The 139911-nt window shown below is 40.3% G+C and overlaps 14 protein-coding genes and 3 non-coding genes across 19 annotated transcripts; 11 read left to right on the plus strand and 6 right to left on the minus strand.

Moving 5' to 3' along the window:
• The first annotated feature begins 9287 nt into the window (after positions 1–9287).
• On the plus strand, positions 9288–13457 carry LOC104436734 (protein AUXIN RESPONSE 4). The gene is made up of 2 exons (XM_010049596.3): positions 9288–10671; positions 12898–13457. Exons 1-2 carry the CDS (start codon positions 9469–9471, stop codon positions 13126–13128), a joined length of 1434 nt encoding a protein of 477 aa, XP_010047898.1. The 5' UTR covers positions 9288–9468; the 3' UTR covers positions 13129–13457.
• A 17656-nt stretch (positions 13458–31113) lies between these two features.
• Positions 31114–35551, plus strand: LOC104436590. Of its 2 annotated transcripts, XM_039308095.1 has the most exons (6): positions 31114–31324; positions 31443–31508; positions 31711–32657; positions 32748–33721; positions 33918–34061; positions 34487–35551. In XM_039308095.1, the coding sequence occupies exons 3-5, from the start codon at positions 31985–31987 to the stop codon at positions 33984–33986; spliced, it is 1716 nt and encodes a 571-aa protein (XP_039164029.1). In that variant the 5' UTR covers positions 31114–31324; positions 31443–31508; positions 31711–31984; the 3' UTR covers positions 33987–34061; positions 34487–35551. The 2 variants fall into 2 exon arrangements, with proteins under 2 accessions (XP_039164029.1, XP_010047723.2); XM_010049421.3 differs by having other exon boundaries at positions 31711–33721.
• Positions 35552–36405: 854 nt separating this feature from the next.
• Positions 36406–37293, minus strand: LOC104436589 (dynein light chain LC6, flagellar outer arm). The gene is made up of 2 exons (XM_039308516.1): positions 36958–37293; positions 36406–36790 (listed from the first exon to the last, which is right to left on the minus strand). The coding sequence occupies exons 1-2, from the start codon at positions 37093–37095 to the stop codon at positions 36647–36649; spliced, it is 282 nt and encodes a 93-aa protein (XP_039164450.1). The 5' UTR covers positions 37096–37293; the 3' UTR covers positions 36406–36646.
• A 2305-nt stretch (positions 37294–39598) lies between these two features.
• LOC104436591 (protein LIKE COV 1-like) lies at positions 39599–45203 on the plus strand. Its single transcript, XM_039310202.1, has 7 exons — positions 39599–40004; positions 41169–41221; positions 42118–42227; positions 42878–43045; positions 43138–43235; positions 44145–44271; positions 44647–45203. The coding sequence occupies exons 1-7, from the start codon at positions 39843–39845 to the stop codon at positions 44748–44750; spliced, it is 822 nt and encodes a 273-aa protein (XP_039166136.1). The 5' UTR covers positions 39599–39842; the 3' UTR covers positions 44751–45203.
• Positions 45204–48142: 2939 nt separating this feature from the next.
• Positions 48143–48246, plus strand: LOC120292362. Its single transcript, XR_005550158.1, has one exon. It is a non-coding gene; the product is annotated as a small nucleolar RNA Z43 (small nucleolar RNA).
• A 337-nt stretch (positions 48247–48583) lies between these two features.
• On the plus strand, positions 48584–48669 carry LOC120292363. The gene has a single exon (XR_005550159.1). It is a non-coding gene; the product is annotated as a small nucleolar RNA U83 (small nucleolar RNA).
• A 120-nt stretch (positions 48670–48789) lies between these two features.
• On the plus strand, positions 48790–48881 carry LOC120292361. The gene has a single exon (XR_005550157.1). It is a non-coding gene; the product is annotated as a small nucleolar RNA snR60/Z15/Z230/Z193/J17 (small nucleolar RNA).
• A 665-nt stretch (positions 48882–49546) lies between these two features.
• Positions 49547–54566, minus strand: LOC104436592. Its single transcript, XM_039309331.1, has 12 exons — positions 54300–54566; positions 53785–53979; positions 53581–53665; positions 53349–53424; positions 52973–53149; positions 52780–52882; positions 52441–52550; positions 52261–52350; positions 52067–52147; positions 51717–51842; positions 50992–51678; positions 49547–50317 (listed from the first exon to the last, which is right to left on the minus strand). Exons 1-12 carry the CDS (start codon positions 54544–54546, stop codon positions 50225–50227), a joined length of 2070 nt encoding a protein of 689 aa, XP_039165265.1. The 5' UTR covers positions 54547–54566; the 3' UTR covers positions 49547–50224.
• Positions 54567–55144: 578 nt separating this feature from the next.
• On the minus strand, positions 55145–59486 carry LOC104439073 (proline-rich receptor-like protein kinase PERK1). Its single transcript, XM_039309332.1, has 9 exons — positions 59328–59486; positions 58836–59193; positions 57845–58360; positions 57461–57547; positions 57295–57365; positions 57112–57188; positions 56629–56773; positions 56047–56208; positions 55145–55859 (listed from the first exon to the last, which is right to left on the minus strand). The coding sequence occupies exons 1-9, from the start codon at positions 59484–59486 to the stop codon at positions 55587–55589; spliced, it is 1848 nt and encodes a 615-aa protein (XP_039165266.1). The 3' UTR covers positions 55145–55586.
• Positions 59487–63592: 4106 nt separating this feature from the next.
• On the minus strand, positions 63593–68148 carry LOC104436593 (probable chlorophyll(ide) b reductase NYC1, chloroplastic). The gene is made up of 10 exons (XM_039309007.1): positions 67593–68148; positions 67039–67116; positions 66763–66898; positions 66442–66516; positions 66134–66329; positions 65604–65672; positions 65201–65340; positions 64945–65067; positions 64525–64717; positions 63593–64148 (listed from the first exon to the last, which is right to left on the minus strand). The coding sequence occupies exons 1-10, from the start codon at positions 67954–67956 to the stop codon at positions 63957–63959; spliced, it is 1566 nt and encodes a 521-aa protein (XP_039164941.1). The 5' UTR covers positions 67957–68148; the 3' UTR covers positions 63593–63956.
• A 6914-nt stretch (positions 68149–75062) lies between these two features.
• Positions 75063–79225, plus strand: LOC104436594 (protein CfxQ homolog). Of its 2 annotated transcripts, XM_010049425.3 has the most exons (7): positions 75063–75432; positions 76861–76971; positions 77124–77222; positions 77342–77452; positions 77581–77884; positions 78192–78331; positions 78446–79225. In XM_010049425.3, exons 1-7 carry the CDS (start codon positions 75289–75291, stop codon positions 78980–78982), a joined length of 1446 nt encoding a protein of 481 aa, XP_010047727.1. In that variant the 5' UTR covers positions 75063–75288; the 3' UTR covers positions 78983–79225. The 2 variants fall into 2 exon arrangements, with proteins under 2 accessions (XP_010047727.1, XP_039164942.1); XM_039309008.1 differs by lacking the exon at positions 75063–75432 and having other exon boundaries at positions 76900–76971; positions 77124–77196.
• A 303-nt stretch (positions 79226–79528) lies between these two features.
• LOC104436595 lies at positions 79529–82554 on the plus strand. The gene is made up of 5 exons (XM_010049426.3): positions 79529–80149; positions 80266–80303; positions 80621–80891; positions 81403–81689; positions 81937–82554. Exons 1-5 carry the CDS (start codon positions 79799–79801, stop codon positions 82376–82378), a joined length of 1389 nt encoding a protein of 462 aa, XP_010047728.2. The 5' UTR covers positions 79529–79798; the 3' UTR covers positions 82379–82554.
• A 63-nt stretch (positions 82555–82617) lies between these two features.
• Positions 82618–83634, minus strand: LOC104436597 (60S ribosomal protein L37-2-like). The gene is made up of 4 exons (XM_010049428.3): positions 83509–83634; positions 83275–83410; positions 83102–83203; positions 82618–83017 (listed from the first exon to the last, which is right to left on the minus strand). Exons 1-4 carry the CDS (start codon positions 83509–83511, stop codon positions 82956–82958), a joined length of 303 nt encoding a protein of 100 aa, XP_010047730.2. The 5' UTR covers positions 83512–83634; the 3' UTR covers positions 82618–82955.
• A 4639-nt stretch (positions 83635–88273) lies between these two features.
• LOC104436598 (probable polyol transporter 6) lies at positions 88274–90603 on the plus strand. The gene is made up of 2 exons (XM_010049429.3): positions 88274–88860; positions 89078–90603. Exons 1-2 carry the CDS (start codon positions 88629–88631, stop codon positions 90400–90402), a joined length of 1557 nt encoding a protein of 518 aa, XP_010047731.2. The 5' UTR covers positions 88274–88628; the 3' UTR covers positions 90403–90603.
• Positions 90604–103855: 13252 nt separating this feature from the next.
• Positions 103856–104974, plus strand: LOC120291095 (transcription repressor OFP8-like). The gene has a single exon (XM_039308025.1). It carries the CDS (start codon positions 104019–104021, stop codon positions 104961–104963), a length of 945 nt encoding a protein of 314 aa, XP_039163959.1. The 5' UTR covers positions 103856–104018; the 3' UTR covers positions 104964–104974.
• A 10094-nt stretch (positions 104975–115068) lies between these two features.
• Positions 115069–116603, plus strand: LOC104436600. Its single transcript, XM_010049430.3, has 2 exons — positions 115069–115296; positions 115424–116603. Exon 2 carries the CDS (start codon positions 115505–115507, stop codon positions 116192–116194), a length of 690 nt encoding a protein of 229 aa, XP_010047732.1. The 5' UTR covers positions 115069–115296; positions 115424–115504; the 3' UTR covers positions 116195–116603.
• Positions 116604–130456: 13853 nt separating this feature from the next.
• LOC104436601 (indole-3-pyruvate monooxygenase YUCCA2) lies at positions 130457–133108 on the minus strand. Its single transcript, XM_010049432.3, has 4 exons — positions 132476–133108; positions 131543–131791; positions 131244–131366; positions 130457–131089 (listed from the first exon to the last, which is right to left on the minus strand). The coding sequence occupies exons 1-4, from the start codon at positions 133106–133108 to the stop codon at positions 130865–130867; spliced, it is 1230 nt and encodes a 409-aa protein (XP_010047734.2). The 3' UTR covers positions 130457–130864.
• Between the last annotated feature and the right edge of the window lie 6803 nt (positions 133109–139911).

The following is a 139911-nucleotide window of genomic DNA, read 5'->3' on the forward strand; positions in this document are numbered from 1 at the left end:
CTGATTGAGAGCTGTCCTCTGCAGGCTAACTCATGGCGCATTCTACAGGCTAACTCATGGCGCGTTCCCAAGATCGTGATTTCTTGTTTTGTGACTTCTATGGGACGATGCTTACGCTAAGTTCGGTCAAGTTTGTGAAGTGCCTTTTGTGCAATTTTAAGCGGAGCACTAAAAGTTGGGATTTCTATTTTCAATCGCTCAGTATACTTGATTAATAATTTTAGAGATGATTCTACTTTTGGAGTCTCTTTTTTTTTTAGTCTTGAAGTTATGATGAGATTCAACTTTATATATAGTCTCAAGATTGTCAAGTGTTGCTTCTCAGGGTAGGCTGTTGTGTCGAATAATACATTTATTGGATAGGGAGATGTACTTCGAATGTATAATACAAATGTACCATAATAAGCACATTAAATAAGAAGAATATAATGAATATTCATTCATGTATTTCATAACACGATAATTATATAATGCATCTATTTATTTATTGGATAGAGAAATGAACATTCATTGTATAGGGAGATGTACTTAGTGTTGGAGAAATCTTTCTAGAATATTTTGAAGGCGATAAAACGTTTTATCGCCCAGTCTCTGGATAAATACAGACCTTCTATTTAAAGTCTGAAGACTTTCAGATCACCAGACTCAAGACTCAAGACTCAAGACTATTCTCATTGACAGTTTTTCTAATCCAGTGACGAAGGCAATCCAGAGCCGAAGTATTTGGTTGAGGATTTAGTCCTACCCTCTGGAGAAGATCTCTTGGCTGGATAAATATAACGGATTCTTTTATTCGTAATCAAGATCGTTTGAAGATCCGATGATCGACGAAATATTCTTGGAAGGTTCTATTCTTGGAAACCAAGATCCGATTGTATGGGCGAACGGGATTGATGGGCTATCGTCGGGGTTCCTTTAATAGCTCGAATGATCTTCTTGATTGATTCCGTCCAACGGGTAGATTTGAGGAATTCCTTTGGTAAGTGCCAACGGGTATGATGGCATAAAGGAGTATAAAAGGAAGACGTTCTAGTTGCTTTAGTATATGATCGATAGAGAAATTCCAGAGTCTGAAGCACCTTGATTATTAATCGATACATTTTGAGCGAAATTGTATACACAAAGAGTGTCTATACTTAGTGATACCTTGAGCGAGTGTGGTAGATCATCTACACCGAGAAATCAAGGGAGAACAACGCTGTAACATCTCTTTGTTCATAGTGGAATCCAGCCAATAGGCTGTTAGTGCAGAAGAGTGGACGTAGGCTTGAAATAAGCCGAACCACTATAAACCGTGTGTTCAATTTTCTCTTCTCTCAGTCTTACTTTGATTATTGTTTGTCTTAAATCTATCAACTGTCTAGTATTGTACAATTATCGAGAAAAATCCTTTATATACCTATTCACCCCCCTCTAGGTACTTATACTAGCTATATCACTTAGAATATATGATACAAATGTATCATAATAAGTATATTAGATAATATGAATATAATGAATATTCATTCATGTATTTCATAACACGATAGTTATAGAACACCTATGTTTATTTATTGGATAGGGAGATGAACATTTATTGTATAGAGAGATGTACTTAAAATGTATGATACAAATGTACCATAATAAGTATATTAGATAAGATGAATATAATTAATATCTATTCATGTATTTCATAACACGATAATTATATAACGCATTCATTTATTTTTAGGTTGCGACATGAACAGTTTTTCACTCTAAACCTCAGCCTCCTTGCCTCTCGTTCTGGCGACGTAGTCGTGCTCTCTCACCGTTGCCATCGTCGTCACGGTCGCTGTCGGTGGACCACTTTTCGTCTCTCTCTCTCTCTCTCTCTCTCTCTCTCTCTTCGCAGCATCCCAACTCTACCTCTCGTTCTTCTACAGCTCGACCGCTCCGACTCGCCGCTCGACGTCGATGCTAAGGTGAGTCTCGTTCTCCCTTTGAAGCTATCGAATGGGTTGGGTTCTAAAAAATAGAGTAGTTTGGAGACATGTCGATTTTTTCTAGAATGCCTCTTTGCAGGCGACACCCTCGTATGAATTTGTGTGCTCTCGGCTGTTTGTAAGGGAATTAGAGGAAGAAAAAAAAATCTAATTGAGAGCTTTCCTTTGCAAGCTAACTCATGGCGCGTTCTCGAGATCGTGATTTCTTGTTCTGCGACTTATGTGGGACGATGCTTACGCTAAGCTCGATCAAGTTTGTGAAGTGTCCTTTGTGCAATTTTAAGCAGAGCACTAAAAGTTGGGATTTCTGTTTTCAATCGCTCAGTATACTTGATTAATACTTATAGATATGGTTCTGCTTTTGGAGTCTCTTTTTTTTGGGTCTTGAAGTTGGCATGAGATTGAATTTTATATAAAGTCTTGAGATCGTCAAGTGTTGCTTTTCAGGGTAGGTTGTTGTGTCATGCCTTTTCTGTGTTCTCCTCTTTTATAATGGTATTTTCTTTGTTCTACCCATAGTGGCATTGTTCACCATTTTTCTTTTATATTGCAAAGATTTGATTTTTTTTTTCGTGATGCATTGGAAAGAAATAGTTTCTTTGCCTAGGATATTAGAAAGTTTTCATCTTTCCATCTGTAAATGTTCCATTTTGAGCCTTCGGCATACCATGGGTCAATTCCCCTTGTAAGTTTGTATTGGTTAGAAGTATTTTAGTTCTTGATTTTGGATAATGAGGATGATGATCCATTGAGAGACACCCTAGGAATTTGATAATTGAGGAGGAAAAGGAAAAAGCTGAAGAAAAATTATTTTTATGCCAACCTGTAATACTAGCTATTATGAACTTGGAGAAACTATTGTGCTGGCCAAAATCATTACTCAGTAGGCTTTTCACAGAATTTGTTACTGGTTACACCTGAGACCACTAGTTTGGGGAAAAAATAGCCATTTCAGGTCAAACCATTAACGTGAAATGCATATCTTAGCACGGTCGTCTCATTCTCTGACAGTTTGCTGTCTTTTTGTTTGGAGTGGTGTGGCTATTTAGTCATTGTGTGTTTTTATTGTTATTTTCGAACATTAGTTGCCGGTTAGCTATTTATTAGACCTTACCAATTTGCTTTTCGAGTCAATTTCTACTTTTCTCAATAATGTGCCTTATTGATGACTTTGTTCTCAGATATTACTGGAAGAGAAATTAAGTATAGAGTAACCACTCAGTATGCCTTGAAGTAGCTGACTGATTGATGCATGCACTTTGTTGGATCTTAAAATCATGAGTTAAGTGCGTACATGTTTTACTAGTTCAACAATTTAAGAGAATATAGTTGTACTTCATCTTGTTCTCCTCCCCAGGTAGTCATTTTTAGAGTGAACATAAAATATAGAAAATGCTAGAAATTTGAATGGCTATGGTGACTCTTCAGTACTGAAGAACATTTGAGGCTTAGAAAGGGCATTAACTTGGCAAAAATGTGAACTCCTACTCACGATGGAAAAAATATGTCAAGTTTTCTCGCTTCTGGAAGGCTTTCAATTCGTTGGCCACAACCTAAATTTGAGGCTGTTTGTTGTTAGTGAAGCTTAATTTTTCACAACTACCTATTGTTGCTTCTAATTACTGACCATCAGGTGGAGATTGACTGGCTTGAGTGTCACTGTAGGTCTGTATTGGAGCCTATGTTTATGATGGAGTTTCTCAGAGACTCCCCTACATTTACACTTGCATCCTATGTGTTAAGGTCTCCACCTTCTAGATTAACAAGTTGATCACCTTCTCTGTATTCCCAACGCCTTTTTCTTGGTCATTCTTTCAGTTTTTGCTCCATTGTCACCTTTTGCTTTATCACCTTCTTCATCATCTTCTACTTCTTTGTCATTCCCTTCATTGTCATCCTTTTCTTTGTCACTGTCTTCTTTGTTATCTTCTTTTCCGTCATCTCATTCTTTGTCTTCTCCATCTTCTTCTCTTTTACTTACTTCATCTTTCTCGCTTTCTTCTTCGTCATCAAATTCAGTAACTCTGTAACAGGGTCTGTCATTCCTATATTTGCAATTATGTCAGAACGAGTGTCTTCCTCATCTTCATCTTCATCTCTTCAATAGGACGGTAGGTTTCTTTCTTTTTGGAGTCCAAGAAACAATACTCTTTCATTTTCTCTTTTTCTTCACAACTGTACCATTTTTGACAGAACCGGTTGATCTTTTCTTTATGTTTTTCCAAACGTCTGAGATGTCCTTTAACCTCATTTTGGAGATTATCTTGAATCCGATCTGCATTAATGGAAGAGTCCTAGAGCAGAGGCTGGAAGGAAGTTGAATATGAAAGTGCTTGAACATGTTGAGACTAACAATACAGCTTAGAGGACGGGTGAGTATATTATTTTCAAACTTTGATGATCTTTTGCGAAAATTAGCCGATTGCTAAGTAAATATCACCTTAACCTGATGTTTATGTAAATATTCACTAATTGTATGCCAATGTATTTAAGCAGATGAAAAATAGTAAGGGACAAAGAGTTATAGTGGTTCGGCTTTATTCTAAAGCCTACATCAACTCTTTAAACTAATAGTCTCAAGATAGGCTGGATTCCACTAGCAATCTACTCGGAAAGTTACAAACGACTAACATTGATCCTTTACACAATAGATCAAACTACATGGATTCAGTTGTTGTTCTTACACTTGTACACTTAATCCTAACACAATTGCTAAATAGCATGACAATCAAAATAGTAAGATAGAGAGCTTTCGGCTAAGAAAAATAGTATGCAAGTTACTTGATCTTTTTATGTGTTGCACACTCCTTTGGATCTTCATGGTCTTCTTTTTTATACTCTTTCTCAATCTATCCGTTGAGGACGATTGGAAAAGGTAGATGATTGTTAGGGAGTTTCCGTTGAGCCATTGTCTAGGAAGGTATTGCCTATACAGCTTCTTTCCTTGGGCTTTTGTAGGCTAACCAAAATTAGCAATAACTGCTGTCTTTTTTTTGCACTTTCTGATTGACTTGTCAGGCACCCTAACCATTCTGCTACATACTTCATTTTGATTATGTTGTTATATGAATCCAGATCTTTCAATGGCTCTTTAGCTGACCCAACAAACATCATCTGATGTACTTGATTGTTATATTACTAACAACCTGATCTTTATTGCTTTGATATAAATGTCATCAGTATCTGATCTTTTTAATTGACTGGTACTATTTGTTATAACACGATATTTTTATAGTTCTTTTCAATGGATCACACCATGAATGATGCATTGTCCTTTGGTCCAAATATTTGCAAATAATATAGTAAGTAATATACTAAGAGTAGTTTGGGCATTATTAAAATTACTTGAAGATGTTTTCTCCAACAATCTTCCCATTTTTTATGATGACAAAACTATCTCACAAATGTGAAAGAATAATGAAGATTGTTTGAAATAATTTGCATAATTTAAACAAATAGGATCTTCTTAGAATGTTTTGTTGTATCGCTTTGGAGATATAAATTCAGTTGATCTTTAGTAAGATAAGACATGTTTGCACAAATGATCTTCTGCCTAGAGTGTGTCATTATCTATTTTGGGATTCATAAGATAACAATTGGTTGCTCCTCTTGACTTGATGATGCACTTATATGTTCCCCTATCTTGGTTTGTTGTTTAATTTCAAACATCCGTAGTTCATAAGCAAAACATCATAAGAAAATACTTAGCAAATTATCAGTACTAGATGTTATGAACATATTCACAAATATTCAAGAATTGTCAAAGATTATCAGTAGCAAATTATGAGCAAATGTTAAGCATAGCTCTTCACATCAAGTAACTCTCCCCCTTTTTACCATCGATCAAAAAAAAAAAAAATGAGAAACAATTGCATGAATCAAAAGATCTATTTCATTAATGGCAAGAGATAGGACTGTTGGGAATAACGGATCCCCGAAAACCAGATTCGACACTAAATCGAACCCCTAAAGCAATGCGGAAGACGGCCCGGAAAACACGTATCACCGATCGTAAAGCACACCACGAATTCGAGCGTACCTTGTTAGCCACGGATTAGACACCGACGCCGATAGAGGAAGAGAAACTGGCCCTGTTCGATCCGATGACGCCTTGAAGGGGAGAAAACAGTGGCCTTATGCTTACTGTTCTTTTTGGAGGGAGAGAGAGCGCGGGAGAAGACGTATGTTCGTTTTCTTTTTCCAACTGGTGTCATCTCTCTCTCTCTCTCCTCCCTTTTATACCTTCCCCCATCCACGGGCCCTATTCCCGTGGGCCGGGCCTTTTGGGCCCAGCATGGGCGGACGAACCTTAAGCCCATCACCAATTAAAACCATCAAGGACGATACAAGAAAGTGGACCTAAGCAATGAACTAGAATAGATAAAACAATAGGAGCAAAACATGAGCACGTAAAGATTTGAGAAAGTTTAGGAGTGAGGGCGTTTGCACTGCCGATAGGAAGTTGGCTATTCGAGTTCACTAGTCTCCGGTTTAGGGTGTACGGGGTTGTAAAAATCTAGGTTTGGGAAGGTATGCTCGATTTTCACCATGTATCAAGTCAAAGACAAGATGGTGGTCTTGATTTCCTTGACATCTACTTGTAGTTGGTTAAGGCTGGCAAGAGAGGGAAGTACATCCACAGCAGGTGAAGGTGATTTTTTTGGTCAAGGTGGACAACGGGCCTTGGATGGTGCTAATGCCTTAGCATGATTGCACTTTTTTGGTTCAAAGAGCTCAACAAGTCTTTCCTTGAGCTTTGCCATTGTTCTATCATGGTCACCGTGACCAATGAGGAAGATCTCCCCTCGGTGATTGAGGGTGTCAAGGGTTGAGCGGCGTCGAGAGGGGCGAGCGGCATCGAGGGGTGTTAAAGGCGTCGAGTAGCGCCAAGGGTCGCAGAGTCGAGGGGTGTTAAAGGCGTTGAGTAGCGCCAAGGGTGACGCGGAGGGGGTCCAACGACACAAAGAGTCTAAGCTTCAAAGGGCATCAAGGGGTGTCGCCGAGAGGAATGAATCGAGTCGTCGGAGAGAGATTTCAAAGTGACATGGGAGAATTGGGACACACAAGTACACGAATGCACGTTCCCTTATCCATGATCTTAGATAGGGAAACTCTCAAGACAAAAGCTTTGAAAATTATGTTACCTATGAGATAGATACAAATGAGGGGAGAAAGCCCCTATATATACAAATGTAGGTTTAACTATAGTTATAAATTTCTCTTTAATCTGACGGTAGAGATTGCATCTCCCCATCTACATAACTACTCACATTTATTTCAAGAGTATACAATTATAGTATCACCCACTTTAGGAGTATCCTATAATATTTGAGAAAACACTAGGACTTAGGAGATCATGCATCAATCACATAAATCCATTGAATTGTGTCACTTCTTTAGATTGTGATGCACACATCATTGAAGTTGATGTCATACAGGGTTGCCCCCTGAATTGGGAGGATTTCTTAAGCATAATTTCCTTGCTTATCTTCCATTCCATTGTGTGCGTTGTTAGGGGAAAATTATCAAAAAAGTCTTAAATCTATTGTAATTGTGCCGATTCAGTCATAAACTTATTTTTTGACCAATTAAGTCCTAAACCTTTTACAATTATTTTCGATTAGTCCATCCAACCAAAATTGGCTGGCTGGCGCTAACATGGCAGCCAACCAACACTGGTGAGCTTTTTTTAATAATATTTTAATTTTGAAATATTTTATTAATTTTTTTATCTTTTTTTTTTTCTTCTCCCTCTCCCTCCTCCCTCCTTCTTCCTTTGGCTCTTCGGCGACCGGAGGTGGTCGGGCTAGCTTGCCTCATCGTCATTGCGCAAGGGCGAGCTTGCCAGATTTAGCGAGGGGAGCCTCACCATTGCCAAGTCTGGCGAGGGGAGCCCCGCCGATTGATGAGCTCGCACCCGGCGACGACTGGGTGAAACCCTGTTGAATTTGGCGAGGTGATTGGTGGGCTCGCCTTAGTTCGGTGACCCGCCAACCTGGCCGGTCGTCGGAGCCAAAGGAAGGAGGAGGGAGGAAAAAGGAAGAGGGAGAAGAGGAAAAAGAGAGAAAAAAAGGATAAAAATATTAATAAAACATTTCAAAAATAAAATATTATTAAAAAAGGTTTCCAGCGTCAAACCGGTCAATTTTGGCTAGATTGACTGATCGGGAATAATTATAAAAGTTTAGACTCAATTGGTCAAAAAAATAAGTTTATGACTCAATTGGCATAATTGCAATAGGTTTATAATTTTTTTGATAATTTTCCGGCTATTAGTAATAATAAGGCAATAGATGCCCGCAGTAGCACGAATTGCAGCCTTATGACCCAAAAACCAAGGTCACTTGCCTATAAGTTTGCTTCTATCAATGTTTAGTGAGATACTGAAATTGAATGTTTATGCTTACTTAAGCATAATTTCACATTCGTACGATGATTGCTTCTTTTGTGATATTATTGGAGTGTCTGATGTGTCAACTGTTATTTAACCCTCATCAGAGATGGCAACCCTTCCATCTTGATCCTGTTGAATAATTTGAGAATCGTATGAATTTGAGACTTTTCGAAAGCGACCTTAAGAAAATGGCAATGATGAGGGTTAAACTTGGGCCGGAGCGCTTAACTTCTTTTTTTTTAATCGTTGGTCAATTTTTGCTGACCAAATTATAGAATTAGATACCGGAGTACATGTTGTATTATAATTCGAAAAATTCATGGAGCTTGTTACTGTCCTCATTTAAACTTGGCCACAGCTATTGAAGTTTCTTGAAAACTTTCTTGAACTTAGGATCATGATTGCTCCAGTTTCATTTAAACTGAGTTATGGCAGTTAGATTCTCTTCGAATTTGTAACAATGATTGCTCAAGCTCGATCTTAATCATCTGAGTTCCGTCGAATTGAATCATGGCCACTTAGACTTTATCAAATCCGTGGCCTTCGCAGCCATAACTACTCATCCATGTCATGACCGCTCGAGCTTTGTCAAGCTCGGTCATGGCGATTGGGGCTCCTTCGAGCTCGATGCATCACTCTTTCAAAGAGAGAGAGAGAGAAGGGTAATAATCAACATGGAAAAGAGCCAAGGAAAATTTCAAGCATTAACCATCAGCAAATTCCCATGGGGTCAACTTAGTAAATTCCGGGTCATAATTTTTTAAAGGTAAAAAGAAGATTTTTGATTCTCGTACGAAAGTACATGAGTCAACCACGTTAGTAAAACTCAAAATTCAAAACCATTCGTATGTTTTTTTTTTTTTTTTTTTTTTTGTCAGGAAAAGTATTTCGCTTTTCGCACGCCCATTTTTCAGCTCCCCACTTTCTCTCTCTACCTTCCCGAACGGAGGGATTACAGGGAAAAAGTTCACTTTTTTAAGGTCTCTCTCGTCGTCTCCCTCCTTTCCCTGGCTGCAGAAAAGTGGATTTTTTGCAGATCTCAGTCCGCCCCATTCTCGCACACCAGGTTCGCAAACCGGTGATCCCAGAAGCTTGAAACCCTCCGCAGCAATGGCGATCATAACGGAAGAAGCAGAAGACCATCATCAAGATCAAGAACCGAGGCCAAAACCGAAACCAGAACGAGAACGAGAGGCGAGCCCACCCCAAAACCCCGCTGCTGCTTCCCAATCTTCGCGCACGAACCCCTTCGTTTTCTGGTTCTACTTCACTCTGGGCGTCTCTCTCGTCACCTTCCTCTTCGTCTCTCTCTCTTCCCTCTCCCCGCAAGACCCCAAGTCCTGGTTCCTCAGCCTACCCGCTAGCCTTCGCCAACATTACTCCAAGGGCCGCACCATCAAGGTCCAGATATACCCGAATTCTGGTCCGGTCGAAGTGTTCGCGATCGAGGATGGGCCTAGCTCGGCTGAGAATGTGTTGATTATTCATGGGTTGGGTGCGAGTTCTTATTCTTTTAGCAGGGTCGTGCAGTCTCTGGGCTCTAAAGATATACGTGCCATTGCGATTGACTTGCCTGGAAATGGGTTCTCTGATAAGTCCGTCGCTGTTGAGGAAGAAAGAGAAAGTGGCACTTTGGAGAGGTTTTGGGACGTGTACAGTGAGATTAGGGAAAAGGGTGTGTTCTCTGCCTTTGATCAGATTATTGAAACTGGGCAAATGCCTTATCAAGAAACCCAAGTTCCGCGGGTGGTGAGTAGAATGAGTTTTAAGGCACTCGAATTGGGTGCCGAAGAGGTGGGTAAGGTGCTGGGGCAAGTGATCGAGACCATGGGGCTAGCTCCGGTTCATCTGGTTTTGCATGATTCAGCTCTGGCAATGAGTGCCAATTGGGTCTTGAATAATGAGGGACTGGTGAGGAGTGTAACCCTGATCGATACGTCAGCGAAACCAGCATTGCCTTGGTGGTCCTTCAAGGTTCCAGTGCTTCGCGATGCTGTCTTGGGTGTTCCTTTCTTGCATAAGAGGTTGATCAGGTCATATTGTGTGAAGGGAATCAGTAGTCCTGATGCCAATGCGCATGGGATTCTGATGAAGGGAAGAGGTGGAAGTAGAGCTATGGCTGAAATTGGGAAGAGGTTGAATCATAGCTTCAATGTTGCAGAATGGGGTAGTTCAGAAAGGTTGATCTCTATGCCGATGCAAGTGCTTTGGTCCAGTGGTTGGTCCACGGAGTGGAGGGAAGAGGGGCATCGGATTGCCAAAGCACTTCCACGAGCTAAATTCGTTGAACATTCTGGTGGTCGATGGCCTCAGGTCAGGATTCTAATATACTATATCATGAAGAAAACTGCTTGCATTTTTCCAATGTTATTCCATGTGTTATTGGATTAACGTCCAGTTTTCTTAAGGTGTGAAAATTTAAACCACGGCTAGAATAGATAACAAGATAATGAGGCTGTGACTTTGAAAATATTGCTGAAATGAGCTCTGCTTTCTGTAGCTAAATGTGGCTAGAAGGTGTTGTGGCTAGATATGGAAAAGGGAGGTTATTGAATAGGTTAATTAGCAAAACTTGAAAGATTTTGCGGAACTATTCAAATCAAGTTTGATGTAAGAATGAACAGTCAGTATATGGAAGATTAAGCAGATGATAACAAATGCAATGTGCTTCTATCAGATAAGTATGAAAGTAAATGGAGAGAGAGATAGAAGATGATTGCTCACAGATCTTTATATAGGTTCAGCTTAGATCAAGCCTATCTCCATTCTCCTAGACAAATGGCCAATAGACTGGAATCAACTAGTGATTCTTTGAGAGTCTACAACGTAGCTTGTGCCACTTTTGCCAAGTTGGTAGATCTCACTACCAATCCAAGCACTACTAGCACACTCCCATACTTCTCAAAAGAGAACACAATTAATGAAACACTCTCGGTAAACGAACTTCTTGCTCAGTTGTAGGAGTATAAACGTGTCAGAGAATATAGCTTTCTCAGTTGTAGTTCTCACAATTCATGTCTTCTTCAGCATCTGTAGATCTTATATATTCTTCAATATACAAGCTGGTCGTTGGATAATTTAGCTGTTGAAGATAAACAGCACAATCATTGGGAGATCTGGTCACCCATACAATAAAATGTTCCTTGCAATAATGTGGTTTCCACAAATATAGTCACATATATTAGGAAATAATATTTTCCTCCATTTTGGTTGACAACTTATTTGGATTTTCCTTCTGCATTATCCCTTCTGAGATTCCACGTCTGTGCTTGCTGTCAATGTTTCTTGAGACTTATTGATAGGCAACACAATATCTAGGTCTTCAAATCATGATGTGTAATCACATGATAAGCTCGTTCTTCTCCAGCTGATATAAGGAGCTGCTTCTATTGACTTATGTACTGCTTTCCACTCTATCTTCTTGAGTGTGACCACAACTGGATAAGCTGTTCACCTTGTCATGCATGGTATCTCCAAGTCTTCATGAACTTCCCTGTTTTCTGACTCGTTCACTTGCATTAAGGTCCTTTCTGCCATAATCAGTTTTCACTTCATACTCCAGGTTTTATGAGTGGTGATAGAGCTTTCCTTGTGTTTGTTCAACTTGAGATAAATCATAAGATAACATTTACATTTATCTTATGTCTGATGTGAATATTTTTTCAACTTCAAAATATCATAATAGGTGTTCCCCATAGAAGTTATAAGCTACTCTCTACTTATTAAAAATATTAACTTGTTTGACTTGGGTCTGGGGACTGTTTGACTGTTTAGTGAAACGAACTTTTGAAAGGTGCCAATGTAAAATTGAATACACTGAAAGATACTCTTCAAACAGTAAACGGTTAGACATAGAGATAAGAAAGTGTTTTCTTATAATGTACTTTCAGCAGTTGTTTGTGCCTTAGTCATATGATTTTGGGGACTTATTTCACCTAAAGGATGGTGTCTCCATGGTTAGTTTGTGTCAGAACGCCACTGTATATTCCTTGCTTGACTCACATGCAGGAGGGACAGAGTAAATTGTATTTTGGCTACAGAAATACTGAACTATATGGTAGTAAGACCAATTTCGTGCCAAGTTCAATTGTGCCTTGCTACGTAACTGGCAATAGAAGTGAGTTAGGACATTTTGTCCGCCTTAGCATCTGTGAGTATCATTATGTGTATGCTAGGTGCAACTTGGGAGGAGAGATTACTAGTTATAGTCAATCAGAAGTTGAATTCAAAATGCAGATTCATTGAATTGATTTATTGCAGCATATCAAACACCAACTTTACAAGTACTGAGCACTTAAGTCGAATTAACTAAATGTCGATTGTGCCCTACATGAGTAAGTGTAAAGAAGTTTGCTGGTCACATTAAGTCTTCACATTGATTTTCTCACACTTTACTGGAACATGGTTTGTCTTCTTGCCCCACTGTCTCCTGATTGTGTTCTTTCAACCCTTCTGTGGATCGTTTGAAGAATCTATGCCAAACAATAGCCAACCATGAAAGACATTAAGTGAGCTTTGTTTCTCACATGATTGGTGTAGGAAGATGCTGCGGAAGAATTGGCCGAAATCATTTCAAAGCATGTGTCCTCCTTGCCAAAATCTGTGAGGAAAGTCGAGGATGAGCCTTTGCCTGAGCATGTCCAGAAGATTTTCAATGAAGCACAAGGCGAGGATCACCACCATCACCATCACCATGATCATGATCGTGATCATGATCATATGGGTGGATATATGGGTGCTTATGGAATGGGTCATGGATGGGGAGGTTGATTAGACCTCATTGAGGAACATTGAAAGTGGTTGTATTGAACATGCTAGTTAACATAGATGACTCTGATCCCAAATCATGGTATGGTTTCTATGCATCATTTCACCTAGCATTGTGAAGCATATTATGACAGCTTGCTACCTTGCATCGTTCACCATGACATCATGCACGTGGTTGAAACCATGATGCTAATTTACCTCTTCTTCTTTTTTCCATCTTTTTCTTTTTTTTGTGATTCTTTCAACCCGAAGAAAAGATTAAATTAGATCTTTGTGATCGTTTATACTGTTTATTCAGCCTTGAATTGATGATGTGAGAATGGTTAATTTAATGTCATTTCCAAATTGTTCATGTTGTTCCTGTATGCTACAAATAGGGTTGTCTGAGGATCACGTGTCGTGTTCATTAGTCTTTACAACCATGGTGTGGAAACTAGGGCAAGGCTATTTCCACGAACCTGGGGCATATTTAATTGCCTGGATAAAAGTTAGGATATGATATATTTTATCTTGTGTTTGGTGACCAATTAATAGCGAGCCGCGTGCCCTTCTTTATTTCACATGTTGACTGCTTGTCAACTTAAAAAGGGATCTTAAATCTCGTATGCCCCATTCGACCACCCGGCAGAAGACGCCAACGCCATTCCTGATGAGGCGACGAACAAATGAATTTTGCCGTTGTTTTCCAAAGAAAAGTTATTCTAGTTCCTCCATCTCCATGAACAAGAAATAAATCTACCACTATCATCATACACAGATGACATAACATCATCGTACGTACTTCTTTGCTCATCATTCAAATATTCGAGTAGATTGAGCATGCGAAATTGAAAGTTCAGCAACATCACAATTGTGGGTATCATGCAACAACAGCTCACTTGGCAAAGGAAGACCAGAATAATCTGAGAGGGAGCTTCCATTTTGCCCCCAGTAAATGGTTCTTGAGCTGTTGCTCTGGATTGTATTCAATGGAGGCAAACATGGGTTTAGATCCAGACTGAAGAAAACCTGTAGTTGGGCTTTATTTAGTTAGACGGTAGACAATCTTGTTGAACAAGTAGAGAAATAAAATACAGTCTGTTGCTAGCATGAAAGCTACCACGTAAGCAATAAGGTCCAGCTGCGAGCAAGACAGTTCTAGTTTCCATAAGAGGATATATAGAGAAGTCATCTTTGCCTTCTTAGCGCTCTCAAGAGGCCCTTCAACATTTTTACCAAAAGCAAAATGTCATTTTATCGATATACAACAATGCAATGCACTTTCAAGTAGGGATGGATCCAAAAGAAACTTCTTGGGGATGGCCGGGTTGGCCAACAATATACGATTATTTTTTTTTAAATCAATATGATTATAAATTTCAATATAAATCTCAAGAAAAATTTATGAAAAAAAAAACTCAATAACATAATTGTGGCATCCGGAAATTCAAAGCCAAGCCTTAAGGTGTGTTAAATGTCTTTAATTAGGTGATAGAATTTTATGGCTTATGCTTTTGCCAATTTGTCCTTTAATTTGATGAATTTTGCTTCCGCTATGAGTCGCGCATGGGACCGCTTTAAAAAAAAAAAAAATGCCTGTAATCTGGCAAGGCTTAATTTAGCCAAGAGATAGAGATGGTAAAAGATGTAAAACCGGCGCCGGTGACGACTGCGAAGGGTTCGGGGTGTCACAGCCGCCCTTTTTGGTATCAGAGCAAATGGTTATAGGTGGAGTGATAAGGAGCCTCATTTGGAAATTGAGGAACATGATGACAATACACACCATAGGGTCTGAAACGTAATAATTGAATAACGGGTGATGAGTATTCACTCGTAGATCCCTAGTAGTTTATTTTGAGTTATTTTAGGTGCCAGTAACATGTATATGTTATTTATGTAGTGATAGTAATTGCTTTGAGTGGAGGCAGTGAGTCTCAGATTATTCCTAAGGCAATGCTTGGAAATTGCAGGAAAGTCATGGTGCGAGCTGGAAGTGCTCATCCATCGAGGGCTGAAGCCTCTGCTGCAAGGGCTGAACCCCGAATGGAAGACATCTTGCAAGCATTGGCCAATATTGGAAATCTGATGGAAAGGCAAGTGCAGCAACAACCCGGAGTGGAACGTCACCCTCAGGGGCTAGTGGAACAATTTCTGAAATTGAAACCACTTAAGTTTAGTGGAATGGGAAGTCCTGAGGAGGCGGAACATTGGATTGATGGAATGGAACGAATTTTCCGGTTGTTGGACTGCACTGATGCTGAGAAAATAGTCTTAGCAGAGTACCAATTGGAGGGAAATGCGAAGTTTTGGTGGAGAGCTTCGAAGGATATAATCTTTCCACCAGTGCGATGTGAGCTGGGAGGAATTTGTTAGAGCCTTCAATAGGAAGCATTTCTCTGACTGTGCTAAGGATAGGAAGATTACTGAATTTGTTCAGCTAGAACAAAAGGGGTTGACTGTAGATCAGTATGAGGCTAGATTTTCTGAATTGTCTAGATATGCTCCTAGATTGATTGAGGATCGGGAGGAGAAGGCTAAGAGATTCTGAAAGGGCCGAGGACCGACATTAGAAAGCAGATTGGTGCCTTTGAACATAAGAGATTATAATGAGATTTATGAAAGGGCGCAGTTAGTGGAGCAGGAGCTGTTGAGGGAGCGGTCGGAATTTAAGAAACCATTGAATTTTAGTGATGTGAAGAAGAGGAAGAGGCCTTATTCTGGTCAAGGTCAGACCTGGAATGTGAAGAAGAAGGGTAATTTTGGAAATTTTGGAGGGGCAAGGAGTGGTCTGAACATAGGGAAAGCACCCTATCAGCCTGGACAACAGAAATGTTTTGGCTGTGGACAAGTGGGACATCTTAGGAGGAATTGCCCACAAGAGAGGTCGCAAGTGAGTGTTGGCTCAGTGCGACAGGGATATCAGAGTGCTGTTAGGTCAAACCCGCAAGGAAATCCTCAGAGACCACCTGCACAAGGAAGGGTGTATGCGATCACCCAGGAGGAAGCGGAAGCTTCCAAGAATGTTATCTTAGGTACGATTCTTATTAATGGTGAAAAGGCATATGCATTGTTTGACACGGGTGCAACGCATTCGTTTGTGTCTGAAAGATATAGATGTTTGAATAAGATAGAAGTTATGCCTCTTGAGACGCCTCTTTGTGTTTCCACGCCTTTAAAGGATATGGTATTGTCTACATTGGTGTGTGAAAATTGTAAGATTTCAAATGGAGGAAAGGATATGGAAATAGACTTGGTTGTAATGGCTATGTATGATTTTGATGTTATTATAGGAATGGACTGGCTTCGTAAGTATCGGGCTAGAATGGATTGCTATAGAAGAGTGGTACAATTTGTTTTACCTGATCAATCTAGTTGTGAATTTTTAGGAGGTCAGACCTATTTGCCTGTAGCGCTTATTTCAGCGGTAGAAGCTTGTAAGTTACTTGACGAAGGATGTCAAGGGTACCTAGCCATAGTTAGAGATTATGCCAGGGAGGAGCCTAATCTTGAGGAAGTTCGTGTAGTTAACGAATTTCAAGATGTATTTCCTGAGGAATTGCTTGGATTGCCGCCAGAGCGGGAGATTGAATTTGAAATTGAATTAATGCTTGGAACAGGACCTATATCGAAAGCCCCGTATAGAATGGCCTTAGTTGAATTAAAGGAGTTGAAAGTGCAACTGCAAGAATTGCTTGACAAAGGATTTATTAGACCAAGTGCTTCACCTTGGGGTGCACCGGTCTTGTTTGTGAAAAAGAAGGATGGGTCAATGCACTTGTGTATTGACTATAGGCAGTTGAATCAGGTGACTATTAAGAATAAGTACCCTTTGCCTAGAATTGATGATTTATTTGATCAACTTCAGGGAAGTTCGGTCTTTTCTAAGATTGATTTGAGGTCGGGGTATCATCAGTTGAGAATCAAGAAGGAGGACATTCCTAAGACTGCGTTTAGAACTCGTTATGGACACTATGAGTTCCTTGTTATGCCATTTGGATTGACTAACGCCCCTGCTGCATTTATGGATTTGATGAATAGGATATTTCAGCCTTACTTGGACCAATTTGTGATTGTGTTTATTGATGATATTTTGGTATATTCAAAAGGGCCTAAAGAGCATGAGCAGCATTTGAGGATAGTTTTGCAGACTCTGAGAGAGCATAAGTTATATGCTAAGTTTAGTAAGTGTGAATTCTGGTTGGATCGGATAGTATTTTTGGGACATGTGGTGTCAGGAAAAGGAATTGCAGTAGACCCGGCAAAAGTTGAAATGGTAGTAAATTAGCCGAGACTAACAACACCTACTGAGATACGGAGTTTCTTAGGATTGGCTGGTTATTATAGAAGGTTCATCGAAGGATTTTCAAGGCTAGCAGGACCTTTAACTAAGTTGACCCGAAAGAATGTGAAATTTGAGTGGAATGGAGAATGTGAAAGGAGTTTTCGGGAGCTTAAAAGGAAATTGACTTCAGCTCAATTCGACTATACCTTTGGACACGATGGTTTCACGGTGTATAGTGATGCATCTCACAAGGGACTAGGATGTATGTTGATGCAGCATGGCAAGGTTGTAGCCTATGCATCCAGACAATTGAAACCTCATGAGCTAAATTACCCGACGCATGATTTAGAGCTAGCAGCTATAGTGTTTGCCTTGAAGATATGGAGACACTATTTGTATGGGGAAAAGTTTGAGATCTATATGGATCATAAGAGTTTGAAGTATCTGTTCTCACAAAAGGAGTTGAACATGAGACAAAGGAGGTGGATGGAGTTGTTGAAGGATTATGACTGTGAGATAAGATATCATCCAGGAAAAGCGAATAGAGTAGCAGATGCTCTTAGTTGAAAGTCGGCCGCAGAAATAGCTAGTTTAAGAATGGCAGAATGGGAATTGTTGGAATCTGTGGCAAATTCCGAATTTAAGTTAGAAGTGGATTGTCTTACTGGTATGCTTAGTGCATTAAGGATTGAGCCAGAGATTATCCATAAAATTAAAATTCTGCAAGAATCTAACCTAGAGATTTTGAAAGTGAAAGATGCTGTATCTTTAGGGAAAAGATCCGAATTTCAGATCTCTGATGATGGAATAGTAAGATGTCAAGGACGACTTTGTATTCCCGACAATGAGGAATTAAGGAAGGAAATTCTGTCGGAGGCACATAAGAGTAATTATAGTATCCACCCAGGTAGTACAAAGATGTACAGAAATTTGCGTCAGCAATTTTGGTGGAATGGTATGAAGGCAGATACGGCTAAGTACGTGTCTCAATGTTTGACATGTCAGCAAGTAAAAGCGGAGCATCGTAAACCCGCAGGACTTTTGAGACCATTAGACATTCCTGAATGGAAATGGGAACATATAACGATGGACTTTGTGCAAGGATTGCCAAGGACATCAAGTAGTCACGATTCAATTTGGGTTATAGTGGATCGTTTGACTAAGTCGGCTCATTTCTTAGCGATTCGCATGGACTACCCAATGGATAAGTATGCAGACATGTATGTAAGTCAAGTGGTACGCTTACATGGTGTTCCAGTGACCATTACTTCATATCGAGATTCGAGGTTTACTTCAAATTTTTGGAAAAGTCTTCAAGTTGCGTTAGGATCTAAGCTTCAGTTTAGTACAGCTTTTCATCCTCAGACAGATGGTCAGTCAGAAAGAGTGATCCAGATACTGGAGGATATGTTGAGAGCCTGTGTGATTGATTTCAAAGGAAATTGGGATGAAAGATTGCATTTGGTGGAGTTTGCCTATAATAATAGTTTTCAGAAGAGTATAGGCATGTCACCTTATGAAGCATTATATGGAAGGAGATGTAGGACTCCTGTCTGTTGGAGTGAAGTAGGTGAAAGGAAATTGACAGGACCTGAATTGGTACAAGTTACCGCTGAAGCTGTCGATGTTATCAGAGAAAGGCTTAGAACGGCTCAGAGTAGACAGAAAGGTTACGCAGATAGACGTAGGAGGCCTTTGGAATTTAGTGTAGGAGATCATGTATTCCTTAAGGTATCTCCAATGAAAGGAATATCTCGATTCGGGATGAAGGGTAAGCTAAAACCTAGGTTTGTCGGACCTTTTGAGATACTTGAGAAAATAGGTGACGTGGCTTATCGTTTAGCGTTACCTCCTAAGTTAGGAAATCTGCACGATGTGTTTCATGTATCGATGTTGAGGAAGTACCAGCCGGATCCTGGTCACATACTCGATCATGAAGCCATCAAAATGGATGAGAAAGTGAGGTATATTGAAAAGCCTGTGCAGATATTAGATCGAAAGGAGCAAATTCTTAGGACTAAAAAGATCCCATTGGTTAAGGTGTTATGGCGACATCATGACGTGGAGGAAGTCACATGGGAAAGTGAGGGTCAGATAAAGGAAAAGTATCCCTATTTATTTCAAGAAGGCGCGAGTAGTGCTTGAATTTCGAGGACGAAATTCTCTAAGGAGGGAGAATTGTGGCATCCCGGAAATTCAAAGCCAAGCCTTAAGGTGTGTTCAATGTCTTTAATTAGGTGATAGAATTTTATGGCTTATGCTTTAGCCAATTTGTCCTTTAATTTGATGAATTTTGCTTGTATTGTGGAAATTTAAATTTAAATGCTTGGCCATATGATTTAAATTTCAATGATTAAAATATTCCAAGACTTTGGCCAAGATGGAAATTGGAATTCAAAAATATTATAGAAGAATTTTTTTTTTTTTTTTTTTTTAAAAAAAGGGATAAAATTCGAAATGGGCCTTGGGCCCATTAGCCTAAAGCTTGGTGGGCCAAGCTAGTCGGCCCATTGGGCCCAAGAGGTGGCTGTCGACCAGCCCAAGGAAGAGTGGCCGGTTGGGCCAAAGCCCAAGCCCAATTGAAATTCAAAATTTAAAAGCCCAAATGACAAGTGGCAAAGATGATGGGCATGCATTGGTTAATTGGAGAGGCAAGGTAATCATGAGCTTTTGGGGAAATAAAGGGGGTTAGGGAGAGAGTGGCCGGCTCTTCTTTGCTTCATTTTGGCCGAGAAAGGTGAGAGAGAGAGAGTGTGTTCGAGAAAGGGAGAGACCGAGAGGGAAAGGAGGAGCGGCCGAGAGAGAGGAGGAGGTGTGTCCGCCGTTCGTCCGCCGTCCGACCACCGTACGCCGCCGTGTGTTGCTGTGTGTTCATCTTGGAGGCAAGTGGGGTCCTTAACTTCTCTTGCATGTCTGTTTTGTTGGTTGCATGTTCGGTTTTAGGCGTGGTTTGGGCGAAGAACCGAGGTAAGGGTTGAATGTGTTCAAGGTAAGGGATTGTTTTCGTTCGGTTTGTGGTAGTCAGTACCTTATTCGAGCTTTCATGTGGGTTTGGAGTTAGATTTTGGCTTCGGTGTCTTCATGAAAGTTGAATCTAATGTCTTGTACTATGACATACTAAAAATTCGTAGAAAACGATGGAGATTTGAGGGGTCAAAAGTTCTATTATACGGAGACTTAGATCTACGAAATTTTCACTGACCTCTTGTCAATTTCTTGTTTGCATGTTGATTTTTGTTGGAGATCTCACTTTGTTGTCTTCTTGAAAGTTGTAGGAAACACCTAAGCTACAACATACTCAAATTTGAAACAAAAATAACAAGTATAACTTGGTGAATCGGTTAGATTTTGGAGATGGTTGATTCTGGTGAGGTGTACCGAGACACCGAGACTTCATGGGTTAAAATGGTGACCATAACCTGGTTATTTGACCTAGATCCCTTCATGAAAATTGTAAAGGACATATTTTTACATAACATACTTAAATTTCAGAAGGAACTAAAGAGATTTGATGGGTGAAATCTAAGAAATACGGAGGAGTGTGTTCTGGACGTCGCGGTAGAGATTCCAGAAGCTTCGTAGGGCTATAGAAATTAATCTAAAAATAATTTGGCTTAATGTTCTTAATGAAAAAGGTACGAAAATGTGTTGGCTATCACCCTGTAAAGTTTCGTAATTTTTGAAGACCGAATGGGTATTTTAATTTAATTTATTCGGAAACTGTGCAGTGGGTTTAAATCCGAGAATTTTAGGATGTTTTGGAGGAAATTGTGAAATTGTGAAAAATACGACTTGGCCACGAATTTTATATAAAATTGTAATCCTATAAATGATTATTGAATATTATGATTTTGGGAAAATCATAAATATTAAATATTTATTTATGAAAATAAATAAAATAATAAAATAATAAAATAATAAAATAATGAAATAATAAAATAAAATAGATTTTTATTTGGCCATGGATTCAATTCCATTTGTGTGGCACTTGTGTGATGAGGTCTTTGTACATGCATTAAGTTGAAATACTTATGTGATTAAGCTATGACATGTGCATGATATGTGAATTGAAATGCAAGTGTGATATGTTTGATGTCATGCCAGATTTCCATGTTAAATTGAGATAAAAGATAAATGTGGATGAGAATGAGGTTGTGGTGGAGGATGTTGTCTGGTGGCCTGGTGGCGTAATTCCGAGATTCCCTGGGAGTTTCAGGATGCCCGGAATGTGGGGGCCGGAAGCCATCGGAGGTTTCGCAGAAGGGAGTGACTCGCGATGCCGGGATTGGGGTGCGAGATCCCGGCTAGAAGGGTAAAGGCCACAAGCCCTGTCGGAGGTTTCTGTCCGAAGGGAATGCCTCGTGATGCTAGTTGAGATGCGAGATGCTCGGAATGTGGGGGCCGGAAGCCCGGTGGCCATGAGATGGCTGGAATCTTTGGGATCCCCTGTCGGAGGTTTCTGCCCGAAGGGATGGTGATGATGGTGAATTTGATGATTTGAGAAAAGATAATGTGGGGATCAATTATAAGTAAAAGTGGAAATTGAGATATGATGTGATATGCATGGTGATGCATGGCTAATGATGATATGATGTGGTATGCATGGTGATGCATGGCTAATGATGATATGATGTGATATGCATGGTGATGCATGGCTAATGATGATATGATGTGGTATGCATGGTGATGCATGGGTGATGCATGGCTAATGATGATGTGATATGCACGGTGATGCATGGCTAAATGATGTGATGTGATGCATGGCTAATGATGATGATATGCACGGTGATGCATGGCCATGATGATGATATGCACGGTGATGCATGCTATGATGATGATATGCATGATGATACATGGCCATGATGATGATATGCTATAATGATGCATGAATAGCTTGACATCAAAAAAGGTAAGCAATGCATTGTATGATGGTATGCATGGTGCTTTGAGTTGTTATTGGATTTCCTGTCTCTGCCGAGTGGTTGTACTCACTCCTTTTGGGGATAACATTTCAGATTAGCACTATGCCGCTACCCTTTGTTTCGCGTGGGGTATTTTACGGTCTACCGTCGATGTTGAGTGGAGTGTACGGAATAGGTGTCCCTCTGTGCCGGATTGACGTTTATCGAGTGCGATGCTTAGTAATGTATGATATCGGCTGGCTGGGGCCTGTCATACAAGTTCTGTCGTGCACGTTCGATGGGATGGGCTATGCGAGGGATCTGCGCCGCCACCACGATGCACGGGTTGGGTGTGAGACCTGCGCGCGATGAGTAGGAGCTGGATCTCTTTTTGATGTAGTTAGTCGACACTTTCGATGGGGGGTTTTTGTGCTCGCATGATGTTAGGGGTCGATGTTTCTTTTTGAGGTTTTAGGCTGGACATGGCTGAGTCCTAGCTTTTCCTTGTTATGTACCGACCCGAGAGTAATCCCATCTTGAAAATATATGTAAATAATGTGTCGACGTTTGTTTATAAAAATCCCGATATTTAGCTGGTGTGTATTGGTATCATGGATTGGTAGGGGGATAGATGGTGATGTTTAATTTGCTTCCGCTATGAGTCGCGCATGGGACCGCTTTAAAAAAAAAAAAAATGCCTGTAATCTGGCAAGGCTTAATTTAGCCAAGAGATAGAGATGGTAAAAGATGTAACACCGGCGGTGGTGACGACCTAAGAAGGGTTCGGGGTGTCACGGCCGCCCTTTTTGGTATCAAGGGCGGCCGTGACACCCCGAACCCTTCCTTTTAGGTCGTCACCGGCGCCGGTGTTACATCTTTTACCATCTCTATCTCTTGGCTAAATTAAGACTTGCCGACATGTGCATTTTTTTTTTTTTTTTAAAGCGGTCCCATGCGCGACTCATAGCGGAAGCAAATTAAACATCACCATCTATCCCCCTACCAATCCATGATACCAATACACACCAGCTAAACATCGGGATTTTTATAAACAAACGTCGACACATTATTTACATATATTTTCAAGATGGGACTACTCGGGTCGGTACATAACAAGGAAAAGCTAGGACTCAGCCATGTCCAGCCTAAAACCTCAAAAAGAAACCTCGACCCCTAACATCATGCGAGCAAAAACCCCCATCGAAAGTGTCGACTAACTACATCAAAAGAGATCCAGCTCCTACTCATCGCGCGCAGTCTCACACCCAACCCGGTGCATCGTGGTGGCGGCGGCAAAGCATCCTCGCATAGCTCCATCCCATCGAACGCACGTACAGAACTCTTATATGACAGGCCCCTCACAAAGCCGATATCATACATTACTAAGCATCGCACTGGATAAACGTCAATCCGGGCACAGAGGGACATCTATCTCCGTACACTCTACTCAACATCGACGGTAGACCGTAAAATACCCCACGCGAAATAAAGTGTAGCGGCATAGTGCTAATCTGAAATGTTATCCCCAAAAGGGGTGAGTACAACCACTCAAACAGATAGGGAAATCCAATAACAACTCAAAAAGGCACCATGCATACCATCATACAATGCAGGCATTGCTTACCTTTTTGATGTCAAGCGTATTCATGCATCATTATAGCATATATATCATCATCATGGCCATGTATCATCATGCATATCACATCATCATTAGCCATGCATCACCGTGCATATCACATCATCATTAGCCATGCATCACCGTGCATATCACATCATCATTAGCCATGCATCACCGTGCATATCATATCATCATTAGCCATGCATCACCATGCATACCACATCATATCATCATTAGCCATGCATCACCATGCATATCACATCATATCATCATTAGCCATGCATCACCATGCATATCATATCATCATTAGCCATGCATCACCATGCATATCACATCATATCTCAATTTCCACTTTTACTTATAATTGATCCCCACATTATCTTTTCTCAAATCATCAAATTCACCATCATCACCATCCCTTCGGGCGAAACCTCCGACAGGATCCCAAAGATTCCACCCATCTCATGGTCACCGTGGGCTTCCGCCCCCACATTCCGGGCATCTCGCATCTCAACTAGCATCACGAGGCATTCCCTTCGGCAGAAACCTCCGACGTGGCTTCCGGCCTTTACCCTTCTAGCCGGGGATCTCGCACCCCAATCCCGGCATCGCGAGTCACTCCCTTCGGGCGAAACCTCCGACGGGGCTTCCGGCCCCCCACATTCCGGGCATCTTGAAACTCCCAGGGAATCTCTGGAATTACGCCACCAGGCCACCAGACAACATCCTCCACCACAACCTCATTCTCATCCACATTTATCTTTTATCTCAATTTAACATGGAAATCTGGCATGGCATCAAACATATCACACTTGCATTTCAATTCACATATCATGCACATGTCATAGCTTAATCACATAAGTATTTCAACTTAATGCATGTACAAAGACCTCATCACACAAGTGCCACACAAATGGAATTGAATCCATGGCCAAATAAAAATCTATTTTATTTTATTATTTCATTATTTTATTATTTTATTATATTTATTTATTTTCATAAATAAATATTTAATATTTATGATTTTCCCAAAATCATAATATTCAATAATCATTTATAGGATTACAATTTTATATAAAATTCGTGGCCAAGTCGTATTTTTCACAATTTCACAATTTCCTCCAAAAACATCCTAAAATTCTCGGATTTAAACCCACTGCACAGTTTCCGAATAAATTAAATTAAAATACCCATTCGGTCTTCAAAAATTACGAAACTTTACAGGGTGATATCCAACACATTTTCGTACCTTTTTCATTAAGAACATTAAGCCAAATTATTTTTAGATTAATTTCTATAGCCCTACGAAGCTTCTGGAATCTCTACCGCGACGTCCAGAACACACTCCTCCGTATTTCTTAGATTTCACCCATCAAATCTCTTTAGTTCCTTCTGAAATTTAAGTATGTTATGTAAAAATATGTCCTTTACAATTTTCATGAAGGGATCTAGGTCAAATAACCAGGTTATGGTCACCATTTTAACCCATGAAGTCTCGGGTGTCTCGGTACACCTCACCAGAATCAACCATCTCCAAAATCTAACCGATTCACCAAGTTATACTTGTTATTTTTGCTTCAAATTTGAGTATGTTGTAGCTTAGGGTGTTTCCTACAACTTTCAAGAAGACAACAAAGTGAGATCTCCAACAAAAATCAACATGCAAACAAGAAATTGACAAGAGGTCAGTGAAAATTTCGTAGATCTAAGTCTCCGTATAATAGAACTTTTGACCCCTCAAATCTCCATCGTTTTCTACGAATTTTTAGTATGTCATAGTACAAGACATTAGATTCAACTTTCATGAAGACACCGAAGCCAAAATCTAACTCCAAACCCACATGAAAGCTCGAATAAGGTACTGACTACCACAAACCGAACGAAAACAATCCCTTACCTTGAACACATTCAACCCTTACCTCGGTTCTTCGCCCAAACCACGCCTAAAACCGAACATGCAACCAACAAAACAGACATGCAAGAGAAGTTAAGGACCCCACTTGCCTCCAAGATGAACACACAGCAACACACGGCGGCGTACGGTGGTCGGACGGCGGACGAACGGCGGACACACCTCCTCCTCTCTCTCGGCCGCTCCTCCTTTCCCTCTCGGTCTCTCCCTTTCTCGAACACACTCTCTCTCTCTCACCTTTCTCGGCCAAAATGAAGCAAAGAAGAGCCGGCCACTCTCTCTCCTAACCCCCTTTTATTTCCCCAAAAGCTCATGATTACCTTGCCTCTCCAATTAACCAATGCATGCCCATCATCTTTGCCACTTGTCATTTGGGCTTTTAAATTTTGAATTTCAATTGGGCTTGGGCTTTGGCCCAACCGGCCACTCTTCCTTGGGCTGGTCGACAGCCACCTCTTGGGCCCAATGGGCCGACTAGCTTGGCCCACCAAGCTTTAGGCTAATGGGCCCAAGGCCCATTTCGAATTTTATCCCTTTTTTTTAAAAAAAAAAAAAATTCTTCTATAATATTTTTGAATTCCAATTTCCATCTTGGCCAAAGTCTTGGAATATTTTAATCATTGAAATTTAAATCATATGGCCAAGCATTTAAATTTAAATTTCCACAATACAAGCAAAATTCATCAAATTAAAGGACAAATTGGCTAAAGCATAAGCCATAAAATTCTATCACCTAATTAAAGACATTGAACACACCTTAAGGCTTGGCTTTGAATTTTCGGGATGCCACAATTCTCCCCTCCTTAGAGAATTTCGTCCTCGAAATTCAAGCACTACTCGCGCCTTCTTGAAATAAATAGGGATACTTTTCCTTTATCTGACCCTCACTTTCCCATGTGGCTTCCTCCACGTCATGATGTCGCCATAACACCTTAACCAATGGGATCTTTTAGTCCTAAGAATTTGCTCCTTTCGATCTAATATCTCGCACATGTGCTTTTCAATATACCTCACTTTCTCATCCATTTTGATGGCTTCATGATCGAGTATGTGACCAGGATCCGGCTGGTACTTCCTCAACATCGATACATGAAACACATCGTGCAGATTTCCTAACTTAGGAGGTAACGCTAAACGATAAGCCACGTCACCTATTTTCTCAAGTATCTCAAAAGGTCCGACAAACCTAGGTTTTAGCTTACCCTTCATCCCGAATCGAGATATTCCTTTCATTGGAGATACCTTAAGGAATACATGATCTCCTACACTAAATTCCAAAGGCCTCCTACGTCTATCGCGTAACCTTTCGTCTACTCGAGCCGTTCTAAGCCTTTCTCTCGATAACATCGATGTCAGCGGTTCAGAATGTAACTTGTACCACCAGTCCTGTCAATTTCCTTTCACCTACTTCACTCCAACAGACAGGAGTCCCACATCTCCTTCCATATAATGCCCCACTCACATAGTGCAATATCATATGAAATTGATTAAACTTTGGTTTTGATACATGACCTTTACTATCGTTATCGTCGTCGTCATTATTATTATTGGAAGTATAACTAATTTCATATTCACTTGCATTTTTGCAATAGAGTCAATGGATATTATAACAGAGAAAAAGAAACAGAGGGGGAGACAGAGAAAGCGAGGGAGTGGCTTTCGAAGCCACCTGAGAAAAGTTCATTTGAGCTACAAAATAAACAACTTAAGGTCAAGCCTCAGCCCTTCCTTAAAACTGCCTTCGAGAAACCTTCTATAAATTTGTCCTCAAAGTTCATTTGAGCTCACGTAAATTTATTACAAGTGTATCATTTTAGAGTTTTTCATAATATTAATTTAAAGAGAAAAAGGAAAATAGAATAAAATATACCACCTGTGCATGTAAAAGCCCCTCTCATTTCTAAAAAGATACTTGCTTTAATTCGAGTTTAGTGGATCAACATGGTGATATGAAAGAAGGGTTGGATCTGGATTTAGATAAAATAAAATATACTGGTTTGGGGTTTTTAGAAGTCAAAAAATTAATTTGGAATAAATTTGTCACAAATATATCAATTTGGCATTTTTTATGGCAAAAAATTAGTTAGGGATAAATTTGTCGTAGGTGTATTAACTTGGATTTTTCATGATATCAATAAATTATCCAAGTAAGATATTCATCTCAAATTAGGATATAATAGTAAAAGTCATCTAATAATGATGGATGTGCCAACTCCCTCATTTTTTTCCCTTTGTAAAGTAGATGAATAAAAAAGAAATAGACATGTTGACTCATTATTTTAAAATTCCAATTCATCATATAATTATCCACATTATCAAATGATGCATGGTCTGTTGTTTGAGCAAATGGAAAGACTATATTGCACATTCACCAGTAGCTCAATGATCATAATAAACAAATTAAAATTTAGGAACGACATTATACGTTAAGTTAAAGTTATGAACTATTTTTATCATTGCTCCAAAAGTTAATTTTGTTAACGACAAAAGAAGGACAACATATCAAGCCAGAATCTTCATCCCATTACTAACCAAAAAAAAAGAAAAAGAGAGGAAAGAATCCATCGGTAAAACCATTGAATTTCACCTTTCATGGTACGAATTAGGATTTTTTGGTGGACACTTTGATGTCGCTTATAAAAGTTATTAATTAATAGCTTATCTTTATTGTTCATGATTTTCATTATTAACAAAAATCATATAGAAAAAGAGGAGTGCTAAGAAAGATTTGGTTTGCAATTTGGCATTTGCACTTGCATGTATCACACCCACCGTTTCCCCATTTAGTAAGTTGGTTGGAATCAACACCTAACTTTGCCAATTACCATATCCAGCAAAACCTCTTCATGCTTTCACATTTCCAGCTCCACCGTCCTTCTCTCCAAGGACTCTGAGCAAATCCAGTGACAGTTATTGCTTACCAAATATTACAGTGAGAAGAGAGAGGGAGTGGGGAGGATTGCATTTATGCCACTGCCCAGAGTTTGGATTGAAGACCCACCTGACATAAATCCTGCAGGGAATTTTGAAATTTGAAGGAGGAAAGAACTTCTATGGCCAGACATCATCATATGCCCATGTCGTGCCTTTATTACATTACCACAAAAGTAATTCCCGTTTAAATTTAAAAAAAAAAATGAAGTACATCTGGTAAAATTGAGTTCCTAGTGGGTAGAGTCTTCAACATGTCAACTTCATCTCTTCATAGCACTTTGAATGAAGGGCTCGCCCCCAAATTCCACCTCTTTAATTGTGGGTAGTTGGGCAATTTTGAAGACTGTGAGGGGGCACTACAGTGATGTGGATTTGAATGTGAATTGTTTAATTTGGTTGTACTATAAGGTCGGAATTTTGGAAAATAGTATTGGTCAAAATGTTCACAAGGCCTTGTGGAAACCCAAGGGCTGATTGTCAGTGAGAGTCTTCAAAATGAATACCAACTTGTCTAGCCAAAAGCAAACAATGACTTACATGACCAACTTGCAAGACATTGCTTGAAGAAACTGCAAAAGGTTTAACCAGGAATACATTGGCATCATATAAAAGGAGCAGTTGCTTTTCCTATAAAAGGAGCAGTTGCTTTTCCTAACTAACATTCCCAATTCATATCATCTCTCGCTTTTCTTCCATTTTGCCACCAATGCGATACATCTCACAATCGCTTGATGGTCAATTTTGAAAAGAAAAGGATCACGTAGGGACATAACTTTCACATGATGCTTATAAGTATTGTAACTTTTCGATTTATCACTTCACTGTCGTGATTTTACTTGAATGTATCGTTTTTCTAAAAAGTTATGGGTACTTAAATGAATGTTTTTAAAAAGTCACGTCACTCTAATAAGCATCACACGAAAAGTTATCACATTTATAATATCCCGATCTCAATCAACGTTCAATGATTTTATGAGAATTAATATTTTTTTCTTCAGCCAAAAAAGATTTTTTAATTATTTGCTATCTCTTTAATTTCTCTTGTGCTAATAACACAAAAATAATCAATTTATCCGCGGCTGAATTTATCATGTGATAACCTTTTTTTTATATGAATAGTTGCAAATAATTCCTTTTCTCTCCTCTCTCTCGTACATAACCTATTGGTCCGCACACACTTGTGTGTTGGCTTTTCTAATTGTCATTACTAGACACTAGTGACAAATCCGTGACTCTGCCTAGGTCCCATGTGTTACATATATTTGTGAACAGTGGAGCCTAGATTACGCAATATCCTGCCTCTTGATTATTATTATTATTATTATTATTATTATTTATAGGCAGACCATAGGGAACTTATTATATAATAAGCCTGCCTGAATATAATTATTGAGCTATACCAAGCTGAACATTAAGTTTGTCCTTTTCTACGAATAATAATTGTTAAATTATTGTGTCAGGGTTATCGTGGGGCTCAGGCTCTGAACGAACGGGTAAGCTGCAGCAATTTTGTCCCAAGACTCAGATTTTTAGACCTCGCAATTAACCAGCACTAACAACCGGATATTAGATAAGACAAGAGGTAAATTAAAAAAGATTAGAAAAAAATCACTTTTTGGGTATTGAGTACCATTAATTGGAAGCACCACAAAGGTACAATTACAAGGTCAGCTTGGATCAAATGCAAGAATCCTGTGACAGCATTTAAGGGTGAGGCCACCATTGGCGAACAATTTATTACTCTCTAAGTAAATCAAAACAATTTTATTTGCTTTCTAATTAAATATTATAATTGCCATTGCACAAAACGGGTTCATTTCCAATCCATTTCGGCTATCGAATTACCAATTATTGGCAAAATCTTGAAACAATTTCCGGAAGACTAAAAGGACTATAGTTTCTCTGAAAAAATAATATTTTAAGCCTTGAGTAGTTCACAATTAAGGACTTTGAAGGAATTTATGATATAAATAGTGCAAATATTCTTTTCACTGGATCAGAGAAGAATAACATTGAAAAATTAAAACAATTAATTTATGAGGGAGGCATTGCAAAAATGAATATTAAAATAGAAAAAAAAAAGAAGAATAGAGAGAGAGAGAGAGAAATAATGTCCATGACTTGCGCAAGCAGCTAGGCTGCCATGAGCGCACGGTGCACAATGATTATTTTATTTTCTATCTTTTTGTGTGGTTGATATTATATGATAAACTGTGGTGTGGTCATGCAAAGTGGAGACGATCCCATGGCAAAATTTCTTTTCTTTTGACAATATATGGAGCTGGTTTGCTTGGTTGGTTGCTCTGAAACAAGCGTACGACAAGAATCAAATGCGCCCAATTGACCTCAAAACAGTAGTGATCTGAGGCAAATCTCGTTTCAGATTTGCTAATTAAATAATGCACCATTAAACAAAGATCACCAAATCTGTACTCTTTCTCTCCTTCCCACCTTGAAAAAACTCGCGTGGGTTCTCACCTCTTGGAGTCAATGCACCGACTCTGTGCTCTCCTCCTTCTCCATCGTCTTCTGCCCTCTGGATTGGATCTGAGACTCTCTCTACTCTTGTGCTGGTACGAAGTTCTTTGACACCCACCAACATTGGCTTTACAAGCAGTTTTTCTGTTCACTTGGGTTCTTCATGTTTCTGGTTTGTCATGCTTGTGAATTGGTCGAGTGTGATTCGTACAGATGCTAAAGGAGAGAGAAAAGTTGGTTTGATCAGCTTCTGAGGAAGGGCATTCAAAGAAGGTTAAGGTACTATGCAGGTTCTTCTTAAAAAAATGATCTTCTTGCTTCCATTTTGTTATTTGAGTGCTAAATGTTCAGTTCTTCACACTGTCACTAGATTTTCTTCTGGGCATTCCACTTCAGTCTTTTCGACTCTCTCTCTCTCTCTCTTCTCTGCTTCAAGGGGTCAATCTTGATGAAAACTGAATTTCTTGAATTTGATTATCAGATACTGAAGGCAGACATCGGTTGTGTAGCTCATCGCTGAGAGTTCCTGAAGGACATGTTAATGCTCGAGAAACTGTGTAAAATATTGTGATGACAGCTTAAGACTCAAGAGATAGGTTTCTGAACGTTTGTGATACCAGACAAGAGGAAGCAACTCTCAGCTTTGTCTGTTGTGGCCAATTTTTGACACATTATGGGCAGGGATCTTAAGATCTTCCGGTTTTATTATTAGTTTTGAGCCTTAAATCTGTTTTTGTCACTTTGTTCCTTAGAATATGCCTCAAGACAGTCGGAGATCAATTGGGTATAGGTCCTTTGTCACATGCGATGATCCTACGGGAGTTGTAGAATGTGGGACGATCAGAAGATCCAAGACCAGTTCTCACAAGATGGAGCAGAGTATCGAAAGGCGAAGCATAATAAAACAGTCGAATAAGTCCTCGGCACACAAGACAGAGAGGGAAGAACTGGTCATGGGACAGACTGCAGAAGAATTTGGAGGACCAACCTCCTTTCAGCTGGTGGAGGTGTCCAAGGGAGCTCAGAAGCTGAATAAGGTGATAGAAACATGGTCAAAGGGGCTAAACTTTGATGGGCAGTACAAAGATAACATTGCAAAAGACTTGTTGAAAGGAGCTCTTGATCTGCAGGAGTCTCTGGTGATGTTGGGAAAATTGCAAGTGGCTACAAAATATGCTGCTCGGTTGAAGCAAAAGCAAGAGAAGTCCGAGGGTGTACGAGGAGATGAAATGGGATTTGGGAAAATGAAGTCCAACCTATCTGAAGATCGTAAGCGACAGCCCTTGGGTGATGGATCTTCAGAAAAGAATATTGAAGAGCTCAGGAAAGTGATAAGAGAGAGCTTTGCTAGGCAAAATCTGCTGCTGCCGAGCCCTGTGTATGGAGGGGAAGATTATTTTCATCGACAAAACACTGATTCGGTTTCTAGTATGCCCTCTACTAGCTCGAGCCATTCTTCGACAGTTCACAATGATAATCTTGATTTCGCTAATTCCTCATTTCCATCTGTGACGTCAGGGGAAAAGGGGAAATCCCCGAGTGTCGTTGCCAAGCTCATGGGTCTGGAAGAGTTTTCTTTCAAATTAGCCCACAGCCCTCCGAGGAAAAGGTTGGAGCCCCAGAAGTCCCCTCTTCGGGAGAAGCCTATTTTAGATGTAGTTATTCCGAAGACGAAGAAGCCTGAGAATAAAGTTGAAAACGTTGATATGGCACATAGGACGCTCAGAGAAATAGTTGATACCATGCAACTTCAAGGGCTCTTGAGAAGCAATTCTTCTAAAAAGATGAAACCTCTTTCACAGCTTTTCAATGAATGTGATTCTGAGGAGCGGCCTGTAATTGATGTTCCTCCTATCGTGCTCATAAAGCCTATCAGCTTACCGAACTCAGAAGCAAAGGAGCACCTTTCACAGAGAGACGGAATCTTGAACCGACGATCGATATTGAAGACAATGACATCGAAAGAAGAATATGCTTCAAAACCAATGGATCCTAAAGGAGGGGCTCGAAATTGTGAAAAGACAAAAACTGCAAAAGAAGAGGAGGACACTTCAGTCGCTAGGCCTACTCAGCAAGGTGGAGAAAAGAAATTCAAGGAGGACGATAAAAAACCAACCAAGGAAAAAATTTTAGGAAAAAGTTCAAAGAAAACAAAACTACCTGCCCCTGCAAGCACGAAACCACTTAAAAAAGAGGCCGTTGGCAGGAGATCCAGTGAAGATGAAAAGGCCAGGAAGAAGGAGGTTTTAAAGTCTAGAAGTAGTCCAGAGTCTCAGGATACTACCAAGGTCACCAGTGGAAAGCTTGTGAATCCTGCAACTGAAGTAAACAGAAAGAAGAATAAATCTCCTCAACACGGTGCTAACTTGAAGACCAAATCAAAACCTGTTACCTGTGTCATGCCTTGTAACCGGGATGATCTTAAAAGGGTTCAGACTCGTAGGATGAAGGAAAAGCCAGCGAGGGAGAAGAAAGAACTCAGAACATCCAAGGTAGCTTGCATTTTATTATTGTTCAAACAGCTTCATAGCTCACTAGGCTTTTCAGAATAAGTAATCTTGGTTGTATGATTGTATGACTGTTTGGTCCTCATATCGAGGGAGATTACCAGGCTGAACTCATATGATAGGCATAATAGACGCTCAAGCTTAGTTGATTATGTAATTTCACATGCTCTTATTTATGCAGATGAATGACAGAGAATGTAAATACCATGGGGGAAGACTGATCTTAGTAGTGAAATGCACTCTGTTCTGATTGAGGCTCTCTCTACTCATGTGGATCAACAAACTATCGTGGAGAATGAAAATGCCTTAGATTTGGAGACTGGAGGTAGAAACATCTTTATGCTGTCTTCTGTTTTGTTGAAGAGCGCGTTGAGTTTTCTGAATGCGGTGATTTCCCAGTACTGTATGGTTGAAGAAACAAATATCGTTCAAGACCTCTGTCTAATACTTTGTGTGGGCCGAATTATTGTTTATTATGTTTTCCTTCCAAATCTTGACAATTTTGATAAAGAGATCTTTGGGGTTGATAATAATGTAAGGTAATCTGGTTCACTTGTTTTTTCCTTTTTTAAATCAAAGATTGGACGTGGAAATATATGCATCATGGTTTTTGTATTTCAGCTCAGCTAGTATTATCTCTGTGAAGTTGGGTTTGTACCTTCTTAGATTCAGATTGCTCAATGATAACCTATAAATGAACCCTCGTTTACATAATGACGTCGCTTATGCTTGCTCTCACTCTCAATGCAGAGGTTTTCAGCCATGGCCAGACTATTAGTACGCTTCCAATCCTCCAATATGAAAGAGACGGTAGTTCAGCTGCAAAAGCCTGTGATCACATCCTGCGGAGTGAACATGAGGAGAGCTATAAAAGAAGATGCTATGCGAAAGCTATCCTATTGAATGACCCGTCATTTGTTGCCCGTGCGCAGGAGCTCTTTGAATTTGCGCCATGCCCAATAGTCCTTGAGGGCTTTGAAATGTCCTATTCTGGATTGGCTAATGAGAGACTCTATTTGGATTTTGCAAAAGAACTCATAGACCGCAAAAGCCCTTCAGGCTTGCCAAAAGTCTTGTTTTCTCTTAATAACTCTTCAAGGGTCGTCCAGGATTTGCATCTCTATGGACAAGCTGTTGGAAGAGATTTGTGATGGAATTGATGATCTGAACGACTATTGCGAGTTTGCCTGTGCTGAACTTTCCGTGGATGGCCTCTATGCAGTGTTGAGGAAAGATATATGGAGCAAAGGCATGGCAAACGGAACATGGGAATCAGGATGGAGGAACGGATACTCGTTGCATGATGCTGAACAGGTTGTTGACGACATCGAAAAGGTTCTTTTCAGTTGGTTAATTGAGGAAGCGATTGCAGAACTCAGCAATTTCCGTTGTGAGTGAAAATTTGATAGGTCGGTTTCATTCCTTTCCTCTAGACTATTTTCTCTCGTGAAGCTTCCTGAGAGCTTGATCTTCAATTCTACAATGATGCTGAACTCGAGTAAGTTTGGTCTTTCGAAACCAAAAAAACAAAGGAAGGACGAGGATATCTAGACGTGTGCTGAGAGGATTCGGAGTCCTCCGCCCTCAGTCATATATCCTTGTATGCAAATGTAATTGTAAAAACGGAGGGAAAAAGAAACAAGACAGTCTAAAGAAGAGTCATGTATACGCGAAGCTAACCGTTTAGGATTTAGCCCACCATGGGATAGCAAAAACATGCGAGGATTGTTCTTTTTGGGTTTCTCGTCCAGGTGACTTTTATATGGATGCTATCTGATACCTCAAAGAAATTCTATCAAGTCAAAGTTTGCTCAAGCACTCTCTCCCTCCCTCCCCCTCCCTCCCTCCCTCCCTCTCTCTCTCATCTGTTGCATGACTGATCTGGGACTAAAAGACTAGCTAGGATGGATTTTTGGGCACAAAGTTGTAAATGAAAGCCTTGAACTTTAGTTCCATTGAGTTCCACAGGGTCTTCTGTTATGGTTTTGCTGGTCTCGATGAATTAGGTAAGGATAGCTTCTCCACGTTTCACTTGCAAATTGCCCTATCCCTAGGAAAGTTTTGCTCTAGAAAGGGACTATCTTGATGGTATAAGAAAAGGGATTAATCAAGTGGGATTAATCAAGTATGAGAATGATGATGCTTTTCATCCTTGAGATTATCATGATCAACAATTAACCAATTATAAAGGATGATGTGGCGGATTTGTATTAGCACTATATATATTCATTACGTAAGCCCAATCTAATAGAACCAATTAATAATGTTCGATATTGACTTCACTACTGAGGAAGAAGAAAATTCTTCCATGAATATGATACTAAACTTTCTTGTAAGGGTGGCCAATAGTGAAATGTGTTTTCCCTGCATATTCATTGTTGTTTAATCCACAGGAGTATTACTTGGATCTGATGATTAACTAACAAGGCATGGTCGAAATGGTTGGTCTATTTCGTCCAAATTTCTTATGACATGAAGAACCTAATTAGAGAAAGTTTTGCGCAACAAATTATGTGCATTCCGACGCCGGCCTAGGTGGATCACACTGCGTTCACTGGACCAAAGGAGTTATCTCTCTTGCTCACCATCCATTCAGCCGTCCGACCCGTGATTAAGGTCCGATTAGGTCCGGAATATGTTGTTTTCATTCGAGCTTGTGCACAACCCTCTGATCCTCAATACCGCAGTAGAACTATGATATAAACATCTGTAGCTACAGCCCTACAATACCTTCTGAAGCAGAGCATCTGTGAGCAAAAGTAGGTCAAGAATAAATTACAACTGCAAGTCTATTACCATTACCATCTGATATATATACTCAAAAAGCCTCATCATCATGAATCTCTAAACTAGGAAATCTGCATAACTCTCCAGATCCATAGGCCATGGCATCTCTCTCTCTCTCTCTCTCTAAGAAGCGACTCCTTTGAAGATGAGAAAATTGAGCTTCTCCAAGGAAAAGTAAATGAAAGACCCCTGCTTGTGAGAGAAGTAACACCCAAAGTTTGAGCCCACCACACATTGCCATCCACTTCCGTATTCCCTGTCAAACTCCTGCTATCAAATTCGAACCCAGGAAAAGAAAAAAAAGTGAACATGAGACCCAAAATCATCTTTCATAAAATGAACAAAAAAAAAAAAAAAAAAAAAAAAAAAAACAGATGGAAGAAGAAGAAGAAGAAGAAGAAGCTGATTTTTCTGGTGGGTTTTCTGCAAGTGACCTTCTTGATATGTGAAGCTAGAGAGACGCAGTCCGAGACATCGAAGAGATCAAGTGCTTGAGAAGCAGCAGCCAGGGCTTTGCTCTGCATCTTCTCCGGCATGTCTGTCTCCTTCACCATTCCTTTACCTTCCAACATCTCTCTCTCCCTCTCTCTCTCTCTCTCTCTCTGTATAGAATCTCAAAGGTTTTGGTGATTTTTCTGTAGTGACCAGAAGTTTCGTTTTTGTCATGGGTTGGGATAAGAACTCGAGAAGACTGATTTATAATAGCGTGGATGACGGGGATCTGTTCAGAGCTTCAGACTTTTGGGAGGTGCACTTCGCTTTTGTCCGATTATGCATCTTCCAATCTCTTTCCCACCCGTAGACATTTCTCTCGCTTTCTGCCATTACTAGTGTTCACACGCCTGTTTTGATAGTTTAATCCCCCCTTCAACGGAACGTCCCTCTGAAGTTTATGAATCTCAAACGTCAAATAAATTTTGGGATTTGGTCATTTGTTTTCGCAGTCAATCTTGTTCTCGCTGCTGAATTTCAATTTGGGTCGACTCATCGCTTGTACATATAGTATCTTGACATAATATTTGCTTATCTTTATGCTAAGCATAAATTATCATCGGATAACAACAAGACATATGGCGCTTGGTCACTAGAATAATTTCTCTATCTTAAAGATACTCTTAGATAATCATTTAGTTTTTGCTTTTTCTTATTCCTTATTTTAATTGCCACATCATTAGCTGTTTCATATCATCAGGTTGATACTTAATGTGAACTTAGACAATCAAATTAAAGATGGTTTACATCAGATGTAGGATAGTGGAGATCAAAGTAGCTAATAATACCATTCTTCTCCTTTTCTTGTTATTTTCTTCTTTTTCTAAGTCCCTTTGCCTCCCAAAAAGCTCAACCCCCTCTTTCCTGGCCAAGCGGCAATGACGTATCCTAGAAATCCTCTTCCTCAGAACATGACGATGGCTATACCGAGTTAAAGCCTGAGGGTGACTTCGGACCGGACCCAACTTCTCAATTATGCCAGCAACTGTATGGGCGACAAACACGTTTCTATGTCCAATGATTGAGCTATACAGCCCTCCGGGGTTTGAGACTCCACATGTCCCAACTTATCTTTTTCTCCTCAAGGAAATCAACCAACCCAACCTGATATTTACGACTCAGCAAATGGAGCAATCGTACGTGTGAGAGAGAGAGAGAGACGGTTGGGTTCGGTTTGGTTAAGAGGGACGGGACGGCCTGTCCGATAGCACCAGGTGTGTGGCGCCAGTTCAATTAGCGGTCACCAACACCACGCCGTCGAGGACCCGAGAGAAAACCTTGGACTGATCATTTGGCTTTTCGCTTTACGAAATCTTTGGAAAACCGGATCCCGGGCCCCCCCTCTAGATTTACAAATTCAAGATGAGTTGTGCCTTTCGCCCTTTTGGAAATCTCCGAGTGGACACTGGATTTTCCTTCCAAGCCGAGCATCTAAGCCACAGACCATCAACAGGCCCAAAGGTTCTTGTTCGATCTGCGCCTGTCCCGAGCCGAAAGGGTCGTTGCCTGCCCGAATCCACCCATTTCATCCATCGAGTCGACCGATCCACGGCAGGCCCATCAGGCCTCCCGTGCAATGACCGGGTCTGATCTAAGGATGCATCTTAATCCTTCAAGCGAGGAGCTAAAGAGTAATGCGGGTGCCGATATGCATGTGTCACGGGCCGATCACTTTCGGGCCGTGACACATGCCTGTGTTGTCTACCGCGATTTGCTGAAAGGAAGACTTCAAGGCCTAGTGCAGATTCTGGGATGATGAGACGGATGAGCAGATTCTTCAATGGAAAGGGAACGAAAACGATGATGGGTTTGGTTAGGCATTGGGCTAAGAAACACTCTTGCCCAGGTCCACTCAGGAAGGATTTCCCGACCAACATGCCCGAAACGAGAGCTCTTCTAGGGCCTACCCATTTGGAACAACCACGGGCCTAGTCCCCTGCGGCCGGCCGGCTTTTCGTCCTCTGCAAATTCACATTCCTGACTCGGTCCCAACCTTACGTCGGCACACAATCAACGAATGCCAAGGTCCAGATAGAGACAGGGAGAGGATTTTCTGAAGTCGGCTCAACGCGGAGCAGGATATACGAAGAACTTTGACCTAAACCTTTCTCTATTTTCCATATTATATCCTCACGAGCCATGACCGTGGTGCGAACACAAGATCGGCAACGGCACGACCAGAACAAGAACCCGCCAATCGATCTTGAACGCCATCTCGAATTAAGCGTCCGAGTCCAAATCCAACATAGCAACTCTTGCTAATTGGGAGATCATTAGGTCGAAACAAAGGGGGGACCCGATTAGCTGGCGACGTTCGATTGGCAACAGCTCAACGACTCCCCCTCCTGACAGCAAAGTATATGCCCCCTGAACACCCCCTAAAACATAATTAACTGATGAAATCATTAAAATTTCCGAACGAAGGCCCATGCGAAAACCCGAAACTTTGGATGTTCCGTCCCACGAATAGCGGCAAGGGGACCCGATTATCTCGAAGTCTTCACATGCAAACTCCCCAAACCCCTCCCAAATTTTATATTTTTTATTATGCATTATTCTTACTGGCCACTCAACCCCCACATTCGAGCTGAGAAAATGCACAATAAAGAAGAAAAACCCAATATCGAGAAACAGAGCAACTCCCCAAAACAAACAGAGAAAGGAGAGAGAGAGAAGGGAAAAAGCTCGCGTCTTTCTGATTCGTGGACTTCAAATTCTTGAAAATCTCCTTCTTGGTCCTGTCGGCCGTGTTGGGTCGCTCGGTTTTTGGCTCATCCGTGGGTGGTTTCTGTGGTTTCGAGACGGGGTTGCTCTGGAGCTGCGAGTGATGGGCGACGAGAAATCGCCGATGGCGATGGGGAGCCGGGAGAGGGGGGAGAGAGATCGGGAGCTGCTCATCCCGGTGGCCGATGCCGGGGGCGGCGAGTCGTCGTCGTCCTCCGCCAAGCCCTCTCCTTCGTCTTCGTCTCTGCACCAGACGGGCCGCGAGGTGCGATGGTTTCTGCCCGATTGATTCGTTCGCGGGTAGTTTTGTGAGTCCCAGTGGTTTGATTTGGTGCGAAGATTAGAGGGAATTGAGGGGAAAGTTGTGAGCTTGGTGGGGCTTTGAAAAGATGGGTGTTTTGAGAATCTGGTTTTGTTGCTTTGTGCTGTCTATTGGAGCTTGTATTTGATGCTTTGGGTTCTTGTTTGACGTGCTTTCATAGTTTTTCCTGGATGATCTGTGTAGCTAGGTTAAATTCGTTATTCATAGTTTTTCCTGGATGATCTGGATGATCTGTGTGGCTAGTTTTCTTCGGTTTTGAGCTTGGTTTTTGGATGATTTTGATGCCATATGGTTGGCGAAAGTAAGAATTGCTGTGAGATTTGGGGAGTCTTTGCTAGGCAAAATTATTGTCACTATTTTGATTTCATGCCAATTTTCCATGTAGTTCTATATTCTGCGGCCTTCAGAAATTTGATGTAGTGGATGGACATGATACATATTGGAATTCTTCAATTAACAGAAATTGAAAACTTAGTAGTTTTTCTAAGCCTATTAGTGAGGGAGATCCCTTTTCCAAGCCTGAGCGTAGCATGAACACTTGTACAATTGCTCTTATGTGTCGGAAGCTACACAGTGTGATGGAACCGTGTGCTTGTGCTACCATCTAATTCCTACAGTTCTACTTGTTCGGGTAACCTTGCTCGAATTTTATCTAAGACTGTTACCCTTCTTGTATTCATTGGGAATTTTTCGTTAGGTTCTGTTAGTATCATGTAGGGCGACAGCTGAAAAGTCACCAGTCTCTGATCCTCTTCTTGCCTGCATGAGGTGGTGTTGGAATACTACCTGCTCAGTTCTTGAATAGCTGACAACATGAGATATTGGATTAATCCGATGGAGCTTGTGATTGTTTTCCAATTTAGCTTCATTATGCAGCAAGTTCCCCTGGGGGCGGAAACATACTAGACAATGTTGTATGGTACTTAATGAATGGACTTATGACTGTAAAGATACTTCCATGTGATGTGCACGTACAACTTCATCATAATCTTGACAGAGTTTGGACTTTTTTTTCCCCTTGTGTAATTCCTTTTTTGTGTTGTTGATTTGATGTACTTTCTTCCAAATATCATCTGATGGTGACATAAATTTATCTTCTCAATGCAGACATTATACAAAGTTGTTAGGAGTTGGGCTTCGAAAAAGTTTATGACTGGATGGTATGTAATTTCCATAATCATATCTTAGCTCCTTCATTCCTACTTGCTGTTCATCTCTCCTTGAATAAGTCAATATGCCTATCTATTGAATAAATTGTGTCAGGTATCCTGCACACTAGTTCATACAGTGAAGTTTATGGTGTCTTAAGCTTTTAGCCATAGCATGGATGTTTGACTTTAGTCATGGCATTTATTCAATATAGTATAATAAAGTCATAAGTCATCATTCGTATGGTTCTCTTTTTTGGGGCAAAAGATTTATAAACAAGAGTAACCGTATAATCCTACTGTTCCCACTTTACTAGGTAATTTTGACAATTTGCATGTTTAATTTTTGTTCAAAATCAAACGCATATTCACAAAGCTGTTTTTTTTTTTTTTTTTTTTTTGGGGGTGTGGGTTTGGGTGGGGACATATTTTTTTCTTGCCTTCTACTGGTCGAGTGTTTATTGGCCTTTCAATCATGGATGGAAGTTGGAGAAAAGGTAAAATTATCTGTGGGAGGATAAGTCATCCAGAACAACCCCTATGATTTAACCTTAAAGGAGGTTATACAGGAAGTGTAGTTTTTAAATCTCATGAACTTGAACTACTTGGTGAGTTCTCAGTTAGGCACAATCATCGGGTCATTCATTAATTGTAACATGGATACCCTATGATCAGTGGATAATGCTTGCCAATTCATGATGGTATTGACCCCATAGGCAAGCACAATTCTCTCAACACAAACTTGACAGTGCCCATGCAGAGCCTTCTATTAACAATAATGTGGATGTAAAAATTAAAATAATCATGTTGTCCAACTATGTTCACAGTAGCACTTTTGTTTTAATTTTAATATTTTTGACCCTTGGATCTGATCATATGCTTTCTTTTATCTTTCTGGAATCCTGCAGTGTCATCCTCTTTCCAATTATAATCACATTCTACGTGACATGGTGGTTCATACACTTTGTTGATAGCTTCTTCTCTCCAATTTATAAACAACTTGGGATTGATCTATTCGGTGAGGTTTTTTGGCTCTTTCAGCATAACAGCTATTGCTATAAACAGTTTAATATCTGTATATTTTGTTTTTATGTTGCTATTAATGAATAAAATATGTGGGTTTACTCTACTTCATGTTTTTCTTTTTCTTTAATTGTGCTTTTCAACAATTCTGTCTGTGTATTGGAGTTGGTTTTTCTTGTTTCTTATGCCTTTTAGTTATTACTATGAACCTTTTCAATCAAAACCCTGGTTTCGTTTACCTCCTCATTTATGCTCCCTTTGTGTCTTTAGTTTTGTAGCATGAAGCCTTCTTTTCATAAACTGTGTTTTTGACTGTTCATATGTTAGCTCTTAGATGACGGCATCATTTGACACATAAATGATTATTGATCTGCATGTTGAAGATTGAGTAGAGGCTTTTTTTCTATAACGAGTTTCGTGGAGCTACATTTATGTTTTTTCTTCTTCAATAAAAGTTTATCTGCAGAGGTTAAACAGTTTGGCTCTAGAATGCTTTAGTCATTGTCATAGAATGAAAAGTATTTTATTTACCTTGATTCATCTGTTAAACTTTGATCAAATGCAGAATTTTATGATTGTATAAAAGGTATGTTCATGAGGCCTATTTGACATGTCCAGTTAATCGAACCATCTGTTTTTTGTTAGGTCTTGGATTTGTCACGTCCATAACTTTCATCTTCTTCATTGGGGTGTTCATGTCATCATGGTTGGGTGCATCTGTCCTCAGCCTTGGAGAGTGGTTCATTAAACGTATGCCATTTGTTCGTCACATCTACAATGCCTCCAAGCAAATTAGTGCTGCAATATCACCAGGTTTGAGTTGGGGCTTATTTCTTTTGCCATTCACATTTCAGCTGATCTAGGTAGTGTTCATTGATTTTCCTGCCTCTTGTCCCACATTCCAGATCAAAACACTCAGGCATTCAAAGAGGTGGCTATCATAAGGCATCCTCGAATCGGTGAATATGCATTTGGATTCATCACTTCATGCCTTGTTTTGCAGGTATGGAACTGATGCTGGTGTCATGCAGTTATCAATGCATCATACATGGCATAGCATTACCTAATTTTCTGCATTTGTCGTTGCTTACTAGCTCAAGTTGTAAGCTGTTGGTTTTCTTCTTAATGTTAATCTTGCATTTTAGGACTAAAAATTTTATCACTTTTTAGTGGTATTGCCAACTTTAATTCTTGCCTTTACAGTGCCCACTGATGATGTTAAGTTTCAACATTTATTTTTTTGGTGTTTGGTAGTGATTTACGTTTGGGGATGGAGAAGGGAATGGGTTGTGGGTTGATGCTGATGTATTCTGATTATCTAGCTCGGTCAATTTCAGTTGATCATTGTGAGGTTCATTTTGAAACTGTACTTTCGAGGCCTTTTCTTTTCTGACATTCAAGCTACTGTGTTGACGTCTCAGAGTTTTAAGGCTCGGTGTTGTTAAGGGCTTGTTTGTCTGCTTCCTGTCAAAATTTAAAATGTTATTTAAATTTCATGAAATTATGAAAAAATTGTATGTTAATCTACTTGTTGATGTTTATGCATTTTAAAGGCTTCAGATGGTTCAGAATAAACAAAAGTTAAAATGCATGGGCTACAAGATTTTGATTAAGCAAAAAGTAAAAGCTCATCCATTTTGTCTGTATTCCTTTTATGGGATAAGTTATCATTACAGGAAACATTGCATATCTTGTCTTGATTTGATCGTCACAAGTGACTCAAAAGAAGTTCAGAATCTTGCTGCATGACTCCTGAATAAAAGCTCATCCATTTTGTCTGTATTTCTATCGGAAAATTTTTCCGGTCTTACTTTTGATATTATGCTTAGGCAATTCTTTAATTTAATCTTCTTGCCATTTCATGAATTAGTACAGTATTTCAAATCGATTGCCTGCTGTCTTATTCATGCAGAATTATTCTGGGGAGGAAGAGTTGTGCTGTGTTTATGTCCCCACAAATCATCTTTACATTGGCGATATTTTCCTCGTTAATTCCAAGGACGTCATCAGACCAAATCTCTCCGTCCGTGAAGGGATTGGTAAGGATTCATGCATAACTTCCCCAGTTGTCATAGCAAGTCTCCTTTCCGTGCCTTGCTTGAGAGATGTTCTGTTGACTTAGCTTGCCTTGAAAGTACTTCAGTAACTGCTTTTATTGAGATAGTGAATGTCCAATACACATTTAGATAGGTAATACTTGGATCGTCTAACGTTTTGCCCTCTTCAGCATGATGATGAGGTTTCCTCATCGAAGAATATGTGCACTTTAACCAAATCGTTACATTTATGACGTTGCCTGGTTAATCTTTTTTTTTTATTTTTTAAAAGGCAACTTTTCTATGACCGCTGCTCTCCGCAACAAATACTGGCAATGGGTTTTGAAATCTAATATTGGATTTTTTGTTAAATTTCAGAAATTGTTGTCTCCGGAGGAATGTCAATGCCTCAGATCCTCTCTACACTGGACTCGCGCATTATGCCAATCGAAAGAAGTAGACCTAACAGAAGCCAGCTCTAGTTGTGAACGATTTCTTTCTTCTGTAATTTGCCATCTTTCTCATCCAATTGGGTTTGGCACATCGATTGATTCGCGCTGTTAGGGGTCAACTCAGATATGAAGAGTTCAGGGCGTTTCTCGTGGTCAAGGCGACAAGAGTTGGATGGCATACAAAACACAGGTTTCCATTTAGGGTGCAGAATTAGTGTTCTATCGAGATATAGTGAGGGATAATTGTAGAGGTGAATTGCTCTTTCGGGTTTTCGATTTGATTGTTTATGCTTGCGATTAGTGTTTGTTTTGGTGGAAGATCTCTCTGGATGATACTAGTGAACTATGTGGTGCTGTATTGCTGCACTCATTTAACTTAGATAACCAACAATGTAGATAGAAAGGTGAACTTGTTTGTTCTAAGTTCCTGCACGGTTCTTGGAGTCCTACGCTGATAAAGTTTTTTGTCCAAATTGATGTTTATGCTTGGTCAAAACTGGGTATCATCTCAGCTCCATAGAAGGTCGCAGCACAGGATCATAATCACAAGTGCTTGGGCTAATCCCATGTGAAATTTGGCAAATGTCGATTTTGCGAGTGCGTTGGAGTTGTTTGTATATGAATAATCTGATCCGCCACATCAATCGTTGTGCAGAGAGGTAGCCAGTGCACCGGCAGGGGGCCTCCTCCAAAACACTGTGAGGACGGTGAACCCTTGTCGCCGGTGGTCGGCTTCTGCCATTACAACTGCAACAGAGAAGGTTTCCAGGCCTCAGTTACCAGTTGCAATCTATCGAGTGGTGATGAGCAGCAAGCAAAGGGTTAATTTGGTCGTTCCATGTTCTCTTTGACTGACCTTTCATTTACAATTTGATCATTCGGCTTGCTATATCTACAAGCACAAATGAAGTGTCGATTAATATATGAAATGCTGATGTTTATAAACGAACCGAGGCGTAATAATTGTGACAATAATTTGCTCGTGTTTTCTCATACTAGAAAATCAAACACTGTCCATGCAAAACCTTAAAAAGAGGGGTAAAAAGCAAAATTTTCCAGAAAGAAAATCCAAATATTTAAACTATAGATGGTATGGCTTGGAAAGTACCTTTAATCGGCTTTTGAAAGATTTTCTAAATCTCGTCTTGCAATTCATATCTTTGCCCATTGGATTCGATAGATAATTGCAATTCTTCAAGCAATTGACATGACCTTTAATGGAATTAATTTTGGAAAATTTTGAGAAATTAGCTTGATGGTCTCTTACAGATTGATTCTCTTGATTTTGACTCAAAGTCGAGTTTGCCAATACTTTGCTCAACTAGCTAATGGCATGAGTATTTTCTAAAAGTAAGGATTAATGGCATGAGTATTTTCTAATCATTCTTTTTCATTGTTCAATGTGGATCTTGACTTTTTTTTTCTTGGTTAAATTTAACCCCTGAAATTTCAAAATGTTGCTCGATTCAATCTTACGCAAAGTGTGTCATCATATTAAGTGTGTCTAACGTGAGCTATCATGTTGGTGTTTGGCATGCCAAAATAATAATTTGAATTGTCATGTCAATTTTTTTTTTTTATACCAGGGAACCCCATACAGCCGATAGCCAACGGGTAAACCCTATAGTGATGCTAGCGGAGAACCTATCACATCGACGTCACACTTAAGACACCAAGCGCCTCTACTGGATTTCAAATCTCTCACATTTGGACAAGGATCAACGGAGCTCTTATCCAGCGGAGCCACCATGGCTGGTGATGTCATGTCAAATTTTTATCTCTCGTTTTGGGATCAAAATAATGGGAGGGAAAAACAGCATGGCAGCCACATGTTAGCTATGTGAATGCCAGGAAGGCAAACATAACAATAAGTTAATAGAAATTGGTCAAATTTCTTAAACGGTATTACAATTTTTAACGAAATGACTAAATTAAATAGATTTTTGAAATTCAAGGACTAAATTTAATAAAAAAATTATTTAGAAACCACATTAAATATTGAAAAGTTCAAGGAATACCCATTTCAATATTCCTAAAAATAAGCTGGAAATACTCAACCTCACATATTGATGCGAGATTTGCAAGCTTATTAATCTTGAATTTGAGTCCATTGGTTGATTATATAATCTAGCAAAGTTGAGTACGAGAAGGAATTCTTTAATACTCAATCAAGCTCAACTCAAGCGATGAATATGCAAGATGAGTTGAGCTCAAACTCGACATTTTATAGTGCGAACTCAACTTGGCTATAATTCTAATCGAAATCAAAAGTCTATATTTCGCGAGAAATAAACGATTTGAAAATTATGTTCCTAAAGATAATATAATAATTCTTATCACTTATCAAAATGAATAAACGAAACGAAAATATTTTTTATTAACTAATCATTTCAAGCGATATAAGGGATTATGATTAAAAAAATCTTCAAAAAATTATTCATTCTTCGTGCTAGACTAGATAACGAAGGTCCTTGGTTTTCTATCCATCTTCCTGCTAGACTAGATAATATTAAAAAAAAAAAAAAACCAAATCGTGCGGGCTCTAGCCATAATGAAATAAAATTTGTTAAACCCTAATACCTAGAAATATTTTATATCTCTAAACCAAAAAAAATAGGGAAAATGTTACAAATAGTCCATGGACTTCTATTTAATGTGAAAAATTTAAGAATATATAAATCAAGGGAAAAAGTAGGGTTTGAGACATCTTTTGATTTGCAAGAAAATTTGATCCCTAAACTATCAATAAATATTTGATCTAGTCATTTAGTTCAAACCAGTGATGATTTTTTTCCTTTTTTTCTTCTTCTTCTCTCTTCCCTGAGCCGACAGAGGGAAGAGAGAAGAAGAAGAAAAAAGAAAAGAAAAATACCAAAATGCCAAATTCCGTTAACTTTAATTAGTGAAATGATGAAATTGGTCAATTTTCAAATAGTCAATGATTAAATCGGACATTTATCGATAGTTTATAGATTAAATTTCAAAAGCTCAGAAACAAGATTGCACGTTAATTAGAAGTTGATGGTTTATTTGTGACATTTTTCCAAAAAAATATAATAAGGAAAGGCTCATCTCTATCCAACGCCGACGTTTCCGTTTTCCCCTCCTCGCGGCGAGCCCTCGAATCCAGAAGAAACCCTAGACCCCCAAAATCGCCTATTTATAAGCGTAGTCCCACGATCCCAAACCCAAGCCCTAAACCACCCTAAACGCACGATCTCCCCTTCCCCTCTTCACCGTAGCTGTTCACGTTTCCTCGATCTCTCTTCGTCGTCTTCTTCATCTCTCTCTAGGGTTTTCTCCTACTGCGCTTCCAATTTCTGGTTCCTGGCTAAGGTTCATCGATTGCCCCTTGTTTTGTTTCTTGTTTTTCTTGTTTTCGATCGGATCGGATGGAAGAAAAAATTGGTTTTTTTTTTAGGGGACGGTGACGATTGTATCGTGAAAGGTCTCGTTCGTCGTAACTGGCTCCGATTCAGGGGCCTTGCCGACCATCCTGATATATCACCACCCATATTCTGAGTCCCTTTCCATCTCCCTCCAAAAACAAGAACGCCAAGTTTCGATTTTTCTCTTTTTTCTTGGTTCTTGAAATTTCGGAGAAAGAAAAAGCTTTGTTCTTTTTTGCTGGTCTGTGAATTTGATTGCAGATGGCCGATGATTATACATTTTTTAAACAAAGACAAGCATATGTCTGAATTTAACGATGTTGACACATCTAATCTTCTCTATGAGGCCGTCTTTCTTCATTGTACCTTTGTGATTTCTTCTGTCCTTTAGACGTTTGGGTTTTATTTCGTGGTTTTATAGATCTTCGCAAGCTTTCATGTGAAGTATATTACTTTCGTTATGTTTGAACCTGTTGCCTATGATGAAAGAGATGCTATTTGCGCTTGTGGATGAGAATTCGTGATTTACACAGAAACTCTACTGCCTTCCTTCTGAGGCCTGGAAGTTTTCTTCTTTAATTGATTTGCCATTGGCGTTTTCTTTCCTTCTTTTTTTTTTCATGGGTATCACAAGTTTTTAAAAATGGGTTTAAATCTTTACAGTTGTGATTTGTTGAGGAGCTGGTCATGTGATGATTAGAAGCATAGTTCAGATGATAATCCCTGTGATTATAACATTTCAATAGTCTTTCGCTCCTATCTGATGACCCAACCATGTGGAATTAATCTTTATCTTTTGCAAGACCTGATGGATCTTGTTGCCTTGTGTTGTCTGTTTTACAGTAGATTCTTTTGGAGAACTTTGATAGCAATATTCAATTTTTAATCTGTTCCTATGAATTCTTTTTTCACTCCACAAATCTCATCTCTTCCCTAGTTGAACATATCTCAGCTATTTTTCTTTGACCAACCAAAGAAAACGTACGTGGTGGAGTTTTCTCTGTTGATCTTGTCTTGTCATTGACATAAGAGACACGGATGCAAGGGCCATGGTGCATGGTCCTTGAGCAAATTGAACAATGAGCAATGTTGGACCCTAATTTGTTAAAGAGTAAAATAGTGTGTTAAAAGTCTAGTTAAGGCAAGATCCCTAAGCAAGGGCAACACAAACCATTTTATCTCTACTCATAGAAAGCGGAGAAGTGCCAGTTACTGGAAAACTCAAATTTCTGGGAAACTCAAATTTCACATAAAATAAAACCCAAAACCAAAACCAAAACCAAAGTTGGGACTTGATGTGTTTTTCCCTCGATAATGCTTCCTCTCCACTTCTAGTTGCAGATTTGAGATTTAATCTCATATTTCTACTGCTAATCCCTACCTGATGGATTGCCAGATGAGAAGATTCATTGAGAAAAAAACTAAAAAAATTGGAAATGAAAGAAAATCTATTCAACTAATTTCATGAGTTCCTGAATGACGTGTGACATGACCATGTTCCACCTTGAATGTACTCAAAATCATCCCACTCAACAGCCAGATTGAGAGAACCTGTGGTAAATTCTAATAGGCTATGAACTGGTCCTCCTGAAGATGGTACAGAAAACAACTAACAAATTACAACGCGAGCAAAACTGCAACTGGAATTCTCGATTTCCATCTGCTTCCGTATAATTTTTATGGGACTTCATCAGTACAACAGAAGCGTCCATGGTTTGTGGACACATTTACTTTCCGCTACTGGGTACAGAAACTCGGAGAGATCAAGTGTTGATACTGCTTCAACTTGCCCGGGACATTGTCTTAACTAACTTCGAGGAAAAAGGAATTCCAAGATCAATGGTGCTTTCCACTCTATCTAGTTGAAGGAGGGAGACAGAGCGATGATCATTGATATGTGCCTTTTTGATATCTTGAAACAAACCTTGACGCAAGACAAATTGGACTCCTTCCTTGTAGTATATGGCAAATGCTATTTTATCAACTTCAGTAAGCCAGGGGTGGAAAGTAACACTTGATCTCTCCTTCAAGGAAAAGCATCCTTTTTGAGAGACGGACTGCCCAATGTACCAGATGTTTGGTAAGAAGCAAGACGAAAATTAAGCAAAAGAACCATCAGATGAATGAGTTATGTCCTCCTCCAAGTGGAACTCTGGGTTGGAATGTGGCTTCAATCTCTAGACAAGGGCAATGCTTGAAAGAAAGACTCTGGAATGGAAACAACCAAATTATCAGAATTTAAGTGACAGAGCATGAATTGGAAATGGAAATGAATCAAGAAAAACAAAATATCAATTTCTTAACTTCCGTTATGCTTTTTTGGCTTAATGAAACTTGAGTTTCTCTCAAATTAATGTGACTGAAAGTTAACGTTATTGCATATAGGAGAATGCAATGCGCAAAAGAAGCTAAAGCAGGAGACAATAAGCTCTGGAGAGGAAACCAGTAAGAAGGGATGACTGGCATAGATCACAGGAAGAATTGCTTCAGACAGGGGAGTGGAAACATGGTGAATTTAGTACGCAAATGTAGCTGACATGAACAAAAGAACTAAAAGACAACACAAAAGAAGGAAAAGAAACTACAAGGTCAATACCAAGTACAGAGAAGAACAATATCCAAAAGACATCAAATAGGAAGAAGAGCAATGCTGGTTTATCAACTTATGGATCATACGAGACAACACTACATCAAATGACATATCGGAAGGAAATAGCACTAAAAAAAAGCAAGACTTAAGTTGCAACTGAAAATACAGAAAAAGAATAGGCACTGATCCTAGTAATCTGACTGAGCCCGACATATAATACTGTGGCTTCTTCCCAACACTGCTTCCGTATGTTGAAAAAAGCACAGAAAAGTTGGGTAATGAAAGAACATACCGGAATGCTTAGTAGAAGTCCCTGAGAATCAACTAGGACAGGCAAGCTTCTTCTCACGGCAACAGGAATAGGTTTCAACAACTGGAGAACCCTGCCTGCGGATACCCTTGCATAATCAAGACATGAGCTTGCTTTCTCTGCAGCTTGCTCCGTAACACTACTTGAAACAGCATTATCTGGATCAGACTTCACATTTTGAGATTTTGACAACTCAGCGAGATAAAGCCAGTCAGACTCCATCATATGACGTATCTCAGCTACCATATCATGGCCAAGGCTACAAAACGTGCATTTATAGTCCAAGCCTTCTACAGCCAAACCACCATTGGAGCTAGTTTCTTCTTGAGTAAACTTCCTGCAAACATCCTCCTTGCATGGTTTCCATGAGATAAAAAATCTATTCATGAAAAAGCCCATTTGTCCAGGCTGAAGGCATTGATTGTGAGATGTACCAACAGATTCTATTGCATACTTTGGTCGATAGTCTGGTGTCACATCAGACTTATATTTGAAACGATTTGTTTCCTCCTCCTGCAACATGAGAACACTTCTATAGGTGGACTCACTTATGAGGTTTAGTCTTTTGGCTTCGTCTAGAACAGATCCAGATGTTACATTCAAAAAATGCACATCCGATGCATCTGCGGATGACAGATTTGAACTTGTATTTGCATTATCCATGATTTCCTTGAGATCGTATGGGATAACACACTTCTCTTGTGCACTGCTTCCTGAGTAAAAAGCTCCACTTTCGAGGGCAAAGGACAGTTAACAGAACAGCAAACCAAGATTTTGGTGCCTCTAGATCCAGGAGCTGGGCAAAGGTAACAACCAGCTGCGGTGAGGGAAGTCTGCACGATTGAGAAGAATTATTTAGCTTTTTGAGCTAACTAGAACACAAGATTCCCCAAGGTTGACAAATTAGTGTCTTACCATGCCAAAATGCTTTAAGAAAAGAGGATTAACCTCAAGGAATATAAATTTTCTTCAGGACATGGAGAACATATAAGAGAGTTGCTTCCATAGAAGGAAGTGATGAACTGAGACCAAATGCAAGTCGACGAAGCAAATTTACCTTGCACGGAGATGAACGCATATAGCGCAGAAGCAATTTTGACGTGTTACTGCGAATAGGTCTGTGTCTTTGTGAGATGTACTGATGGGTTCAGATCAATATTTGTTAGCAAGTGCATCCACATCAGAATTATTTATTAAGGAACCATGAAGATACTATATTATCCACAAATAATATGCTAAGAATCACATTACCTGTGCAACATGTGCAATGAATTTTGCCAGGCAAATGTCCTCAACTTTTGATGGATTGAGGGTTTTCAAATCTATGACAGCATATCCTTGCTGTAATGAGCAACGGAATTTTAATGTTCACACATAGCACTCGGAAGTCAGAGAAAGAATAAGGTAACATTAGTTAAATAGGCTGCTTACGTCCATAACAGTCACTGCCTCTTGTAACAAGTTTGAACATATTTTGTCTACGTGCGTGCGTGTTCTTCGGCAAGCAGAAATCAGAGATTGCAATTCAGAGCTAAAGACACCTGAAAATTAGAGCCTCATTTGTTGAATATGTTTAAAAGTTACGAGCAGCAGCAACTCAACCAAACAAGAAAAATACCTAACCTCACAATATAAAATCAATAATGTTTGAATGTAATAATAAACATTTTATCCCGTCATGACAAATTAATGAAGAACTAACTCATATGTACAGAAAGCAATCTAACTCCATGAGATCATGTGAAAGATTTAGCATGAGTGACAACTCACTTGATGAAAATTCCTGCAAGGACATTCGGATCCGGTTACGGACAAATAAGGGACTTCTATTTGAAGGATCTTCCACCCATTTCTGCTCATTCTCTTGACAAATCTGCAGAAAATCAACACTACTAGTGCATAAAAATGATGAAATAACATCAAACAAGTTTATAGATATTCCCAAGTTTTCTTCTCATCTCACCTTGTACATATCTTTCTTTGAAAAATCCAGAAAAGGTCGCACTAAAAGAATACCGCCGCTCATTGGATCTACACCTTGAGAATATGCGTGTTTGGCAAAAATTTGAGAAGTGAATGCCATGCCAGCAAGTCCAAGCACACCACTGTTGCGTGACAGTCTTATAACCAACAACTCAGCCTGCAAGGTGTATTGGCACTTAATTCAGCACCTAACTCCTTTGAAAGTCTTTGAATTGCAATTTAGTTATTTGGAGTGTCATTGGAGCCCTAAAACAGAAGCTGCTATGCTTATAGTAAGTCCCAGATAAAGGCACAAATTTTAATGTGAAACGTCTTCATAAACACATTAGCTGTGGATTTCCTAACTTGCTACAGACCTGGTCATCAGCATGATGTGCAAGAAGCAGGATGCCAAACTGCTGCTCGATGCAAACTTTATGGAACATCTCATACCTGTAGTTTGGAAAGACATCAGGAATTTTAATCTGGACAAATATTTTAATCAGGCTAAAGGCATCTTCTGGGAATTTCAAGGAGGAAGCACTAACAACAAACTTGCCAGAGACATCAATAACAAACTAATTACAGTAAGTTTTACAATACAGAAACCTCATTTCACGTGCTGCTTCTTGCAAGTTTCCTTGCTCCGGCCTCCCATCCTTCCACTCACAACAGGCAATCTCACATCTGATACCTATAAAAGCGCTATATTAACCATCAATTCCATCAGATCATACCTATGCTTATAACAAAAACACCATGCCTAGTGCAATTTGCACAAAAAACGAAAAATGATGAGATGATCAAACATACCCATTTCAGCAACGCGCTCACGCACCATATTTGCTTCCTCTCGGCTCTCCGCACGCAGCCCGTGGTCGACAATAATCGCCAACAGCCCGTCAATAAACCCACTCTCTTTGCCAGCAGGGTCAAGGCCACTGATTTTCCAATCAGCAGCTAGAACACATAGTGCCATGCTATCAGGACCACCGGAGACTCCCAAAGCTGAAATTTTTTCCAAAACCCAACATCCTCAATGTCTTGAGATGGCAGCAAAAAGAGCAGTTTCGGGCGTACTCACGATTAGCATCTCCAAAATGTAGTCTTGAACTACTCATTCAACCACACTGTACAGGAGAAAGGTCGAGCGCAGACATCCGCAAGATAAAGCCCAGTAACGGAATTTGCACCGTCGGCCGGAGCAAGACATTTCGACGAACACGGCGCAGACAACGACGAAAGCAGCGAAATTCCCACCACATAAAGCACTCTCATCGTAAAAGAAACCAAGAAACAAAACAAGAAACCAGAAACCAACGACTGACCGATACGGTGGTGGGGTTTGAGACCGGCAAGAGCCATCCGCTTCGAGAAAGTTTCCTCGTACGCTGTCGTGACCGGTACCGGGCGGAGCTCTTGACGAGCGCACTTGCAGAAGAAGCGGGCGAAAGGGCTCGAGGCGCGGAAACCGCGGCGACGGGAGACGGGCGGGGCCGAACATGTCGAGAGGGAAGAGAGGAAGGTGGTCGAAGTTGATTTGGCCTGCGAAGTGAGCATGAGTCCTCGCGCCATCAGCACAAGCTTCGAGCCCGTTATCTTCTTCTCTCGCTGCAGAATTTATATGTAGCGCCTCGGCGTTACCTTGCAGCAAGCTGTTTCAAGAACGACGTCGTTTCATCTCTAGCAGGCGGCAACCGTCTCATGATGTTGGCTTTTCAATTTCCACGCTTGGAGTGGAAATTTGATGTGGGCTTGGCTAGCGTGTGGAGTTGGGCATTTTGCATTGCATAGGAATGTTGGTCGATCTCAACATGCCACTACTATATCTTCTATCGTGTGATCGATATGTGAGTCCAAGCGAGTCTCATATAAGTAAAGAGTGATGGGAACATATGATCTTGTTGTAAACCGATGATTATGATGAAGTCACATTCAATCATATATATTCTATCTTTCTGAAGATTTGCTTCAAAGTTCACTATTTTTCTGATAGGAATTCACGAAGATTGGTCATCGGGCTCATTGTTCAGCAGGCCCATTGTGCTTCCTGCAACTTTGAGAACATCTCTGTGGCTTCGACATTGCACGGTACCTGTCTATAACTTGCGAGCACCCATTTAGATACAAACGTGTATGTGCATAGACAATATATGGACAGATACATCAGTCAGTCCCTAAAGGTCTTCACTATATCTGTAAATTGCAGAGTCTAACAATGGAAGTCGCCTGAATCTGCTGATTAATGCTTCTCTCTCTCTCTCTCTCTCTCTCTACTAAAAAAGCTAGTCAAACTGTCAGTTCACATGCAAGTCAACCAGAACTGAGAACTTTGTGTATAGAGGTTGGACATATTTTACAAAACAATTAGTGCAGAAAACTGCTTAAAGAATCGGCTGAGCTCCGGCTGTCACTTTTCTGTACGGTTACCCTCAGTTACAAGTCGAAAAACCAAAATGACAATTCGGAAGCACAAGGAGAAAAGAATCATGTTAGCCTGTGGAAGAGAGGCGTCTTTGCCAGCTTCGTCACATGCCTCTTGCTCGCGATCCAGCATGAGTCAGCGCCCCCAAGAGATGAAGTGTGCAAAGCTTATGGCAGAGTGTAAATTATAGTCAAGAGCCTCCTTTGAAACCTTGGGTATTTCGCATCATCCTCCGAGTCTCCATCTCTCTGGAGGAGTGGGCATCCCCACTCGAGCCAGATCGGTAAGTGCCGGATTCGCCTGTTGATTCACCATATTCACTGCTCGAGTAATCTTGGTTCCCGAATGCCATTTTTCTGATCTTTCTCAATTCTTCCGAATTTGCATGCACGGTGCTGTGCCCAGGCCTGACCCCCTCATCAATATCTGATAAGGACATCTCGCCTTCTAAAGAACGGACAATCTGAATAGTTTACAGTAATTGATTAACCTCATACCCAATTCTGAAACTCGAGTAGTGTCAAATTGGCCTCTTTCTAGATCAAAAAGCCAGCAAAAATTGACTACACCAAATTTCTGCTGGACTAACTCCATTGATTAACTAAGTTGGCAAAGTAAAAGCAAAGAGCTTTAGATTATTTGAACATTACCTGGCTCATTCTTGGTCGACGGCGTGCTGAATGACGTATGCAAGCAGCTGCACAAGAAACCATACGAACCATCTCATCGTGATTGTAGTTATTTTGCAGCCTCGGATCTACCAAAGAGTTGAAGTTTTCATCGTCCAGAGCTCGTGCCAACAGGGGCCTCACCTGTAATTACACAAGAATATTGTCCTAACAAATATTAATTCCCAGGAAAAGGAATATACTTCTTGACACTGAACCTATTGGATCAACTTCCACGAAAACAGGATTAAGACTGAAGAGTCCGGTCATGTTGAACTTTTTAGCTATGGGGCACAGCTGACACAGATGAAATCTACCATGCCTTTGCCAAATGAGTTATATATCAGGCAACATATAACAACAACAGTGTAGTTGTCTATTACAATATGTTCTGTCAAACAATAGATTGTATAAAGGAAAAGCAGTGTGCAATGCGCATTAGTAAAAACTAGAGGGTATTCACATTCTCTTTTAACTTGTTCTTTCCCATTTCAACACTTGAAGATCTTCAACAACATTTGTGTCCCTGCTAGGAAGGACTGACTGAGACAATCTGTTACTTACCCAGTCAACCAAGCTCTCGTGCAAGTTGGTAGTTGTGTCCACTGGTTTGCGTCCTGTGATCAACTCCAAAAGCATTACTCCAAAGGAGAAGACATCTGATTTATCTGTGAGTTTCCCACTCGATGCATATTCTGGAGCAAGGTAGCTGCAAGTTGCAAGAAATGTAAGCCCACTTCTTAGTTTCTTTGCTACGTCTACAGTTCCCATGCCAAAAAGACTGGATAATGTCCCTGACACTGTCTCAGTATGATCCTATTATTGAGCAGATTTGTAATGGTCAAGAGACAACAGAAGAACCCAATTTTTAATACATCCACTGCCATTTTTTAGGGCATGAGGTGACATTTTCACATGAATTGCGCTAATCCAGATTAAACAGACAGTCAAGAATATAATTTAGTGGGACAAAGTGGCAAGAAAAGGGTAACTTTTTGAAAGCTGGAGGGTAATCTGAGCAATAAAATGCACAACTACAATTCTTACCCAAATGTTCCCATCACTCTTGTAGAAATGTGAGTGTGGACATCTGAAGAGAACTTCGCAAGTCCAAAATCAGCAACCTGCAGAACAGTATTCGTATTCAATTTCTAGATGTGATTTTTAGCTTTATACAGAAGAATTTGACCATAGAGCCTTAAAAAATACAGGGCTTAGCACGATTCTCACCTTAGCCTCAAATTTGAAATCCAGCAAGATGTTAGCTGCCTTGATATCACGATGAATGATCCTAGGATGACCTGCAAAAGAATCAACTCCCACATCATTAAGCAAATAATCGCCTTTTCTCTGTGCTAAAGTGAGCATGCACAAAGATGAGAAAGCGGAGGCTTACAGTCCTCGTGAAGATAGGCAAGTCCCCTGGCAGATCCTAAAGCGATTCGCAGTCTTGTCGCCCAATCCATGGTTGGTCTATCTTTTCCTGCAAAAAGGCCATTTACTTCCATTAGATCCTCTTAGCCAGAGCATTGACTGGAATCAAAATGTCAATTTGCTGATACGCGCACACGTTTCTGCATTTTCGAAACAGCTTCATTTTTATTACATTGCTAATGACAATTAGACATTCCACATCCACGTGACCACAGGGATTCATTCTCTTATCTCTGGATGTAACTCGGTGGGCCAAGCAGTGAAAGGGTGCTAATGCAGGTAGGCAAAATAGTACATGGCATTAGATTGATCGATCAGAATGTGAGATACTACAACACTTACATACCATGCAAGTGGAAGTGCAAGCTGTTGTTCGGGAGAAACTCGTAAACGAGCAGTCTCTCAGACCCCGTTATGCAGTACCCTACCAAGGAGACCAAGTGCCTGTGATGTACTCGGCTGATTATTTCCATCTCGGCCTGGAACTCACGCTCTCCTTGGCCGCCCCCAGCTTTAAGCTGCTTCACTGCGACTTCCTTCCCATTTGGAAGGACCCCCTTGTGCACGTAACCAAAACCACCCTGTCCGAGAAGGTTTGCATCTGAGAATCCATTTGTGGCCATCCTTAACTCCTCATACGTGAATTTGCTCTTGGAGAAATTTAATTCGATGCCTGGCAATGGAGAAGGATATGGATTTTCAGGGCCTGAATTGGAGCCTGAGCCTCCACTGCTGCTCGTGAATGGCGGTGGCACTGTGCTGCCTACGGGCGAATGCAGTGGACGTGAGTCAAATGCAGGTGGAGTAGTGGGTGGCAGTGCATTCTGTTGCCAATGTTGTGGCGGACCGCCAAGAGGGTCATCTGGTCAACACAGAAGTTATTGTACGGAATTCAGTGAAGAAATGAAAACGGATACTGAAGCTATCTGGGAATTGAGCTCAAATGCCATTCCAATAGGAAAATCTTGATTGAGAACAGGGCTGGAGAGAAATTAGAGAAAACCACGTTCGGATAATACGAGTTCAATAGCAGGACGAGTGGAAAAGAAATGAAAGAGATGAAAGATGAAAATATTAAATCTCCTCATCCGTCGAGCAACTCCTTCATGACTCCCTCTGCCTTTATACTTTCGGAATTCAGAATCAACACCAAAGTTTTATTGTTTCTCATGGCCATCCCGTCGAGTTGAACTTGGAGACATTCACAGAATTTAAACGATACCTTCAACAATCAGTAGCAGAAAAGAAATCCCAGTATCCTACATGGTACAGCTGGACTACACACATGATGAATTCTCAGAAAGGAAATGAAATATAGAACTCGCCCAAGTTCATACCTTTAGGCTCTGGCGGGAAAGGAACGGCACGAGGGTCTCTCCTCCTCCTCTTCTTACTACAAAACAAGACCACCACAACCAACACCGCCAGCACTACCACCCCGCCAATGGCAATCCCCACCACCAGACCAGTCGACGAGGAGCTCGGCGACGAGGGCGGCGGCGGCGGCGGCGGTCGAGAAGAGGCTGCAGGTGTACTGGGCGGGGGCGGCGACCCGCCCGCTTTGCTCGGAGGAGGAGGAGGAGAAGGCGGAGAGCCGCCGGTCGCGGGAGGCGGGGGGGCCTCTGTAGGAGAAGCCGGCGGGGGAGGCGGCGGAGAAGCAGGGGAGCGGGCGGCGCGCCGGCGGCGGGGCGGGGGCTGGGGCCGCCGGGGCCGCCGGGGCCGGCGTCTTGGGCGGAGGAGGCGGAGAAGGGGTCGTGGTCGGCGGCGACGGCGACGGCGGCGGAGACGGAGGAGAGAGCGGGGCCGGGGCCGGGGCCGGGGCCGAGGGCGGGGGCGGGGGCGAGGCGGGCGGCTGAGCAGGCGGGGCGGCCACCGGCGGAGGAGGCGCAGGGGGCGAGGACGGCGGAGGCGCAGCAGGAGCAGGGGCGGTGGAGTTGGCCGGGGGGCGGCGACGGCGGAGGGGGCCCGGCCGGAGCTGGCGCCGACATCTCCGAGTTTCCGGGGACGTCTTCTCCGGCGGCTTCGGCAACAACCCAGAAGGAATCGGAACCAGAAAAAAATAAGGAGAAAGATCACGGAGAGAGAGTGTGAAAGCAGCGGAAGAGGAGGAGGAGGAGGAGGAGGAGGATCGGTTCTTCAGCTGAGGAAGGAGCTCGTGTCAGTCGTGCTTCGTCATCAAAAAGCGTGAAAATTCTCTTTCTTTCCTCTGATCTGCTCTGCTTCTCTTTCCCTTTCCCTGGGAAAGGACCGTTCGGGACATCCGCGCACGAGCGGGGCATAATCGCGAGCGTGTCTGCTCCGGACAGAGCACGCAACGTCGGATCGGCCGGGCCCGCCCGACCCCGCGTTTCTTACCTCTCTCTCTCTTCCGGGACGGAGTCGACTCCGTCCGGATGTGGATTGGATTTCGGGGCATGTTTATTATTTAGATTACGGTCAGTTGCCAATGGCCCACCTTTGACTATGCTTTAAAGAGAAAAGGAGAAATGTCACGAATGGTTCTTATATTTTTACTTAACGTGTAGTTTCGTCCTGAACTTTTTCGGTTCGGTTAATTTGATCCCTGAACTATTAATAAATGTTCAATCTAGTCCTTTGTTATTGTTTTTTCTTTTTCTTTTTGCTTCTTCTCTCTTCCCTTTGTTGGCTTTGACGGAGGGAAGCCGGTGTCCGGTGAGAGCTGTCCTGCTAGACACAGGTGAGGGTCGCCCTCGCTAGCATCGAGTGAGGACAGCCCTCGCCCGACGGTAGCGAGGGCGACCCTCACCGGATGCCAATGTCCCTCTACCGGAGCCGGCGAAGGGAAAAGAGAAGAAGCAAAAAAAAAAAAAAGATAAAAAAGGAAAAAAAGAAAAACGAAAAACTAAATCGAACATTTATCAATAGTTTATGGATCAAATTGAGCCGATCAAAAGTTCAGGGACTAAATCATACATTTATCAATAGTTTATGGATCAAATTGAGCAGATCGAAAATTTAGGGACGAAATTGCACATTAAGTAAAAGTATATGGACCATTTGTGACATTTTCCTAAAAGAAAAAGGGTTGTCATATTTTTTTTCTTTTATTCTTATTTAATTTGTTATTTTGGACGCAGGGCTGAATTGGGGAAGATTGGGTTGTTCCTGTGCTCTTGTCGTGAACTATTGGATCGAACGAACCTCACACGGCAACGGGACGACCTTTCATGTGGGTTTAGGATCACGAAAGTTGTCGCTCGAGGGCTTAAAAAAGAGGTGTGTATTTTACCTACTGAGGCCGCACCTGAAGGGGCGCACGTACTAAGATGAGTTCAATGTCCTCAATCGTCATTGCCCTTGTTAAGAGTGTGCTATGAGTAAGGGTGTGCATGCAAGTCGCCCAGAATAGGCCCGAAACCGGTGATTTTCATGAGGTTTGGTCCAATTCTTAATTCCAGACATAGAACCATCCATCCAGACAGGATCGATATGCATATATATGTAAATGCAGCCACAATTCAAAATGTTAAGTACTTAAGTATGTTTTATGTCATTTACCAAATAGTTAATTCTCCTTAAGTAATTAATTGCCCACTCTATTTAATGTGGAAATAAAATGTGAAAATAAAGTCATGATGACTTGTATTCGATTGCCTAAATTCTTCTCACTAACCCGTTAAAAAATCTTCTCTTTTGATTGTGATGGTTGGAGACACCAACCAATGGAGGAGACCCTGTGTAATGCCAGTAAGAGATGGGCATTGCCCACATCTTGACATCTCAACTAATCAATCTTGCTCAAAGTATTTGAGGGACGTGAACACGTCGGTGAGAAATTGGGGGATTGAAGACTGGTTCCATGAATCCACTTGAGGAGTGGTTCAGACTAGCAATCTTATTCTCGGGTGAATCCATAGAACTAATAGGGTGGTTCTTGATTTTAGTTTTTTGGAATCGGTTCTTTATGGGGGGTTTCCTGGAACTGTACACTCAAATTATGCTCAACCCTATCACAAGTGTTTAATTAGGTGGCAGACAAACCATGTACACATTTCCTAGAATATAGTAACATAAACTATGGATCTTCTTGGATCTTTTTCTTCTTCTACTTCTTCAAATTGATTGACTTCAAAATTGTCAAGAAGTCGTCTCGTCCACAAGCTTGTTAATCCAATGTCTAACTTAAATTTGAGCATATTCAATCTCCGAACGTGCATATTATCAACTGGAATCCCCCTCCTCAAAAACGCCATTAATCTAAGTAAAGGTGGAGAGTTGAAGAATAGCATCTCGGGTAATGATTATCTTATTAGCAAATTGCCTAGTACCAAAAAGGTAAACTACCTAAACACTAGTCATCACGACATATGCATCCCATTCATCCTGCTTTCCCGGTAGTTAACAAGGTTTTATTTCGCTTGAATTGTCATTGTAATCATCCTTATGTGAAAGGAACTTGCAAATCTATTAGAGGACTACTTCAACCATTCCCTGGTAAAGTACGGATTTTGTTGCAAAAAAAAAAGTGTGGATTTTGTTAATGAGTGCTCTTGAAGCACTTATTAAGTATATTTATTAAATGTTTCAACTTCTCATGTGTTTGTCCTTCAAATTAGTGAATAATAAGTATTTTGTTCCTCTGTATAATTTCATGAATTTGCTTACAACTGCCATTATACTTGCAAGAATGACTTAGAATAGGAGCAGGATTATAAATTATTATGGAAAAGTTGTCCAAAAAGTTTTAAACTTATTATACTTTTGTCAATTTAGTAGTAAATTTTTTTTTATATTTTTTTGATTAAGTCATAAACATTTTTACAATTTGCCAATTAAGTTTATATTTTATCCATAAATAGTTAACATTGATAATTTTTAATAATTTTTAAATTTTTATATTCTTCTCTATTTTCTTTAGCCGATTGCCAATTTTAGCGATGATAAACAACTGGCCAAAGCAAACGTTGGTGAGATTGACTTTGCCGTGGCTAGGCAAAGGTTGACCTCACTAGCCTTGCAATGGCAAGCCTTGCATGCCCTTGGTGAGGTTTGACCTTGCCTAGTAATGATGAGATTGACCTAACCATGGGCAGGCAAGGCTCGCTCTCACCAGTGGCCAGCGGAGGGCAAGCTTCGCCAAAGGCATGTGAGGTCTCCCTCAATGGCCCTTGCCTCTGGCTGGTCGTTGAGGCTTGGCGATTGGTTAGAGGAGGAAGAAGGGAAGGAGAAACAAAATAAGAAAAGAATAGAAAAAAAAAAAAGAAAAAATGAAAGAAAAATAAAAACTTAATAAAATATTAAAATATTAATAAAAATTATTCACATTAATATTGATTGCGCCACATAAAACAGTTAACATTTATGTTATGGATTTCCGATCAAAATTGATCATATGGACTCAATAGATAAAATACGAAAATATTTAAGACTTGATTGATAAAATTAAAAATATTTAAGATTGGATTGACAATAATACAATGAATTTATGATCTTTTGAATAATTTTTCCAGATTATTACTATATATTTGGGATGCTTTAGGAAGGTTTGCCTCGGTGGTTATTCTATAACCTGTTTTAGCGGATGGGATAGCGTCGCGCAGAAGTGACACCTACAGATCTTTTGAAATAATAACGAATCCTATCATTGCACCTCCTGACAATTATGTTTTTGAGGCGTAAAAATATTGTTGACTTCCATGTTTTTCCCTCCTTCCCGCTTGCTTAGCAGAGAAGCCTAGTTTGACTTGACAATTATACGCGAACCCAGAATATCCACGTAAGAGAACATCCGGCACATCTTGTTTGAGCCGTTCAAGGTCATGACAATGAAGGCATGGAATTTTCTATGTTCGTGCCTGACCCGTCTTTTCTTCTGGCCATACATAATATATTTCCACGCCCTGACCGACCGACTTCTCTTATCTCGTCTTTGAGCCCTTTTGATTAATACCAAGTCCGACGAGAGCTACAGGACGGTATCATACCTTTCTTTAAAATGAAAAGGACAGGTGCTCTAAGTACTTGTTAAGCTATATAGTTTGTGTGTGCTTCAGAAATTACAATAGTGATTAGATTTGTATTAATTTGCTATCCATCCGGATTGATGATGACGTTCGTGACTGGTGCGAAAAGATGACAGCTTAAACGAAAATCTTTCATTGATAAATTTAGAGGAATATTGTGGAAAAGTAAAAGATAACGCTAAAATTAGATTTCTACAATTCAATGGCTGGCTATAGAGAACTATCTTAGGGCCCGTTGAACCTGTCGAGGGATCTCGAAACATGTGCGTCGTCAGACACCTGGGCCCTCGCTCCAAGAAAACTGAACAGGTTCGACAGTTCATGAGCAAGCAGCCAGATATATCATTCAGAAAGCATATGAACGCTGGATTGAAGACAATAACACCAGCTGTATGCACAATCCATATGCTGCCCTTTTGGGATCACTTCTGTTCTTTTGCCGGCTTTCTTGCTGCAATGCTTCGTTAGAGCTCCTCACGTGCCTGGAAATGAGCTGCCTGTTCCTGTGGTGGAAAGAATGATGAAGGCGCAAACAACGGAGAGCGAAAAAACCGACACCCAAGTGTTCTCAGTGTACATCTCCATTGCGTCGGTGAAAGAAAACCTCGTGCGATTTTCGGCCCAGTTGCGAAGTCGGTCCGCCTCTGCGGCGTACAATGCCCTCCCCTGCAGCAGCAATAGCGTGCATTCAATTTCTCTAGGTCGACAACAAATAAATTAGAAGTTATGAGGCTATACCATCAGCAGCCTTCTCCATCAATAATGATGTACTAAATTGTGCAAGTGCGGTTTATACACTGAATGATACTTGCATGATTTTCATAACGAGATTCATCAAGACTGATATTGTCTAGCAGCCACTCTATTCGACACATGTCCCACAAAATTAATATCTGGAAAGAGGTTGACAGTGCATTCGCAACGATTCTATTCTTTCTAGGTGATAGGAACATAATTTAGGCAATCAAATTGATGATGCTCAAACTATGGTATTGGTTTCGCAACAGAGAATTCAAACCAATGCTTTCACTGAATAGATTACCTGATCATCGAACCAGCGACCTCGTCGCAACCACGCAGTGATTAAGGCCAGTAGGATTCTAGGAGGGGTTAAATAACTGATCGCCTTGCCCGTCCCTTTTACAACCCGCATCCGAGGAACTAGACTTCTAGCAACCGTTTCAGGAAGCTCGCAAATAATGTTGAACATTTGCTTGTTCTTTGTTGTCGAGCCACTACAAATTACAAACCCATTGAAAAGGTTAGACCGTCACTTAATACTGAAAACCAGGTCCAAGACAATTAGATAAGAAATAATGCATGTGATGCTTCATTCTCTACCATTAATCTCTGAGAAAATTTTAGAATGATCAGATAAACCACATCCATTGGAGAGCCCAAGAAAAATGCATATAAGACAGCAGATGCATGGTATAGAAGGCAAGATTGGATTCGTGATCACCTCAGAAGTAAATCTGTAAGAACCATTCCAGGAGATGCGGTATGAACTCCCACCTTGGACCGCTTGCACTCCTTAAGGAGAGATGACTGAAGTTGCCGCAGACCACACTTTGTTGACCCATAGCTACAGATTAACAGATGAATCGTTACAGTCAGTTCCTGAGAACCCCGGTGATAATAAGACCAGACCAAAGAGTTAAGTTGGTCAGAGTGTGCATAAGGGCAAAATTCAACGTTAGATGAAGAATGAAACTTACACAGCTGTCAAAGGAGTACTTGATCCGCCAGATCCTGCCCCATCCATGTTAAATACGTGCCCCCCCTTAGCCTGATTTTTCATCACGCGCATGGCTTCTCGGGTACAAAGTATTGAGCCGACTAGGTTTGTTGATACGATCTATTACATGTCCACAATGAGAGAGTTTGCATCAAGCTGAATTCATACAACAACATGAGCAAGTAAAGGGTTTTTCTTTGCTCTTTGCTTTTCTTGACTTTATTTGAAATGCACAAGATTTTCTGACCATTGGTATCACAGTTGAGTAGGGCCATCTATGAGGGCTAAAGCAAAACCATTTTAGAAAAATGACACCCCGCAAATGTCTAAAAATGATAAATGTAAGAGCCACCATTCAACAAATGAAAGTCGAACAGAACTACCTGTTGAATATCTTCATCAGAGAATTGCAGCAATGGTCTAAATCCTTTGTTTATGCCAGCATTGTTTATCTGAAAAGTTGAAATGCACAACGTTGAAACATCTAGTGCGCCACATGGAATTTGTTGAATACAGACTTAGAAAGGACAGTGATTATTGTACTGGCATAATTAGTTTTTACATGGCAGATTTTGAGTTCTTAACATGTTAAGCAGACAACAACAGAGAATAGAAAAGTACCACCCGGAAAAACATGGATCTCTTGATTATCAAGAAGTAAACAAGCTGAAGGAAGTAATGATAAGCCAAGAGATTTCCAAGAAGATTAGCTTCACAGGTAAAAGAGAAAAAGAAAAGAAAAAGAAATCATCTGTTGCACTTTCCTACTATGTCATTCCTGAATGGGCTTAGTCATCAAGATTTTTTGGAGGCTGCAATGGGAATGTAAATTTCCAGTGGTGCATTAACAAGAGAAGCCCACAAAATGTCCCTACTTGGATAGAAATGAGCATCACAAACTAAGAGCACTCACCCAAATGTCTATAGAACCAAGCTCACTAATGGCAAAATTTGCCAAATTCTGCACATTTTCAGGGTTACAAACGTCACATGGTATTCCCACCACTTTTGCGTGTGCCAAACTTGTCTTAGATGAGTCACTCGCAGCCTGTTTCACTTCCATTAAGTTCTGTTCGAGCTCTTTGACTGTCATGTCCACAGACTCAGGGCTGCCGTCAAAAGAAGCAAGCTCTGATGAGGACCCCGAGTGACAGTTGAAAGCATAGCATAGGCTATAGAATTGATAGTGGGTGATAAATATTATTGTTTCAAAAGGATCACCTTCTGGAAGCAATGATGACACGGTCACCAGAAAGAAGAAATTCGCGAGCAAGTGCCTTTCCCAGCCCTCTCGTACTGCATCAGCCAGTGATGATGTTTAAGAAGGATGTTAAAAAACAACAGATATTATTGTTTCAGAGACGTCACACATCCAGTTACATACAGATCTTTCTTCTGAAAACGGCAGGACCTGGTCTAAAGACCAATGAACCAAAGGTCACTGATTCATAGAGCTCTTATTAAAGAACGCTCAACGATTTTGCTACAGGGACTGAGAATAAACAAAGAGTGAAATCGCCTGCATTGCGGAGAGAGAACTACCTTCCAGTGATGACCACATTACGCGGACCAGCTCGACAATGTTCATCTAACACCATGTTAGCACCAATCATTGTTCCAATTATAACCCCTCCAAGCCAGCTATACCAGATCAACGTATCCAGTTGACTATCTCCACCTTTAAAAGATATGGACAAACAATTAAATATTCACATTACTATACATAGCATCAACTTAAATGATAACCCTGCAAAAGACATCCATCATGTGTGACAGTCGATGCACTCAATAAGATGGCGAAAATTGCATTTGGCTAACCTGACATCTGGAAACCAACAGCAAGAATCACTCCAGTGCTCATCATGGTTATGATGTATCTTCCAATTTGAAGAGCAGAGAGAGAGAGAGAGAGAGAGAGAGAGAGAGAGGATTTTCAATTAGAAAAAAAAAACTTGATGAATTGAAATCATGCACATAACTGAGTTATAACCAATATAAAGGGATTAACATGAATAATCATAGCAAGAAATGATTTTTTTTTTCCCTTTAGAAGCCAAAACAAAAGGACCCGAAAATCTCATCCCCCTCCCACCCCAAAAAAAAAAAAATAAATAAATAAATAAAGAATTGTTCTGAGGTAGCTGAACAAATTGTGCTTATATTGAGCTACTTCATTCTAAAAAATCTCTATTTCCATTCTAAAAAATCTCTATTTCCATCAAATTACCTTATCCAAAAGCATAAAGAGAGCACTCAAATTCAATCGACGAACACTCAATTTACCTTCGAAATCCTACTTCATCCCGATGAGCAATTCATGACAAGCAATTTAAACAACACCAGCATACAAACAAACAGTCCATGCACACTCACAGCGGAAAGTATCTTCTCAAGCTCAGCCACCGATTTGTTGTAATCATCCTTCAATTTCGAACCCAATTGAGAAACACCCACGAAAACAGTCCTCGTCGACTCCAAAACCCTACCTCTCTCGTTCTCCACCTCCACCTCCACCTCATCGTCCCTCGATTTCTCGCCATCCCTCTCCCTGTCTCCATCTTCCTCGCTCCTGAACGACCGGCACCGATGCCGCACGCACAACCTACTCCGCTTCCCGAACGATTTCGAGCCCGTATGGAAAAAACCCGGCAAGAACACTCGTGGGTTCCCTCTAAAACTGACGAATTGGCGATCGAACCTTCCCGAGCACAAGTGAAGCTCTGTCACCGTGGCCATGGACGAGCGAATGTGTGAGGAAGAACCGGGCGGCTCATGCAAAGGGTGCAGTTCCAGCTTTTCCGGGGGCGGGGGGACTGATATTTCTCTCTCCTTTTTCCACCGTTGCCTACCGAATTTCGTGAGGTTTTGAAAATATTAATGATTGGGCGAAGACATCAAAAATATCCGCGCGAAGGTGGAGACGGATACGAGGTGGATCCAGAGACAGGGAGTGGAATGTGACGACCACACGTTGAAGCAAACCCAATCCTGTACGTGCGCGGGCCACACGTGGCGACGTGGGTCTGGTTTCTTGGAGTAGCTTCTACGCCTGGTAGAGCGGAAAAAGGAGGCGGGTGAGTGAGTGTACCTGTCAAGCAATCTGTAAGCAGATCGATCCGGGGTTGGAGTGATCGTTAAAAGTAACTGCTAAATGTCTGCAGTTAACCGCTCTGGATAAAACAGAAATAACTACCGGCTCGGCTTGCCAATCAATGCGGGATGAGCGATGTGGCTTTGGTGAAGCGAATCGTGATGCAAGTAGATATCTTTCATCGTATGTCGTTTTTCTTACAGGAGATAAAGTTCTTGCGACCACCCGTAGGCAAGAAAATCAATAACTTTAGTTTAAACAAGATTGGATATACAGAAACTGTACCAAAATTTAATTGACGACAAAACTTACGAATGTAGTCACTATGTACATAAATTTTGTTGGAATTATTCAGTAAAAAAGTCTAAGAACGTGAAGGTGTAACATCAGAATTTAATCGATGACGAAAAATAAGAATAATTTAATCGACAACGCATATCTAGAAATTACCGCTAGGAAACACACCAAAATATAATCGACGATGCGAATTTGAAAACTAACTATTGTGTAGTAATATCATGATAATTAGAAAAACGAGATGTTTGTTTGTTTGTGCACGTAGACTCTCCAAGAGTCGAGCACTCTCATTTCTAGTGCTTGTGTCAACAACTACTCAATAGCAATTTCCATGCACTTTTAACCATACGTCCATATGTTCGACGATCTCAATCTCATGTTCTCATAATGTCATGTTCTTGTGTTAGGTGATTTCTACTTTAAAATCACAACCGATCATTCACCCTTGTGGAGTTAACTTCATCTCTTTTCCGCAATATCTAGGGACTTTGTCTCTTTGATGAATGATTTCAAATCAGGATATCACAACTATTTCTTGCCGCTTCTCAAATATCACTTTCCTATTTGGAGCCTCAATCGTCGATTCTCTTTAATCAGTATCTTTGCCAACCAACTCTGCTATGACACTTGTCATCGTCAATTATACACCATCGTATATCAACAAAAGATTAATGGTCGTCGATGTATATCAATATCAGTGACATTTCTTATGGTCGATAATGATGGCCCACCTGTTTAATAATAACTTGTATGCTAGTTACGTGTCTTTTTTTTTCTTTTTGGTATTGGAGGAACCGGCTTGCAGCTGACAGCCGCGCCGTAAACCCCCAGGTGACACTTAAGCAGGAGGACCCACCACCCTGAGTTACACTTAATACACCTAGTGCCTCATCTGGGTTTTGAACCCTTCACCTCTTCGTTGAGGATCAGTAGAGCCTTATCCAGTGAAGCCACCACGGCCGGTGGTCTAGTTGCATGTCTATTCATATCGAGGATCTTGTTAATTTTTTGTGCAAACACCAACAAAAGAAAAGGGAAAGCGATGGATACAAATGGAAAAATTAGGCAGAACATGTAGAAATTAGGTGGAATGCATGTGACTTGAGCATATAGGTTGGTAATATTGGAGATTTCGTTTTCGCTTCTTTTCCCACTATGACTTGACCGCTAAAGTTTGTTAGCATAACTTTAATCTATGTTACAATTTCATCCCAATCATGCTTCAAAACTTATGTTGAACGATACATATTTTGAGGTTTCAACGTAATGTCTTGAGAGCAAAAGGAGTTGTTTTTCAAATTGAAGGTGTAGCCATTGTGTATTGTTAACTTACGATGGTCGTAAATTAGAGTGCTAGACGCCTCAAGTACCAAAAGTGGACATGAATAGACACTTAAATACCAAAACTTCTAAAATGTACACTTAAATGTCAAAATCGGAGAAGAAATAGACACTTAAGTATCAACAATTAGAAATTTCGACCAAAAGACTAAAACGTGGCATTTTCCGATGACTTTTTTCGCGAGGGTGGCAATTGTTTTAAGAAAAATTATTCACGTTGTGTTGATGCGGCTAGTTTGTCTCGAAACGATGTTATTTTGCCCTTAAAAATTGATTTTTAATATGAGTACTAATTAAATTAAATTAAAAATAAAAATAAAAGGGAGGGGGTGGCATATAGCGAGGGCCTCTATGACCCTTGCTGCTACTATTGCCCCACCATCTCTAGAAAGGGCCAACAATGGTAAAGCTTGGGTTGGCTAGGGTCATTGAACTCAAGCTGATCACCGGCAATGGTTGCCAACCTTCTCTACGAGGGGCTAAGGGGGAAAGGGGCCAAGGGCCTCTGTTGGCTGTGGCAAGGCTGGGCGACCCCGCCAAAGCCAGCGATGGCCCTTGATTTGACTAGGCGAGGGCTGACAACCCTCGCTAGATCTAGAGGAGGGCCTATAGGCCCTTATCGGTGGTCAGCCAAGGTCACTAGCCATATTAGCCAGGACTTGGCGACCCCAGCTGACGCTCACCCCATTTTCGCTAGCTCTTTTCTAGCGATGGTGGGGTGGTGGCAGCGATAAGGGCCTTAGAGGCCCTCACTGAATGCTGCCCCCTCCCCCTTTTTAATTAAATTTAACTAATATTGATATTAAAAATCAATTTTTTGGGCAAAATGACGTCACTTTGTACATTGATTGCTGAGTAAATAACTCCGATGAGCCACGTAAATCACATTTATTTTATAAATAAGCCACGTCGGATTTCTAGCTATCATCACCAGAGTTGACACTTATAAAAAAAAATGATTTTTTTGAAACTTTTGACACTTAAATATCTACCTATGTTAAGTTTTGACACTTGCCTAGTAAATTGCGTTACGAAACTTGGGTTGCCTTGTTTCACCACTGTAGCTACTACTAAAAAAGCTGAACCAAATATTTAATAAATAATTTGTATCGCGGCGCGTCTTTATCTCTACATCTTAAGAGCAGGTCTTTTCGTTTTATGTGAAGGTGTCTGATGCAATAAGTCAATTAGAAGCGGGGTGCATCACACGTAACACCAAAAAGGATGAGATTGGCAACACGTTTTTTTTTTTTTTTTTTTTCTTTATTTTTGTCGGTCACTTCGCAACACGTTAAAAATGTGGCGATTGATCAGATCCGTGGGGCACGGCATGATTATCACCTAATCGATTTCGCATCTTAGATCCTAAATCATAGTGCGCAACCCTTGCACGTCTCAACCTCATACGTAAGACATCTATTGCACGACAAACATATATAAAACACGTTCCTAGAGTAACTAAATGGCCAAATCCGAAAAATGAAAATAATCGCGTATTTATAACCTTAGAACAAAAATGACCCTAGTTTTCAAATGATCCAAAAACAGTACCCTTGCCAATGTGATAAAAATCGGAAGAAATTACCATAATAATTCTAAACCAATTGCAATTTTTCCAATTTAGTTATAAACCTTTTTTTTTTTGTCAATTCAGTCTTAAACATTTTGCAATTGTATCAATTCAATCAATCTAGCCAAGTTTAGGTAGCTAACGCTAACGTGGCCGACGTCTAATTGACGTTGACATGGCGAGTTCTTAACAATATTTATTTTTTCAATTGTTTTTTAATTGATTTTTGCTTTCTTCTTCTTCCTCTAGTCAATCTGGCAACTGGCGAGAGGCTACGGTCTGCGAGGCCTTGCCATCATGGGTGAGCTCGCTCTCTTCGTCATTGGGCGAGGTCCAGCTCGCCCAACCGTGGCGAGGCTTGCCCTTGCCAGATCTAGGCAAGGGTAAGCTCACCCACGATATCAACGTCTCGCCCAACCATGCCGAGGCTCGCCCTCACCCAATGCTGCAATGGTGAGGCAAGCTAAACCTTGCCCAACCATGGCGAGGGTGAGCTTGCCCCCGACAGCAAGGCCTCACCAGTTGTGGTCTCTGGCCAATCGCCGGGACCGATCGGAGGAAGAAGAAGAAAGCAAAAGAAAAAATTAATAAAAAATCTAAAAAATAAATATAATATTAAAAAATTGCCATGTCAACGGCTAGATGGCACATGTCAGCCGATATCCACATTAGCGCTAGCAAGCTAAATTCGGCCGGATGGACTGAATCGGTATAATTGCAAAATATTTAGGACTAAATTGACCAAAAATAAAATAAAAATTTATAATTGAATTGGAAAAATTATAATAGGGCTAGCACTCACATTTTTACTCTCTATTCAAGATCTAACATGGCAGCTGATACAGAGGATACTGCTGATGTTGTGCGTTAACGTTTCAGCACGTCACACGTGCTAGTCTTGTTAGATATGTAATTCATTTCTTTTCCACCATTTGCCCACTTGACCCTCTTATCAAATTTGTTAGGAGCTTAGTCCATCCTCGAGCCACACATTTACGAAGAAAGTCTTGATCTAAAAGTACCGATGAGGGTGCACTATCACACCTCATATGTGTTGTAATTTTTAAAGCCATGTAAAACACCATGAAACTAAGAAACACTTGTCCAAAAGTTGAATTAATGGATCGCAACATGATATTACCCTATGCTTTGCCAAGGTTACATAACCATACGATACTGAGATACGCAAAATTATAGAGTTTCGATTGCATATTCGTCAGTCATACTAAAGCTTCAATGGATATTTATCCTTAACAAATGAGTAAATCATGGTGGAATAATAGATGTGATAGTGCAAATTTCTCACCCAAAATAATATTCAAATGCAATTTTAGTAAAAGAATACTATAAGTGTCATAATTTTGATATTATGCTTATTTATATGCCAAAATTTTCGAACAATTACTAGAGTGCCAATTATTTGAAAAACTATCATTTAAATGTGTCTAGTGACAAATTATAGACGGAAACGATGCCCTTGTTAAAACTCTCTCTCTCTCTCTAGGTGAAGCTAAGCAGTGTCCATGGCTTCACTCTCCACTTCGATATCCGGTCGATCCTCGCGGTTAGTCTCTCCGCACGCATTGCTCGACGAAGTAGAGAAGTTGAGGAAGGGGAGCCATTACCCTTTCATCTCATCTCTCCGATCTCCTTTCTTAACAAAAATCGATTATCGACGTGCCGCGGGACCTCGAGGACAGTCGTGACGTGCTGGATCCAAACTAGAAGAAAGGGCAACGACGAAGGTGCAGGCTAGTTCCTAGAGCTGATGATCAGGGACTCTGATGTTTCATATTTCTGAGATCTCGAGCACCGCGGCGTAGTCGATGGACAATACATGCGCCCAGCTGCCCCATCTCCGGCAACCGCGGGAAGCTTCACATAATGTATTTCCGCTTGCTCTGCTTCGGGAATCACCTTGAACTAGAACACCAATCGCTCGATTCTAAGGGCGGAGAATAGCGTGAACTGCAATATATTGGGGTTTCTTTTAGCGTCTCTGTAGAGAGCCATTCAAGATCATTCTCACTGGGAGGAAGATTTTCGCAGAAATCACGCTCGCTCTCGTTATCCATCTCTGCGTCATCTTCCTAGCCCACTCCAAGGTTTCACAACTCCTCTTCTTCAATGACCTCGACTTTGCTTCTTCTTCTTCTGCGGCTCTCGCTCATTCTTCCGGTTTAGGGTTTGGATTTGCTTCTTAGCTCTAATTTAGCCTTAGTTTGTCAATTTGGGGCGAGAACAAGGGCCGACAAGGTTGGTTTTTTTGTGCTAATCCTGTTTGTCTGTGGAATTACGTCTATTGATCTATAATAAATTAAGGCCACATTATGAGGCATAGAAAAATCATTTATGACACTTAATTAATTTTTTTTGTTTTATCAGTGGCATTCAAGTGATCATTTGAAAAGTTCTAACATCAAAATGAATGCGTACAAAAGTTATGATATTTTTTATATCATTTCCTAGCATTTTCTTGAAAAAAAAAACATCATTAGATTATTGCTAAAAAATAAACAACATTATTGTGCTAATAATTGTATGTGCATGAGTTGGCGCTAGAATGTTTAATGAATGTAGGAATAAATCATAAAGAGCCCAGGTCATCTTATGGGATTAAGGATACCTTTATTTCATGAAAAAAAAAACTCAAGGTTTAGAAAATACTTTTCGAAAAATAATCACTTACATCATTTTAAAAAAAAAATCAATGAATGAAATATCATTTACAAATATAATAAACCATAAGCTATTATCAACAGCATAAACATCTTCTGTTTTCTAAATCTTTTTCTAAGCAATAAAATCAAAACGTACTTTAAATTTTGAAATTTTTGCCCTAACAAACGCAACAAGATGAATTTGACTCATATACATGCGCCCTAATCCTTCGAGCCCCTGTAGAAAGCTCAAGTCCCCTTCTTGTCCTAATGACCAAACTGTGACGAGAGCGCAAAAGTGGATCGAGTAGCAATTTACAATTAAGGGAAAGTAAATCACGATCTTCCACTTCTAATACGCACGAATCTTTTTAATAAACTACTCAATTTATCATAATACGCAAGGCACCAAAGTGGCAGCTTGCCGTTGCTGACAGGCGCTGCGGACTTTCCCCAAATCGCAGTTGGCGACAGCTAGATCCTCACTGCTCTTCACTTTCTCCCTGCCTCCACGCCAATACACAAAACAATTATAAATAAATTAAATTCTCGTCCCATCCTAAGTGCACGGGAACTGAACCGACGTGAGAACTAGACTGAACTAATCGATTTTAGGTAGTTATCAGCTTCAAGTGCAAAATCAAATCGCCCACCAGACCTATTGGATCGAATTTACGCACCAAATTAAGACCGACTGATCCGAGTTCCCATTGCATGGTGGAGCCACCTCAATCCGGAAATTGATTACCTCTAATCCCATGAGCACCGCCAAAAAAAAAAAAATAGTCAATAAATAAATTAGAGAGAGAAAGAGAGAGAAGGGAAAGTGGCCATGAATGTTGAATGATGAATCTTAGGACACAGTATATATAACAGACAATGTGTACTGCTCAATTGCCAACGCGAGAGTCGGGAGCGGAGCAGCTTCCGCGTTGCGAATCTTGATTCATTCTTGACCTCCCAGAGACCCTCCCTCCCATGTCCTTTCTCTTTCTCTAATCCTTTCCTTTCCTTTCCTTTCTTTTCCTTTCCTTTTCTGGGTCGTGCTTCCGTTTTGAGAAGGCGAATTGGGTCGAAAGAGGTAGAAGAGAAAACAGGGGGAGAGAGAAATGCAGAGGCCGCAAGAACAGCAGCGTTCGAGATCTAGGAAATCGAGCGGCACCATCCACGGCTGCGCGCAGTCTGGAGACATCACCGGCCTCCAGAAGCTGCTCAGGGACGACCCGTCTCTCGTCAATGAAAGAAACCCCGTTGTAAGATCTCCCCCCCTCCCTGAAACGACGCGTTTTCTTGCCTGGATTGGTCGAACACGGGAAAAAAAAGTACCAACTTGAGCTGCTTGCGAATGGATGGATCGTTGCTTATGCATTTTCTGCAATTGGGTCGTTTAAGTTTTGCGAATTTATTGAAAGGTTTCTGTGCTGTTGGGTTTTTTTCGAAGAGATGTGCCGGTGGGATGTTAGATTTTAGGGTGTAGGAACGACATTACCATTCAGAAGATTTGTGGGCGATGCGAGGTGAAAAGAAAAGGGTTGGATTTGGATCCGGTGAATGTTTAAGTTAGGCTATTAGTTTCGAATTTTGCGAGTCATTTTGGTGCGGTGACTCTGTTATGATCCTCATAGACACTTTTAGTAGCTCTTTTATGTTTAGGAAGATAGGTTGAGTGAAAGATGTGGCTGGTTTTGTTCGAAAGAAAATGGTTCTTAGCTGTTTAAGCTGTGATTGTGAGTGTTGTTGACTGTCTCAATGGAACCAGAAAGAAGCGAAGTTCAAGGTGATTGAGGTGCATTGTGGACCTTTTCAAATATGTGAAGAAATAAGTTGCGCCCTGTCTAAATATTTAATTTTTAGGTTATGCATGCTTGTGCTCTTCAACGAAATGAAGGGCAGCTTTGGATCCTGTTCTCAGTTCCTCACACTTCTATTTTGTAATCTAGTTAAAAATGTAGTTTCTATGTATCAAGTTTTCGCCATTCTACCATCATGCTGAACATGAGGGGAAGTGTTGAGGATTATAGAATAACTGTAATATGCAATGTACTGTAATTTTAAATGCTGGTATGTAAGTTTGAATGTTACCGAAAGTTCTGAAATATGGAATGTGGCTTCTATAAGACCAGATGTACGTATGATGGTTGGCAAGGAGCCATTTCAAATAAAATTACTTTAGCCTTGACTGTTCATACAGGCGGTTTTGATGAGTTGTTTATATACAGAAAACATTGGTGGGCTAGAGAAGATACAAGTAATGTCCAGTTCTTTTACCTGTTAAACGAAGGATCCATCACTTGCCATGTCCTCAAAGACATCCTTCAATACTGGCAAAATTACTCAGTATAGATCACCTGTTTTCTGGTTTCGTATTGTAGAATTAATCTTATTGTTAACTTTTCAGTTTCGTTGTGTTTTGATAGGTAATTGGAGGGGAAAAGTAGGACTCAAACCAATTAGCTATTTTATCTTTGTATAAGTGGGCCACTACCAGGCCAATTCTTTCCCTTTTCTGCTTTGTAGAATTAGATTGAGGATCACATAGAAGAACGTCTGATATATAGTAATGTGCTGGAGATATAAGGTCAAGCTGATGCTCCGTGTATTCGCTTGTGTCTCTGCTTGTTGTATCCTTTTTGATTGGTGTATCATGCTAAAGAAAAATAAGGACTTTCTTTTTGATGCAGATGGCCCAGACACCGCTCCATGTTTCTGCAGGATACAATAGGTCTGATATAGTTAAATTTTTGCTCAACTGGCAAGGACCTGAAAAGGTTGAGATGGAAGCCAAGAACATGGTAAGTTGTATCGTATGCCTATCTTCCTCCTGAATTCAGGAATACTCTCCCTCCCTCTGAAACACTTCTCTAAAAGATTTATATCTTCTTGATTTACTGATATTTTATAGTTTTACCTCATTATTAATAAGCATTGATGTCACACTTTGCAGTATGGAGAAACTCCTCTGCACATGGCTGCCAAGAATGGATGCACTGATGCTGCGCGTTTACTTCTTGCTCATGGTGCTTTTATTGAAGCCAAAGCAAATGTCCATATTCTAATGACCTTTTTTTCTGTTCATTTCGTGTAGAATCTGCATAAAAGACCAGGAATTAGCAAGACTACCACCTGATCAGACTTTCTTTTTTCAAATGTTATTGCATGCAGAATGGAATGACACCATTGCATCTAGCTGTTTGGTTCTCACTGCATGCTGAGGACTGCTCAACTGTTGAGATTTTGCTCGAGCATAATGCGGACTGCAGTGCAGAGGATGATGTATGGCATAGTAATCTTTTTCTTTGTCCTGGACCATTTCTAACTCATTTGGTTTGGGCACATTTTCTTTTTTACTGAATGGATTCTGACATGTCAGAGTGTAATAATTAGTCAAAATCCAATGACAGGAGAAGATGACTCCCCTAAATCACCTCTCACGAGGTCCAGCAAGTGAGAAGTTGAGGGAGTTGTTATATAGGCATCTTGAAGAGCAGCGGCGGAAGAAAGCCCTTCTTGCGTGCAGCGAAACAAAAGCAAAAATGGATGAGCTTGAGACAGAATTATCTAATATCGTAGGTCTGCATGAGCTCAAGGTACAATTACGAAAATGGGCAAAGGGCATGCTTTTGGATGAGAGGCGCCGGGCTCTTGGCCTAAAAGTTGGAGCCAGAAGACCTCCTCACATGGCCTTCCTTGGAAATCCTGGAACAGGTAGCAGATGGCTGGTTGCATTTTTACTTGTTATCCCTATGATTTATTCCTCTTATCCCTAGGATTGACGAAGGAACTTAATTAAGCTCTGGAAGAAAACTAATGTGAGTAAGAAATCAGAGAAAAGTTTTCCTTTGTACGGTCAAATTTCGCTAAAATCTCCTTAATGATCTAATCTTATTACTCATAAGTTAGAAGAGGATGAAACCTTCAATTGGTAGATCCCCCGGAAGGTGGACATGTCCATTATATGCCTATTTCCATCTTATCAGTCGATTTGACACTTGGATTGATGACGATATCACAGGTAAGACAATGGTAGCAAGAATCCTTGGCAAATTGCTTCATATGGTGGGAATTTTAGCCACTGATAGGGTAACAGAAGTACAGCGGACGGATTTGGTAGGGGAATTCGTGGGTCATACTGGACCAAAGACCCGGAGAAAGGTAAATGTCCTCTCTTCAAGCTCACTTCTGATAGTTCAAAGAATTGTAACATAAAATTGTGGAAGATGAGAGGCATTTCGTCAACCCTTTGCTTATGCTACCCTGAATATGCAGATTAAAGAAGCAGAGGGAGGTATTCTCTTTGTAGATGAAGCTTATCGGTTGATACCGATGCAAAAGGAAGATGATAAGGACTACGGATTAGAAGCATTGGAGGAGATAATGTCAGTCATGGACAGCGGGAGCGTTGTTGTCATATTTGCTGGATACAGTGAACCAATGAAGCGTGTGATCAGTTCTAATGAGGGCTTCTGCAGAAGAGTGACCAAGTTTTTCCATTTCGACGACTTTACCTCGAAAGATCTTGCCAAAATTCTTTTCATCAAGATGAACGAACAAGGAGAAGATAGCTTGTTGTATGGATTCAAGTTGCATCCATCGTGCAGTGAAGATGCTGTAGCGGCACTGATTCAGACAGAGACGACAGAGAAGCAGCGCCGGGAAATGAATGGAGGTTTAGCAGCAACCATGCTTATAAACGCCAGGGAGAACTTGGACCTTCGGCTCAATTTTGACTGTGTAGACACAGATGAACTAACAACGATCACCTTGGAGGATCTAACAGCGGGCCTTCGGTTGTTGTCCAAATAATACGGATCTTGTTGGGTTAGAAAAGCTTGTAATATTCTTTCAGCCTGGCGCAATTACAGATGATGGGTTAGAAAAGCTTGTCTTGTTAGTAGGAAATGATTTATTCGATTGTTTAGAATCATAGGTCTTGGGCTTGAGATAATAATTCAACGGTGTTCTTTTTCAGAACCTGTGGTTGGGACACATTGATATGCAGTCAGAATTCAGATCATTCTTCTTGGATGAACCAGTTTTGGTTCTTGAGTCCATTCGTGTTCGCGAACTGTATCGAATCCTTCCCGAATTCTTGACCTAACACAATGTGTTTTCTGTAGCCATGTGACGACGAGAGTCAGAAAGCGGCTCTGCGTACATCAGAACATCAGATAAAGCTTCACTCAACCTGATCACATGGGCGATGATGTGGTATCGAGATCAACCGTCTAACTTCTGAATTTCCCATCAGTTAAAAAAGATCATGACAAGAAAAGGTCCGCATCAGCATTAACCACCCAGCGTCCATTTTGTCCCTAAATTTCTACCGTTTTGCCGGGATGACAACGAGATTGAGCGACTTGCCTTGCACCCTTTTGCGTGCAAGCAAAAATTCAGGATTTTTCGATCGAGGACAAGAAAAAAGAAAGGGAGAAAAAGAGCCCAGAAAAAAAGAAAAAGAAATTGTATAAGCGATTACAAAGGAATGACGTCAGAAAAATCAGAGGAAGAAGTCCCACGAACGCTGTGGCTAACAAAGATAACCAGAACCAGAACCAACAAAGTAGGAGGAGCCTCTCTCTCTCTCTCTCTCTCTGTGTGCTGTGGAGTGTGGAGAGAATTATGGTGTCTGCTTCTCCATCCATAATCTTTCCAACTCCTTCGTTTCCTTCGAGCTCCAGCAGCAGCGACTCGTCGTCCACATGCGCTTGCGTCAGAATCAGACCCTTCAGCACTTCAAAAGACCGTCCTTTACGGTTTCGGCGAGCACCCAGTTTAGCTCTGAACCCGCGCGCCTCGGCTTCGAGGCAGTCGGTCGAGGATGGCTCGGCCGACAAGTTCTTGGAGAACAACTCGATAGCGGATTTCATGAGGTTCAAGAGAGGGAGCCACAAGGGCAATGGAGAGCTGCAGACGGCCGTCGTCAGCTACCGAAAGAAGTTCCCTTGGTCTCTTCTCTGGCCTTTTCTTCAGGTGACTTGAGTGTGATTTTGAATTTTGGTACGTCAAGCAGGGAGTTTTTCTTTCAGTTCTTTGATTTTCTGAGATGGGTTTTCTTTTTCTGTTCTTTCCCCACCAAATTGTTGCAGGTTGATTTGGTATCAACAATCCATATCGCTGATAAAGAGTATGTACTCTTGTTTATACCCAGTTTTATTAATTTGGTGTTGCGTAGGCTCTGCTGTGTCCTTCAACTCATTTTGGTGTCAAGAGATTGCTTGGAACACTTAACTGATGAAATTCCACATGAAAATTCAACTACTGTTCTTGTGTCAGTCATTGGAACCAAACCAAGTGTTGCTGTAATTTGTATCTCCATGATTTACTGGTTTACGCACCGTATTCACATAATCCGTTGACATCTGATTCCAAGCAAGAATGGCAAGCGCATGGATTTGGTATCCTCCAAGATATTTGGACTAAGATTATGAAACCCTTTTGAAGGTACTTTTCCACTCTTCAGAGAGAACTTGAGCCCTATGACTGTGTGCTTTATGAGATGGTGGCTAGCAGAGAGAGTTTGGAGAACAGAAGAAGCCCTGTAGCCACGAAGAGACTTAGGAGTTCGCGTGGTCGAGGATTTAACATTTTGGGATGCATCCAGCGACAGATGGCGCGGATTTTAATGCTCGATTTCCAGTTGGATTGTCTCGATTATCAAGCTGAGAATTGGTACCATGCAGATCTTGACTTTGAGACCTTCAAGTTACTTCAGGTGTCTTATTAGACGATTCTCCTTTATTTTAGGTATTTGGCATGGTGATAGACTTTACATGCACGGCGCTTTAGTTGGGGCTTAGATCATGCAGATTCTGGTTTAGTTTCTTAAGATTATGTAGAAATGATCGGATAAAGGCATGCTAATTTAGATTTTTGTATGTGAAATAACTTGCACTGGCATGACCATGCTCTTGGGTTTTCTGTCAAAAGCTCGAGTGCCTCTGCACATTGAACCAGTGATCTGATCTTGAGTTTGCATTTAGACCCACTAATTGACTGATGAAGAAAGAATTATCTAAAGACCTAAAAATTGCTGATGGCATAGTTACATCTCCTGAAAACCAACAGGAAAGGTATGATGATGGATATTCTCAAGTGATATGTACTTACGTATGTAATCAGCACCTCCAAATAAAGTTAGTTGTGCAAGTTGCATGGATTTAAGTTTGGAAACGTTCGCTTTGTCAAATAAATGGCTCGAGAATTAATCAGTCATTCACTTTCAGGTTGAAAAAGGTGAAAGCTTTTTCACTTTCGCGAGAGATATGACCCTCAGATCAACAAAAGCTATGATCCAACCCGCTTCAATTCCCGAGGATCTAGGTCCCTGGAGATCGAAGCTCCTTTGGGCTTCGAGGGTACTACCGATGCCACTCGTTGGACTTCTCATCATTGGAGGTGTCTGTGCAGATGTTGGAAGTCCGGCATCAGAATATCCAGAGCTAGAAGCTCTGTCGAGGCTCGACTTGGGCGCTGCAATGAAGGTTTTCCTGGCTAGACGGTTGACGTCCGAGTGAGTACTTTCATCAGTTTCTCCTGATATAATAAGTTCGATGATGACGTCTTATCTTCTACTCTACTAAGATGGTTGTTTTGCTTTGTCACGGTTCAAGCCCATCTTTTCACTGTGCATTTTGGCTATCATAGGATATAAATCCATTAGTAAGTTCTTTTGCATGACAAAGTTGGTTCACTCCATTCCTGGACCAAAGTTCTCAGCAAGCAAGGAAATTGATGGGAAAGGTCTGTTCTTTTTCAAGGTTCACGCAAGTGACAGCAGACGTGGAGGAAGAGTCCGTCATCATCGGCGAGAGGAACAAAGCGGCGATCGAGGCGCTAAGGAGGGCAATCGACGATGGGCACAGACGAATCGCGATACTGTACGGGGGCGGTCACATGCCGGACTTGGGGAGGCGGCTGAGGGAAGAATTCGATCTCGTCCCTAGTCAAGTGCAATGGATAACCGCCTGGTCCATAAGGAACCGGAACATAGAAAACAGCCCGATTCCGTTCTTGAAGACCATGGCCGAAGTCTCAGGATGGCCGCTGAATCGGTATCAGACCCTGGCTCTGCTGATATTCTCCTCGGTTCTTGCCGTGGATCTGTGGTTCTGGGAGCTATTCTTCGGCACCACAGTTAGCTGGATTTCGGAAACCGCCACGGAACTCTCTCAGTACATTGACAGTTTACAGGTAATGTAGATACGGGTACCAGGAATTGATTTGGTCAAGTCGAATTGATCAAGAATGGAGGGCTTTGGCTAATGCCATCTGCCCATGTATATACATTGCGCTTCTGTGATCGAATTATTGTTTTTTCAAAGGGCAAACATAGATAGGATGTGATGGGTTTCGGCCATTTCATCACATCACTGAAATTTCTTTGAGCGAATATGTCGTCATAGCTGTGCTAGTTATTCGGCTCCAGTAGGAATGGCTTTAATTTCGTTAGGAATGAGTGCTGTAATCTTGGATGGTTCGATACCCTCAGCCATGGCCCGTGCATGGAACCCGCGGCAAGTTAGGCAACATCAAAGAGTAAAAGAGTAAACAGCAACGCCTGATGTAACCCAAAAGGGGAGAGAAACGTCTTGAACTGAACGGACATTTACAGGTTACAGACTCCATGAACTATCTAGGAAAAACAGAACAGAGGCCAGTACGAGAATCACGTCCAGGAATGGCATGCTCCATCGGTTTAGCTGGATTACTTGGCCGGTTTCGACATGCCGGTTCGATCCGACCTTCGTTGCGGTCTCTCGAAGACCCATCATTGAAATCAGTGACTGAGTTTTAAGATGGAGGCCGCGACTCCCTTTCTCCTCGGAGCTGCCTCAATGCCTGAAACAACGACGTCCCGGTAGTAATATGATCAAACGAAAGACATGGTGAAAGTGCAGAAGACAAAAGCCATTCGAAATAAACCTTCTCTGAAGTTGGTCTTGAACCGGATGGCGACGTATCTCAGGTACCTCATCCTCCCCGTCCCCGTCGTCCTCCGCCGCTTCGCCTTCTCGCTCCAGTTATCTACCAACAAGCACCATAGCAGCGCACGTCCCGTTAGCGTAAGAAAAATGTTTAAGCTCGAAGAGTCTCACATCGGCGCATGCGGCGGGCAGGGAAGCCGCAAGAGGCGCAGCGGCTCTTCTGGAGGTGGAAGCTCCGGCGGCCGCACCGCACGCACAGCGTGTGCGTCTTGTTCCTCCTCTTCCCGAAGCTCGCCGTCCCCTTCGTCTATGGGAAAAAAAAAGGAGAAGAAAACCATGCTCGCGTCGCTAGCGAATTGGACATAAGAATGAACCGAACTGTGAACCGAGAACGTTGGTTTTTACCATTGTCAGGGCGGTTGACGAGGCGCCGTGCGACGCAGCGTCGTGCGAAGTCCAGGAAGCGAAAGCGAGAGGGAGGTGACGATGAAGCAAATGTTGGATTGTTTATGTAGCGATTACGGTGGCGGATCACCGATCCATGTGTCCTGGGGTGCTTCCGGACACGGCCAAACCAAACCGCTTTAGCCTTCTATCTCCACCGCAATGCTTCGTAATCTACACGTCGCTTCCCTCAAGTAAGGATAGGAGTACTAATATGTGACACATGTCGATGACGACAGTACTAAGCAATTGAGTAATACAATTCCTGAATTTTTAATTTAGGCAATGCGGTCCATGAAATTTACCCAATAGGTAATGTTATTTCTTAACTTTTCATTTGTTTAATGTGATTACGTACTTTTTGTACATGTTCAAGTTAGTTCATAAACTACACGGAAATGTTGAATATTAACTTTCTATTAATTCAAATTGAGAGACAACATCTAATATTTTCATATAATTTACTTCGAGCAAATTGAAAGTTTAAGGACGGCATTAGACTATCATTTATTAATTATATTAAATAAATTAAAAGTTACGAGACTATATTGTATGTTGGATCAAAATTTAAAGACTATTCCTGTCAGTGTGGGCTTAAGGATGGTGGGCTTTAATCTAAATGAAACGTTCTTACATCGTCTGATCCATCGTGCTCTTTGAGCCCAAGCCCAATACAGAGATACAAGAGGTCGACTAATTAGTCAAATGCTCGATTCCAATGCGTCTATGGCTCAAAGTAATCTTGCCCGTTAGAATCTTACTCCAAGCGTGCATTCACTTCGCAAAAAAATGAATAGTTTGGAAGACACTTTTCCGAAAATGATTATTTGTATTGTTTATAAAAAATAAATGAATAAAATAATTTTCATCATTTATAAAAATATTAAATATAAATTATTATTGGTAATGCACTTTTTTATCAATTAATTATTTCAAATAATATAAACAACCACACTTTATCAGATTTTCATTTTTGCGAAACAAACATGTGCCTGAACACAATACTTGCCGTGTGTACACACATCATATTAGACGCATGATAGGTGCAAATTCTAATTTAATCAAGTATATGTCTGCACGTGACGAATACCGTAAATCGAATAATTGTTTAACAGTCTATTTATTCAAAAGAAAAATGTATCATAAAATTATTTTTCGGCTTTCCAAAAAAATAATCAATATATGAAGAAAGAAAATTCATGAAAATCAACCCATCGGTGAAGATTGAGTTGGTTGAATTTTGGACACTTCACCGCAGAGGTCCCATGATTAAAACTCCACAATTACCAACACATCTTAAGTAGGGACCATGATGGTGGGATCCTAAACTAATTTTTCTCGAGGTATTGATGTTTAATTCGAAGTGCATAGTGCACTGTACGAGCTGTGGGTTACCAATTAGCATAATCGAAAGGCGGGTCCGACGGATGCTCGGTTACAAAAAGAAAAAACAAAAAAATTCATGAAAATCATTTTGGACTGACCGGGTAGCGGATACCTAACCTAAAGACTTGTGAAATCATGACATGGACAGATGATCATTGCAATCTTGCGGGAGGAAAGCACGTGCTGGAAATAGCACGAGCGGGGCCCCCCGTCTGAGCTGGGTCTGTTTTTTTTTTTTTGTCAGAAGAGCTGGCTTCACATGCTCGTACCTCAATGGGATCGGCTTTTTCATCATGTCTCTCTTCTTTTTCCCCACTTTTCTTTTTCTACCAGGAACTTTCTTTTTATTTCCATTTTTTTCTTTAAAAAAACCCAATATATAATTTGACCTCGAAATTTTTAATTTTTATGACCCATAAATTTTAACTTAATATACAATATAATCTCTGAATTTTTAATTTGCTAAATTACACATTAGAGACTATTTGGATTATTATTCCTATAATTAATGAGCACTCTACTAATGTTCTTTACAATATTTTCAAGAAAAAATGCACTTTACCACAAATATCACAATAAAAAATTTAGTGTTCCTTGCAAATTTTGTTTTTCTCCAATTTTGAGAATGAAGAAAAGTAATTTTGGGTCTTAAACAATTGTGATGTAAATATTCACGACCCTTCTGGGCGATATTTTGTCCTTTTCTTTTTTAATGAGCTGAAAGTTAAATTGAAAATAAGATACGCGTGCTCACGGGATATATTAAAAAAAAAAAAATGAAAGAAAGAAAAGTACTTTAAACTAAACAGGGGCAATGACCAAGAGTGTTCTTTTTCGTTTTTCCTTCCTCCGAATGGTCCAAAATCAAGATCGCTCAAGATTCCGAATATGCACAGTTGATCCCTGCCTTAGAAACCTGGCAGAAGTTCCAGCCAAAAAGAGACGAAAGGCTGGCTGGCAAAAGCAAAGTTTGGACGTGCTCGAGAGTCCCGTAGAACAACGTGCAAATACTTTTCTGGAAAGATTGGAGTGTTATAAGAACGGACGGTCCCACAAATCAAAGAAAGTTGCGTGATCTTCGAGATTCTGAAAATGGATTACAATATTTGATTCACGCGTTTTTCTTAATTTTCGAGATGTCATGGATTTTAAACGCGTTTTGCAAATTTTTAGTTATGTTTTGATAACTTTCAATTTTATCAATATATTTTCCTTAATTTTGTTATCCGATTTAAGTTATTTTGTTATGTTCTAGATGGCGACCTCCTTATAAATATGCACTTAAGATATTGTAATCTATACTTCTTTATTTAAAATAAATACTATCTTTTAGAATCATTTCCAAGCATAACTTTTTTTTTGTGTCACCTATCTTATCAGAGAAATAGTGTTTTATTTTTTTTTTTTGATTAAAAAATAATTTAAGGAAAATGAGAAATCAAATGAAAAGCATGATGAGATAAAACTAGAAAAAGTTTCGTGATAAAAAAGTTAAAGGGGTTCCTTTTATTTTTCTAAGTCAAGCAAGAAATTGGATGCTCAAGGCTAAGGTATTGGAGTCCAATTTCATTTTTTCTTTGGTTTAGTGGGTCTTTTCCTAAATTATCCCTTTGTAGTTCGAGTTTCTTTATTTGGTACTAGTACAGCTGTAAAAAGAACTCAGTTATTAAGAGGAAAAAAAAGGGACAAAAGACCCTATTGAATTAATAACTCTATTAAGCGTGTTATTTTTTTTTTTTTTCATTTTAAGTATAGGGGACTTGCTAACGCTGAATCCCAAGTACTTTTATTAATGCTTCTTCTTTGTTGTAGAAATATAACATTTAGTACAAATACATCTTTTGCCCACTTGATCAAAAAGTGTAATTAAGTTCTTCTATTGTCCAATTTGAACGGCAAAAAGTGCTTATGTGACTTTTCTATATACTTTTTCGAGATCACTTGATACTATCCCATGCAAAGTGAGCACCATGTGAATGAAAATCTCAAAAGATAATTGAAAACAAAAATAAAACCAAAAAAAAAAAAAAAAAGTAGAACGACAGTGATTCTAGCTGGATTGCTTGAATGGGGAGAAGGTGTTGCCGCACCTCCATCGATAAGGGCCATCTAACCCAAGCCTAGCATTGGCAAGAGCCAGCGATCCTTGTCCACCATAGGCGTCTTGACAAAGGCTCGCAGGCCCTTTCATGGCGGTGGTGCCATTCAAGCCACCATAGCACAAGGGTTAGTCGACCCTCGCTTGCTCAACTTGAAGAATGTGGCCCCTCGCCAAGGCCCTAGCGAGGGTCACCTACGAAATTGGGGTGGCAGTGCTGGTCCAACCCCATTAAAACATTTCCAAATTAATGTCATGTGGCCTCAAAAATTTCCAAAAATGATGTTAGTGTTTTCTATTGCTCAAATTGAATGGAACTAACAAAAGTATTTGATTGTATATATTAAAAGTTTTGAGACATAATTATATTTTTGTTACAAATTTTAAGACTTTCATCCTATATCAATCTTTTCATAATTTATTGCTTCCTTTTATACATGCATCTTGCATCATCTTCGCTTCGATGCTGAACAATAATTGAACCTCTCATCCAAATTATTGCATAAGTAGATGTAGACCATCATAGAACACAATTTATCTTTTCATTTTCAGCACTTAATAATAGTTCAATGAAAAGAAAAATCAAAATATGAAATTTCGTGTTTACTTTACAATTTTACTTAATCGAGGAATTTGGTTAGGTATGGGAAAAATCGAAATCCATCCTCCTCCTCCTAATTTTTGTGGACCTACAATCAAATGCATGCACCTTATCATGATACCCATTTATCGCTATTAGTTATTTGAAAAAAAATCTTTACTAGGACACTAATGAAAATTAGTGCGTGTCTCGAGAAAGCTACCCAAAAATTTCCCTTTTACCTTTTCGGAAGACCCAAATCATTAAGTCAAACTCATTAATTCAATTCACATGCTTTCATCGCAATCTGCGATGTTAAAATCAGGCTCGCGAGAGAGGCGTGTGGACACCACATTCCTCCCTCTTTCCAGGGACGACTGAAAGAGGCTTTTAAAAAAAGGCAAAGTTAGGACAGGCGAGCAGCATCACGCTCTCCAGCACATGGTGCTTTCAGGCCTCGCCCTTCTTTTTGGCGTTTCCATGATTTGCATCGACCTAAATACAGCGACAGGTATCGATTAATTAAGCGCCGCGCGACCGATTTCCGTGCTGGCATCGTCATCTCTTTGCTGGAGTGAATCTTCCCAGTCACCGTAAGGAATTTCATCTTTTAATCCGAGACAACTGTTCCGTCGTGTCGTTTCGCCCTTGTTCTTGCGTGCAATTGATATTTAGAAAAGTCAAGTTTAGCTCGATTAGGCAGGCGCAATTAAGGAATTGTCTTCTAGGTTGGAAAAACAATTATGATCAATGCAGATATCCGCATATGCGAAATGGGCACTCGAGTTGTTCCCATCCAAGACACCATTTAACTTATAATAAAGATGACTTAAGGAGCAACTGGACAAAACAATAATTGCCTAGACAAAGGATGAGTTTCCAGGTCATACTCTCTTGTCTGGATTCATCGCATATTCCTAGGATTACCTTCTCCATTCGAACCGGTATTTTCCTCGTTTCTGTGACATCGCTTGGTTTTTGTAGCCCGACAAGATCTCGTTCTTTTCCCACCCCCTCATGCAAGAACTAGACAAGAGCCTCCACGACCCTTTAATCCAGTCGCGTCGGGGTGATCTGAAAGATGAGGGAAAACAGGAGACCTTGCTCGGGAAACGACCCGTCAAGGTTAGATTCCAAGAAAACGAGCCGGGGAGCGATGCTGCTGCTGCCCATGGAAGTGGCCGGTTCAACAGATACGCCCTCGCCGGGGCCATCCTGGCCTCCACCAACTCCATCCTGTTGGGATACGGTGAGTCTTGAAAGGTTCCCGGCATTGATCTTCTCTTTGAGAATCGACCTGTCCGCGATGAGCGCATTGATTTCCGAAAGAGCAAGTACATGGAGAGAGAACCCTTTTCTTTTTGCTCGATTTGCGAAGTTGGGTTGGTCATTAAATTGGGGTTTTCTTTTGCTGCGAATTGATTGAATGAACGCATGTTGTGTGTTTGCTGGTTCGGTTTCTGCAGATATCGGGGTGATGAGCGGCGCGGCGTTGTTCATCCGAGAGGACCTCAAGATCACGTCAACACAAGTTGAGATCTTGGTGGGCTCTCTCAACGTGGTGTCGCTGTTCGGGTCCCTGGCCTCCGGCCGGACCTCCGATTGGATTGGCCGCCGGTGGACCATCGTCCTCGCGGCCTGCACCTTCCTGGTCGGCGCGCTCCTGATGGGCCTCGCCCCTTCGTTCCCGTTCCTCATGGCCGGGAGGGTAGTCGCCGGGGTCGGGGTCGGGTTCTCCCTCATGATTGCGCCGGTCTACGTGGCCGAGCTCTCGCCGGCGATGACCCGAGGCTTCCTGTCGTCGCTCCCCGAGGTCTTCATCAACATCGGCATCCTCCTCGGATACATATCGAACTACGCCTTGTCAGGCCTCCCGCCTGATGTAAATTGGAGGCTCATGCTGGGCCTGGCCGCGCTGCCGGCCGTCGCGATCGGGTTGGGGGTGATGGCGATGCCGGAGTCGCCGAGGTGGCTCGTCCTGGAAGGGAGGCTGGAAGAGGCGAGGCAAGTCCTGGTCAGGACATCGGAAACCGTGGAAGAGGCGGAATTGAGGCTCGGCGAGATGGTCGAAGCCGCTTCCCTAAATCCTGGCCCAGCTCATTGGAACGGGCAGGGCGTATGGAGGGAGCTCCTGTGGTGCCCGTCCCGGCCCGTCAGGAGGATACTCGTCGCCGCAATCGGGCTCAACTTCTTCATGCAGGCATCCGGGAACGACGCGGTCGTGTACTACAGCCCGGAGGTGTTCCGAGATGCCGGAATCAGCAACCAGCGGCTGCTCATGGGGGTCACGGTGATCATGGGCTTTGCGAAGACGTTCTTCGTGTTCGTATCGGCCCTTTTCTTGGACCGGTTTGGGCGGAGGCCCCTCCTGCTGCTGGGCTCCGCCGGGATGGCGATGTCCCTGGCCGGGCTCGGCATGGGCTCCATGTTCCTCGAGAGGTCGGGGAGCAAGCCCGCGTGGGCCATCGTGCTGTGTGTGGTGGCCCTCTGCGCCGACGTCTCGTTCTTTTCGATTGGGCTCGGGCCCATCACGTGGGTCTACTCGACCGAGGTGTTCCCGACGAGGCTGCGGGCCCAGGGCACGAGCCTGGCCATCGCGGTGAACCGGCTGGTGAGCGGGGCGGTGGCGATGTCGTTCCTGAGCATCTCCAGGGAGATGACCTTCGGGGGGATGTTTCTCATGCTCGCTGGGGTGATGGTTTTGGCGACTGTGTTCTTCTACTTCTTTTTGCCTGAGACGAAAGGTAAGAGTTTGGAAGAGATCGGGGCTTTATTTGAGGATAAAGATTGATCAATAGACGAAAGAGATAGAGCCAAATGAAGAGCATAAAAATGTCGAGTTGATGACCAATTGTATCGTTTCTTGGGGAAGCGGGGGGTGGTCGAATTGTATTCTTTGCGACAGATCGAGGGTGCAGGAACTCAGTTCTCTCTTATTTTCCGTATGGGATCGATCGTGTTGTGGCGATGAAATCAAGCTCAAACTTTTCCATTTTGGTGTTATTGTCAATCATGGGGTTTTTTTCTTAGGCTTGGGCTGACAAAGTGGGCCTTGGGCCTTGGGCTTCCTCTTCTCTTTCTGATGAGCTCTTCTTGCATGTTCTCAACGAGGCTTTGAAAATTCAAAGCTAGAATATGCAGCAGCTCATTTTGACATGAAGAGGAGCCTCAAATCATAGCATCACCGAGCGGCTTCCGACCTGAGGCTTCCCTCGAGCGGGACTCGTTCAGTTTTTTCTTTTTTCGTCGAAAAAACACTCGTCATATTCTCATTCAAATGAAATATGAGACGACAATGTACAGGCTTTAGAACAGTGCAATTCCAGAAGACAAGTAGGGGATAAGCGACCCAATTAACCAGTAAACATTATTGCGGTGGGTTTTGGCAACCCAATCTGCGACATGGTGACTTCTTCTTCGACAGTTAGCCATCTTTAAATTGCCGAATAACTTTGCACGCGCCTGAATTTCAGTGAAAAGTGCATGACCTTCCCAACTCACTTGATCTGCTCCTCGCTCATCATCTCCACTAGATCAGTTCTATCTGTCTCCAACACGATCTTTAGTTCGCTTTTGGCTTCAAAGTGTTTTGAGGGTCTCAAGCACCGCAGCTGCCTCCGCCTAGATCGCCAACGAGACCCTCATAAATCAAGCAAACCCATCTAGTAAGATACCCTGGCTGTCTCAGCTTATGCACACGATGGCCCCTTCCTTGTTTCTGCAACAAAAGACCCATCAGCGTTAGTTTTAATCACCCCAGGGGGAGGAGGGGTCCAGATCGGAGGTAAGTCTTTCTGTGGTTGTAGATTTCCATTCGTTTTCTCTGGCCATCTACTGAAGTTTTCCCCGCGGCGATTGCTGAGGTGATCATGTGCTGGGAATTTGACTACTGAGCTTTGACCACCAAGTCCTTCTGAGATTTCCAGATCTGCCATAATAATAAAGCAAGGAGCTCGAAAATATGGAGTTATGTCTAAAATTCAGCAGCCATCCCTCAATCACTTAGGGCACGGATGATAACTATTTTGGTAATAAATTGATTTTTGAAATAAAAATAGATTTTTTTATTTCTATTTTTAGATAAATTTCCGAGCAAAAATACACATTTAATAACGATGCAAAATTTCTATTTTCAAAATAAAAATTCATTTAATATCAACACAAAATTTCTACTTCTAGGATGACAACAAACAAAAGGAGTGGTGGTGCCGGCGATCGACAATGGTGGCAATTGGCAACTAGCAAGTGATTAGATAGGGGTGGGGGATGGCAGCGGTGGATGGGGGACAACGATCAGCAATAGCGGAGGGCGGGTGGTAGCAATGAGTAGGCGGCTGATTGGTAACGAGGATGAATGATAAGAAGAAATTTTATTTCTCATTTATGTTTTAAATCTATTTTTAAACTAAAAATTTATTCTTGAGATAGAAAAACGAAATCGCGTTACCAATTGAATTTACGGGTGTGTTTGTTTCACGGAAAACATAACATTTTGTTATGTTTTCCGGGAAACCATATTCCAAGAAAATGGTTAGTTTTCCTTTGTTTGGTAATACGTGACTAAAAGTATTTTCTAGTGTTTGGATCACATTTGAAAAATGATCTAACAATTGACAATAGTGTGCCTCTTACTTCCAAATTAATTTATTGAGTCCATGTTACTTTATAAATGGATTTTTCTCGATCAGTTTAATAAATCTAAAATTTGAACCTGCAAAATGAAAATGAAACCCGAATTCATACACGCATTTTTTTTCCTGAAAATGGACATGATTTCCGGTTACAAGAGCAAGTCAAAACGATCTCATTAATCGCTTCAATACATTTTGCTCTCTTCGGATGGATGCGCCTCTCGTGCGGCTCTCGCAAGTTATCTTGAATTGCCCATGGACACCACGAAGGACCATACCCGGAATCTATGTCCTGTAGATAAGGAAATTGATCAACACTCCGATCCAATATCAAATGTATTACCAGTTGCTCTAATTGCTCCTTCTTAAGATCAAAACCTGAAGAAGGTACATAGCAAAAAAGATAACATGAAAGAAAAATTAAAGCTGGAAGAAGGGACAATCACAAAAGGAAGCTACAGACTCCTAGAGTGGCATTATCATGCATGAAAAACGAATCATTCAAAATAAATGGATTGCATCTCATAAGAGGAGATTTATTAGCATTAGAACAAAAGGAAAACCCATTTTGCAATCGTTCTATCTAAGAAACTTGGAGCCTGCGAGTTATTATTATAATCAGATATAATGTGCCCCCTAAAATCAAATAAAAAGACACAATGTAATATGTAAGTTGTAGTCCTCTACACCCTCTTAACAAATAACTAGAAAAGCTAGCCTAAGCGACATGATTTTTTGGCATGGAGTGCTGCCAAAGACTGTTGTAAATAACTAGAAAAGCACTACGTAGCATGTAAGTTTTAGTCTTGCAACTTGCAGGAAAACAAAACCACAATAACGAGTGAGATTAAAAACTTATGACAAGCACATCTATACATGCTAAACTATTAACTCTGCACAACTTTTTGAAAACAAGGCCTCTCTTCTATGACTCTGCAGAACATCTTGAAAACACAGGATACAATTGACATCACAAAGGGTTTTGTTCTCCAAATTGCTGCTCTACGATATATAGTAGTATTCAGCTAATTAAAGGGCACAAAGGCTCCAAACCGCTCTACATGCACGAGCAAATAAACACATAAACATGCACCCAAGAAGAGTCCAACCTTGAAATAAAATAACTCCAGTCTGCTCACCTCGAAACAATTAAAGAACTAGTAAATGCCAAATATAGACACGTTTCCCTGGAAAAGAACTCAAGCATCTGCACGACACGATTCCTACCTATGCAGGTGCCCCCGAACTTGTGCAAAAATCCAAACCATGCAAATCATCAACACTTTAGAAATGACTCAAACGAGCTCTAGAGGAGAACAATGAGTGCATACACTGACGGAATACCTTTCTCGACTCTAGCTTCCCTGTAAGATGCGGATAACCTAACACAGCTAACGGAGTCATTAAGCTCCCTGAAAAGTTCTTAAAACTCTCCGTCCTTCCGAACATTCAATTCGAAAGCAAGATAGCAATTAGAAGCGGTTGCCAAAAGCCACCTGAAATTTGTCAGTCAATAAACTTGAGTCCATTGATGGAGCACACGGATTTGAAGCTCAAGCGTGCGAGAACATCATGATCCGAAGAGCACTGGATGTGGCAAGGTGAGCAGCGGACTACGTAGGGTTTTTGGCCAGCAACCCAACCAACGAAAAAAAGGAAGCCGCGAAAGAGGTCTTCTTTTCGGGTGTTGTTGTTGCACCCGTACGAGAGAAAAGGAGGAGCCGCATATCTTCAAGTTGAAGCGCGATCAAGAAAATGAGTTCTTTTTCAGCGTTTGTTTTTGAGCTTGTATGATAATTTTGTGCCGAGACTTGGGTTTAGGTTAAATTAGGGTTTGGGAAACACCGAAAGAGTGTTTGAGTGACTTGAGTGTGTAATCTTCTTGTATCGCTTGAACTATAGTGAAATTCGCTGCCCGTGGACGTAGGTCTTTACGACTGAACCACGTAAATCCGGTGTCCGATTTATTTTCTTTTTCCGTCTATATTTTGTTCGATCGCTCGCCCTATCGCAACAAGTGGTATCCAGCGTCGATCGGCAAGGCAGAAGCACGGAATACGCAGAGGATCAAGAGAGAGGCTTTGAGGGCGTTTCACTTCAATTGCTTGAAGAAGATGAACGGAAACGTGGAGAATCAACATCAACTCAACGATGTAAAGCATCGATCAAAAAAATTCTGAGATTATTCTCAAATTGGAAAGGAGAGAGAACCTGGAACCGTGTTGAGCGTCGTTGAAGAAGTGCCAGACCTTCAATGATGAAGAAGATCTGGACCTTCAATGGCGAAGAAGATGCACGTTGTTGAAGAAGAGCTGAAGAAGAAAGACGAGCAAAAGAGCAAAGGGAGAGTGCAGCGTATGGAGAGAAAAAGTGAAAGGTTAGAGGCAAAAAGCTGAAAAGGGAAAGTGTTTTCACCTTTTGAGGGGGAGGAATTCGTTTTCCTAAAATAATACGTAATATTTATGTCGACCAGAAAGTGTTTTCCGTTGACCAAATCTTTTAGAGAATCAAACGGCTGAAAATCCAGAAAACACTTTCCGGTAAAATACTTTCAGTGAAACAAACACACCCTCTATTTCAAAAACAAGTATGGAACAATAAAATAGTTTTGAAATAGAAATGGAATGATTACTATCTACGTCCTAAGTAACTATCAACTTTAACATTTACTAATGGGTTGTTCCGTATTTGCCGAGTCTAGGGGCATAGAAGAAAAGGATGCTCGATGGTTTCTCGATGCTGATGACGTATCAAGCAAGTGGCTTCAGGTATTATCAATCTCCGAATCGGATTCTCCTTAATTGCTAAGGCATTTTGACAAATTTGCCAGAAAAAAAAAGATTTTGAGTTGCAAGTTTGCTGTAACACCCTAGATTTTCTGATCCTAGAATTTGGAATGGACTGATATGGGCTTGAAATTTGGAAGGTTGGACCGAGCAACAGGCTTGATGGGCTGTGCGAGGGCCTCGAGCGTGGGCTCAATGGGCTAAGTGATGAATCATAAATTGGGCTTGACATGGGATGAGCCGAGAAATGGGGCTCGATAGAGCTGTGGCTTAGGCCCATTAGGCCTTGAATTGGGCCTAGCAAATCAATGGTGCGTATGTGAGGCCCGGGTTTGGGCAGAAAGGACTCTACTTCTATGACGTAAGATTTTAGATTGATTGTGCACGAATTTGACTTAGGATCTAATTGAATTACGCATGACCATGATCCCTTGAAAACTAACCTTGATATTTTTATTATGATTCCTTCCTTGCTTTCGATCCTAGAATAATGTTGAGACATCAATGTGTTATTTAGGCTCATATAGACTAATAGACCCTTGCAATTTTGTGAGAGCCGAAATTTGTTGGGTTAGGGACGAAACCAAGTGAAATTATTAGAGACTAATGGTTTAATCATGCGAAAGATTAGGGCTTAACCCAAAATTTCCTCTGTGGACGCCAAGTGTAGTGCATAAAGGAAATTCCATGCAAGAAGTAGTTTGCCTCCTCTTCTCAAGGCCTCCCTTAGTTGCCGAAAATCTGCACGGGGATCACAACACCATCATTGTCTTCTATCATCATGAGTTTCATGGGGTCTCATGAAAATCCAAGAACATTCGCAGCAATCATTATTTTCTTCTCTACCCTCACACCTCCTCACACCTCCTCACACCTCCTCCAACCCCCACACACACTCTCTCCCAGACATTCTCTCTCTCTCTCTCTCTCTCTCCTTCTCCTTCTCCTTCTCCTTCTCCTTCTTCTTCTTCTATTGTTCGGTTTGTTTGTGATGGATCTCTGGTGATCAATGCTTGTTTAGGTGCTGTGCATGTCCGGTCGAAGCTTCAATGAGGTTTGCATGAAAGCTAAATAGGTAGGAGAGGTCGAGTGCAGATATTAAATCCACTGGTGGTCTTTTCGGGATAGAGGTTTACCAAAGTTCACTGGTTTGTTAATCTTCCGCCATCAAACACGTTTAGATTTGGACGAACTTTGCTTCTTCAAAGTTATTCTAAGGATCTTGAACTACAGCATACCATTTTTGCAGAATTTTCTGAAATGAATTGGTCGGTGTATGAGCGTGCACTTGTATAACGTTTCTGCTGTCCTGGATCGCACGTCTGAAGTTTCGCGTTTTTGTGATCTTCCTACTGAAGTTTCTATTATGAATTTAGTCTTCTTTCCTTCATGTAAATTGTAATAAATTGTGCATACCATGTTATATGTTTTCCTTAGATTTCCTGGAATTAATGCTAGTTGTGTAAGTATATTTTCCTTCTGTCGTAGTAGACTGTCCATGCGTGAATACAGGAGGACATTAGTGCATTTTGTGATCCTTATGAAATTTTTGGGACATGTTTAGGTCTTGCTCATTTCATGGAACTCATAAGGCACATTCACGTGGATAACATATTAAAATTTGAAGGCAAACGATCGAATTTTGGGTGGTGAGATGCCTTCTCTTCCATGTGTGATGGTTCTGGAAAATTTCACAGATTCAAGAGTTAATTCAGTGACTTGCTGCTCTATGTACAGTGAGAAACAGGTCTAGCTTTCTTCAGGAAAAATGTTTATCAATGTCCTTTCTATAATGTGTTAAAATTTCATGATTTTTCAAAATAATTTACCATGGTTTTGACTCCGATATTCCAAACTGCACAAATCTATTTACTTTCTGTCTTAATCTAATTTTTACAAATACTTGTAGACAATTTGTTTGGACCTTTTGGCGACCCTTCAGTGATCATACGGCCTCTTATACATTGTCGCATGATATATTTTTCCTTTACATGTGATGAGGTGTCATTGAATTGGGGATAGTCGAGAGTCATATGTGACGGATGGGGTGTTCTATGAGACCTCGTATGTGTCTATTTAAGGATTGAATAATAGAGTGATTTGGTGTCACGCCCTGAACCCCGGGTACGCACACATCCCTCGACGCTCAATTAAAAATGCGACGTCCCAGGACGTGTTGCCAGCCATTCTTTTTATCTTTCAATTAAGCGCATGCGGAAGCGAATTAAATACAACACCCAATCAATCAATAAAAGTATAGGGATAGTAAGAACATGCCAGCGATTTTTCACAAACTACAATTTATACATATACCAAGTTAACCCTATGAGTTCATATTTACAAGTCTACCAAAAGTGAACTCCTGCGCAACCTACTAACAAAAAGGGTCGAGGTCGAGGCTAACTTCCATCCGTACAACTACCACAAGCTCTTACAACATCCGCCCTAATATCCAAACCCAGCTCCAGCCAAGATGTCGGGCAAGTCGCTAGCTAAACACGGCTCCCCGGGCCCTTCCGACTTAATACCTGGATCTACCACGACACCTTCCAGGATGTCTACATCCACGGGGTTGGTGTCCCTTTCAGCCCTACTTCCTACGTGCGACCCATCAAAACCATGCATGGGACCCTCCCGATCATCGTTCAGTTTTGTAATATACTAAGCCTAGAAACGATGGGGCACGTCGCAGCCCAAACCCTTCTTGACCCAAACCATAGTCACAACCAACTCACGGAATCGGTTAGTCCCGGGGATAGGGTAGAAGGTATTATTTGCCTCCATATCTCATGGAATCCCGAATCGGACTGGACGAATCTCCCTACTAAAGACCTAAAAATGTTTAATCATGACGGGGCGAGATAAAATCTCAGCGAGTCAAAAACCTAAAACCTGATTATGACGTAAATTTGTCTCGAAGGCAGCCTAAACAAGCACCATAAACAACTCACCTCACCTCGGCACACCCCTGCAGGTTAGCACGTCACACATGCCATTATAAATACAACAAGCATAATTAATAACCGGAACACTAAGTTCTCACTCTCCAAACATTCACATGGGTTCCATTTATAAGATAAAACCGTTATGGCGCGTCTCATACCATGCCTAACAATTTTGCCTCATAATCCGGTGCAAAGTATTTCAACCATTTAGGCGTGTTCCAATTATTACGACCCCTCGGCCACGGCCAACTCAAAAGTCGGCGGTCATCCGGTGTAACCAGGCATCGTCCCAAGCCACCTTCTTCCTTTCTTACTTTAAGAGTATCCCAGTTTTTCCATGCAATCCCATCTTGTTTTCGGCATTTTTCCACCAAAAAGCCGCAATTTTCTTTCTGCAGTTTGACAAATGAATAGGGAATTTTAAAGATGGACATTGCATACTCAATAATGCTTGCACTATTGTTTTAAGGAGGATTTCTTTCCCTGGCTTAGACAAAATAAATAAATAAATTATGGCCGGAACGACTATTGGCAAATCGTGAAAAAGTTTAGGGTTATATTTATAAATTGTCAAAGGCTTATGACCAGAATTATTTTTACCAAAAAAAAAAATAAATAAATTCCAACCTTCTAATTTCATGTTGAATCTATCAATGATCCAAACAAACATTTGTTTTCTTTAGCAACCCCAGTCAGATGGTATTCCTAGATACTACCATGTCTTCTCTATCTCGAGAACTCTCAACTCATGTGTTGGATTTTTTTCTTAATTCACTCGGGGCAGTCTTTGCTGAAAAACATACTTGATTCATTCAAATTTATGGCTTGTTCGGATACAAAACAATATTAATTCAGGGTTCCCTACCACATTTTGACTTTCAAAAATCTTTCCTTCAAGAAAGAGTATTAAATCATTCGCAAAACATAGATGAGATAAAGTTGGGCAGAATTAATTTAATTTGATCCCTTTAATACTTCCATTCTCCAAACTTTCTTTAGCATAACAGATAGCACATTAACCATAATAATAAAGAGGTAGGGAGAAAGGGTGTCATTTTGTCTTATGCCTTGAGTAGGCTGAAAGTAAGGCAAGGTCCCCCATTCACTTTTACACTGTAATGTGGACACACATTTCAAAATTCAAGAGACCCATGTTTTGCGAAATCCCATTTTTAGAGGGAGAATAACAGCTCAAGTACGACAACTTTCGTATGATGCTCAGTGATGTCCCTAACTTTTTTCTCTAACTTAAGTGTTATATCGAAGTAAAATCAATCATTTAAGTGACATTTCCGACAAATCGTCCTATATTGATTTTCTCAATTTTTTAATATTTGAATTTTTTTATTATGTTTTTTTTTATTGCTAGCAAATGTCAGTAGCAACCCTTGCCTTGGCCAGAAGGCCCTCATTAGATTTGTAAGACGACCTCACCTGTAGCTGGTGAGGTTGCTTAGGCATTTGCTAGCTCTGGGTGGCCCCAACATGGCCACCTCGCCCGGCTCTGGCAAGGGCCTTCTTGGCTGAGGGCAAGGGTTTTGCAACCGATGACTCTCGTCAACTCTAAACAGAAACGGAAATAAAAAAATAAAAAAAAAATCAAAAAAAGAATTAACAATATTTTAAAAAATTATCTTTTTTAGCATCGACGAAACTATGTAGGACAATTGGCACCGACATTGGATTTTTTGATGAGGAAAGTTGCATATAATACTCAAGTGATCGATTTTTCAAATTTGTGACAATTAAGTTGGCAAAAAAAAAAAGTTATGACACTCGAATAAACGTCGTACAGAAGTTACGGCACTTGTGTCGTTTTTACCCTCATACTTAGCATACTCGCTTCGAGAAAATTCCATTCCACTTGATAGTACACCTTTTTCATGTCTAATTTGAGCACTGCATGAAACTTGTTTTTCCTCTTTCAAATCCGTAATTGATGTAGTATCTCATGTACTATTAATATATTGTCATGAATTTGTCGCTCACCGGTGAAGGCACTTTGCTCCTTAGCTCTACTCGGTCAGTTAGATTACCGCAAACTTGCTGCAAAATCCTGGCTCCATTCTTTTGTCCTTGTCCATTCTTTCAGACACTCGAAGACGAGCAAAGTCGAATTCCAATGATCTTAACCTCCTCTAATCTCGACGTAAGTCAACGTGGAAACATCCAGCATTTCCACACTAACATTTATATTTATTCCGTTAAAAATCACGATTAAGCTAGCTGGGAAAAAAGCAGGAGAGGTCCGAAATTTTCAGAGCCATGGAAAGTCGGAATCACGACCGAGAAGTGCGCCAAAAGCTTTAAGATGAAAAGGGTTCTCGAGATAAGGGCGGGTCAAGAAATCTATGTGGAGAAGGAGGAGGAGGGGGAGATGGGTTGTAACAAGAGCATGGATCCTCTTGTCGCGAAGCCGAAGTTCAACTTGGAAAGCTGAGTGAGTCTTGTCTGATCTGGTTGGGAGCGTCTGACGGGAGACTTTTGAATCTCCGGAGAAGGAGATTGTGTTTTCCACCCCTTCCGTCCGTTCTTTTGTTGTTGGAAGCTTCTGCCGACTCTGAGATTCTCTTCTCCACGCACGGACGCATTGATTGATTGATAGAGAGAGAGAGAGGCGTCGGCCTGGTTATGCAGTTTGGACTTCCAAATAGTTAACTAACTTCTCTTTTCTTTTCTTTTTGGAAAAAAAAAAATTCGAAATAGAATGCTTTTATTGAAACTCCAGAGCTATAAAAACCAAAACTCTGACGCAGGGGGCCTCGAAACATAATAACTCCCGTAAAGGTTGTGGGGAAGGGCCACCCAAAATGAAGATAGGGCGCTCCTAAGAAACCCATTTTCTTAAGGTAGTGAAATATTTGGAGATAATTGTCTAGAATAAAAAATGTCAATTCAGTTAGAAACTTTTCAATTGTAATAATTCGGTCATGAACCTTTTGATAATTTATGAATATAACCCTAAACTTTTTTACGATTTGCCAATAGTCATTTCGGCCAATTTTGACAGAAATTGTTAATGTAAATGATTTTTACAATTTTTTTTTTCTTTTTTGTCCTATTTCCCTCCATCGGTTGTCGGGCCTTAGAAATGGTCAGTAGAGGTGGTCAGCTACCTTTGAGGGTCGCCCGGATCTAGTGAGGGCAACCCCAATGTCAATTTGATATCTAGCTCTGGCGAGAGAGAGAGGACAGCAATTGGTGGAGGCCGTGACGGGGGGGGAGAGCAACGGTGGCTAGGAGAAGGTGGCGTGATCATTGGGGGCGGTGGACCGATGGAAACGTGGCCTGGGAGGAGATGGAGAAGAGAATGGGCAAGTTAGAACGTGTGTGAGGGAGTGGAGGTGAATGGACATGTGTCTTAAAATGGAAAGTACCTTTAGCTTTTGTAATGTGCAGATGCGCCAAACTTTTTTTTTCCCATGTAAAAAGGATATAGATTGTTCAGGGGCCTTACACATAAATGTTAAGTAAGGAATCGAAATAGATCAAAGAGATATATGCTATATCCATAGAAAAATGATAAAATATAGTATATTTTTAAAGCAGTAAAAGAGGACAACGTCATTCATCAGCACTTCGATCGTTTGCTTCTGTATTTCATATTATGTGCATGCATTGATTCGCATGAGGGATGACGAAGGAATTATTTTATGACCTGTCAAAAAGGCCCCATTTGTAAAACAACATAACTAGCATGAAGGATCCAACAATCGAGGAATCAAGTGTACGAGGAGGAATTACATCTAGGATATCACTTCACTATCGAGTTTATATGTTTTTTTATATATATCCACTCTTCCTCTATCTATAAATTTAAGCTTTTAAATTGAATCTTCTTATATATCATCAAAGTTAGGTTTCATCTTAGTTTATGTTGAGCATGAGTCCACCCCGTTTGTCCAGTTCTATGTGTTATCTCCAATCTAACTTACACATGATAGGGAGTTTTGGAATATATCATTTGACTTTGGATTTATATCCCTATCATATCTCATCTAATTGGCAAAGGCCATACATGTATTGGTCTTCAAATCTATTTCACCACAGTAAATTGTAAGACCACCGTATGTCACTAGTTCTTGTCGGAGTGCGAAGCATCTTTAATAATGGCCATTTGTCCATGCATGTTGCCAAGTGACATCAGAAACCAGTGTAATCAACCTCGACCCGACAGCCCATTAAGCAGAGGTGTGGCCGATTTGGCAGTTCGCGAGTCGTGCATCGACAAGGGATATTCTTTTACGGGCTTCAATTATTGCCAGATGAATAGCCTTTTAAAATCATCTATGGAGAGCTTCTTAAATGCATGTGTCTTTTCTTGCAGCTTATTATTCATGTGTACTATGAACATGTCATGAAATTACTTCATCTAAATTCTGAGGTGTAACATTTGAAGTGAAGGAAGAAAAACTTTTACTCCAATTAAGGAGGATAGAGCGTACAAATACCGGCACTTTAAAATAAGAAATGCATACAAATTGAGTTTCGAATCATCAAAGTACGATTGAAAGCACTCATCAGAAACTTATTTCTTACTGGTTAGACATATGCTTCGTATAGTATTTAAAACTGACACATCTAATCAACATTCCTTAATTTTAGACATTATCCAGAGCACGTGTTACCAACCTTGACCTAACAGCCCATCGAGCAGAGCTTTGGCCGATTCGGCGATTCCCGAGTTGTGCATTGACAAGGGATATTCTTTTACGGGCTTAAATTACTGCCAGATGAATAGCCTGTTAAAATCAAATATGGAGAGCTTCTTAAATGCGGGTGTCTTTTCTTGCAGCTCATTATTCATGTGTGTACTAGCACTCGGATAGATGTCCCTTCTTAGAAGGTTGCAAGTCAAAGTTAATCGTTCTGGACGTACAATAATTCCATTTTCTTGGTCCCCCACTACGGCTCGCTCTGCAGATGGATACATCAGCTTTGCCCTGAAAGGTAGGCAAAGGATTTTCTTGAGTTACTACATATGTATGTACATAATAGAAAGAGAGTAGTTTTCGGCATGAGAACCTCCATCTCGTACAGTGCTCCTTTTGATGTCTAAATAAATACCGGCCATTGATCATATCCATATCGAAATGAAATATGCCCTAAAACATTTTTCAAAGGAAGTTATCTTCAAAGAATGGTTTGAATTTTTTTTTTTCTTGGATTTGGTTGTTGTTTGTAAATAAGATAGTAGCCATTCTTATGATTTTAAGGAAAAGACATGAATGCAACACCCAATATACGGTCTGAGCACCTGAAACCAAGTCTGGCCGATAAGGACTTCAGTTAGGCCTCAAGCATCCGAGGTCCTATGTCTGAGCTGCATGGACTCTAGTCCAAGCGCCAATGACCTCGAGTCCAAATGGCAAGGATCAAGGCTAGAGCCTAGGGCTCGGGTCCAAGCCATGAGACCCTATTTAGGTGCTAAGGTCCGAGTCTAGTGGTGAATACATGCTCGCGGTGGTAGAAGTCAAGTTGTATTCTAAAAAATAACTTATGGTTTCCAAATAAAAAGGCTTATTCTTCGTTGATTATATATATAACTCGTTCCGCGGCATTTTCAAGCCAATCGAATCACCAAAGATGAAATGAAAATATTTTCGGGCTGGTTAATTTTATGGCCGACAATTCACTTTCTCCTAGGTATCAAGCTTTCGACAGGAGAAGTCTTATAAGATGGTGGCGAACCGGTACGGGGCAGAGTCATTAGTCATTTACGAGAAACGCGGTCGCGTCGTCCCGAGCAAGCCTCGCAAGTCAGCCGTGGCTTGGCTTGTCTTTCAATCTCCCCGTCACCCCGACCCCCACCAAAAGTGGTTTTTTCCGAATCCAGACAAATCGCACGACGACGAAAAGCGATCCGAAACACCACCGAATCGCCGTCGCCCCTTCAAAATCGAAATATATAATCATTGCCTCAATCACTTCCTCCTCATTCTCCTCCCCCTTTCAAAATCCTCCCACCTAAACCAGAAACCAGCCCTTCCTCCATAGATCTCATCTCTCTCTCTCTCTCTGTGTCCATCTCTCTGTCTTTCTGAAATGGAGAACCGCCTGAAGCTTCGCATCTCCCGCATGTTCCACTCCTCCTTCTCCTCCTGCAAGCCCCGGCCCGACGCCGCCTCCGCCGCATCCTCCGACGTCGTCGAGAGCTCCCGCTTCGCTTCTTCCACGGAGCCGCTCTTGCCCCACAAGCCTCGCCCTCCCTCCCTCTGCGGACCCCAGGAGAACCGCCCTGCCGCCTCCGCCGTCGTCGACGACGCCTGCATTGTCCCCGCCAAGGCCGCCCGCGATCGCCCCCGGCAGAAGTTATCGGGCCGGGACGTCCGCAACGGCCGCTTCTGCCCCCCGACCTCCCCCGTCTCGTCTCTGAGCCGGATGTTCACCGGCGGGTTCAGGGACGAGTATTACCATTGGCAACCTCATCTCCATCGCCACGGTCGCGGCGGGTTCGAAGAGTGTCGCAAGAAAAACGTGGCCAAGAAGAGCAAGAGCAAAAGCAAGAAGAGCAGCGGCAATGCTACGCGCCCTCTGAGCTTCAGCTCGTCCTCGCAGAGCACTTACTACGACGGCGACCTGTTCAGCAGCGACGACGAGCGAGAGGACGACGAGACGGAGACCCTGTTCTCTTCCCGGAGCCTCTCCTCCGACTCCTCCGAGTCCCAGCGCCGCCGCCGCCCCGTCCGGGGGCCGAGCTCTCGCCGGAGGAGGAGGAGGAGAGCGGCGGCCGCGGACGTCATGCCCCTGGGCGAGGACGACGGCGGCAACATGGAGGGGAGCTTCGCGGTAGTGAAGCGGTCGAGCGACCCGTACGGTGACTTCAGGACGTCGATGGTGGAGATGATCGTGGAGAGGCAGATGTTCTCGGCCAAGGACCTGGAGCGGCTCCTGAACTGCTTCCTCTCCCTCAACTCCCACCACCATCACAAGACCATCGTCCAAGTGTTCACCGAGATTTACGAGGCTCTGTTTTCAAACTGGTGTTGAGAAAAAAAAAACCGACTGCCTTGCGCTGCTTTTCTTCTCTTTCGTTTTTTCCCCCTTTCTCCCCTGCAGTTCTCTGCTAGTTTAGTGTTGTTATTAGCCTTAGACGCTCTAACTGAAATTGACCGAACTAATGAAATGAATGATCCCTTTTTCATGACTTTCCATCGTCGCCATGCATCATGTTTTTCTGATATTTCGATGCTCTGTTCTTGAGAGTCATGTATGTGGATGGAGCGAAGTGCATTGCTGTGATTTTTGCTCTGTTTGCTGCGCGATGCATGTGATTATACAGTTACGAGGAGGAGCTGTTGGAGATAGAAAAAAAGAAAAAGAAGAAGGTGGTGATTACATCAATTTGACGGTCCGTGAATGGATAAAAAGGGGTCTACCTAATTTTTTTCTTGCATTTCGCCTCTTTGTGTTCTCGACGAGAAATCCGTGGCAGGTTTTTGGTTGGGAGTCCGAGAACTTTTGAAAAGGATTGGTGAAAGAAGAGGTAAATAAATGCAAAGGATAGTGTCATTACCTCACGTCATTTTCGCTTATTTACAACATTTTATATATTCCTTAATCCTTATATATAAATATATGTAGATATATGCATGATTTCTCTTTATCTATTAGTTTATTTTTATTTTTATTTTGCTAAGCTTTGTAACAGATATGTTATGTTTCCATTAATCTTTTTTTCTAGAAAAGTAAGCCTAAAGATATTAAGATCCATATACTAAATGGGTTTATTAAATAATGTGTTATCTCCTGCATTATTCTTTTTTTTTTTTTTTAAATATGTCTGTTTGATTTTGGAATTTAGAGCTGAAATTGGAGGAACAAAAGGATACAATGGTTCTTTTGCATGGTTGGACTTTTTTGGAGTTTCTTTTTCATGCAAATGGCACGAAAATAATGGGGAAAAAGGTGTGACATTTCTAAAAGGTGGGGGGGGAGCTCATTGTCATATGGTAAAACAAAAGAAAGTCACTTTTTGAAAGTTTCTGCTATCGGATTGTCAAATGGAGTAGAAAAAGATGGGAAAAAGGTTTCAATTTGAATCTCGGGATGAGAAAAAAAGAGAGAAAATTGACCAAATCATGCGTCTGTGAAGCTATTGTCTTGTTTGAACCGCTAAGCATTCGACTTAGTTAAGCTCAATTTTATTTGGTGTGATTCGAGTTTCAACCCTTGATAATCATTGCATCGAAAAATTCAAAGAATTTTTCTATGTTAGTTGCTTGACAAGTCCTCATGTAGCACCTAACGAAAAACATTCTCTAATAGTATGCCAAAAGTTCAAAATTGATGGACGGTTGTTGAGCAAACCATGCAATGCAACGTGTTCAACTTCTGTCGGTCCAATGTGTTGTCCTCACACGACAATGCTCTCTCACAAGAACAACATAGAACGAGCCTTTGAAGCTAAATTTGACGACAACGAAACACATGCAATGACCGACAAGCACAAGACAATCTTATTCAATCAAGGTGCGGATTAATGTACTCGGACTAAATTGCCCCATCGCTTCACTTAGCTTCCGAAAGTTAATTTTCCTTGAGAAACTAGAAATCTATGCATCATTCAAATGATTCAGCAACCCGATTGGCATAATCCAAGAGGACGAGGACCCGGAAATTTTTTTTTTTTTTGGGGTTGATTTTTTCGAAGCATTGGCTCCAAAAAAGAGACAAGTACGATTTTATGTGTTAGGTGTATCTTATTTTGTAGCATTGCGAAACTATATCTTAATTCATCAGTACAACTCCTCTTGGAACAACACTCAGCATCGAGCAGAGCTTTTTGGCTTTTGTAAGACAGACAGGTTTCCCTGCATTTTCCATCATTTTTCAATAATGCAGAACCCTTTTGTCTTCACCACTAACCGCACCACTAATAGACAATCAGAATATGACTGAAAGCATAATTCTTTTATCCTTTTCTCTATTTTCTGTAGTCTTTTTTTTTAATTAATCTTTTATTTGCAGTTTGTGTCCATGATTGGGCACAGGTTTTCATGTGGGGAAGAGAAGTGAAAATGCATGTGGGTCAAAAGGTCCCCCACCCAAAATATAAAAATAAATTCTTTGCTAGTTCAAACTCAAAGGGTCCATTTCGTGTTTGAATCCCAATTTTTAAAAAACTTCTCCCTTTTTCTTTATTTATTAATATATTTGTCTCCACAATGTTTGATTTTTTTTTTTTTTTTTTTTTTCTCTCACAGAGCCTTTTTTTCCTCCTTGAATCTGACAATGTTGTGCCGCTTATTAACCATAAACAAGTGTTGGAAAAATTAATCTAAAAGTTATAAAGTATATTTGACTTTTCCATGTGCATCGCTCTTTCACTTTGAGTTTTCGAAAAAAATGTCGAAAGCATGAGAAATGCACTGTGTTAGGTACGTTTAGGACACTCGTTATTAATGACGTAGGACTTCCTAGTACTAGAAAATGAATCACTTCTCGATTTTCTGTCTTTCAAATCTTGCATTTACCCACAGAGTAAAAGGACAACATAATCCTGTTTGTTACTCAAGAAGCAACCGCACATGACGATTCCGGCCAATAATTCACGAAAGATAATCACGTCGAGCTTCAATTCAAACCTTGGGATATATAGCTACATCTCGATTGTATGAGTGATTGCAGTGCTTGTCATTTACCATAATAACTCTAGTGAATATTGTTCGATTTAACCGTACAAATGGTTGGCAAGTCTAATTTCGACACTTCCAAAACTAATTTCAGTCTAGATTAAACATACTCCACAAAACTCCAACAGAAACACCCCCGGAAAAAAGATTTTGAAAAATCGAAACCATCGATACGTCCGTTTCTTGAAAGCTGCAGCGAAAGAGAAGACACGCGACGGAATGAGGAAAAAAGGAAGGAAGAGGGAGGAAGAAAACAGGGAAAAGATAAGCGGAAAAGAAAAGTCAAAAGAGGGTCCCCAGGAATAGGTAATGGGCACAAAACTGAGAGGCTCTACGGGAAGCGATGCCAGCAACGCAGTGGGGCGCTCCTAACAGAATGTAGCTTTTCGCTGCGAGCCTCTGAGCCCCGCGACAGCAATATTACATGAGCATTATAGAAGGTCAGGCCCTGATGCGCTGCCGTGTCTCCTCCTTTCTGTCCTGTGCGCTATCGATACGATGCAGGGGTAAGCAGCGAAGGTTTTCTCCTGTTTTGGGGAAATCTCTCCTTCTGCGATTCTTTTTGTGGGAATCTAGGACGACCCTTTTGAATTGATGACGAAGTGGAGGGAGAGAGAAGAAAAAAGGACTTTTTTTTATTTGCAGCAAATGGGATTGCTTGATTAAAGAATGTCCGTGGAGGTTGGCCGTAAATGGAGAGAGGTAGGGGCTTTAAGGCTTTGTTACGTTCTCATTAATGGTCGCATTCTTTTGGGTTGTCGAGCCTCTCTCCTTTGTGCAATCAAATCTCCGCTGATGCTGTTGTTTCTTCTCATTAATGGGTTTGGCATTCTCTTGGGGCTCGAGCATACCCGGCCTCCGTTGTGCAAATCGACCTCTGCTGTTGCTCTGCTGTCTATTGCAATCTCTCGGGTCTCGAGAATACCCCCCCTTCTCTCTCTCTCTCTCTCTCTGTCTCTCTCTCTGTGTTTCTCTGTGTTTCACGTGCGTTCTGTAGGGTGTAGCTTGGGCTCTTTTCGAAGGCTTTTTCTCTTTTTTTTTTTTAGGTTTTTGGGCTTTTGCTAATCCCCTCCATCTATCCGCTAAGCAAAGATTAGTTGTCAATTTAGAGTCTTCATTACCCGGCCCGACCCATTATCTGGTCCGAAGGGTGATCAATTTGGGGACTTTTTTGGAGGCCTATGGAGGAAGCATATAGGCTGGCGAGACCACCAACATCAGTAAATGGGTTGAAGCGATCTGACCGGCGAATGGCGTGTTTATCATTCGTGTATAAATGGGTCAACCTTATATAACATGGATGATAAATGGATGCTGTTGATAATTGCTAGCCTTAATGCTAGAGGTGGTTGGTTAGTTAGGCAACTCGAAATTAGGGATTTGTGAGTCTGGCAATAGATTGTAATTAGTGCTGATTTGAGTTTGTATCATTTTAATTTTAAGCAAGGAAAAAAACACTTGAGCTTGGATTCTGTTAATGACCTATATATAACATACAAAATGATTAACTTACTAAGGAAGACATGTCAATGGTTATCTTCATGCTAGTCAAGTATATCATGTCGTGTTATGTCCAAACTGTTTCGTGTGGTTCTATATAAACAAAATTGTGTGCTTGAAGTTGCTAGTCATGTTTGAAAACATATCTTCCAATGTGTGAAACCAGGTCACTTCGTTAAAATTGCGTTGTCTGGTTGTACCAGATCAAACCAACTAAAAATTAGGTTGGTCCTCTATTCTAGCTATTTTTAATAGTGAAAATGATGCAATTTTCGTAAGTGAGAGATATTATGTACTTACAAAAGCAACTTATTCAAAAAGTTAGAGATGATATATAGGTTCTGGAAACCCTAGGCCCTTACTACTCGTGGCGCCTACGTAGAGATCTTTTCTAGCCAACCTATGTTGGCCAAAATTGGAAGGCCTATGTGATAAGAACGTCTGGACCACAAACACATTAGACTAGTGCAAATGTGCTCCACCGAAATGACAGAAAGACAGACTAGTGCACATGCATCGATAAGATCATTGTCTAGAAGAATCATATTAAATGAGGCAATGAACTTTCTGTAAGAAGAAATTACAATCTAAGTATGAAAATCGCGCCCTGCACATGCGTTGGGTACGAAGTATTTTGGGACATTTTTAGAGATTAGTCGAACCAAAAATTCAGGTATTTTTATTATCTAGAAGAAATGGGAAAAAAACAATAGATATAGATCATTTAGGTTAAGCTGCATTTGTTTGATTAACGTTCATAAGATTGAGGGTTCACCACATTAATGATTAATTAATGGTCCTAAACTTTGGGCATCATGTCAAAGTACGGGTGCGAACTTATCTCTCTGTGATCCAAATAACTTAAGTAGCTGAAGCCCACGGTGTAGAATGCACACATTTTGTTGGGGGAGAAAAAACACAAACGATAAACATGACAACTCTCTATCACTGACGTGTTAAAAGAGCTGGATAAGACCTACTTTCATGCCGTTTGGACCCTTGTTCACAAGTTCGAATCCCCCCGGTCGCAACCACGATCTCATGAAATCCAAGTTCATCTATGGTGTAGATTCGACCTGTTCACTAGACATAGGATAATCCTGATTGCATTTCAGCCTGTATTTGGTGGTGCAATGGTGATGGTCGGCTCAAAATGGGGCTGAGTATTGCTCAAATCGTACAATCCAACCATAAGTATGGGACTCCAATTGTAACACATAGAGCGATTGTCAGCATTGATCATCCATTCCTACCCTCTTACTTGTAGAAAAAAAACACGACACGACACGACCTCTCTCTCTCGACAAAAAAGTTATTGTTAAATAAATTAATCACAGTCTCAATTAAGTACCTAATTGATCTCATGAATTAGATAAAATGCGAGCGAAATCCACAATTGAAAGGCGACAATGGCAGAGTTAAAATCTTTTACTAGTAGGGCAACACGACAAAATATTATTTTAACACAAGATGGAATTATGTATATTAAATGGATTAATCAAAGTCTCGATTAAGTGCCAAAGTAATCTCATGAATCTGGTAAAATAATATTATGTATGGAGTTACAATCTTCGGCCTGTGGGGGCAATTTAGTGGAATATTATTGTAGCGTAAGAAAAACTGCGCATGCAGCACTCTAAAAGTTTGACGATGTATCCAATTCAATTATCAATCTTGAAACTTTGAAAGTTCAATCCTTAGAATTTTATCTATTAAGTAATCCAGCTTTATCCCTGAAGGAAATAAACAATTGAGAAATAACCAAATTAGTCTTAAACTTAATGTGTAGATGTCAACTCAATCACGGATTTTTAATTTTGCTAATTTAATCATAAATCATTGTGTGAAATTCCCATATAGTCTTTTAAGTCAATTTTTGCCGAAAATAGCTGGAGTGGCGGTCCAATCATCGCTAGTTGACATCAGCGATTTCTGAAAATTAACCGGAAAAACTACATCGGAATTTTCCGGAAAGATTTATGATTAAATTTGCAAAATTGAATAATTTTATGACTAAATTGATATCTATACAATAGGCTCAGGATCAATTGGACAATTTCCCCAACAAACAATATATCGAGAAATTAGGAGATGCGCCAAGGATTTAGCTCGAATGACATGCAAATAAGTGTGTGGAGAAACTACAGTCACATAAAATGTCCTATTCCAATCATGTAGTTGAAAAAGCAATTCAAAGTATCTTTAATATGGGTCGCGTACAAGAATGGATATTCAAATTTAAATTGAGAGTTAAGGAATATGATTACGTGAAAATGAAAGTTCGTAGGCTAGAAACCTCATTTTTCAATCATTCCCATTTCTTCTTTAAGCCTTTTGATAGCTGAGTGGATTTATCATTTGTATACTATTCTTCATGATTTTGACTTATTAAGTTTCATTTGGGCCCGATTCATCATTGAAAACTTTTAACGAGTCAAAACTTACAAAATATTACATTTATAAATACTCAAAATATCGATATATACAAGTAAATAAATTAAAAGTGTCGAGTCACCCCCTCAGCTACTTGTGACACTGTCGCTAGTAGACGCGATACGAAATTGCTTGCATCTAGTAATTTAACGAGATATTAAACTTCTATAGCATACACAATCCACGCCCGACATTTTTCGCTATTAATAATTCCTCACCTTAGTGCAATTTCCCTCTTCTTTTTTCTTCTTAGGTTACACATAAATAAATTCTACCTAAACTTTGAGAATTTAGATCTCGAAGAATTAAGACTAATTTCTGGGCAATTTATGCTATCACTGAAGTGAATGGGAAGTTATTGTCGTTCGACAACTCCGATTGCACGAGCTTTTCACGTTCGAACACCTGGGGCGTGGGGAGAGGAGAGAGCAACCTTAGGGAGCACGGAGGGAGTCCTTGGAGACTTGCTGGATCCGCCAATCACCCGCGCGCTTCCCGCTTCGGAGAGCGACGAGGCTCCCGACGCGCGACACGTGGCGAGCCGTCAATGGCCAAGCGTGCGTTCATCAAGCGAACTGTCACGGTCGAGTTAGATCGGGCGGTTCTCCGGTCGGGATCACCAGCTGCCAGTGCGTTCCCCGCATTGTGCTTCATCATTTTTGGTAATGCTCAGGGTTATGTGTATGCCAGAAGATATGAAAAATTATTAATAAACTTGACGCTCATAAGATTTCGATCCTATTATGATTTATTAAAATTATTAACTAATGGAAGAAACTATTGTCAATATGTGAACAGATTGCATATGTTTAAGCGAAGAAAGAGAAAATTTTGCAAGATTTGAATTCATGTTTTGCATGGTTGTGCGTGATATTGAAAGATAAAATTCTGGAATTGGAATATGTAAATAAGCGATTAGAAATTTTCATTTATGCACTTGTCGATAAATGAAATATCTATAAAATAATCAATTGAAGATACTATGGGAAGGAAAAAAAGATTTGTAATCCCTTGAGAGTAGGAAGTTCTCTTTGCTTTATATAATATTTAGATAAGAAAATGCAGTTATCATGCTAGGAAATTATCCATGACATTACAATAAATACCATCTTAGATTTACTAGATATGGAGCCTATCATTTCAGCAAGGTCAAACACTTATATTGATCTCATCACTTGTTTCCATTTTATCGACCATCATAATCTTGTCGTTACAACAATCCAACACCAGCCTATGAGAAAACTCCTAAGCATTCATCCTACTCCCGCTACTACCCCTTCTATTCCGCCTTGCCTTAACTTGTGCCACCTTCGCTACAACCACTGACTCGACTCCGTTATATTTGGCGAAACCATCACTAGACTCCACATTGACTAAGCCACAGCCTCAATCTCTCTATTTCTTCCCTCCCTTATCTATCGTGGCTCGAGTTTGCGAGCCCGACTACCCTTGATGTTGGCGGCAGCCTTTATCCTGAAAAAAAAAAGAAAACAACCTGTGGCTGTCATCGACTCCGACCAACCTTGGCTGGGGCCCAGCACAACAAGACTGAGATCCAAGACTAGCGCTCCAGCTGAGCCTCAATCTCTGAGCCGGGGCTCCTGGAATTCTTCACAAATAGCTAGAAAGCATGAAAGAAAGAAAAAGAAAGTTTGAATCAAAGAAAATTTCAAACATTCTCACAATTTAAAGTGCGACCGTTCGAAGTTTGGGATCCAATGGTGCATATAATCAATCGCTTTACTCCTTGCGTCCCAATTACATAAGTTCTTGGGACCAGGTATGCCTCATTAAATAATTCGTCCTCGGTGACACGGAGGACGCAAAACTTATTCTATGGAAAAAGATGGCCAAGAAATCAACTTTCGAAAAAGGAAATCTCAGCGTTTATGAGCAAAAGTCATGGTCTCGGGAAAAGGAGAAAACAAGGAGGACAACATGCCACTATGCTCGGAAAATGAACTTTATCTACTCATAGGACTTTTTTCAAAGAGCATGCGTACATACACTTCATGCAATCCTGGCAAAAAGCGGACCTTTCGCCCCCTTATTTTATCTTCAGCTACATTAGCTTTTGGTCCATCAATCCATTTCCGTCAGTCCATCCAGTCAGTGCAGCTTCAGGGACTGCGCGATTTGCGGGATGATTGCATTATAATGTGGGCAGCCCCGGAATCCCATTATCGCCCCAATTTTCGTAGCTCATGCTTCTGTCGGATCCGGAAAATATCATTCGCTCACCACTCGGTGGGGACCAGATGATCATCGTCTATTGGAGACTTCTCTAATCTTGGTTTGCCTTCAATTTATGTTGCGTTTGAATTCTGTTGCCAATTTGGTTTGATTCTTTGGCTTGAGAATGCCCAATTGATTGTGCACACGACTGAAAAAAAGGCTGAATAGCTACGAAACCCCTCATATTTTCTGGTCAATCAATTTTTTATCATCGGTTTACTTAAAAAAGAAAAGAAAAATCCATCTTTCAAAAATCATACTTATGTCCATCCCAAGACTAGACTTCATCCAAAATTGATTTTGGTTATATATATAATTTTTTTTTTCCATTTTTCACCTTAAGTATTTATAGCATTGCAATTAACACTACAATTTTTTGAAGAACCTAATTTTTCCTTTCCTCTTCATACCAAAAGGTTCAAAAATATTTTTTATAAGTAAAAAAAATGACTGATATGACCTACAATATTCTCCCTTGGATTATGCATATGTTTAATTATTCTCCCTGGAATAATAAACCTAGATAAATCTTCTCTCCTTAGGGGCAAAATTGGAATTTTGAAGGACTTATTCCCTCTCACAGACAAGATGTTTACAGGACCGGACATAGATTTAAAACAAATTCAAAATATTAGGTACCTTTTGATAGGATTAAAAGGCTAGAATGAAATCGAAAACCCTAAAAAAGTTGAAATTGCCATTGTCATTTGGCTCTAGAACGAAAAAGGTGCTCATTACAATCGAAATATGTCACCATTGAGGAAAGCCGGTTATCTTTTCATTGACGTTCACTTCGCGGCACCCTCGCATCATGAAGATTAGTCAGCTTCTATAGTTGCTACTCGATGTTTATCTACTTAGCTTTTTCAGTACCAACTTGTGCGGGAGTACCTGTCAAATAAGACCTTCACGAAGGATCAACCCCCTCCGGACTAGGTGGGTGCAGGTTCCTAGTTGTGCCGGGAATTTGCCCTACCTGGAAACCTATTTAATACCGATTAATTTAAAAATCTTAAAACATGGAATAGCGAAATCAATCTTATAAACCTTAATATTCATCTTAAAATTTATGTGATCATATTAATTTCATAAATTCTCCTGCACGTTCCTACCACTATTTTATCTTCACCATAAGTTATATAGTTATAATGGAAACAATATGTTCTTTTAGGAAATCGAATTTGTACAACAATAATGAAAAGTGAATGAAAAGTAGTGATCTGAGGGATTCAATTCAACCACCCACCAGCAACATCCGCTCCCTCCTTTTCTCCTAAAGGGGCTACACACCAACTCCATCTTCCAAAGTGAAAGTAAAGAAAAGCCTTTCTCCATTTTGATTAAACGGTCACAACCTTTTTCACTTCTCTCTCTCTCTCTCTCTCTCTTCTCTCTCGCCTCTTCATTCGTATGGCCGGAGAAATTATTAATGAAGTGGGGACGAAGAGAAGAGAAGAAGAAGAGGAGGAGGAGCGTGTCCAGACAAAAGAACCAAAATGAAATGGAAGCCAAAGAAGGAGGTACAAGAACTACTTTCAGTTTTGTCCCTATAAAGAAACCCATCGCCACCAGCTAAACAGCACATCAGAGATAGACAGAGCGAGAGGCCATATTGGAGAATTTTTCTATCACCCTTCTTCTTTCTAGTTTTCTGCAGGCGCAAGGGAAGGGTCGTGTCTCACTTAGACAGGCACCGAATCCGCCATTAAAGGCAAGGGCATCGATAATATGCTGCTCAGGAACTCCCTTTCCAACACCAGGAAGTTCTTCCAGAGAACCCTAAAGAGCTTCAAGTCCTTCATCTCCGGCGGCGATTACCAAAAGCTGCCGAAAACACCGAACCCCTTCGTCAACCCTTATTCCAACGCCAGTGGAAGCACTGTGTACCCTCCTCCCTCCAAGGACTTGGACCAATTCTATGCCGACTTCACCGACCGATGGGACTCCAACAACGGCAACCATCATAAGGCAAAGAAGGGAGGCAAGGACAGGGCCGCCACGTTCATGGACACAGTTCAAGAAAAGGCGCACCATGAAGAGCATCCTCCTACGAAGTTGTCCTTGTCCAAGCCAACAACTCCATCGAAGAATGATCACAGAGAGAGGAGAGAATTCCCAGGCAAGAAGATGGTGAGAAGCAGCTCTTCCTATGACAAGAGGAGAGAGGGCTCATCACGTTCCAAAAGTGTGAGGGAGGCGAGGAGTGGCTTGATTGCACAGAAGCTGAAGGAGCTGGAGAAGATGGACATGAGCAACATCGATCACGTGCTAGACATCGAAGAGGTCCTTCACTATTACTCACTCCTCACTTGCCCGGCCTATGTCGAGATCGTTGACAAGTTCTTCACCGAGATGTACAGCGAGTTCTTCGGGGTGCTGACGCCGACAGCTCAGGTAGGCCAAGTCCGCAACAGATGATGCCTCTTAACTTTCAACTTTCGGTCCCATCAGAAGATATGGCAAAGATGACGAAGAAAGGAGAAATGAACTGGGGTTGGTCATGTTATTGCCATGGCTCTTTCACTTGAGGTTCACATATTCTCATCAACAGCTAGCCTCAATTCCTGGTCGAGAAATTGCATGTCCTCAAATTCTTTCTGGAGTCTTTTCTCCTGAATGTGGTTGTACATCGTAATTTTACTGATCTGTTCATATAAATTTGCCTCCATAGCGAGGGCGGTTTCTTTGGAGTCCGCCACTAGACAAGCGTTCTCTACGCATGCAATAAGATACGGGATTTTACTACGTAATTTGGTGAAAACCACATTGGAATAAATTGGAATGGATTGACCAAGTGATATAAAAGCTAGCTGCAACAATATTCAAATTGTTTCTCTTTGCAATGCCACCGATGTTACATGTACGTGCGTCGTATATACGCATTCATTCCTAGCGTATGTGTATGTAGATTTGAAAAGCGACCATACATCAATCAAATCGATCGTAGAGAGCTAATTATGGGCGCGGCAGCCCTTCAAATCCTCAGAGCAAACGGGCAAGTCAAGCTTGGTGATCTACTTCCTTCTTGGCACGGCTCGCCCAGCTAGGCCCGCTGAGGTTCGATCATTTCTGTGAGGAATGCTTTGTACCATTTTGACGGGTCAGGATAAGGATTTTCAGGATTATCACCTATCGATGCGAGAGAGTATGGGGTCCATCTACGACACTCTCGGAATGTCCATAAGACTTTATTCTCCTAGGCAAAAAGCAAGGTTGCGAACTATGCATATGACTAAAGCAATGTCGCTATGCTTAGAATAGACTATTGTATCCACATGGTTCACATATTCAAATGCATTTGGGACATTCAATCTGTTGGTCCACCAAACTCATGATCCTTGTTCAAAAAGTTTTACACCTATTGTACAATGGTCAATTTAGTCATGAAATTTTTAATTTTATCAATTAAGACTCAAATCTTTTGACAATTTGCTAATTAGTCATTTCAACCAATCAGTCAAATAATTCTAACATAGTCACTGGCCACTACATGGCACAACCAAGATTGACGTGAACGTTTTTTTTTTTTTTTTTTTTTTTTTTGCAATTTAAAAAAATTAGTTTCTGAATATATTTTTTTCCCCATTGTTCACTTTCCAGAAGGTTGGCAAGGTCACAGCCCTTACTTGTTGCCAACGAGCGGCACTAGCCATTGTTGAGGCGTTGCGGGCCCGTTGGCCCATATGGGAAGTGAAAAATGAAAAAAAATTGATTTTTTTTCTTTAAATTGTGAAAATTATCCACATCAACTTCGATCATACCAAGTAGGCTAGCTAATAGCCACGTCAGTGATTTCCATCCAAGTTTAACATGAAGGAATATGTTGACAAATCATTAAAAGGTTGAGAACTAAATTGACCAAATTGAAAATTTTAAACCCAATTAGCATTTGTGTAATAGAGGAGAATTACCAAAAAGGCCTAAATCTATTGTAATCTTATCAATTTAGTCATAAACCTTTTTTTTTGTCAATTTAGTCTTAAATCTTTTTTTTTTGTTAATTCAAGCCTTAAACCTTTTACATTTGTGACAGTTTAGTCCATTCGGCATATTTTGACTAGCAAATGTCGACATGGACTTTTTAAATAATATTTTAATAAGTTTCAAATTCTTTTATATTTCTTTTTTGTTTTTCTTTTCTTTTCTTTTTTAGTTTTCTCCTCTCCACTCAAGGCCACCGAGGGTTGTCAGTTGACCCTATTCAACTACAGGCGACGGTGTTGTGGCTCTCGCTTGGCCGAGATTTGACGAGGGCATCACGATCCTCACTCAGAGCTAACAAGTGCTGCAACACGCTTGCCCGGTGTTAGCAAGGGCGTCCTAGCCCCAAGTGGAGGGGAAAGAAAATTAGAGAAAAGATTTTTTTTTTAAATTAAATATTTAAAATATTATTAAAACACGTTAATGCTGGTCGGCCATTATTATGCTTAATGTCATTATCATCATAAGACCATATGTTATATATATATAAATATCTTTGATGTATTTGCTAATAATATTTGTTGCGAATGACTTATATTTTCCATTGTGTCTGCTTATATACATTTTATTTTGGAGGAAAAGCAAAGGAAGCAATAAAATGGGTTGGTCAAATTTTAATTGACTGAATGGGTTGTGAAATTGAAATAATACCATCGTTGTGTTTGGTGCAAGGAACAATATTTTTTTTCCCCAAAAGGTACAATTCTTAGAAACAATTGTGGTCCAAAAAGTAGGATGCATCGAAGAGATCCTCCCTTTGACTTTTTGGGGAAATTCAATACTTGAAGTTATCCCAAATTTTAACACACCCATTCACTTTGTTAGATGTCTAAATAGATAAAAAGGAAAGGCTGAAAAAATACAATGGCAAATCCAAATATGTGAACTTTCTTCTTCTCCTCCACCATATCATATATCTCTTGAATTTATGTGTTTGAGTTCGTGATTGAAGAACATAAGTTCAAGAGATATATGATATGGTGGAGGAGAAGAAGAAAGTTGCAATACTTGAAGTTATCCAAAATTAATACGCCCATTCACTTTGTTAGGTGTTTAAATAGATCAAAAAAGAGGCTGAAAAATACAATGGCAAATCCATATATGTGAACTTTCTTCTTCTCCTCCGCCATATCATATATCTCTTGAACTTATGGGTTTGAGTTTGTGGTTGAAGAACACTTTGAAGTGCATTGATTTTGCGTTCTCATTAGAGACACTGTATTATTGAGCTAGTACATCTATCGAAAACATTTGCTCGTACAGGAAAAATAACTACCTTGAAGAAAGCTTTTTAAAAGTTCCTTGCCTCAATCTAAATTTCTCTGCTTCCTTTTTTCTGTTTGATTTTCTCCATTTTCTAATTTAGTTTTTATGTGCATTTTTGAATTTGTAGACTTGTTCTACAACACTATATATAATATGTACACAGATTTCTCGCTGCTGGCTCCAAAACTCTTGCCTGGGCCCAACAATATAGATAACAGGCCTAATGCCCGTCCGAACTTGTGAACAACATTTGAGGACTCAATTGGTGAGACTACTTATGTGAGGCCTATTGCACAAAGAGCCCATTGACTCCTCTCTTTTATTTTTAATTTTTTGAGGAAAACTTTAAGTTTAATTTCTCTTCTTTTTCATTTTCCTTTTTTGGGGTCAGGACACTTATAAGTGAATTCTCTTTATTCCCTTTGTATTCGGCTTAGATAATAAGATTGTTGGAAGGTTGAAACTTTCCGCACATCATGTCCTTATTCGAATCATGCTGCTAACAGTCCATTTTGATGGGTGATTTGATCCATTATAAGACCTTCTAAGCTCGTAATACGGCTTGTTCTTGGCATGGGGTAGCCTCCCATCCTCCTAAACTTATTCATACTGAAAAGAAAAGAAAAGAAAAAGATTGCCTCCTTTTTAAGTTTGTAATAGGTATTGTTAGATTTGCATGATGGTACGTCAAGGAACAAACAGTTAAGTCTCTTAGAAATCGAAGTATCACTGTGATCGCTTAAGTCCTTCTATTTCACGATCGATTATGGCAATCTCCTGAAAAAATGGGGGTTCTTCGCAAACTTATTAGGGAAAAACACTATCTGTTGTCAGCATGATCACGACAACATTCTCTTTTCTTAATATATAAATTATCATGTTCTTCGGCTCATCAATGAAGTATCTGAAATGCAACTAATGGCATAATTGATCATGCTTGCCGGTGTGGTCTTTGTGCATAGCCATAAAGATTGTTTACATTTATAAAAATTATGGTTAATATCTTGAAAAATCTCAATCGATACACCTATGACAAATTTACCCCAAATTAATTTTTTACCACAAAAAAATCCTAAATTGGTACACATTTGACAAATTTACCCCAAACAGGTACATTTAAGACAAAATTATCATCTATTAGTTTCCATTAAATTTTACAGTCAAATTATTAAGTTGAATGATACGTGATAGTTAACCGGTGTATTAGTTTGGGATTTTACTCTCCATTTGTCACAATTATGATTTTTTGTGGTATTAATCCAATTTAACGAAGAGTATGTTTATCACAAATGTATCAATTTGGGGTTTTTGGTGATTGAATAAATTAGTTTGAGATAAATTTGTTACAAGTGTACCGGTTAGGAGTTTTTTATGGTCAATTGGAGTAAATTTGTCACGGGTGTCTTGGTTTAGAATTTTTATGGTTAAAAAATAGTTTGTGATAAAATTATCACACATATACCCGTTTTAGGTTTTTCAAGTTATTAACCCAATAAATTAAGCAATTTTTGTTCTAAAAACAAAATTTGAAATTTTACACAAATTTCAAAAAATTATTAAAAAATAATATGTTAATTCAGTATCAATATTTGTGTCTTGCAAAACTTTTGAGAGCTTTAGATTTAAAAAAGGTCAAAGCACACGAGCCCCGTGATTCATATTAAAGAAGAAGTAAAAAGCAAAAAGTAGAATTCAATTTAAACAGACCAGTAAATTTTGCAATCACTGGCATGGCCTATATTATTTTTCTAAATCGCTTCATATTTGTGATTCTCCGTGTATATAAAACATTTGCTTTTCACTTTTGAGAAGGTGTAAGTGTGAACTAGGCTATCAATGCCTTGTGATAGGATGAATATGTTAATCTATTGGGTTGATCATGACAAGTTTTTGGACTTAAGGAAGCATTTGTTTCATTAAAAATTTCATTATAAAAAAATTATTTTTCATGAATATCATATTTTTAGGAAAATGGTTATTTTTCACTTATTTGATGGTTTAGCAAAAGTGATTTTGTTCTTGCCAAAAAAGAATGTTATTTTCTCCTAATTTAAATTTGTTATTTCGAGTCAGCGTAAAATGTTTTGTGGTAGATCGATAAGTTTCCCGTTATCCAAATACCGGATAGTCGGAAACAAATTTTGAAACAGTTTTTCAAACAAATGGATCCTAGGGTTTATACTTGCGACTTCTCTCAGCCCATTTTCTCGAGAAAGTCACACAAGTCAAATCCAAAGAGGCTTTTAATCACCAACGCAACACAACTCAACGACACGCGGCAAATCCTGTTAAAAGTGAAGGGGATGGCCTAGCCGAGTAAGAGAAAGAGAACTTGATTTTGTCCAATCAATGTGGGGATGTAGTGAGCCCAAATGGGAGGAGATTTCGTAGCTGACGGATCCTAGAGTATAGTAAATATTGCCTATTGGGGCATCTTCTCTCGAAATGGATCGCTAGGATTATGATAAAACCCATTTGAGATTAACGAGGAATCTTGGAAAGGCCTCAAAGTCTTCTTCCCCAAATGGACTTAACTGCGACGTTTTCAAAGCATATATCCCGAGCGAAGATGTCCCTCGATATTCCTTTGAAATTTCCAGCAGCTAAACGACAATTTCCACCCTTGAAGTCACCGAAGTCTTCTGTGCGATCCAGGTCTTTGTCCATCAATCATAGGATGCTCTCCCAAAAATTTCAGTGCTGATCCTCTGTGTCTACGCCCTGAGATGGTTGAATTCCGACTAATGATTGAGCCGGAGAGTATGATACGTGATGGCCTTTTGTTGTGGACTTCCGCGTAGCAAGCTTATCTACTTTGAAATAAGTGAGTACTAATGAGTAATGTAATTATTTTGCCATCCCATCTATTTCTGATCTACTTTGAAATAAGTGAGTACTAATAGGGAGTGGTGTAATTATTTCGCCATCGCATCTATTTCTGATTAAAGGCATTTTTTGAATCAATCAATTTTCTAATTGATTGGTTACAGACATGAACATCATTCATACTATATTTCATTCACACAAAGTTCCAAATGGTATCGTTTTTAAGTACTTGATCCCTTTTTATACCCTCATTTTAATCGGAACATATAAGGAAAAACCCCCAATGAAATGAATTCTGTGTTTTGTTGTACACACAGTAGGGAGGTCTTTTTTTTTTTCAGATTCCAGCCTTTGGTTCGTGGACCGATAAAGACATAAAACCACTATGCTCTATAAGTTGCATCTCAGATCACATCGCCTCTCTTTTTAGCTCAATTGTACTAAGATTCCTGCACTCTCCAAGAGCTAGACTGGATGTCGCTGCACGAGAGGAGAGAAAGAAGGAGGAGTATCGTCCCCGAAGATCTTCCGGATTTCTATGAGAGACTCCCCAACACGTGGAGGGAAGGATGTTCATATGATTGATGAAAGACGAGTCGCCCAAGTGGGTGGTCCATAGGTCGAAAACGAAAAGTCATGGAGGTACAGTATGAGGCCGCACTAAAGATCCCCGGTTGATAGATTGGTCCTTGAATCGCCTAATTCACTCTATACCGTCCGGCGACATTACCAAACACATTAGTACCATGTCGGTAGACAGCAGCTTCCGCTTGCGTGATGGATTATACAACGACTTCTAATGGCTAATATCTTGGCGGTCCGAGGATCGATGTAACTTTTTTTTCCTCCTTGGGTTCACGTTGAATGCTTTGTAAGATCCGAATCAAAAGTGTAAGGTGAATCTTCTGAACGGGCGGTGCGCGCTTTCTCTCTCTCTCCCACCCTCTTTAAGGAGTAGTCATCTTCATGACTGGTGAAAAATCTCGCGCCTGCATGAGTTGCCCTTGTCAATACCACGTAATAAAGTCGCACTTCCTCTTTGTACTTACCCCCTTCGTCGTTTTCCCATCGTGGCAGCCATTAGATAACTCTTGGTTGAATTGCCGAATGCTTCCCTAATTTGGCTCAAAGATAAACGGAAGTGGTTTCCCACGTAATTACTAATTACGTGAGTAGCCCTGCCGTCAAAAGGATGACAAAGTTGGCTTCTGTCTAAATGTAGAAATTTAATGGATTGTGATTAGCCGGTGGATGCAAGACAACTTATCCCTTGAAATATGCAAGACACATTACCGATATGTGCTAAATATGACTCAACTCATTGAGTGACATGAATGACTCTTAAGGTTTATCTGAGGGGACTCGCCGTGATTAAAACATGAAACATACTTCATCTGTACCACAAAGCACTTGATCATTTAGACAACCTCTTGGGAGTTTAGTGAGCGTGTGAAGAGTGCATAAATTATTAGTAAATGACTTACAACTTACATCTATTATATTTATTAGTACTCCCCTTGGCATTTGATCCTGCACATTGAAAAGTACCATGGAAACATTGCCACATTAATAAGATACCCTGAAAAATATAGGAGTAACAAGCGGGATAAATTTAAGAGGGTGTTGTGCCACATTGATTTGATAAACGATTTTGTGGAGATATACTTGTGAGGGTATTAAGTGTTAGGAGGCATGTATGAATGAGTTATGTTAGAGAAATCCTATATTGGAAAATTAATGTGGTGTAAAGTAGTTAACATATCATAATTGACCCATAATTCATTGGCTTAAGCTTATGAGTGAAGGTGGATCCAATTGGATATATTGACGGATTAGGATTTGGGTTCCTTCTTGGCCATATATTGGAAGAAGGTATCGGGCTTCTACTACGCACTCCTTACAACTTCTGGGTAGCTAAGTGTTGTGGTGTGGAAACGGAGGCCCATAAGTTGATGCTGAATGATACCTCAATTAAAGGGGAGCGGGCCTAACACTATAACTCCTTGGTAAGCTTTTAAGTGAATATGGGTTTAATTGGACATATTGATGAGCTTGAACTTGGACTCCCTCTCCGCGATCTCCTCGGAAAAAAGGCACCAGATATCTACCACGTGCTCCTAACATTAAGCATAAGAAAGACATGTTAGTGTAAGGTCAAATAATTGATATATTCAAGTTGGAACATAACTCATTATTTAAGCTTTTGAGAAGAAGATAGGGGTCCATTGAATGAGTTTTTTTTTTATCGAACCACTAGATGAGTTAATGAGTTCAGAATTAGGCTTCTTTTTTATAATCTCACCCTAGGAAGGTATTGGACTTCCACTCCATATTCCAATAGATTTGAACTCTTATACCAGTCAGGCTACTACTTCTCATAAAACCTGAATTTATAACAAAATGAATCCCATTATTTATCTAGATATTTTAAGATGCAATATATTATATTTAAAGTTAAGGAAATATTTGGTTATCTCTCTGGTTGCTACCTAAAATAAACTCTCATTTTGATCTAAGCACATGTGCTCGATCTAGTTAAAGACAAATCATCCATGATGAGAACAACGACTCCACATGGAACTTCCTCAAGTTTTGGCATTAATAAACGAGACCAACTAAGAATCAAATATGAGACCTTACCCTTTATTTAGGCTTAAAATCCAAAATGCTTTACCCAGTAAACTTAACTCCATGGAATTAGATATAATCATAATGATTGCATGTCAGATATGAATATGTAGGGCGACATCAGCTCTAAAAGATCATGATGATGGTGATAGAAGACCAAATCTCTCGCATGGTTTCTATTAAATGGTGATTGTTACTTCGATGGTTGGTCAGTCTTCAAGACCACCTACTTGATAGATGGGTCCAAACGTGATTAATAGAAATGCCAATTCATGCTAAGACCACTATCCTTTACTACTGTCGGTGGAAAATATCCCATAGTCGATCTTGCATTTATTAACCTCAATAAACATGTTTGCTTTCTTAATAAGTAGTTTCTTCATAATAAAGAGATTCTATCTAAAATTGAGGGGGAAATTATCAAAAAGTTTTAAAATTATTGCACTTGTACCGATTCAATCCTAAATCTTTTGATAATTTGTTATTTTAGTCATTCTGGCCAATTTTGACTAGAAAACATTGATGAGACGATTTGGTCAATACCAATTGTACTATGTGACAAGGCTGGCATGGACGTAGACAAATTTTTCTGAATTTTTAAATTAGTTTTCCTTTTTTTCTTTTTTTCTTTTACATTTTTTTCCAACTCTTGGCCGGCAAGGGTGTTAGCCCTCGCCTTGATCCACGCTAGGCTGTGACCCTCACTTATAGGGTCACAAGTCCTCACCTATGGCTAGCGAGGGTTGGCCAACAACCTTCAAACCCTTGTCGGCTAAGAGTTGGAAAAGAAAAATGAAAAATAAAATTATATATATATATATATATATATATTCAGATTTTTTTTTAAATGCAAAAAAATTATCCACGTTAATATTGATCATGTCACGTAAGACGGTCAACACGATTAAATTGCCATATTAGTATTTTTTGACCCAAATTGATCCTAATGTATTAATTGGCAAATTGTCAAAAGATTTCAGAGTAAATTAACATAATTGAATAGTTTAGGATTGGAAATTGTCAAATTGGCACAATTGAAAGATTTAGGATTGAATTGGCACAATTGTAAAGTTTAGGATTGAATTGACACAATTGTAAAATTTGGGACTAAATTGACACAAATGCAATGAATTTATGATTTTTTTGGTAATTTTCTCTATAATTGAGTGCATATACTTCATGACTCCAGTGATCTTGCGCAGGGAAAAGAAAACCCTAAAGCCATGTCGTGTCATTGACTTGTCGACATTTAACAAAAATAATATATACGAAATAACTAAATTAATAAATCATCAAAATGTTTAAGACTAAATGGACACTATTAAAAGATTTATAATTGAAAATTTTGTGACTGAATTGGCACACATGCTATAAATTTAGAATTTTTTTTGGTAATTTTCTCTAAAATTGAGATTGTATGGCAATCCTAAGCAGGGGAAAGAAAACCCTAAAGCCATATCATGTCACTGAGTTGCCGACATTTCAACAAAAAGAATATGCAAAGAGAATATAGAGAGTTCACATCGTCCATCTCGACGTCAAGCTCATGAGGCGACGCATTTAATGTGCAGTAGCAGGGAATGGTCCAGCGCGGAAATTATAGAAAACCCTCAAGATTGGTATGACTAGCCGTATAACCCTAATAAATTCCCATGTTGGACCACATTGAATAAAAACACCTCGTGTAAACCCATCAACATATCAGGATGGGACCAAAGGGGAGCTGGGGACGAGCATGAAGGCCATATGCGCACTCGCCTTAAGCCCTCCAGGCCAATGCAGAGCCAGGTTTTGACATGCAATGGCGCCAAGGACTGTCACGTGCCTCTGGACCATGCAGCACACATCTTTTGTAGGGCTAGAGAGAGAGAGAGAGAGAGAGAGAGAGAGAGAGAGAGAGAGAGCGAAGGGGGTTGCTTTCTATATCAGGGGACAGCTAGGGCGTTTTCAAGCGTTTTTCGACGAAATATACACTTGGCTTATAGAACAGATGAACCAACAACTCTTCTCTCAATCGCTCGTTGGGCATTTCGGTGACTGCAATTGGTGGAGGCGGCACCCACTATGAAAGACACAGCTTTGTTTTAAGCTCGAGCTTGCTTTCTTGAGTCCAGATGATGACTCAAGACTTCAGAAAAAGAGGCCAGACTGAGTAGTTTCCTAAATCGCATGTATGATCCATCTGCTTTTCATGAGCTATCACTTGGGACTTCCGGAAACGCCCAGTAGTAAGCATGCCAAAACAACAAAACCCACGAAATCGTAACATGACAACATTTAAATAGGATGATAACTTGAGATCATCTACATAGGCTGTCCTGCTTTTCGATGACAAATTCTGGACTGTATGAAATTATGTACTTATTTTTGCTCTAAAAGCACATCAATTAGTGCAGTTAACAGTATCTTGAGTCATCTGATTGATGGTTTTTCGTCGTATCTTGAAGTCTCATATAGCGAGCCTAGAAGGAAAAAAAGAAAAGAAAAAATCGATTGAAAAGTGAGGAAGAAATTAGTGTTAGACGGTAGTAGCTGATGAAGCCGTGGACCCAAAAGATATCTTATGGGGCAGGCAATAATTAGTAGGACCCATTTTTGGTCCTAAAATAATGGGATTTTCCAAGAACTCTTTGACGTTGATGGTCTCAATCTCTCTCTCTCTCTCCCCTTCCTAGTCTTGAGTTGCTTTCATCTCATCTCAAGCCAATCCAATGATTTGCCATGCTTGACTTTGGTAGGGATATAACTCCCAACGACAAACCTCTCTCAGCTCACTCTCATCTCTCCAGTTTAGCAATTAGCCAAACCAATGCAATAATGGACCGTCCACTCATTTTGATCCGCTTCACTAGTCAACCATTTCAGTCAACAAAAAAGGAAATGATTTGTGAAAGTTGTGTATATCAACTCATTCTAAATATTTAAAGAGTGATATGGAGAAGGACATGATATTTATTTTTCTTTTAAATGCCAACAATATTTCAAAGAAGGTGCCAACTATTTGCGGCGCTGTATAATCAATTAGGACCCCTCTCTATCATTTTTGAATGCACGCTTATTGGCAACAGTATCTATGAAAATAACCGACCTCCCTGTTGATGTGCCTTCTCATAAAAAGAGGATGGCCTTTAGCTTTTGTGAAAGGTTGTATGCATTTGTTATAATTTTTTTTTTTTTATGTGTATCCCCTCCTAAACAGTTAATATATAAGGTATATTGCCTGTGTAAAACAATATTTGTCCAAAAAGCAAAGACATTGAAACTTTCACTTATTAGTGAGTTGAATTTATTTATAATTATTAAAAACTATTTACGCATTATCAGCCAAAATCCTATTTCTAAGATGATTATTTCTACTTCCAATGTTTAGAATAATAATCCATGTAATCTTCTCTTTTAAGGGAGTTATATTTGCTACTTGAATGGCTTTGATAATTCATCAACCTCGCTTTCTTAGTTCCTTCCGACTTTCACCATATAACAAATAACTTCTACATGATTTTGAGGTATTCTCTCTAATAAGGACCTTGTTCCCATGTATCCATAGAGAACTAATTGAGTTAATTAAAGTAGGGACAAAAAAAAAAAACTACATCGAGACATTTTGAAAATTAGAAAAGTGCACGATTTGAAAAGATTAAGTATTTCAGGTGTTATATTACAATACCTTAAGTCATTGGTCGCATAATATAAAGACGACTGGTGCATAAAAAACTGCAAAAAAAAAAAAAAAATCTTAATTGATTGCCACTAAGATACTAGTTAAGAAGATCATTACGACAAAATGTCGTTACGAAATTCTTTTAATTTTTTTTTTAATGGTCGGCAAATTCTTGGCAGGAGAGTTTGCATTCATATTTCAAAATCTCCCTTTGGTGCACAAGTGCACCGTCACCATCAATCCAATTTGTGGTGACCTGCTTTTGAAAACCTACTTTTTTTTCTTTTTTCTTTTGTTTTTTAAATCTTCGGGTTTATATCCAAATGAGTCCTGCAGGGACCAAATAAAAACAAAGAAGATCTTAAATTTCAAATCAGTATGACGTACTTCCCGAAAAATTTAAATGATTGAAAATTCTCTCATTTCTTCATACTTCTGACAAAATCCTACTTGAAGTTACGTACATTAATATGTACAAAATCGAATATACTTTCATAGCTAAGGGTAGGCTCATTATTTTTCAATTTGCCATTTAGTATCACATGGTATAATTAGAAGATGAGGCGTGAATAACATGAAGGTTTTTTTTAAGACCACCAAAAATTGAAATAATTGAAAGCAAAAATAGAGAGAGATTAGACCAATAAAAGAAAACAAAAAAAAAAAGTGAGGGGAAAAAAAAAAGACGATGAGGGTGAGCATCCGAAAGGTAGCTGTTAATTGTATTTGAATTTTTGTGTGTCCGCCTACTTTGCATACCGATGTCATGATTTTTATGATGATCTGATATGCATTGAAAAATTTTGTGACGATAGTTTCAATAATTTTCTTAGGATTTAGTTTGTAATGTTTGTATTTGGATTTAGGGTTTTGAGTGACTTTTCTCTTTCAGTGTACTTTGAGTTTAAGTGGTGAATGTCTTCTCCTCCTTTGCCTGTGAACGTTGGCCAACAACCAAATTCCCCTCTATTGGCTAGATTTATAGATCCCCTAAATGTGAACTTCCGTGGTTGGTGTGGTTGATTTGGATGTAAGGAAATTTTCAACTCGAGAACTGAAAGTTGGCCGTTCAAACCCCACCAAATACATGCGGACAATTCTGGATCAAGGCCACCTATGCAGGCTACAGCCCTTGAAGTTAAGCAGTTCATTAGACTTGCAGAGTGATTTATTGATCTCCAGACATTTGGCCCTCTGTGCTCGTACCTTGAGTTATGAAACACCTGTTAAATCAAAAGCACTCGGAACTAGAGATTCTCTTTTATCAGTAGAATGTAAAAAGTGAAATGACATGTGAAAGATGAATGACATTCCTTTACTTATACGTAAGTTTAGTGCTGAAAATTATCTGAGGGCCACGTACTCCTTCGGACAGTTGCCCGACTCCTAATCGCTTTTCCTCGCCTTCCGAGTGACGCTTTCACGTTCGGTTCCATCAGAAGATGATATACGGATGGTCCCTAAGGATATGACCAATGATCTCTAATTCATTTAAAATACGCAAAATGTTCTAGGTGGGACAAAAAGCACCAATCATAAGAAGTCTAAGCCTCGCACACGTGGCATGAAGAAGCTTCCAGATCGTATGTCATACGCCGTACAAATGTGTTTATACGTATAACATAAGTATACCGATCATTATATTTATGTTTATGGCTGAAGCCCGACCTGATAGAAGTCCGGCTGGTATTTTAGATGTCGTCGAAGTCCATGGTGGAGCTTGTTCTTGGATTAAAAAGGTAAAAAAATTACGAAAATCAAGGTTTCCAAGTTTGAGTCAGCAAGCCGCACATGAACATATAAAAATGAAATCTTTCTTTGTGTGGGTGGGTTCTCGGTTCAACCAAAATAAAGTGGCTTCTCTTCTTATTTTACACAGAGTTTCCATTAGAGTGTTCTGTATCTCTCTTGAAATTCTATTGAAGATATCACTATTAGAGATTATGAGTAAACACAATTGAGAATCTTTTGAGTGTAATTTGAGGTTAGAAAACACGCAAACTATTGAGTGATTGTAAGCTCTATAGTTCTCCAGATTCATGGTAATTTTCTTGACAGCTGATTCTCTCGGTGAATGAGGCATTGGCACCGAATCGAATCACGTAAATCTATGATGTCTATATATTTCTTTTTGATTGCTCTGTAATTTCATTCTCTCGCATTTGATATTGAATTGCAAGACGTGGTTAGCTTCTATGTTATTTCAAACATGTAGAAATAGTTCCAGGCACTAGAATTGATGGGCACATGTTGATGACAAAGACCCATATTGTGCAAAATAAGATCATCTATATAAATGGACATTGCTGTACATACATTGCCCTCAAATGCACCGTGGAAGAGAAAAGTACTTAAGCAAGAATGACCATCTAATTCAACTTCTACAGAAATTTCTAGCACTAACACCCAAGCTTTCATTCCCATCTGTGATGAGTATATCTAACTAAACAAAGGACAGTAAACTTACAACAATTTACACATGTACAAACTTCAGAAATTTAATCTCCTTCACTTCTTCTTTTTTTTGCCCCCGAAATCCTCTTCGGTTCACCTATCCGGCCACCAAAGAAAATGACCTTCATGTCACTAACTTAATCAATTCTTGTAAAATTCTCTCACTCACTCTCTCTCCCTTTTCTAGTCTTTTTCTTTTCCCACTTAAATCAGCAACATGTTGCTGCTTCCGATCCTAATTGATGAAATCAAGGATTTATAATTCCAACTGTTTAGGGATGTAGAGGTGTTGCATGAGACAAAGCCGTGAAATGCATGCCTTCAACATCTAAACGCCACAGTTGCCCAATGTCTTGAGAAATGCTTCTCGCATCCAAGGAAGCACCGAGGAGGCCGCGTTTGGTGAATCCCACGGAGTACAGCCCGTTCTTGCCTTTCCATCCATTTGGGAATGGCTTCTTTGGGAACCCATCTTCCTCAGAGAACATGTCTCCCTCCTAATTATGGCAACCAAAGAAAAAAAAAGAGGAATTGCTCTTTCAATGGCCTTTTGTCATTCTTGTAGGAAAAAAAGAGTTAATTTCTAGATTTTGATTTTTGATTGATGGATAGAAAGAAGAGGAAAGAGAGAGAGAAAGAGCATGTACCGACCTTCAACCACGAGGGCACGTTACTTCTATACCCTGTCGCGAGGATAATAGCATCGAAGGTCTCCGATTTCCCATCAACAAACTCCACGGCATGGCGTCGTATTCTCTTTATCCCACGGAAAACCTATACAATTGCAACCCGCACCAGATCAATAATCGTTTCGCGTCTCTCATCAAAAGTAGAATTGATATTGCAAATGAATGCTAATTGGAGATACTAATTAGGATGTTGAGGATGACAATTGGATTTGCTTATCACATCGATGATAGAGATCGAAAGAAGGAAGTAAGGAACCCGACCTTGATATGTCCACTTTTGATTTTTGCAAGCGTACCCACGTCCAACACCGGCGTCTTGCCAGACATGCTCTTGAGCTGGAGAGGTCCGACCTTCGGGCGATTAAGGCCGTAGCTAGTGGTGTCGCCGAGGATAAAATACGACATCAATAGTAGAAACCAATCCACTAGGCTGATGGGGAGCCACTTGAGCAACCACATGGATATGCCAAAAGTCGATCGTCCGAGCATCTCTTGAGGTAAGACGTGCACCTGCAAACACTCCAGAAAGAAAAAGTCGCTTAAAAAGCATAAAAAACCAATGGTCCAAAAGGATGAGATCACATATATATTATGATGAGCTTGTAAAAGATCCAGGGCACGACGCTCGCATATTACATTTATTCACCCGTAACTTTACTGCAACCTCTGAAAGCTGAACCCTTTTTTTCCTGGCGATGCGGTCCACCTTGCGCATGCGAAGCAAACTTCAAGAAAGTCTGTATTTAACACACTTTTTTAATGGAAGATCATACCACACTAAATAACAGTTTGATTGTTTGTCAGTGATTAAAAGAATACTACTTTGAAAACCCAATATAGCTGAAAGAAGGCACTTCGTAATCAGTTTCTTTTTATGCTTATGGATTGCGGGGTCAAACAGCAATGGCTGAAGTGATGCCTCTTTTACAGCGGTGACAATGAACTTCGTTTCTTATCGAATTGTTCACCCTAGTCATTGGGGAGTAAACACAAGCTTTACTAAAGAAAGAGAGAGTTCTTGTTTTGAACTTGAAGAAGTTATGTGATGCAAATAATTGGTTGGAATAAAATTTGGTAGAAATGATGCAAATCCAAAATACCCAGAAAAGGGAAAACTCTTTTTCTCATTGTATATATTAAGGGTATACAAATTTGCTAGGTTTTTCACAGGAAGAGAGCCCGATTAGTGCTTACCGAATCTCTAACAGCAAGAGATGGACAGGCATTGAAATTGCAAAGATCCAAGCTCACTTCCATGCCCGAATTCCCGCATCCAATCACCAATACTCTCTTCCCACAAAAAATCTCACCACTCTTGTAAGAGCTTGTGTGCAGAATCTGCCCTCCAAAGTCGCTCATCCCTTCAAATTGTGGGACGAGCTCCTCAGCATTCTCCCCGGTCGCCACAATCAGCCACCGGCTCAAGTATTCGGTCTCTTCCCCCTTATGACCCGAGCTCTTGACTCGCCAGCACTGTGAACTTTGATCAAACTCCGCATTCGTGACTGTTTGATTGAAAACCGGCCTCAGGTCGAAGCGTTTGGTGTACAAATACAAGTAGGCAAGGAATTGTTGCTTTGTCGGGTAGGTTGGGAAGTCTTTGGGGAATGGCATATGCGGAAGCTCGCAGAATTGCTTCGGGAGGTGAAGGCGAAGGCGGTCATAGGTCTTGTGTTCCCACAAAGATCCTATGCAATTAGTCCTTTCGAGGATCAAGCTCGGCACACCTCGTTCTTTTAGGCAAGCAGCAGTGGCGAGCCCCGACGGGCCAGCGCCAACTATCAAAGGCCCATTTACAGGAGGATCTTGAACTCGCTTAACTTCCATTTCTCTAAGATAGTCCATTAACATGTGATCTGAGAGATCAAAGGGTGTACATAGAAGAGATTGCTATGCTTCAACAATGATTGGAGGGAGCGTGATGTGGAAAACTAAGTCACGCTTTACACTGGTAGTGAGATTTCGAGAAGATAATTTCTTTGTCGCCTAAGAAAATCGAGGCATGTTATGGGGCATTTTTCTTGGAATTCTGGGGTTGGATTGACTGAAAAGGGCTTGTGAGTCTTATCATCTCCTCTAAATTCAAACGAAAGGTGTGCGCCCTATGTTTTGTTCTCCCTAGGAGAAGAAAAAAGAGAACGATGTAAGATAGACCTAAGAAGCGTAGAATGAGAGAGAGAGAGAGAGAGAGAGAGAGAGAGAGAGAGGCAGAAAGGTGTAATCGAGGAAGAAGAGAACAGTGTTTCAAATATATATACGTTTTTTTTTTTTTTTTTTTTTGAGCAAGTCAAATATATATACAAGTTTTTTTGATCAGTCCTACTCTATTCCTACTCTACACTCACTCGCAGACTTGTGCCCTGCCTCGTGTAGGGCGTGGGAGTCGCAACCCACTCTCGAAACTTACTCGTTCCTACCCCCATCCCCCCCTGAGAAGGTGGAGATTTGAACCCCTCACCTCCCCCTTCCATGTTGGAAGGGTGGCCATTGGAGTAAACCTCCAGTGGTTTATATACGAGTTTGGTGAGTGTCAAAGTGATTATATAATTAGTGGGGCAACTCCATTGAAGCAATTAACTTCCATGAATCACCAACAACCACCATCGTCTTGAACTCGGCGACACCACAGGGCAAACGCACAAGAATGTACCTAAGAAACTCAGAAAGAACATTCTTTGGCCAAAATAAAGTAAATTAAAAAGGGTTAATACCCTGAAAAACCCTAAACTTGTACACTTGTGACAAATTTACCCCAAACTATTTTTTTTACCATGAAAAACCCCAAACTGGTAAATCGTGACAAATTTACCTCGATCGACTATAAAAAACCCTAAACCGGGTACATTTATGACAAGTTTACTCCAAATTAATTTATTCGACTACAAAAAACCCCAAACTGATAAATTTGTGATAAATATACATTCCACTAAATTGGATTAATACCACAAAAAAATCAACAAAATTGTAAACCGTGACAAACGGAGTGTACAATCCTAAATTGGTATATTAATCAACTGTCACGTTTCATTTAACTTAATAATTTAACAGTAAAATTTAACGAAAACTAACATAGGGTAAATTTGTCACAAGTGTATCAGTTTGGGGTTTTTGGTGGTCAAAAATAGTTTGGGGTAAATTTGTCACAAGTGTACCAGTTTGGGGTTTTTGGTAACTAACCCAATTAAAAAATTAGGACGAGCATACCCTTTTCTTTTCTTTTCTTTTCTTTTTCTCTTCTTTTTTTTTTTTTTTTTTTTTACAGTGACTGCAATATAGCTAATGCCAGAATCTTATTATTGGTGAAAGGAAACTACTTACAAAAACGGATGGCAAAGATGAAATTGAAAGGTCAACCATTTAATGTTCAAGATGTGGACGTTTTTTTTATTAGGGTTTTCTTGAGAGATCGATGGTCCCACTAGTTCTTTGGTTTCCAGCAAGGAGAGAGAATCCATTGAAGAGAAGAAGCGAAGCCTCGCGTGATCCCCCAAAGACCTTTCCACAGTTGCAAACCGTTCGATTTAAAGGCTTTCTCGAGCTGCCATCATGTGATTTTTAACCACGTAGCCCCTGTTCCTTCGAATTTTGAAGGTCACAAGGACTCGCCAAATTATTACCAACAAAGATAGAACGCCATGGAAAGGGAAATGGTTTCAAAAATTAGTAATGAAGAACGTGTGGGAGGAAGGATTTGCTTATGAATTTGATTACTTAGACAATAATATAAATCGATCATGTTTTGAAATGGAGTTGGTGCTCACACATGAAGTGGAACAGAAAAAGTAATTAAATTAAAAACTCGAAGATGTGTTTAGGAGAGTGAAGTCCCCAATCGGGTAATCTATGAGGGTTGGAGCGGTTAACTCATTTAACTTGACCCATATAATTCGTTATATTAACCGCTTCTTAGGTCAAATTTTCAATACGGGACTCATTCCAAAGAATCCAAGGACATAAATTCAGTCCTATAAAAAGTATGCAGGCTCTTTGAAAAGTTTCGAGTTACTTTTAAAACTATTTATAGTAAGTGGATTATCGCAATACTCCATCTTGATGTTAGCAATCGACGTTATAGCCATCTAACTAATGTCTTCAATGCAAATGCATTTTTTACTAACTTTAATGAGTGCAATGGTACGTCGAAACTTTTGTGACGTTAAGATTTAAATTTGATGAAGAGGTTAGTTGATGTATACATATGATTTCTCCATAAACTAGCAATAAACTTCCCTATGCACGCATGCCATTTCTTTATTTGGGCAGAACTTTCCAAACAATTTAACTTTTCCTAAGACTTGAAAATTGGAGAAATTGTCCAATTAGTTCTAAATCTATTATACGAATACCAATTCAATCCTAAACTTTCCAATTTTACCAATTTTGCCATAAATCTTTGTATGAAATTTCAATATAATTTTTCTAACTAATTTTTAGCATTAGTCGCCGACGTGGTGGCATGCCACATAAACCGGCTGAGGATGATTGAACTATCATGTCAGTGACTTCTAGTGAAATTCGACAAAAAGACTACATTGGAATTTCGTACAAATATTTAGGACTATAATGGTAAAATTGAAAAAAATTAAAACTAAATTGACATTCATACAATAAATTTAGGATTAGGTTGGGTGATATTCCCAAAATGGAGGTGTAGCCATCTTGTTTTTCTTGTGAAAAATTTATAAAATGGCGTATGTGACCTGTGTAATCTAACTCAAATCTCAAGCATCTATGAAAAATCATTGATCAACATCAAAGAAGCCTTGAAGTGAACTTCATTTCATCTTCGATGTACTCCTTTTGGACTCTTAATCCAATGAATCGGGAGGATCACTGTGAATAGTTCCATCGCATGCACATGAAAGATAAGATGCGATGCCACCAAGCATGCATGTGCATCCACTTGGCTAAACCGTATGAAAGAGACGAACGCGCGCAGATATGATTCCCTTTTCACTGAATTGTTCAATATGGTCGTATCATATTGTGTTCCATCCCAAGATCCTTTTAGAATGGGGTAACTTGCGATTTCTCACGGCATTCCGATTTCCGAGATTCCAATCCCATGTGATCCGGATCCTCCCAAATTAGGTTGGCAATATGAGTGGGCGAAAAATTGAAAACCGAAGGATCTTAAATTTAGGCCACGAATACCCTGTTTTCTTCCATCCGCAGTGCCACTTTTCACTTCCCCCGGAGGCAGAGGAACAAACAAGTACCCCTCCACCAACTTCGGAGAACATGGCCTCCTTTCGAGTTCTTTCTTGTTTTGTGCTTCGAATATACTGTGACATGATGGAACGCGACGAGTCCCTTTCAATCGAATGATCATGAGCGCTCGAAAAGAAAATCGACGAAACGCTGGTCCCCTTAGCTACGTTTGAACCGATTGATAATATTATGAGACATAAGGCAAGATACTTTTCCTTGCGGAAAAGTCATAAACCTATTTCATTGATACAAATTTAGTTTCAAATCTTTCAATAGTTCCAGTTTAATCTTAAACATTTTTACCTAGAGCCAATTTGGTCTTTTTGACTAATTTTGACTGAATATTGCTAACATGGACTCCGGCCAGCCTATGTGGCAAGACCGATGCCGACATGAATAACTTTTAATAATATTTTAATAATTTTATATTTTTTTAGTTTCTTTTTTTTTTCCCTTCCCCTTCCTCTAGCCGATTGCCAAACCCCAGTGACCGACCAAAGGCGACAGACTTCATTGACCTCTAGCCAACTCATTCGATCTAATGAGGTCACGCCTCACCTAACCCCGGTAAGGCTTGAGCCCTGGCTAATGATTTCGGCAATGATTCTTGCGAGTTCGATACCATGAAAAAAAGAGTTGAACGTGATTGGATGTTTCGAATGTAGGTGGGAGTGTTCAGCAGTCAACTTCTGGAGGTGGGGATTATTACTTAGAGTACACACGAAGCGTCATGTTCTTCGAGTGATTTACAGTTAGGGAACGTTTTCCACCATCGATCGTGGCCATTGGGAACATGAAAGCTAGGGCCTCCAAAACCATGTGGAATAAAGAGATCTTCATAAACAAATGATAGACTTCATGGATGCCATCTTCCCTTCTTATATATATGTTACCCATCGTTTTCAAATACAGTACTTAGAAGTTTTGAAGGTCCAACCTAAAAACTTGAGCCGATAGATAACAAGAGACCTAATATGTAAAGAATTTATAAATCTCATAAGCAAGCAATACAAGATACTTCAATGACCCCTTCCACATGCAAGCCAGATCAGGAACAATATGTGGAGTTTGACAAACGAAGGGCTGCACAGACAAAATAAGCTAGGATAGAACTTGACTATGATATCAAGTTAGAATGTTTGACTAAAAGCTTAAGCTGATTGATGGAGAGGGACTACATGTGTATAAAAAAGTATATAAATCCCATGGACAAGTCATGTGTGATATTTGTTGAGGTTATCTCATATCAATTATGGAAGAGACTAGTAGTCGGTTTATAAGTGTAAAAGAAAATCTCCCCATTTTTTGAGCTAGTTTTTGGGATCAAAGAGATCTAAAAATCACCTGATACTGATATCAAAGCCCATGTCACCAACAAGTCTAGATCCACCAATCACATGGAAGATTTGCAAATTCTATCAATCACCATTTGAGCTAGTGTTTAGGGAGAGAAGCCTGAGAGCCTATCAATGAGAGCCTATCAATGAGTTTGACCTAATAATGCATGCATGATTGCAAATGCTTTGAAGGGAATGCAATCCTTAATGATTGAGCTTTTTCTCCCCAATTTCTTCCTCTAGAATAATATATTTTTCCCCTTTTTTAGTTGCCATGCTTAAAAGTTAGGTCGATGATTAGTGCATAATGAAGGGTTCACTAAGATAAAAAGTTGTGAGCTTTTAGCTAAGTGAGAACCTAAGTCGCTTCCCATGAAAAAGAGAGAAGATTGGTTTCTGTTATTCTTGTCCAGCATGTTCCGTACATGATTAGCGAAGAGAGAGAGAGAGAGAGAGAGAGGGAAAAAGCAAGAATTTGGGCCAGTTGCAACATACGTCCATCATCTTCAAGTGTTTACAATTTGTCAATCATAACCTTAGATTTTAACCATTTAAACCCCTCAAGCTTTTAATGTGAGCGAATTCGTAGGTATGATTGTAGGAAAAAAATTACACTCTGCGTCCTACGTAAAATGTGTAATAGGCGTAGGATTAGTATCCTCTAAGATCAGCATACTAAATATTTGAGTTTGAAATTATGTGCTTCATGTATTATCTGGAGATAAGTACGCTAAAAATACCAAAAACTATGTATGATGCTCACTTTAGTACCAAAAATTTTTGTTGGCTCACTTAAGTGCTAAATCGGAGAAAAAACGATCATTGAAGTGGCAACGGCCAGAAATTCCGACAAAATTAATTACATGGTATTTATGATTAAAATTATAATATGAATTGGCAAATTTTAAGAAAGTCCAATCTAGGTGGCATTTTTACGTGGTGTGTTTGACACTAAAGTGATTGGTTTTTTAATAACGACTGATATCTTGAAGTAATCGCTTTAAATAAAATTTGGCACTCAAATGATCATTATTTACAACTTTTAGATGACGTCGTTTAGAAGTTATATGTTGACTAGGCACACCGGCAAGCCACATACAATTGGGAAATTAATAAGATGTAACCACATCGGATTTTTGGCAACTCAAATCAAAATTTATGTTTAAGTGATTGTTTTTTCAAAATATTGTCACTTAAGCAATCCGCTTGGTACTAAATTGAGCATCGTATGCAACTTTTGCACTCTTAGTATACTTATCTAATTATCTTGAGAAAGGAGGATTGAACCAAAAAGAGAGAGCCCTTCATTTCAAAAATGTGAAGAAGACTCACTCAGCTCTTTAAAATGAAGATGGTATTCAATTTCGGTGAAAATTCACATGCAAGCTCGAATGGTGATACATATGTTGATTTTGATCCCAAAAACTTCTTTCATTGCATTAGAAGATGGATCTACTATAGCTACATTTTGTCTGTGAAGCCTAGACGAGGAAAATTGTCCAAAAAGTCCTAAATCTGTTACATTTTCGCCAATTTAGTCCTAAATTTTTTAATTTTGCCAATTGATTTCAAACCTTTTTATTTTTTACCAATTGAATCCATCTTATCAATTTTAGCTAGAATTCGCCGATGTGGACGCCGACCATCCTATATGGCACGACTAGCAACTCATGTAGCAACTCATGTAGACATTTTATTTATTTATTTATTTATTTATTTTACTTTTTTTCCTTTTCTTTGCTTTTAAAAAAAAATGTTTTTGAAGAGAGAGATGGTGAGAGTTCCTAGCCAACCCTTGCTAGCCATAGGTGGGGGCCAGCTGATCTTCGCTGGCTTTGGGCAAAGGCGTTGCCTCCCTCGCCGAGTTTGGGGTATGGCCTCAATGCCCTCATGCAAAATCGGCAAGGGCTGCGACTCCTTTGCCAAATCTAGCTAGGCGAGGGCCTAGCAGCCTCGCCTAAAGTTGTGGCCATCACCTAGAGCTGGCGAGGGAGGTGATGCCCTCTCCCAAAGCTGACAAGAGAGACGATACCCTCTCCCAGAGCTGACAAGAGAGACAATACCCTCTCCTAGGTCTAGTGA

This window comes from Eucalyptus grandis, chromosome 3, assembly GCF_016545825.1.
Source record: "Eucalyptus grandis isolate ANBG69807.140 chromosome 3, ASM1654582v1, whole genome shotgun sequence".
NCBI lineage: Eukaryota > Viridiplantae > Streptophyta > Magnoliopsida > Myrtales > Myrtaceae > Eucalyptus > Eucalyptus grandis.

What these genes read in the sequence shown, in the direction of transcription:
- LOC104436734 (XM_010049596.3), top strand. Translation starts at nt 9,469, where the DNA reads ATGGCGATCATAACGGAAGAAGCAGAAGACCATCATCAAGATCAAGAA. An exon ending in CTGGTGGTCGATGGCCTCAG is followed by an intron (nt 10,672 to 12,897) that starts GTCAGGATTCTA and finishes TGATTGGTGTAG; the next exon opens with GAAGATGCTGCGGAAGAATT.
- LOC104436590 (XM_010049421.3), top strand. Translation starts at nt 31,985, where the DNA reads ATGCCTCAAGACAGTCGGAGATCAATTGGGTATAGGTCCTTTGTCACA. An exon ending in AAGAACTCAGAACATCCAAG is followed by an intron (nt 33,722 to 33,917) that starts GTAGCTTGCATT and finishes TTATTTATGCAG; the next exon opens with ATGAATGACAGAGAATGTAA.
- LOC104436589 (XM_039308516.1), bottom strand. Translation starts at nt 37,095, where the DNA reads ATGTTGGAAGGTAAAGGAATGGTGAAGGAGACAGACATGCCGGAGAAG. An exon ending in TAGCTTCACATATCAAGAAG is followed by an intron (nt 36,791 to 36,957) that starts GTCACTTGCAGA and finishes ATTTGATAGCAG; the next exon opens with GAGTTTGACAGGGAATACGG.
- LOC104436591 (XM_039310202.1), top strand. Translation starts at nt 39,843, where the DNA reads ATGGGCGACGAGAAATCGCCGATGGCGATGGGGAGCCGGGAGAGGGGG. An exon ending in AAAAAGTTTATGACTGGATG is followed by an intron (nt 41,222 to 42,117) that starts GTATGTAATTTC and finishes GGAATCCTGCAG; the next exon opens with TGTCATCCTCTTTCCAATTA. An exon ending in ACTTGGGATTGATCTATTCG is followed by an intron (nt 42,228 to 42,877) that starts GTGAGGTTTTTT and finishes GTTTTTTGTTAG; the next exon opens with GTCTTGGATTTGTCACGTCC.
- LOC104436592 (XM_039309331.1), bottom strand. Translation starts at nt 54,546, where the DNA reads ATGGCGCGAGGACTCATGCTCACTTCGCAGGCCAAATCAACTTCGACC. An exon ending in CAAAGAAAGATATGTACAAG is followed by an intron (nt 52,883 to 52,972) that starts GTGAGATGAGAA and finishes GATTTTCTGCAG; the next exon opens with ATTTGTCAAGAGAATGAGCA. An exon ending in TGCGTTCATCTCCGTGCAAG is followed by an intron (nt 51,843 to 52,066) that starts GTAAATTTGCTT and finishes TCAATCGTGCAG; the next exon opens with ACTTCCCTCACCGCAGCTGG.
- LOC104439073 (XM_039309332.1), bottom strand. Translation starts at nt 59,486, where the DNA reads ATGTCGGCGCCAGCTCCGGCCGGGCCCCCTCCGCCGTCGCCGCCCCCC. An exon ending in ATTTCAAATTTGAGGCTAAG is followed by an intron (nt 57,189 to 57,294) that starts GTGAGAATCGTG and finishes ACTGTTCTGCAG; the next exon opens with GTTGCTGATTTTGGACTTGC. An exon ending in ACGAGAGCTTGGTTGACTGG is followed by an intron (nt 56,209 to 56,628) that starts GTAAGTAACAGA and finishes GTGTAATTACAG; the next exon opens with GTGAGGCCCCTGTTGGCACG.
- LOC104436593 (XM_039309007.1), bottom strand. Translation starts at nt 67,956, where the DNA reads ATGGCCACGGTGACAGAGCTTCACTTGTGCTCGGGAAGGTTCGATCGC. An exon ending in GTCATCATTGCTTCCAGAAG is followed by an intron (nt 66,330 to 66,441) that starts GTGATCCTTTTG and finishes TTTTGACGGCAG; the next exon opens with CCCTGAGTCTGTGGACATGA. An exon ending in CTGATGAAGATATTCAACAG is followed by an intron (nt 65,341 to 65,603) that starts GTAGTTCTGTTC and finishes GACATGTAATAG; the next exon opens with ATCGTATCAACAAACCTAGT.
- LOC104436594 (XM_010049425.3), top strand. Translation starts at nt 75,289, where the DNA reads ATGCAGAGGCCGCAAGAACAGCAGCGTTCGAGATCTAGGAAATCGAGC. An exon ending in TTATTGAAGCCAAAGCAAAT is followed by an intron (nt 77,223 to 77,341) that starts GTCCATATTCTA and finishes TATTGCATGCAG; the next exon opens with AATGGAATGACACCATTGCA. An exon ending in CCTTGGAAATCCTGGAACAG is followed by an intron (nt 77,885 to 78,191) that starts GTAGCAGATGGC and finishes ACGATATCACAG; the next exon opens with GTAAGACAATGGTAGCAAGA.
- LOC104436595 (XM_010049426.3), top strand. Translation starts at nt 79,799, where the DNA reads ATGGTGTCTGCTTCTCCATCCATAATCTTTCCAACTCCTTCGTTTCCT. An exon ending in ATCCATATCGCTGATAAAGA is followed by an intron (nt 80,304 to 80,620) that starts GTATGTACTCTT and finishes ACCCTTTTGAAG; the next exon opens with GTACTTTTCCACTCTTCAGA. An exon ending in GCTAGACGGTTGACGTCCGA is followed by an intron (nt 81,690 to 81,936) that starts GTGAGTACTTTC and finishes TTCTTTTTCAAG; the next exon opens with GTTCACGCAAGTGACAGCAG.
- LOC104436597 (XM_010049428.3), bottom strand. An exon ending in TGCCCGCCGCATGCGCCGAT is followed by an intron (nt 83,204 to 83,274) that starts GTGAGACTCTTC and finishes GCTTGTTGGTAG; the next exon opens with ATAACTGGAGCGAGAAGGCG. An exon ending in CAAGACCAACTTCAGAGAAG is followed by an intron (nt 83,018 to 83,101) that starts GTTTATTTCGAA and finishes TCGTTGTTTCAG; the next exon opens with GCATTGAGGCAGCTCCGAGG.
- LOC104436598 (XM_010049429.3), top strand. Translation starts at nt 88,629, where the DNA reads ATGCAAGAACTAGACAAGAGCCTCCACGACCCTTTAATCCAGTCGCGT. An exon ending in CTCCATCCTGTTGGGATACG is followed by an intron (nt 88,861 to 89,077) that starts GTGAGTCTTGAA and finishes CGGTTTCTGCAG; the next exon opens with ATATCGGGGTGATGAGCGGC.
- LOC120291095 (XM_039308025.1), top strand. Translation starts at nt 104,019, where the DNA reads ATGGAGAACCGCCTGAAGCTTCGCATCTCCCGCATGTTCCACTCCTCC.
- LOC104436600 (XM_010049430.3), top strand. Translation starts at nt 115,505, where the DNA reads ATGCTGCTCAGGAACTCCCTTTCCAACACCAGGAAGTTCTTCCAGAGA.
- LOC104436601 (XM_010049432.3), bottom strand. Translation starts at nt 133,108, where the DNA reads ATGGAAGTTAAGCGAGTTCAAGATCCTCCTGTAAATGGGCCTTTGATA. An exon ending in CTCTTGCTGTTAGAGATTCG is followed by an intron (nt 131,792 to 132,475) that starts GTAAGCACTAAT and finishes GAGTGTTTGCAG; the next exon opens with GTGCACGTCTTACCTCAAGA. An exon ending in TCAAAAGTGGACATATCAAG is followed by an intron (nt 131,367 to 131,542) that starts GTCGGGTTCCTT and finishes GCAATTGTATAG; the next exon opens with GTTTTCCGTGGGATAAAGAG.